The following is a 144179-nucleotide window of genomic DNA, read 5'->3' on the forward strand; positions in this document are numbered from 1 at the left end:
GCATGTATACACAGGACAAACCCAGGAAAAATGAGTAACTCCTCAAAATGACCAAAGCTCTCACCTTAAATACCATGCTCAGCTAAAGACAAAAGAAGATGTTAGGGGTGAGGAGAGGCAGGGACTTCAAAGGGAAGAAGGGCAGTTCACAGGTAGGTGACAAAGAGCAAATGTTTGGAAACAGGTGCTCAGCCACAAGAGACAGAAGAAAACAGAGGGGAGTCCAGCACACAGACTCTTCCAGGTTCCTCCCTGTCTTCCACCTGGTTCGTGTTGTGCTGAAGTGATAGCTGCTTCCTGAGATGGGTTTCTGGATCTGAATTCTTTTAGGCAGTTAAGGAGGAGGTGACAAAAACTTTCTGAGTCTTGTGTTTCTTAAAAACAGCGTAAAATAATCCTCATGTTAGAGAAGCATATTTTGGGGTGGCAAATTTTGTTCCCCTTCAGTACACTCTCTGATGTTTGCACAACAGCGAAATTGCCTAACGCCTTTCTCAGAATGTGTCCCAACCATTAAGCGGCGAATGACTGTCCTTTGAAGGGATAGCCACTTCCCTAAATGGTCACATCAAAGGCATTTCTCCTATCAAAAGTATAGATTTTTGTTCATTTGAAGCCTCTGAATGTAGTTATTTCAGGTGGTTTGAAACAATATTAGGAAAGATAATGTTTTCTGTATTTATGTTGGTATGACAGACTAGTAACAAGCTAATAAACAGAAAAAAGCACTATTGTATAGGACATAGGCAAATCAATTAAAAGCCCTGTAAGATAATATGGAGAAAGGTAATTTTAGAATTCCATTTACCCAGTAAACATAATGCATAATTCAACTAAACAATAAATCCATTGGAATTCAGTACACTAAGGAAATTAAAAATGAATATATTTGCATTCTCTACTGATTTATTATTCATGAAAAAAACACTTTGTTTTCTTGTGTACAAACATACACATACATACGTATACTGAAATCACAGCCTGTATAATATTCCAGGCAAAAATGTGCAGATACAACATATAAAGCTGAAGCAATTTGGCATTTTATAGGGTTATCGATGCACATAATCCATAACCAGTCTATAAATGAAAATTGGGGTGAGTTTGTTATCAGCCAGATCTGAGGACTAGCCTAGGCCAGGGCCTTCCTTCCCCAAGGAATGGAGGGGACAAAGAAGTGGGGTGTACAGAGTTGTTATATACCCTCAAAGAGCACGTATCACTTATGACTGAAATGTCCCTTTTACAGTAGTTACGAGACTGCTCTGTCGGCACAGGGATGGACGGACGAAGCAGGGTGGCAGGTCTGCTGTCTCGAGCTGGGTGGTCACAGGTGAGCACAGCAATCAGTTCCTAGCCTACGGAGAGATGCTTATCCTTAAGGAAATCCCAGTGTGGGGGGAAATGAAACCTTTATCTTGCTTGAGACTGATATACAATGCATGCTCAATGGCCATGTCAGGCCCTTTTGGACAAAACAAAGTCAGGCTGAATTAGGTTTACACCAAATGGCTTCCTCATATACTCCAATATATCCTACTGCTTGCCATTTCTATTTGTCATTTTCCCTTTTTGATCTATGATCTTTCGATAGAAAGCATTGATGATCAAAACATTGTCCCTCGGTGCCAGGGTGGTTTCTGCCCACCCTGGGTCCATCATGTCCCTCGGTGCTGGGCTTTTATCTCATTTATTTGCGTAGTCGTCCACATTGGGGGGAAATAGTGGACAAGCATAGAAGTATATATATTAACAGAGGAAAAATTTCATACGTTATGTAATTGTCAATTAATTTTAGATTGTTGCACAAACATTGTATACGTGCTTTTCTATGACTCTTCACGTTTACATTGCATATGATCATAGAACAAGTACAGTAACAATAATAATATTTCAACATATTTGAAAACATTAGTTTAAAATGAGTTCTAAGGCATAGTCCTTATCAGAAAAGGAAATCCAGGGTTATAAGACAGATCAACCATCTCAAGCCGTCAAGCAATCATTACTCTATTTTGTATGCTATTCTTACAACACTGAGTAAAGAAAACAACAATTAGTTTGAATATTATGACTAGTACAAGAATTCCAGGAAGTAATAGAAATAGGAACTGCAATCCAGTTTGAATAAAGGAAACCGATACTGGAAGGGAGCCAAACAAACAAGTGACACTGGGTATAGGATGGCTTAAGGCATCTTCCTGCTTCTTCATGTGCTTTAGCAGAGATGACACATTGGAAGATTCATCATGCATAAAAGCACAGCATTCAGTCTGAAAGATTGTCTATGTACCAACTTGGGATGCATCTAAGGCCATTCCGTTTTGAAGGACAGCCCTTCTCATTAAAGACATTTCAGTAGTTAATAAGGTTATTCCTGCTTGTTGAGTAAATTTAGTCAGGGCTTCCATGTGGTAATTACATCTTTTAGCCCCAAAGAAGGAGCAAACATAGCCACTTGGTGGCCATACCAGTGGACGCTGAATGAGCCCATCTGTCCTTAAAGAGAGGGAGATTGGCAACAGGTTTTAACTCAGCCTGACTCCTTCCCTGCTTTTAAAGGAAACTCAGGGTGCAGTGTCTTAGCCATCCAGACAGTAGCCAAGGCCAGAGGTTTGTTCCATATAACCACTGAGTTCCATTAGGAGCCACTCGATAAATGCCTGGCCTTCAAGACCAGTCTGTTCAAAATCAATCACTTTCTTTAAGTATGATAGTATTCCAAACAAATTATAACATAGGTATATAGTTTAAGCATAACAAAGGTTTAAATGAGCAGATATATGGTCAGGGATACAGGTCTGGTCCAGAGTCTTGGGACAGCTGTCTACAACAGATGCTGTTTTCTTCTCATCCTGGTGTGGTCCTTTCCAACAAGGCTGCAAAAAGTCTTTTATTTGATGTCTCTTTCAATAAAGAAATTCTCCAGGTTATAGTCCACGATCCTTAAATTCTGGGAGTTCTCTGTGAAAGAATCAGCTACGAATCTTTCATTTCTTTTAACCACCTCAATAAGACCCTGACAACAATGTAATATATCCCTTAAGCAAAGTTGGTTCATATGTTTCTTCATCTAATTGCATAGGCTGTTTTATTATTATTTCAAAAGGAGACAGCTGATGTTTATAAAAAGTGTAGATCTAAGATTAAGGAGCACTAGCGCAAGAGTTTTTGGCCGTGAGAGAGTAAACGCTTCTGAAAGCTTTGTCAATTAAGTTTTGGCTGTGTCATTAGTTCCCTCCGCCAATCCTGAGGAGAGAGGATGGTAAGCGCAGTGGAAATGCTGCGTTATTGCCCAAATATTACAGATAGATTTAATTAGTTGTCTGGCGAAATGAGTTCCCCAGTCACTGTGTAACCTGGTAGGAATTCCTCAAGCAGAAATTATCTTTTTCAATAATAATTACCTAAAGCCATTGCTCTTCTGCAAGTAAAGGCCTCAAAACAATGTGAGAACATACGGATCATTACAAGATATATTTATCCTTGAGATGGTGGCGTTTGGACAAAGTCCAATTGTCATACCTCAAAGGGTCCCTTAGGGAAGGGAAAGTGGCCTTGTGACTCATGAAATAGTTTCTCTAGATTATTTTTGATCATACAGCATAACAAGTATAAGCTATCTCAGTCACTGTGGGAGAAGGTTTCCAAAGGTATTGTTTTCCTCTTTTTTTGCCACCTTTATATATAGATATTTTTATTCTGTAGTGATTTCTTGAGCCTATAGAAGGAAATCTTTTTACTGGGTTAGCAGAGTTAATAGAAAGTAGCGGGCATTCTTGAGGTTGGACAGCATCTCCAGCTTGATAACATCCTTGCTTATCATTTAAGTAAGACCCATCTGTAAACCAAATTAAATAATAGAAAGTAGTCTTGGTCTTCTCCCCTTGTGATGTTGGAAGCAAGGTAGCAGGGTTAAAATAGTGAATAATATTTACCTACACAATACAACCTAAGAAGGTTTATCATCAATTACTTGACAATGCTTCCTGTGCAATTTAGCATTCCAAACAAGCCTAATTAGTATCCCTCTTATATAGGAAGAGAGGATAAATTTCTTTGAGAAGTCCCAGGGGCCCTCTGAAAATTCTCAAAGAATGTCAGATAAAGACTTCATTTAGGATATGAATTATTGGGAGCTTGTCAAAAATATCAAAAGATTTTAAAACACTTATTTAAACGAGATCAAGGTGTTGCTGATCTTGTCATTGTGAAACAAGGGCCACTGAAACAATGCTTCATAATAATATTTAGCTAAAGTGACAACAGAAGCAGCTAAAGCTCTTAATAGAGAGACCTCAGTCTTTTTTGAATATAGGAAATTATCTTAACAAAATATAGATCCTCCATCTTTTAGGTAAACTTACTCAGAAGAAAAACCTTTTATAACCTCTTTATCAAGAGCAAGACTAAGAGTTTAAGAAAATTATCCTTTTAAGACAGAAAGACAAATTCTAACTTTTGTACCAGTTTGCTTTTTCACATTAAACCTTATTTACTTAATTAGACTCATTTCAATCCTAGCCAGCTTGACCATGTACAAAACTCTTTTCAGAAATTCTCTTTCACAAACCTTCTATAACTTCCTTTTACATTCAGAATTTGTCCAATGTCTTTCTTTTTTCCTCCTAGTACTTTAGGACAAATTTATCTTTCTTAACCAAACAAACAAAATATTTCCATTCTTTATACTTTCTTTACTGAAAACTTACATCTTACTTTTCTTGAATACAAATGTTTTCCTTACTAATTTCTAATAGTTCTATCATATATATTAGAATCCTTTAACCCTTAGAAACCTTAATTTTTAGTGAAAATTAAGAAGTAAGCAATTATAAACTTTCTTTAGCATTTCGTGCCTTGGCAAATTTATAATACTTTCATAATTTGTAAAACATCTTACTTTATAGTATAATCTTTTAGTAACAAGCAAGACATGTTAACCAATGGATCTAGACACCTTTTAGTTTTTCTGGTAATAAAAGCCAAAAGTAGACAAACTTACATTTAGTAATTAACATCCAATACTCTATCTTATTTAGAGATGATCTAGATAATGAATCTTTACCATTTAAAATAACCTAGAAAAATGTCAAAGTTTCAAGTTACCAAAGAGATTTTGGAAGTTATTAAATACATGTCATAGAATATATTTATTGCTAAAAGTTTACCCAACACTCATCTTTTTCACATCTATTCACTTGTCCCCAATAATCATTTAGATTGCCTATCAGGCTTCATGAGACATTAGACAAAATTAGCCAGCATTTTAAGTTATTATTTTTGCTAACCAGTTTTGTATTAGAGATAACATCAGCTTACCTGACCAATAAACATAGAATGAAGGCTGTGTGTCTGTATCACACCCAATGATGACAGCTCTGAGGATATGCCTGTTTTAATTAAACTGATAAACTTAAACAAGCTTTCGTTTACCAAAAATTATTTCATCTCAGGTTAACTTGAAAGACATTTGGGTTAGGCCTATTTAGAAAAACTTTTTGTAAGCACTTACTTTAAGTCAATGGAATAGAGCTCTTTAGAAATTGTACCTTTCAGAGGTAAAATACCACACGTTTGTAACACACATAGACACACACAAAAAACAGACAGATACAACAAAGATTTTCCTTAGATTTCTGAGTTAGGGGTTCTCATAACAGACTTCCACAGAAAACTTATTTTCCCATTTTTTTTTCTCTTTCTTATTCTTTCTTTTGGCCTTAGCATTCTGGCTTGGGATCCCCCTTTGTTAAGCAATTTCAGTCACAGCATGAAGCCAACTGGAGTCCAGAGGAGAGGCTACCCATTCGGGAACTGACCAGGCTGTTTTAGAATCTCAATTTCTTGCTTCTCTTTTAATTTTATTTTGTTATAAAGTCTGAACAACTCCTAAGGACCCTGTAATGGGTCAGAAAATGTGCTGCTTGTGAGCGTTACTCCCTGTAGAAATGTCATAAACACTCTCTTATGTGCCTCAGTTTCTCCCTCTGGCAGTCTAACACCACCGTGGGGGCTTGTAGCACCGGGTGACCAGTCCTTATGTGCGCGTCCCCAGACGAGCCTGCAATTAATTACCGTGAATGAGAGTGGAGTTCCCTATGGGACCGCTGCACGTCATGAGGATTGATCCTCTGACACTCCCGCTGAGGTCCTTGGTCACTTAAGGACGCCTTTTGGTAAAGGCCGGGAGAAGCAAGCGTCCCTTTTCTTCGGAGCTGAACAAGTTCAGTCTCTCATTTCTCTATCAAGCTGTTTGTTCAGAATTTATAAACACAATTCTTTCCAATTTAAAGCCAAATTGAAAAGGTCAGCCTTCCCCACTCACTCCCAAGTTCCTCTAGGCTCCTCTGACCTAGGAACTTCCCTCTAGGCTCCTCCTACCTAGGGTATGTACCAGTACCCTTTAAGACCTTCACCAGCTCATATAAACTCTTGAACTGTCACCTTAAAATAAGGAGGTCCGGGTTTCAGGAGAACTCAACAGGGCCACCTGAAGAATGCAGTGATCTGAGGTGCTCAATGGGCCCCTACTGGTACTGAATGCCAGTTCATTGTAGATTCCAGGTAGTCTCTGGTAGGTTTCTCTGAAATCCTGTTGCAACTATGCCAAGAAATGTTGATGCAAATAATCCATAACCAATCTATATATGAAAATTTGGATGAGTTTTTTCTGAGCTAAAACGTGAGGACCATGTAGTCCAGGGCCTTTCTTCCCCAAGGAGGGAAGGGCACCAAAGAAGTGGGGTGTACGGAGAGGTTATATACCCACAAAGAGGATGTTTCACATGTGATTGAAATGTCCCTTTTACAACAGTCGCTAGACTGCTCTGTCAGCACAGCGATTGATGGACACAGCAGGTAGGTCAGCAGGTCTGTTGTCTTGAGCTGGGTGGTCACAGGTGAGCTGGGTGGTCAGAGGTGAGCACAGCAATCAGTTCCTAGCCTAGGGAGAGATTCTCATCCTTAGGGAAAGTCCAGTGTGTGGGGGGGTAAATTGCACCTTTATCTTAAGGCCATTTGTTCTTGCCTTTGAGACACAGCAGATATGTAAAGCAGATACACATAAAGCAGATACACAATGCATGCTCAAAGGCCATGTCAGGCCCTTATGGAAAAACAAGGTCAGGCCAAATTAGGTTTAAACCAAATAGCTTCCTCATATACTCCAATATATCCTATTGCTTGCCATTGCTCTTTCTCAGGGTAAAAAAAAAAGACTATTTTAAATTTTAACCCAGTTAATTTTATTCATATAATATATTTAGTAAAATACCGGGTATTGCTTTAGCGCATATTAACATATTAGGATCTTTATTTATATAATCTTATTTTGGTTACTAAAATCCAAGTTTTTGTGATTTCTAGCCTTTAAAATCTCAAATTATTTTTTAGTTTAATTTATCTTATGCACTTATTTGAATATTTTGAGAAGACATTTTCACGTGCATGCCTATGTGTATATTTTGGAAAATCTCTGTGGAAAATATGATGTAGATCCTTTAATAACAGAATGTCTGGATTTATAGGACAGGAAATGGTAGTTCTAAGATTTCTCACTATATCAGAGGGACTCTATTTAAACATCACTCTTTATTCAAGACATTTATACGTTTCGCCTGTGAGGTGTCAGTAAATGGATAATCAAGTGCTTCCCAGAGCACTAACATCGGAACAGGAAAGAAATGGGCTAAATGGAAACAGACTCAGTTAGATTCTAACAATTACTGTAAAGCCAATTCTAAAGTTTACATGGGGCCTGATCTTCCCGAACCTTTAAAAATATGTCAGTCCCCTCCTTCTGTGCATTCACCTTCCACATCTTGAAAGGGAACACATTCATTAGGACATTAAAATACAACAGACCCACCCCTCCTCTGCCCCCACCCCCATAACTGATGACCCCGTTGTCTATGCCCTCTGTGCCTGCCCTCCTCTCCTCCAGTCTTTAACTCTCAGCTGATGCACACCTTACCCCACTGTTCAGAGAAAAGTTATTACAGGGACATTCCCTCACACTTCCAGCAGGAAATCTATCCATTTTCTCTGCACTCCTCCTTGCACAAAGGAACTAACCCTCCTCCCAAGTTTATTCTTACGTGCACTGGACTCTGTCCCCTCTGCCTTCTCAGGGACTTCCTTTCCTCACTCGTGTCTCCCCTCCCCTATCTCCTCAATCTCTTCATCTGTCCGTCATCAGTCTCTTCCTCTGTACCAGAACGATTCCATCATCATGCAGACAGTCTCTACTATTTCCATTTTAAAATCTCTCACTAACCCCTCATTTCCTCTAGTTACTGTCCTATTTTTCGACTCCTCTTCCCAGCAAACGTTCTTTATTTAGTTGCTTTATTAGTTGCTCCAATCCATCTCTCCAATCCATCCAACAAACTACACATATTTGACTTTCTCCCCATTCCATTGACTCTATTCTTTTCGAGGTCCCAACTACTGCAGAGTTGCCAACGCCAACAGGAATTTCTCTGTGTTTAGTCTCCATGGACTCTTGACAGTATTCAACACATTGGCAATGCTGTTCTTGTGGAATCTTTTCCTCCTGGATTCCTTGCCCTAATGGTTTCAGCCTTTTCCTCCTACCTCACTATCTCCTCAAACTCTGTCTCTGATTATCCCCTAGGTCTGAATTCCGGCTCAGGAATTCTAGACTCATGTCTTCACCTGCCTGTCTGACGTCTTCCCGTAGATACTTAATTGGGTGGAAATGTTCAAAAGGTAGCTGATGATTCTCTCCATCAACCTCTCTCTCCCCGTGTTTTCCCATTTTATGTGATGGCTCTGCTAGTTATTCAAGCCAAAAAAAAAAAAAATCTAAAAATAATACTTGATTCCTCTCTGTTCCACACCATCATCCCTGACATCTAATTGACCCTCAAGGCCTGTTAGCTTAATTCTAAAATATGTCAATATGTCTTGAATTTATCTAAAAGATATCACTTCTAATTCTGAACTGTACCTGCCCTGTTCAAGTTATCATTACGTGTTTCCTAAAATGTTGCAAAAACTTCTTAATTATAACCCCTGCTCCCATGAACCATCCTCCCATTCTCCAACTGTGGCAAGAGTGATCTTTTAAAATAAGTAAGATCATATCACTTCTCTGTTTATTCTCCTTGAATTGTCCCCAGTTGCGTCTTTCCATGATCAAGCTGTTGACCTCCACAAACACTGTTCTTGGTATCGCCTCTTGCTTACACTCCCTGCCTCAGCCGCCTGGCCTCCGCACTGCTCTTCCAGTATCCACATTACCTTTCTCTGCTTGAAACCATCTCCCTCCCACTCCTGCCCTTCACCTGGCTCATTCTCATCCTTCATATTTCAGCTCAAACATCTCCTTTTTGCAGAGTCACCCCCCCCATACCATTTAAAGCGACTCTACCTACCACTGTTTATCTTCTCACTCTGTTTGTTCTGCCTACACCTGTCGCCACCTGAGAACATCGTCTTTGGTTTCTTCGGTTCATCCTATCCACTCTCTATCCATTCGAATGTCCATTTGAACGGCAGCTCCCAGAGAACAGGGACATCCTTTATCTGGATCAGTTTTGTATTTTCTTAGGTCTAGGCCAGTGCCCTGCACCACACTTGATAGGTAATTATTGAGTCAACGTATGACTAAACGAACAGATTATTTATAAAGCATCTCTCTCATAAGTAAGAGATCAAGAATTGTGAAATTGGATGGCATCATGATCTAACCCAAACTAAGTGGTCCGACACTCTCTATTATCTAGAAAATTCAGGAAATATAAATAACCCACCAAGACCTGGAGCAAGAGCACAGCAGAGAGAACAAAAAAACAAAGATATTACGTTTAGAGGGACACTTTTTTTTTAGTTTTTCGAAAAGTTATAAAGAAGTGAATACATAATTCCAGATCTTAGAAAATATATACAAGGAAAAATAAGATTATCTGTTATCCCATCAAGTGGTTAAAACCTCAATTAATATTTTCTACATAATTTCCAGATTTTTCCCATGCAGCTTTACATACGATTTTTGAGCACTTGAAATGTGGCCAGTGCAATTGAGGAACCCAATTTTTAGTTTACTTACTTACTTACTTTTAATAAAATTAAAATTAAACCTGAAGCAGAAGAAAACATCTTTTCCAACAAATATCACTTTATTGTTTGGTATGACTACATTTTGCTTTATTGAAAACATAATGTCTGAAATGAGATATGCTGTAAATGTAAAATATATGGTGGATTTTAAAGACTTAATATAAAAAAAGAATGCAAAAGATCTGAGTAATAACTTTCTTATGGATTAGATGTGAAATTATAATATTTTGGATATAATGGATTAAAGTATATTTTTAAATTTAGTCTATTTTTATTTTTTCTAAAGTGGCTACCAGAAAATTTAACTTACTACCTATGTGGTTTACATTATGTTTGTATTGAATAGCACTTCTATACACACACATATGCATTTATATAAACATACAGTCACATATATAAGTTTTTTATAAAACATATTTTTTTATGAACTACTTCCTTGACTTAGTGATATTGTACAGACATCCTTTGAAGTCAATAAATGCAGATCCATATTTAGTCTTTTTGAATGATTGTTTAGTATTTCACCGTGTGGAATATTAGATATATTCCTTACTACTGAACACTTGGATGGTTTCTAAATTTCCACTTTGATATCTAATGCCAGGGAAACACACTGAGGGATATTTTTATTCATGAGGGCTGATTATAAAGGCCGAGTACCTTCTATGCTAAATTTTAAAGGAATTGGAGAAGGCCGAGGGAAATTTTTAGAAAATCATTGAAGTAATGAGAACAATGGAAAGCAAAAGCAACCATGGATGCCTGTGTGTAAAGGTAAGAGGAACAGGAGGCAGACAGCCACGGCGGGTTCGGGAGGAGCACAGGTGGTGGCAGGAAGTTTCCAGTGGTGGTGGGAGCACCATAAACAGAAGACAGAAGGGCTGAAACAGGGCCATCAGGACCATCTGAAGACACTCGGTCCAAACGGCCTCCCCCAACTCCTACACATATTGCAGTCACGTGGATAAGAAATGGGAGATTCGAGATGCTTCATACCTGCTGCCTGTTAAGACAGCAGCTAAATAACATATATTATGAAGCTGCTATCAACATCAGTTAAATTTAAAAAAAAATTCTATTGAAGACTGTTCTAATTTTGTGGGAAAATATGTTCTATGATGACTTCACCTCTCTGAGAACACCTTTTTATGATTTTAGATAAATGAAATACTGCCACCTTTAACAATAGGATACAAGTTCATGGATCTAAGGGACTGGCAGCTCTGGTCTCTGTCATTTTTGCCCGTCTCTGAGAAGATGCCCTGAATACAGCTCAGAGGACAAAGAGCCTGCATGGACAGGTACCCGGACCCGCCCTCCTGAGAAAGTGTGCGTTATCTCCATTCTGACGTTTGCCCATCTAGGCCGGCCCTGGGGCCGTGCCAAGGGTCATGGAATGTAATACTTCTCAGACCAGTTCAGGGAGCCTTTGCCCTCTGTGCTCCTGCCTGTTAGATCTACTCCAGGTGGCCAGAATCTAGAACAATGTGGTCTCCAGGGAACTTATAACGAGCTCCACATTAGGGGAAACACACAGAGCAGGACTGTCTTGATTTTCCAAGTGTTTTGAGTACCCTAAATGCTCAGGGTTTCAGTGCTGTATGAATTGCATATTCCAGTGTTCCCAGACCACTGTGAGGTTCCTAGATGGCAAAAGATTCACGTTTAACAGAGAGAAAATTGCTGACACAGGAGAGGAAATATTTTATGGAAATAAAATATAAATAGCATATTTAGCATTGCCAGAAAAGTCTTTTAAAATTTGAGCCAGTTATTCTACTTACCCTATAAATAAAATCATAGATCTTTCTTGGTTTAGGGCAATACAGTTGGAACTTTTTCATTTGTTTGTTTCGTCAATGAGAGTTTTGCCTCCCATGTCCTACATTGGAATTTTAGTACAATTTCACTGAATTTAAATAGATAAGAAGTGGGATCTAAGCACTGTTAAATTATTAACAGTTACACCTTCTATATAAACACGTTGGAAATTCAGTCAGAAGTGACTCCTCTCTACATCGTTTGTGTAGTGTCACAGAAGCACCCAGAAGCTCTGTCCTGTCTTTCTGGCTGTGCCAGTTCCTGATTATTAAACCAAGGGTAAGCCCTCTGAAAATTAATCTCTCTGAAAGTCAATTTCCTCATATACAATATGGGGACGATAACTCTTACGCTACCTACTTTACAAGGTTGTCATGAGAATCAAATGAGGTGAAACATATGAATACATTTTGAAAACAAAGGGAGATACTATTCCTAGAAGCTTAGGAAAATTTTAGAGTAATAATAAGTCCTCATTTTGTAAATATTTTCTTTTATTAGGAATCTTATGATTGCAAGCAATAGAAATCAACCCAAAGTAGCTTAACCGGGCCAAAAGATGGAGAAAGGATTGTATCACAAGGACACCAAAGCATCTCCTGGTATCTGAAACCAGGCGCACATCAGGGTCTCAGGAAAGAAATGAAACCTGTTACTTCTCCTTCTCTCTTCTCTTCTATTTGTTCTCTGTCTAAAGCATTTTTTAAAAAAATATCTAAACAGATTTCTTCTGCTTCTCCTTGAATGAAAATGTGGCTACGTACAGATCCAGAGCATGTTTTTACAGATCCAGTCACCTAAAGACACTTCCATCTCTTTCACTTCCGACTACAAATTCACAAGCAATCTGGCAATGCGTGGATTATGTGGCCACACCTAGTCCTAAACTGTGACGGATGACCAAGGACAAGACCAACAAAATGCCTGTTTGGTGAACACTGCTCTTCTCCAATAGATTGGAACGAGACCCTTTTTACCTCCCAAGAAAAGGGATGGTAGAACACAAAATCCCTTAGACATCCACTGCCTTTCTTAATTTCCCAAAGCACTTTCGCATGTGAATAAAATGAAAAAAAAAAAAAAAGTATTACCTTAACAGATAGAAACAGAATTTCTCTGAGGGATGGAACTATTTTTGTTGAGGGGAAAAAATACCTTGGCAAGCTCTTTGAAAGAAAAGTCTGACCATCTGAATCCCAAGAACAAAGGAGTGCTTACGGATGATCTGCTCCAGAAAATGAAAGGCACCGGATTCTGCTCCTAAGAGGACTGGGGAGGAAAAACAGAAGAGGAGACTGGGAGGCAAAGAGACAAGGAACACTCTGCATGAAAGCTGCATGCAATAAAGAACCCGTAAAAATCTCCCTGACGGTAGGCACCCCAGCTCTCCCTTCCCCCAAGAAGCCTTTAAGAAGAAAAATAACCAATATGTGATTTGTGGTTATTTCTGCCTACTTTGGGCTACATGTCTACTCTATGGACATTACATGAGTGAAATAAGAGTTGTGTGTGTGGGTGTGTGTATGTGTCTGTGTGTATAAATTAAGTACATCTGGACCGAAGCAGTATGGAACAGAGGAAACGCGTGCAGAAGCAGGAGCAGAGCACACATCACCCAAGATTTCAAGGGCAGGGCGGCAGCAGCTGACACAGGGTTATAAATGCATTATTTTCTGTGAGCCGCCCAACAACTTGTCAAGTAGTCAGAACAGACACTCTTACCGTTGAACAGATGAGGAAATTGAAGACAAGCACTTACCCGATGTCTTAGAGCAAATTCGTCTTGAAGCACAACCAAAGCCTGTACATCTCCTCACTCCTGGGCTCCTGTCACTGCACAGAATCCACTTTATTTGCTTCCACTGTTATGACTGCGACAGAACAGGGAGAGCAAACCTTAGTGGCAAGAATCAACAAGACATCTTTTCGATGCAATGCTTTTAATGAAATCACTAAGATTCCTTTTATTCATTTATCCATCCATTTAATATATATTTGTTGAATTCCTGCTCTGTGACCAGCCCTTTGCTGATGAGTAAGAGTAGTCTGACGGAAATGAATCTTAAAATTAGGAAAGAAAATGACTAAGTAGTAATGGGAGACCATGCAATTCCCAATGTTCTTGTTTTTTTTTTGGTACTCTTTGAAATTGCAGCTGCACACAAAGTCTGCTGTGGTTTCAGCTGCAGAAACTAACCACATCGACCCGCATACACTGCTCATGGGAATGTGAGCATGCAGCAGCTTTGGGAAAAGCTTAGCAGTTCCTCAAAAAGGTAAACATAGAGTTCTCATATGACCGGCAAGTGCACTCCTAGGTGTGCGTCCAAGAGAAACAAACACAGGCATTCAAACAAGTACTTGCACACAAATGTTCGTATCAGCACCATTCACAGCAGCCCAAAGTGGAAAGGACCCAAATGTCCACCAGCTGATGGATGGAAAACCAAAATGTGGCATATCCGTACAACAGGATAACATTATTCAGGAACAAAAAGGAATGAAGTACCGTTACATGCAACCACATGGATGAATCGTAAAAACATTAGGCTGAGTGAAAGAAGATAGACACAGAAGGCCACATATTGTATGATTCCATTTATATGAAATGCCAAGAACAGGCAAATCCGTAAAGACAGAAGGTAGCTTAAGAGTTGCCAAGGGCTGGGATGAGCACGGAATTAGGAAACTGCTAAAGGGTATGAGGGTTCTTGTTCAGTGATGAAAATGTCCCAGAATTAGTAGTACGGGTTGCACAATCTTGTGCATATATTATAAACCATTGGATTTTACACTTTAAAATGGTGAACTTTGCATGTGGATTATATGCCAATGAAAAAAACTAACCACATCACATCTCTACATGTGAACAAATTCAGGACAATAAAATCAGCATCAAGATGAACACTAGCCACATTGCAATCACAGGAGTGCCATTGTTACCTTTTTTTTCAGTGTTTTCCTTTGCTATCAAAATGTCCTTCAGTCAGCCACTTTCTGTTACAAAGGCGTCTCAATAAACCTACGGACGCTGAACTCTTAAGGAGCCGATGCCCTACTTGGCCTTGCCTTTCTCCATATTCTGCCTCCATCTCAGAGTAAACTTTCTGTTGCTGTTGAAAAAGCAGTTGTCAGTGGCTCAACCCTGTAGAGGTCAGTTGTCCACCTCTGCTTTGCGAATTGCTAGCGGTTAGGGTAAAGCTTTGATGATTATTTTAAATTTCACTTTGAAGGAGTGCTTGGAAAGCGCCCTGCCAGTCGAGACACTCTTCCTCATCCAGGAGCTCCTGGGGAGCTTTTTAGAAAAGGGACAGGAGTGCTCTGTGAATCAAAGCACACCCCACCCCACACCCCCCGTCGGAAGCTGTGCAGCCCCAGATGTCCAAAGCAGAGCAAAGGATGAAGTTGAACTGGTGGTAGAAGCCTGAGGGCTAAGCACCACCTCCCAGTCAGCGCGTATTAAAAATCTGTGGACCAACATGCTCAGGCTTGCTTGTGGAACACTGTGTAGCCCAGGCAGGCCGTGAGCCTGTTTACTCACGCAGGTGCATCCAGGGAAGAGAGAGGCTCTGCAGAGCTATGTACTTTATCTTCCTGGGTGTTAGGGGTAGGGGTAGGGTCACAGCGAGCTGGGAATCAAGGGCGCAGGGACAGGGCAGGCACAGGGAGAGGGGACCAAAGATTCTCTGCCAGTCCTGCCTGTATTTCACCCCAGTTGCTTCTCACAGGAGGTCCAGGATTGCATCTTCAGCGTCTGACTACTTAACTCTCCACTTTGCATGCTGGCGTCGTTGGCATATGGAAAATCTGGATAATTTCACGTCTCAAGGCCCCTCATATGTGATTTCTCCCCCCATTCGATGACCCTGACCTCTTACAAAGAACTCATTTCTTAATAAGTTTATATCAAATAGATTTTGTCCCTTTTATCCCCTAATCAACATACAGCCCATTAAGGTGTTGACCTTCAATAAATGTGGGCCAAACTCCTTACTACCATTGTTTGGAGCAACATTGCCAATAACTGTGGTTAGGACAGAAGAGCACTCGGTGCTTCCCAGAATCCCTCTGGCCTGGCTCCTGCTACCGGTCGTCCGTCAGTCCATCTGTTGTAGTTCCTGCTGAGCCGAACAAGATACACACATGTCGGTGTCACAGCGTGAACAGAGGGCCCCAGCGACGGAAAAATGGCCGAGCCAGCGGGAGGCAGACCCTGAGGGGGAGGTGTCAATAGAGCTTCTTTTTATTCCGGTGCAGTAAATAAACACAGCCTTTAATAAAGCCGGCAGCTCTTCCCTTGGGATGCTGCCCTATGCTTCAAGAGTGGCCCAAGGTTTACTTGATCCTTTATTAGAACAGCATTTTTGAAACTTTGGTAAAGTCAAACAAATATGGGGGGGGGGAAAAAAGACATGTCTTCATTCTTAGGCTTATTTTCAAAAAGAGGAGTAGGAAGCTTGAGAACCATGAAAACACGAGGCAGCTGGGAATTGCAAAAATATATTCAAAATTTTAGCGTTGTCTGTCAAGATACAAATGGACACTGTGCTGCGATGCAGTTGACCATAATCTAATTACTCCTCTTTGGATCTTACCCAAACCCCTCATCTCGGCCCTCCAAGCCCCCAGTTGTCCTCTCCACCTTAATCTCTTCTCTCTCCTGTTTCGCATAAGAGTAAAATACTTAAACTCTTGGATCTGACAGAGCAGAAAGAAAAACTACCATCATGATGAGCACACGATGTGCCAGGAACTACATTACAAATGATGTTATTAATTATCACAACACTTCTACAGATACATCCAGGTTTTTGTTTGTTTGGCTTTTTTTGGTGAGGAAGATTGGCCCTAAGCTAACATCTGTGCCAATTGTCCTCTGTTTCATACGTGGGATGCCACCACAGCATGGCTGATGAGTAATGTAGGTCTGCACCTTGGATCCAAACCTGTGAACCTGGGTGGCCAAAGTGGAGTGTGCCAAACTTAACCACTAGGCCACCGGGCCAGCCTCTGATATCTCCAGTCTTGAAGAATAAACTGAGGCTTACCAATACCAATTTAGAATATAGTCAGAACGAATTCTGAGCACTCTAGAATGGTCTGCACGGCTCCATAGAGCCTGGCCCCTGCCCACCTCGCAGCCCCCACTCTTTCACCTCCTGCCTCTCGTCTTCACTGTCATGCTTCCATCAAACAGCCTCTGGGCCCCTGGATTGGGTGACCTTGGTCTCCCCCAGGGACTGAGCACTTGCTCTGTGCCCACGACAGTGACTGGAACCCTCTTCCATCCATCTGGTTCCTTCTCATCTTCCAGTTGTCAGTTGCAAGGCGTCACCTCCTCAGAATGGCCTCCTTGAGCACTCAGTCGAAAGTTCCTAATTCTTCCCTCAGGGTAACTCCCCGTTTGGCCATGGAGGGGCCCCGCTCCAATAACCGTCTGAGGGGTATAGCTGGCTGACCACCTCCAACTGCCCCGCCTTCGGATCCACGGCAGAGCGCATGCAGACCTGAGGCCTCACTCTTCTGAGGCTGCCCAGGGTCCCTGACCGACAAGGCCGGGCACTAGGTCCAGACCACTCTGCCCAAAGCAGGGCTCCTCCCATGAGCAATGCTGACTAGGGTGCGAGGGAAGGGATCTCCATCCGCCTGGCCGCGATTTTCTGAGTCGTACCATAATCTGAGCCTCTTCTACTCCATCCTTCCTCTTTCCTTCTCTCCTCCCCCAAGTGTCGGAGCTGCAAGCCATTGAGGGCCCTCCCCATCTCCTCCTGGCCCCTCTCTCCTTTATCCTTCACAGGCACTGCCCCCAAGAAATCTCTTGCCCGTCTATTCTGCCTTCTCAGAAGACCTGTGCTAAGCTCTCTTGTGTCATCATTCACTCTTGTTTCATTCTCTTGTAAAACACTCTGCTTCCTTATCTTCATAGCACTTACAACTACTTTTAAGTGTATCCTGTTTAATTGATCCACTTAGCTATTTATTTAACGTCTCTCCTACCGCTGGCCCCAACCCCATTCTATTGCAACAGGTCTGATTCACCACCTTATTCCCAGTGCTAAGAGCTTTGCCAGGCTCACGACAGATCTTCAATTAATATTGTTGAATGAATTAACAGATGGTTTAGAAGACTAGATTTATCGTCTAAACCCAGCTCCTCCTCTTTGTTCATTTACTATGGATATTTACTGTTCTAGCATATGGAGATGAAACAGTAAACAAAAGACACGAAGTCTCTGCTCTTGTGAATTTATGTTCAAGTGAGGGAAGATAGGCAATAAACAAATAATCACAGAAATATGTTATGTGATAAGAGTTGTAAAGAAATGGTAGTGCATGGTGAGGGAATGAAGAGTGACAGAGGGATGGTCAGAGGGCAACATTTAAATAGAGATTTGAATGAAATACGGGAATGGGCTGAGCAGACATCTGCTGGAAGAGTGTCCCAGGCAGGGGGAACATAAGTGCAAAGGCCAATGACAGAGTGTGATTGGCAAATTCAAGGAACAGCCTGGAGGTCAGCGAGGCTGAACCATAGAGAGCAAGAGGAGAGTGTAGGAAATAGCATCGGGGTGAAAGAGGTGAACTTGACAAATCAGGTAAGTCCTTGTATGTCATCATAAGAACCTTAGATGGGATTTTTCTCCAGGTCAGATAGAAAGTGAGTGGATAGTTCTGAGTAGAGGAGTGACAATATCTGATCTACATGTGAAAGGATGACTCTGGTTGCTAGGTGGAAAACAGCAGTGGCTCATGGTGGAGGCAGACGGACTAGAAAGCAGGCTGTGCTAATCTTCCACAGATATCTGGAGCTAGGGTGTATCAGTGGATGGCGATATTTGGCCAAATTCCGGATGTATATGAAGGCAGAGTTAACAGGATTTCCAGACAGATCGGATATATAGGGTTTGAAGAAAAGCGGGGAACCAAAGGTGACTCCAGGTTTTTGGCCTGAGCAAATGGAAGGATGGCTGGAGTTAGTGATTACCATGTTCTCCTTGGTCAAGTTCAGCCATACAGGTGCAGACACAGATAGGCAAAGTGCTGATTTAACCAAATTTGAGGTTTTTCCTGTTGGACACAATGGTGGATGTTTTGGGGGTGTATACAAAGGAATGATTATCCTGGTGGAAGATGGAACATAAGTTGCATAAGGAGAGAAGTTAGCACACAACAGGCGCAAGGGAGGGGGAAAAGGCATGCGGTCAATGGAAGGAAGGTCTCTGTAGGACTGAAGAAACAATGGTGATGAGGTATCAGAGGACACGAGATGGAGAAATCAGAGGTAGAGATCAGAAATTGGGCAGCCATGTTCTTTCGGACCATGACAATTCCCTTTTCCACCCCTGCCTAACGCTTGAGAAGAGTCATGACTGAAACCAAACAAGGTCCCAAACCCACCTCTCCATCTAGCATCCCGTGTGTCTGCCGCTCTTCCTGGCTCACACTCTGGAAAGCTTCCTCCTCAAGCTCTGCGTTTCCAGCCTTCACCTGCTCCTTAAATTTGCACATGGTGTGGCTTCCATTCATGACAGCTTGGTGCTTCGGTATATATGCCAACTACCTCCTGCTGAGATGACAGACTCACAGGAATTCAGAATGATTGGGACCTCGGAGATGATCTAATTCAACACACTCACTTTTATGGATAGGGATTCTGCAATTTATAGAGGGTAAGGGACTTTCAAAGACAGAGAAACAGTTGAACACAGAGCTCTACATTGCTCCATGGTTATCTAACTACCCGTCTAAAGTTTCTTCTACCACACCACTACTGCCATTCTCTTTTTCTTTATGCTTCTCCCTGGGGATATTTTTTGATGCTTTGGAAATCACATATTAGCCTTTTCTTCTTAAATCTCTCCCTCCTTTACTTGTGTATTGTTATATTCCTCAATGCCCCCCGGCCTCATCAACAATGACTTCAAGACTTACCTGCTTCAGCAGGAAGTTAAGCTTCCTAAAAATGTTCCCCAAATATTTCTGAGAGCCCAGTAAGGTGGCATCATATTCACAGGTGCTCACAAACCAATCTTTTGGTGGAAGTCACTGCCTAAGATCCTCCATGTTTTTCCTTTCTTTTCCAGGTCCCTTTTGTCATGACCTCTGTCTGTGAAGCTCTTGAGGAAGACAGTGTTGCCAATGGTGCAATGCCATCAGCAAGTGTCCATACCAAAAGCACTGTGTCAAGACGCTGCCAGTCCCTCAGCGCTCTGTGCCTGAGTGGTGGCATGCTCCACGCAGAGACGACGGCCATTACATTCTCTCTGTCCCGCGGTGTTGTCATCTGTACACCCAGAGTCTGCTTGTCTTACAAAGTCTCTCAGTAATAGTCAAGGGCTTTAGTCTTTCAACCTTTGCCCAGAGTCTCACATCTCTAACAACAACAGTTTGGGTTTGGGACCGTCATATCTCTAACAACGGAAGGGTATAGATGCCATGCTAGCCGCTCTATTCTCCTAATTATTCCTAGCTTCTCCCCAAACCACACTCTCTCCTTCTTGTTTAGAAAGCAACAACCCCACTGTAGACAATGGAGAGGTGTTGACACACCACATAGGTTCCCACTTAGCCAGCCAAAGATACACACTGCCCTTTGATGTGTGTGTGTGTGTGTTCATGTCACGTTGCCCTGACTCTGCCTTTTTCTATGGTTCCTTCTTACCCCCACACTAATCCATCAACACACCAAGCGAACACATCTCAGATAAACTCTCCTTTCCCACTTTGGCTTTGTTTTTCCTGATGGCAGAATGAGTAGGGAAAAGGTTGGAGTCTAGAAAAAGAGTTTCTTAATTTTATTCTCAGTTCTGACATTTAATCCCATTTGACTTCCGAATAATACAGAATCTCAAGGTTGGAAGGGATCCCAAAAGTTCTTCTCTAGCTGGGTCTTTCCCAATATGTGATCATCCAGTCAGTCTAGATTTTTACATCATAGTCAAGAATGTATGAGCTTCTGAGGTTCCCTATCTCCTTTGGGGGGAACTGTACACTATTTTTTCTCACATCAAGATAAAATCTGTTAGCTACAGCTTTCTTCCAATACTTCTAAATCTACCACTTGAATCCACACAGAAAATGTCTACTCCCTCCGATTTATAATTTCTCTTTAGTCATTTGGAAACAGCATCATGTCACTTTGTACCTTCTCACTCATAACCCCAATTTCTTCAATTATAGAAATAATAAGAATATGACACAATTTGGAGTTACTTTAAGACTTAGATGCTCTCAGCTGAACGTGTCCCAATTTGTCTTTTACCATATGTCTCTAATTTTCTTAACACATGATGCTTAGTATTATTCAGCAATAAAAAGAAGTGGAGGACTGACACAGGCTACCATGTGGATGAACCTTGAAAACCTTATGCTAAGTGAAATGAGTCGGTCACAAAAGACCACATACCATATGGTTCCTTGTACATAAAATGTCCAGAATGGGCAAATCTATAGAGACAGTAGGTATATTAGTAGTTGCCTAGGACCCAGGGGGATTAGGGTGGAAAGATTGGGGGATAATGGCTATGGGGAATAGGGTTTCTTTTGGGGATGATGGCAATGTTCTAGAATTGATTGTCTTGATGGCTGCACAACTCCGTGACTGTACTAGGAGTCCTTGAATTGTACACTTTCAATGGATAAATTAGATGGGGTGTGAATTACATCTTAGCATAGCCACTTAAAAAATATGATGTCCAGAAGGTAAACCAGTTCTCTGAAGTACATTTTTCTAGCCTCTGTATTTCAATTTCATTCTCTATAAAATAGATGAGTTAATCATATCCACTCCACCTCCTTGGTAAGGTTGTGGAATCACATTTTGCAACATCATAATTATGTAAATTATTGATTTGAGTGGCTCTTGCCACCTCATATCTGTGTTACTAACACAATCCACTTGCTGGTAACTCATTTGTTTTGTTGGGTAAGATTTTTTTTTTTAAGTACCTATTACCCAATTCAGGAGAACATAAGAAACACTTAGTACCCATTGTATAAAGTCCAACTGTTCCCCTTAATATTTCAAGCTCTCTTCCAACTGCCTATCATGCTTCACAGCCAAACTACGTTTCGATTATAAAACAATTGCTTCTCCAACGTGTACTTTGCACATTAACCCTTCCAGTTGGTTATTCTTCTCAATTAAAATATATCCTATAACGGACTGAATGTTTGTGTCCCCCGCAATCCACATGTTGACTCCCTAACCCCAATATAAGGGTATTTGGAAGTGGGGTTTTTGGGAGGTAATTAAGTTTTGATGAGGTTATGAGGGTGGGATTAGTGTCCTTATAAGAAGAGGAAGTGAGACCAGAGCACGTTGTCTCCACATGTGAGCAAGATGGTGGCCATCTGCAAGCCAGGAGGAGAGTCCTCCCTGGGACACTGAATTGTCTGGTATTTTGAACTTGGACTTCCCAGCCTCCAGGACTGTGAGCAATAAATTCCCATTGTTTAAGCTGCTCAGTCTATGATATTTTGTTACAGCAGCCCGAGCTGACCAATACATACCCCTCAAACTCCCCACCCACGCCCAGGAATGGCTTTCTTCTTGTTTCACAAGTTTCTTCCAAACTTTCTTCTCTTGCAGTTTCCCATCATACAAATCACTCCATTCCTATGCATCCTTTCAGAAGTTTAGCTTCCTGTAAAGCTGATTTCCAGTTCTTGTTCATCCCTGTTTTATATTTTACCTTCTCACCTACTGGACACGCTTCTCAAATGAGAGGGGTAATGTGTACATTCTGTTATACCTTCTTTTCTCCAAAACACAAGTTTTGCAGCCATTTCCACCAGTCCTCAGTCGTGATTGCTTCCTCTTTCCCTGCAATTGTTGGTCCCACACTCTATATCGCCTGAAGCTTATAGGAAAGACAACAACAGACAATCCAACGTGGCGAACACACAAACACTACGTTGAGAGCTCACTCCACCAAGTTTAATTCCAGAGTTTCTGAGGAACATCACCATTTAGAGCGCCAAGAAATACAGGGAGAGTAGAAGGTGACTACAATTTAAGGCTTGCTCCTTTTTGTTGTTATTTTACTAAAAGTCATAGGAAACGTGGAGGCAGTCCTTGAAACGGCATCTCTTGAGCCCAGCAGGTGTGCAGAACAGGAAAGGGCATGCCCAGCAGGGAGGACCCTGACAGTCCCCACTTGCCCTGCCAGGCCTGGCCTAGGGGACCCCTCTACAGCTCTTCTGACTGCATCAGCTCAGCCTCACTCTCTCGGAAAACTCAAGCCCAGTGATTGCAAATGCCTTTTAGGAAACAAGACTTGCAGATGGAAACCAAAGACCAATCTCCCAAATTTTAGTACATCAAAGAAGATGTTTTTCTTTGCTGCCAGCCCCATCTTAGAAGCAACCAGCAACATTCTCTGCCGTGTCTGTCAGGGAGAGGTGTGGTGCAAATGACAGCAAGAGACAGACCTCAAATCTCGGCCCATTCCTCAGATGCTGAGTGGAATGCCTGGCAGGCCCCAGAAGCTGACCTCCTCCCCCAGACCAGGTACAGCCCATGGCGTGCATCCGCTCCTTCTCATTTCCTGGGCGAGGAAGCTGAAGCCTGCAAGAAGGAACGACATGCTCCGTGGCTTATGACTTACTAACGTGGTCATAAATATCGGTTCCAACTTGGCTGGGGAGCTTCCATCCCGCCCCGGGAGAGAGCGGTCGCGGTGTGGAGCAGATCTGTTTGCGTGGGTGTGTTTTACTGCTCTCGTCATTTAAAAATATACTCGTTGCTTCTTTGTCTCACGTTTTCTCAGGTCGTGAGGAAATCCTTCTAAACGTTCTCTGCTTGCGAAAAGAAACGTGAGAATGGATGGAAGGATGCAAGGAAGGGAAGGGAGACGGAAGGGAGCAGGCTGACCCCCTAGCTCCCCAGACTTCTCTGTTCCCGCGTCCCCACTGCCTTCGCCTCGGCTCGCTCCCTCCCAGCTCCATCCCCTCCCGCCGCGCAGAAGGCCGGCCCCGGGGCTGTGCGCTGGACCACCCCGCGAGGCCGCGGGCGCCGGGCGCGCTCGGAGCCGGGACGGGCGCTCCCCGCGCCCAACTCGGGCAGCGCTCCGGCCGACCCCCGAAGCGGCAGGTCCGCATAGACCCCCGTGCAAGCCAACGGCCAGAGATCACCCGCTCCCGCGGAGGAAGAGAGGCGGTGCGCACGCCGGCGGCCAGGCTCTCGGGGGCGCTTCTCCGGGGCGCGCGCCCGCTCGAGGGGCGCTGTCCGAGGGCACGTGCGCGGGAGCGCGCTCCAGGGCGGCCGCGGGGAAGGGCCGGGGGGACTGTAGCGGCAGAGCTGGTGGGCGGGACGGGGCGGTGGCGCGGCCCGGGGCTGGTGAAGGGCGGGGCCGCGGCGGGAGGGCGGAGCGAGGGTGACGGGGGCGCGGTGTGCCCCGGGAGCGGCCGGGGGCGGGTCTGTCCGGGGGCGGGTCTGTCCGGTGGCGAGGGGCGGGAGGGGCGAGGGTAATGGGGGGGCGGTGCGCCGCGGGAGCGACCGGGGGCGTGCCTGGCGGTTTGCCCTGGGAAAGGCCGGGGGGCGGGTCTGGCGGGGGGCGGTGCTCGCGAGGAGCTGCCGGGGGCGGGTCTAGTCCGGGGCAGGGCTGGCGGGGGGCGGGTGGGGCGAGGGTGATGGGGGGCGGTACGCCCTGGGAGCTGCCGGGCGTGGGTCTAGCCGGGGGCGGGGCTGGCCGGTGGCGGGGCTGCCGGGGGGCTGGTGAGGCGAGGGTGATGGAGGCGGTGCGCCCCGGGAGTGGTCGCGGGGCGGGGCGAGGGTGATGATGGGCGGTGCGCCCCGGGAGCGGCCGGGGCGGGGCTGGCGGGGCTGGCGGGGGGCGGGCCGCGGCGGCGCGCGGACGACAGCTCCAGGCTCCGCGAGGCTGCGGCGCGGCCGGCGGCGGGAGGCGGCAGCAGCGGTTCCCGGGAGCTCGGTCGCGGCTGGTGGGCGCCGGGGCGCCGGCATCGTAGCGCGCGTAGCGAGGGGCGCGGCGGGCGGGCTGTGCGGACGGCGCCTGCCCCGGGGTCCGGAGGGCGGCGGCGGCCGGGAGGGGGCCGCCGGCTTGCGGAGAGGAGGCGCTGCCAGCGCCGGGCCCGCTCGGCACGATGGGCTGCACGCTGAGCGCCGAGGACAAGGCGGCGGTGGAGCGCAGCAAGATGATCGACCGCAACCTGCGCGAGGACGGCGAGAAGGCGGCGCGCGAGGTCAAGCTGCTGCTGCTCGGTGAGCGGCCGGGTTCGGGGGGTCGGGGCCGGGGCTGGGGCCAGGGGTCGGGGTCGGGTTCGGGGCCAGGGCGTTGGGGGCCGACCCTCGCGGGGACGTGTCCTGGCGCCCAGGGCGCGTCGGGTAGCGCCCGAGATGTTGTCCAAGGGCGCGTGTCCGGTGCGGGGCAGAGCCGGGCGAGCGCGCACCCGGGTCCTGGTCTCCCCCTTCGCTTCCCGGCTCGCCCGGTGTGGACCCCAGAGCCAGGAGCGAGTGGGAGGGCGCCCTTTATTGGAGTTAGCGCGGCCGCGTGGAGATGGGCACATCCGCACCGTGAGAGCCCAGCCCTGTGCGCAGGGCGCTGTGGCGGTGCGCGTTCCCCGCGGCCGGAGCGCCGCGCGCGGTGAGGTCGAGGCCCCTTCGTGGGGTCCCCGTGGGTCGCCTGCGTCTCCTGTGAACTTGCCCTGGCAACTCCATGCCCGATGCAGGAGCACTGGCTGTGTTTGCGGTGCGGGAGGAAGCGGGCTGCGCTGCGCCCGGTCGTTAGTGGGGACCTGGGAACCACCGGGGCGGGGTGACATTCGCTCCTGGGAGATGCTCCAGCGGAGAAACCGACGGGGGAGATGCGAGAGGGTCACGCCGGCGACAGGACCCTCCCCGCCGCCGCGGGTCCTGATGGATGAGGTTGACCAGACACACGCCAGGGCTCTCATTTGCTCTTGGGGAAACGCTTTCTTTTCCTTGTTTGAAAGGAGAGAACATAAAAAGAGGAGCCAGGGTTTTGACTAGGGGATACGTTGGGAAATAGTCGCAGCCTACGGTTTGTAGATGTATGAACTAGGATTTTCTTTTGTTTGCATGTTACCCCCCTGCACCCTATAGGTATTTAGGTAGATGAAAGACTTCTCAGAATCATCATTTGCACTGCCAGCGATTGCTTGTAATTTTGTATCGGTTATAATAAAACACAAACATTGCACAAACCTGCTTTTAGTAAGCTTCTGTTTCATTGGTTTAATGATTGCAGGAAAAATGGTGGGTTTTTTTCCCCCATTACTAGTAGGCTTAGAAGCAGCAAACTTGGCATGACTAAAAGTAATAATGATCTGAGTCATTTTGCGAGCAAACTGTGAAATAACTTTGCATTTTGAAGACTTGGGTGGCTTTCTTCGCCACCTTCCCCCACGTAAATCTTGCACTTGATGCTTTTAGTTTAAGTTTTTACCTTAATAAGAAATACTGTATTTTGACGAGGTCAGTGTATTCTTAGTGCATTGAGCATGGAAGACACACCTTGCTATGGAAACATATGGACGCTCCTCTTACCCATTAATGTGCTTGAGGCAAAAATGCAAAAAAAAAAAAAAAAAGGTTGAAAAGTTATTTTGCTGCTGTTTCTGCGCTCCTGCCGTGAAGTGTTATTTCGGTTTATTGTAATGTGGCTCTTAGTTTGAGCCAGCCATCCACCATGTTTGAGGCAGGTGGAAAATGAACCCTTGGCTGTTATTTTATGCTTTAATTAGATGTCTGTTAGAGAGAGATGGGCAGGCATAAAGGTCCGGGCACTCGCGTTTTGCTTTGTTCAGAAGAGGTGGGTGTTTTTCCTCAGTCTTAGCGCCGCTGGCATTTTGGGCAGGAAAATTCTTTGTGGTGAGGCTGTCTTGTGCATTGTAGGATGTTAGCACATCTTGGCCTCTACCGGTTAGATCACCATAGCAGCCCCCTCAAACTGTGACTCCAGAAAATATCTCCAGATTTCCCCAAACGTCCCCTGGGGGCAAAAATTAACCTGGGCCGAGAACCACTGTTGTAGATTAGCCGTTAAATATAGTTGCATGTGTAATAAAGACCCCAAAATTGCATCTCTATAGCCCGCTATAGAGAGACTTATAAGAAAGGTGTCGCGGAGTCAAGATTTTCAGAAGAAATCGTGGAATTTTTGTTTCTCCACGCCAGTAAGGTTAGAGAGATTTCACGATGACTTTTTAAAATCTTTTGGTAGCTGAGTCCCTTCAGCCGTCTTCTCTGGCTTTAGTCTTTTCCGTGCATCTCGTTTCTGCAGAAATCCTTTGGCGTGCCTGTCTGTGGTCCACCCCACCCCCCACCCCCACCCCCCCCCCCCCCCCGCCCCCGGATCTGTCTTACTCCCACTTGACTCTACCCTTTTGCCCAGAGTCCCAGCACCCCCGTTCCTATAAACAGAATGCTGGCTTACTTATTTCATACATCATAATTCTTAAAATGTTTGTTTTTTTTCCCCCCAATTTGGCTTTAGCAGGAAGTGTTGACCTTTGGTTCTTTCCTAGAGGTTTAAAGTCACATGTATGAGCAGCTCAATGAAATCATTGTGCGTGAAACACGGCAAGTGAATCAACTGGAAATATAAAATGGTTTCTAGGGGACCTGTAACCAGTGTCATTTCCATTTACATCAGGTGTTCTTCCTCTTCAGTTATTTGTTTTTCTTATCACGTGTTTTTTTTTTTTTATTTAAGGCAAAAAGCCTCCAAAATATATTTAAGATAGTATAGTAAATTGTTCATTATATTGCATTTTTTCCTGAGGCATGTGTTGCCTTTTTAGGCATCTGGGATGAGATATTCAGGTATGAGACAAACATTATTAGGAAGAAGCTTTGGGTACTATCTATAATGACTTAAAAAAAAAAATAGAGGTTTTTCACTATCCTTATGAGGAGCAGTGAATTAGACCATAGGAAAGAGAAGACCTCGTGTAAACATTGACCTCAAGGAAATTCGGTTAGGGTTTGGGTGATTCAAGGCTTCATGTTTTTGTATTAGATTAGGTTTCAGGTATTAATATGTTTTCAGGCTTTAGTGTCAGAATAATAATCCAAAATAGAAAAACTTATTTTAACTAAAGTTTTCTTTCCGTTATATGTATATGTGTGTGTGTGTGTGTGCATATAATGTGTGTATATATATATGTGTATATATATAATGTCTCAGGAGAATCCTTTTGTTACTGTTGTATCTTGGCAGATGTTACAATTTATCATCCTTTTAAGGGCAGTATCTGTTACACCTAGGCTGTTTCAGTGAGACTGTCTTGTACATATGGGTACTTATTAAATATTATTTTATCATAATCTTCATGGAGTTAAATGAAAGTGAAATGTGCAGGAAACAGTTCTTCCTAAATCTTTGCACCCTGAAGCTTTGTATTCTTATTCTCCTTTCCTCTGCTCATCCTTGGAAGTGAAAATGCCCAGTCTGCCTCCTCCTGGAGCTGGGTTTAAATGTCCTACGTTGAGTGAAAATGAGGAGACAGATCAGACCTCTTCTGCTTGGTGCATGTTTTTCTGTTGCTACCACCAACCAGCTGTTTGAGAAGCTGCATCATTAGTCTTTCCTCTTCCCCTTGAACTGGCCCTGTGACTTTTTTAGTTGAGAAATTCTGGCGTTGCCAGACTTTGGATTTTGCGTTGATTTAGGTGTTTCTTGGAACTGGCTCAGGACCTTAGCTGTCCGAAAGCCCATTTCCTTGAATAAGTGGACCGAGTGTTCCATGGGTCGTGTGCTCCTCTCTCGAAGCCTCCTCGTAAGGCCACTTACCTTGACTGGAGCCACAGGTGGTCCTGCAGGATGTTCCAAAGGGCTGATTCTTCTGTCTTCTTTTTCTCCTCCTCGCATTTACTGTCCAGGTTCTGCTCTCCCCGATTCCAGTAGGCTTTCCTGCCTCCAGTCTTTGCCCCTGGCCTCTTCTTCCTGCCTTGGGTGTCATGCTAATTCCCCGCTCAACCTTCCTTGCCTTCTCCGTTGCCTGCAGAATAAAAGCTGCTTCTAGCCCTGGCTTTTCCCTCTGCCTTTCTGCTCTTTTCCTCCGGGCGCCCCCTCCTCCCGACAGGAACCGCTGACATATGGCCAGCCGTATTTGCGCTGTTTCCCGGTTCTTGAGCCTGTGCCCTGCCTGTCCCCTACGAGTGCGGGCTCTTTGCTGGCAGAGTCTTTGTTAGTCATCCTTCATGTCCCTAACATCTCATTTACTGTCTTGTGCACAATTAGTTCTTAATTATGTTATCTTCTATAGGATTAGAACTTACCTAGAATATAAACCTTATACCTTGCCATTTTCAGTATTGATGGGAATAACTATCCAGCCAAACAAAAAAGGAATAGAAATAGTGTGTGATGACCAAAATAAGCGTGTATTATCTAAAAGCAAATTATTTAAAGAACTTTTTCCATATTTGTAAGAACTTTTCACAGTCGTATTATTTGATAAATTAGAGAAAATGACAAGGATAATTCATCGGAGGAGGGTCTGCCGTGATTGTGCCGTTGTTGTGTTGTTCCTTAAAACATTTTTTTGGTAAGGGTAAGTCTCATTTTCTAATCTTTATTTTTGGCTTCTTTTAACCATAAATAAAGAGCACAAGTCTTGTTAAATTTATCAGTGATGAGAAATATAATGCCTATATTGTAGAATTTAGTGGAACATATCAGGAAATACAATGCCTATCTTACAGGATTTAGTGGAAGATTTGTTTAAACCTGAAAAAGATTGCTGTAGTTTCTTAAACAAAAGCTGAATATCCACCCACAGTCTTAATTTTTATTTTGTTATGCGTCTCTCTGCCTGGACAATTCAGGATACCACAGATTCCCATGGGAGGCCCTGATCGTATGTGTCACATTTCTAGGTCACATATTTCTTGGTCACATGTTCTGACACGCAGTCGCCCACTGCGTGACTTCCCAGAGTGTGACATTGGTGAGGCTCGGATCCCAGATGGCGTTTGAGCCGAAAGAGCTGAGGTCAGCTGTACCTCATCTTGGAGTGCTTAGGCTGCTTTTGGTCATAACTTGCTAAATACTAGTTAAAAACCTTATCAGAAACAGGGCAAAAGTAATTTTAAAATGAGTGTTTGTTACCATACACTTAGTGGCTTCAAACAATGCAGAATTGATTAATTTTACATTTCTAGGGGTCAGAAGTCCAGAATGAGTATCTCCGGGCTACAATCAGGATGTCGGCAGCTTGCTGTCTTCTGGAGGTTCTGCAGAAGAATCCCCTCCCCTGCCTTTTCCAGCCTCTGTCTGGTGGCTGCCTGTTTTCACTGGCTCATGGTCCCTTCCTCTGCAAAGCCAGCGGTGGCTGGCGGACTCTTTGTCAGGTCCTGTAGCTTTCCTGGTCCCCTCTGTCACTTACAAGGACCCTTGTGATTACACTGGTGGCCCACCCAGGTAATCCAGGAGAGCAGCCTCATCTCAAGGTCTTTATCTTAACTAAGTCTGCAAAGTTCCTCTCACCGTGTAGGGTAACACGCTCACAGGTTCCAGGCAGGTCATGGGCATCTTTGGGGGCTGCTCTTCTTGCTCCCACAGTCTGCCCTCTGGCAGCCAAAGATTCACATCCATCTCACGTGCAGAATACGTTTGCCCTGTCCCAGCGCCTCCTAAAGTCTCAACCCATTACAGCATCAACTCAGCGTCCAAAATCTCATCCAGATCTCATAATCTAGCTCAGGTATGGGTGGGATTCTGGGCATAATCCATACTGGGATAAAATTCTTCCTGTGAACCTGTGAATCTAGAAAACACAGTATCTGCTCCCAGAATACGATGGTGGGACGGACATAGGGTGTCAGTTAGAGACACTCCCTTTCAAAAAAGGAGGAAGTGGCAAGAAGAAAGCAGCCATCAGTCCCACGCACTGTCCAAGCTACATTAGGTTTCAAGGCCTAGAAGTGATCTCTGTGCCTGTCAGCTCTGCCCTCTGGGACCTGGACCGTCCTGGGAGTCCTCCTTCCTTTTTAATGGAAGGTGGCACCTGTTTGCAGCTGAGTGATTTTATCAGCCTGCTTCTTGCCTGTAGAATTATGGTGATGTGACAGCATCCTTTCTTGTTGTCCTCTTCATTTGTCTTTTTCCTCTCCCACTTTCCTATAACCAGCAAGGAGAAGAACAGGGAGCACCTTCCACAGTTTGCTTGGAAATCTCATCTAAATACCCCAGTTCGTAGCTTACCAACCCTGCCTTCCGCATACCTGCAGGACATGATTCACTTTGGCTCTCCTTCACTACCTCACAAGGATCTCCTGTCCTCTAGTTTCTGATGACACGTTGCTCTTTTCCATCTGAGTCCTCTCCAGCAGCGCATCTGAAGTCCACAGTCTGTTCATGACAGTTCAGTATTTTCTAAGATCAAGTATGTTTCTCTGTCACCTTCCCCACTTCCACCGAGGCCCTCACTAGGACAGACGTTGACATCTGTGTTTCTGACAGCCTGTCAAGGCAATCTAGGCTTTTTCTGTCGCACTCCTCAAAATTATTTCAGCCTCTGCCCGTTGCCTAGTTCCAAATCCGTTTCCACGTTTTTGGTGTTTGTTACAGGAACACCCCACTTCCAGATACCCTCGTTGATATGTCATCTGTAACTTTAGGGCACGCCTAATGATTGTCATTTCATATTCCTCAATCCTTTGTAACTGATGTAACCATCATGGTTACAGCAAATTCACCAGTTTATGGTGCTTCATATTCAACCCATCGTATCTCGCTTGAGACATAGTGTGAAAGAATAGAATTTTCTTTGCCTTCTCGTCAGTGGAGTTTTTCCTGACCGTCTAGTCTAAAGGGAGAGTCTTTGCTCTCCCTTCCTAATTACACCATTTGGAAATCATCTTCTGCATTTCCTTTTTCTCTTTTTTTTTTTAAATTTTTTTTATTTTTAAGGAAGATTAGCCCTGAGCTCACTGCTGCCAATCCTCCTCTTTTTGTTGCTGAGGAAGAGACTGGCCCTGAGCTAACTGCTGCCAGTGCTCCTCTTTTTGTTGCTGAGGAAGACTGGCCCTGAGCTAACATCCGTGCTCATCTTCCTCCACTTTATATGTGGGATGCCTACCACAGCATGGCTTGCCACGTGGTGCCATGTCTGCATCCAGGATCCGAACCAGCGAACCCCGGGCCGCTGAAGCGGAACGTGCGCACTTAACTGCTGTGCCACCAGGTCGGCCCCCGCATTTCCTTTTTTATTGTATGTTGCATCTCCCTATGGGGTTGCCTCCATTAGAGCGTGAATCCTGTTCGACTTGTCACCTAATGGCATGGCACACTGTAGTCCTTTCATAAATGTTGATTAAATGAATCGATAAATTATTGAACCTTAGTTCTGACTAACAGTGCTTTAAAGGGAAATGGTGATACATTTTCTTTGTGCCTTGGGTAATTTTAGTAAATGTTGGCACAGTCTATCCCCATTTATCTCTTTTATATCTTGCTGGTTGGAGTAACTAAAACTTGCTACGTTATTTCTCACACCGTTCTAGAAAATGAAATTAATTTGCAGGACCTAATTCTTTGGGTTTTTTTTTTTTTAGCTTATTCATTTTCCTTATTTATTTATTTAAATTTCAGGTGTACAGCGTTGTATTTCTACTTGTGTAGACCACACATCTTCCCCACCAGAAGTCTAGTTGCCATCCACGTGTGCCCCTTTACCACCCCCACACCCCTGTAACCACCAATCTGTTCCCTGTTCTATGTGTGTTTCTCTTCTACATAGGAGTGAAATCATGCAGTGTTTGTCTTTCTCTGTCTCACTTACTTTGCTTAGCATAATACCCTCAAGGGCCTTTCATGTTGTTGCAAATGGAAGATTTCATCATTTTTTATGTTTGAGTACTATTCCATTGCATATTTATAGATATCACATTTTCTTTATCTGTTCCTCTGTTGATGGGCGCTTATGTTGTTTCCAAGTGTTGGCTACTGTGAATAATGCTGCAATGAGCGTAGGGTGCACATATCTTTTCAGATTAGTTTTTTTGTGTTCTTTGGACAAATACCCAGAAGTGAAATAGCTGAATCATATGGTATTTCTATTTTTAATTTTCTGAGGAATCTCCATACTGTTTTCCATAGTGGCTGCACCAGTTTTCATTCCCACCAGCAGTGGATGAGTGTTCCCTTTTCTCCTCATCCTCTCCAACACTCTTTATTTTTTGTCTTTTTAATAAGAGCCATTCTGAAGGGCGTGGGGTGATATCTTGTTGTGGTTTTGATTTGCATTTCCTTGATAATTAGTGATGTTGAACATCTTTTCATGTGCCTGTTGGTTATCTGCATATCTTCTTTGGAGAAATGTCTGTTCATATCCTCTGCCCATTTTTTAAACAGCTTGCTTGTTTTTTGTTGTTGTTGGGATGTATGAGTTCTTCATATATTTTGGATATTAACCCCTTATTAGATATATGGTTTGCAAATATCTTCTCTCACTTGTTAGATTGACTTTTTGTTTTGTTCATGGTTTCCTTTGCTGTGTAGAAGCTTATTAGTTTAGTGAAGTCCCATTTGTCTGTTTTTTCTTTTGTTTCCCTTGCCTGAGGAGACATATTCAAAAAGATACTGCTAAGATACTGCTAAGACCGATGTCAAAGAGCGTACTGCCTATGTTTTCTTCTAGGAGTTTTGTGCTTTCAGGTCTTACCTTCAAGTCTTTGATCCATTTCGAGTTAATTTTTGTGTATGGTGAAAGATATTGGTCTACTTTCATTCTTTTGCATGTGGCTGTCCAGTTTTCCCAACACCGTTTATTGAAGAGACTCTCCTTTCTCCATCATATGTCCTTGGCTCCCTTGTTGAAGTTTAGCTGTCCGTATATGTGTGGCCTTATTTCTGGGCTCTCGATTCTGTTCCATTGATCTGTGTGTCTGTTTTTGTGCCAGTCCCATGCTGTTTTGGTTACTAGAGCTTTGGAGTATATTTTGAAATCAGGGAGTGTGATATCTCAAACTTCATTTTTTTCCCCTCAGGATTGCTTTGGTTATTTGGGGTCTTTTATTTTTCCATATGAATTTTAGGATTCTTCGTTCTATTTCCATGAAGAATGTCATTGGGATTCTGATTGGGATGGCGTTGAATCTGTAGATTGCTTTAGGTAGTATGGACATTTTAACTTTGAGCACGTGAATGAGCACAGAATATCTTTCCATTTGTTTCTGTCTTCTTTGATTTCTTTTCAACAGTGTCATGGTTTTCAATATACAGGCCTTTCACCTCATTGGTTAAGTTTATTCCTAGGCATTTTATTCTTTTTGTTGCAATTGTAAATGAGATTGTGTTCTTGATTTCTCTTTCTGCTAGTTCGTTGTTGGTGTGTAGAAATGCAAGTGATTTTTGTATGTTGATTTTGTGCTCTGCAACTTTACTGTATTTGTTATTGTTTCTAATAGCTTTTTGATGGATTCTTTAGGGTTTTCTCTGTATAAAATCATGTCATCTATAGATAGCGACAGTTTCACTTCTTCCTTTCCAATTTGGATCCTTTTTATTTCTTTTTCTTGTCTAATTGCTCTGGCTAGGACTTCCAATACCATGTTGAATAAGAGTGGTGATAGTGGGCACCCTTGTCTTGTTCCTATTCTCAGAGGGGTGGCTTTCAGTTTTTCCCCATTAAGTATGATGTTGGCTGTGGGTTTCTCATATATGGCCTCTATTATGTTGAGGTACTTTCCTTCTATACCCATTTTTTGAGAGTTTTTGTCATAAATGGATGCTATATCTTGCCAAATGCTTTTCTGTGTCTGTTGAGATGATCAATGATTTTTATTCTTCATTTTGTTAATGTGGTGTATCACATTGATTTGTGGATGTTGAACCATCCCTGCATCCCTGGAATAAATCCCACTTGATCTTGGTGTGTGATCCTTTTAATGTATTGTTGTATTCAATTGTCTAATATTTTGTTGAGGATTTTTGTCCCTGTGTTTATCAGTGATATTGGCCTGTACTTTTCTTTTTTTGTGTTGTTATTCTCTGCTTTTGGTATCAAGGTCGTCTTGGCCTCATAGAATTCTAATGAGTTGGAAGTTGGGGACCTAATTCTCATTGCATGACCAGAAAATTATTGTTGGACTGTTGGAAATTAAGTGGTATTGTGAAATGTGGTTTTTATATTTGAATATTCTGGACACTGTTTTCTATGTGTTTGTCACGTTGCTGCTTCTCATGTTATTTGACTGCTTTCCTAACGTGCATACAGTGATACAAGAGGCCTTCAGTGTGTTCTCATGGCCGTGTCTGTCACTCAGGATGAGGCGATTGTAAACTCTGGGCTTTCAGGGCCCAGCAGGCTGCTTGGAAGCTCACCGCAGCCTCCTCTTTATGTCGCCCCCATCCTTATGTGGCGAGAATGGTCTCTCAGGGCATTTGTAAAGTGCGTTCCATGTTTTCGCTGTGGCATTATGCCTGAGGTGTACCAGATCCTTAAGATCATTTGCAGTCTACTTAGGGAAATCCCATATGTGAGTAAAAATAATTCCTCGTAATGGCATGTGGGGAAGAAGTGGTGTAAGGGAGACCAGGTGAGGTGCGCTTCAGTATTGAGGTCTGCACTGTAGATCTTGTGGGATGAAGATGGACGGAGCGTGCCTCTCAGAAATTACCGTGCTTCTAAATCTGCTCATTTTCTTCGTGTATTTCCAACCTTGCTTTTTGATCCTGATCAGTTATAAGCTCTGTATTACATAGAAACCTACAATCTAGAAGAGACTTTGCCATCTATAATGTAGTTTTCTTACATTCTCATGCATAAGGAATTTCATCCCTCCAAGGTTTATTTAGCTCCGTAAGGAGACCGTCCAGGTAGGGAAAGCGGTTGACTTGGGACTCTGGCAGTAAAATGTTTTCCTTGAGACCGTGGCAAGCTACCCACCCCATTTTTGCAAGCTCTGGTTTTCTTTTCTATAAATGCCAGATAGTAAACGCACCTGCCTCACAGGGCTGGGGGACAAAGTCAACTAATGCATCTGAAGTACTGAGTATGAGGAACGGAGACTCTCTGGGGTCCCCCCTCCCTCTCTGGCTCCTTGCAGTTGACCCATTTATAGTCATAGACATTAAATCCTTTTGTTGGTTCTTCTTAGCAAAGGGTGTGTACGCCACGGAGACTTCAGGAAGGATGCAGTCCATCTTAATTACTAGTTTCTGATCCCGCCACAGCTTCCCGGCGGGACTCAGGTTTCTGCTCCCAGTTTCCCCACTGGGAATAGACCAGGTGGATGCCTGTGCTATGCGAAGAATTCTGTAGAGTGCATTTTAAGTCTTTGGAAAACTTGACAAATGCTTTCCAAGTGATTTTCTCTCCATTTGATTGCCCGTTTTTAGAACAAATGCAGTAATTAACTGCAAACTTTCCTTTTTTCGTTCTTGAAAATAAAACAAAGTTGTTAGTGTAGGTGATGAAACCTTGCGTTGATTGCAATGAGTGTGCCATTTCTGCGGGGAGGTTACGATTCCGTCCCGCAAATGTTAATCCTCTCGGAAACTCCCCGTGCTGATGACTCCAAGAGATTCCTAATAAAACACTAGGATTGCCATCAGGTTACTTTTAAGAGAGAAGCAGAGTCTCCTGAAGAGTAGCTGTAACCTAGATAGAGGAACAATGAAGCGTCGAATGTGTAGTGTTTATGCCTTTTAATAGTTTTCCAAAGGAGTCCCTTAGGACTTAGCCTAGAATTATCTGAATTCCTTCTACCTTGCGTTTCTGAGGTGCAGTCCAGAATTTTTTTCCTGTAATTTGCTGACCTCATCTATATTACGTTTTTTCTTCTTTGGGCGCGTGCCTTTTATTTGGCAGCCTTTCATGGTATTTAAGATGCGTGGGAGCTGTAAGTAAACCACACGTAAGATCAATATGACCTGATAGGAGTTAGAACAAAACTGTCTTCTTAGACATAGTTCTGAAGTTAATCTAATTCCAAGAGTTACATTTATGTCTATACGATTTAAAATCCATCCACGAATGGTAGCTCGCGGAGTTTTCACAAACTGAGCCCATCGCTGCCATCAGCAGCTAGGTCAAGAAATGTCTGCACGGGACGCATGGGGACCGGAACGAGTCATCGTGCTACCCAGGGAGGGTGTCTCGAGTGACCAGGGGATGCTCCCCTCGTTTGAGGCCAGCGTTGTGCACTGCTCCCACTTTCCCACCTGCTCTTCCTCCTGGGCCTCCCGCCCACCCTACTCTGCCGTCTTCATACTTCTTTCCAGACGCCTGTGTCCCGGTCCACAGACAGCCTCCAGTCGTGCTCCCCGTCACAAGGAATAAAATCCAAGCCGAACTGCTCACACCCACCTTCAGTAGTGTTTAATGTCTCGTTTGTTCATCTAAACCTTTCACAGTATTAGGCTGCATTCCCATTGTTACTTTCTCACTCCCCATTCACTCTTGGAATTGCTTCTTGTTTTAACATGGTGGACTTTCCCAGTGATGTAGAGATAGTGAGAAATGTGACAGACACTCCTGTGACCTGCACCTACATATTATTTTTGGAAGGGAGAACGTCTTGTGGTCATTCCCTCTCTTCCTTCCTGCTGGAGTTTCTTTTCCAATCGGGTTGGGCTTCTCGTTCTAACTTCTCTAGCTCTTAACCTCTCTCCAGTTTTTTATCTCTTTACCTTTTTGTGCTGCTTATATATTTTCTGGTTCACTGTGTCTATTCATTAGTAACCTAAGCTGCCTTTCAGCGTGGTGAATTTTTAATTGTAATGGTGACATTTTTATTTCCAGAAACTATTTCTAATCCTTCTTTTAAAAAATAGTTTATGATTTCTATTGTTCTATTTCCCAACTTTTTAAAAAGTCGCTTTCATTATGCCAGACTTATTTCAGTCTCTTGGTGAAGAATTTATTATTTGAAGTTCTTGGGGTTCAGCTCCTTGTGGCGTCTTGACTGAATCTCACGGGGGATCGTGTCCTCCTGTGGCTTTTGTGAGCATATGTTAACCGGCACACGGTCTGTGTGAATGCTGTGCCCCTGGTGTGGCTCGAGTTTCCTTTCAGGCTGGTGGGTTGAGGGTGGAGGGCTGGCCTATTTTGGATTTACCGGGACACATTCTTCCTAAACTGAAGGCATCTGCTCTCCCCCACGTTTTCAGCCACTTTCTCCCTCCTCCTGCTTTCTCTTCCTTGGTTGCTGGCACCACCGGTCCTTGACTTCTCATTTGCTTTCACACTCACATAGGTGAAGCATGGATTTATTTTCTAAATAATTTGCTTGTTTTTATGCCTTGCTTTATGCTCTTGTGGTCTCTGCACAGTGAGAGGCATGTGTATGTGTGTGCGTGGCCAGGACTGCCTCCCACTTCTACGCTGGGATCCTCTTGGACTTCCATCGGGCCTCCGCCCCCTGCATCTAGCTTGTTTCCTGTCCGCTGGCGTCCGCTGCTGAAGTCTGAGTGTCCGGTTGGTCCCTCACGTTGCATTTTGGTCACGGCCGGGACCATCTCTCTTCCTGGGGGGCCCTCCGTCGTCTCTGTGGATGCTGTGGCCTTTCCCACTTCTGTCCCCCGGGCAGCCCTCTGCTGCACAGCCATACGTGGTGGCCAGGCTCTCGGGATCTCGAGTGCTCTGCTTCTCCGGTCCCCTCAAGCATGTGCGAAATTAGATGTTGCATCCATTCTGTGGTGCTGAGGAGATGTGAGCTCAGGTGTCCTTCTGCTCAAGCGCTCCTCCCCACCAGGCTGCCTGGCGACTTCATCCTCCCAGGATCCCAGACAGATCCCTCTGCCGTTAGCTTTCTCTTCCTCATCTCTGACATGCTGTTCACCTCTGAAACTGGCCCAAAGATGACAGCAGACAGGTGACTCCCGCCTCCCTGGTCCCCTTCTGCCGTTGCTACTAGGCCACTGATCTTGCTTCTCCACCTTATTTTCCTAAAGCAGCTCGTCTTAAACTCAGACTTTCATGTGCATAGGAATAATCTGGAATCTTTTAAAATGCAGATGCTCCTCCAGTAGGTCTGGGGTGGCGCCTGAGATGGTGCATTTCTCCCAGGCTCTCAAGGGATCCACAGTCCAGGTCACACTTCGAGAAGCAGAGTCCTGGAGTGGCGGATGCACCTACATGTTTCCCATTTATCCATTTCATGAGCCTTTTTCAAGACTTCCTCCATCATTGCCACGTTCATGAAACCTCTCGTCACCTTGTTTATAAAGCTTTGAACCAGTGGCTTGCCCAAAAACTCGTTCATTATGTTTTATACACTCACATATATGTACACGCATATATGATGCCTGTCATCCTTACTGTTGTTATGTAGTTAAACTTCTTCTAATGTTAATCTGAAACCTTTTTTTAGTAGTGCATTTTGAGAAAAACTGTTTGATGTAATCTTGCATGGAAACACGCGTTTCCTGGAGAGTGATCAAAAACTATAATTAGTGATAATGAATCTTCTCTGTTTTTAGCAAGAATTTTTAAAGTGGGTTTCTTCTTTTGATGGTACGATTATTCAGGTCAGGTTGAATGTGACCTTATAATAATGTTTTATGGACATTTCCATCTGGCAGTGTGCATGGTGAGATTCCTTCTTCGGAAGTAAATAAAGGATGCTTGCACATCTGAGAAGGTTAATAGTTGTTGTTCTTGGAATAATTGATCGTGCTATTTTTATGTAACCTTAGCTCTGCTAATCTATATGCACATACAGTGTAATTGCTGTTGCCTTTGAAAGGGAATTCTCATCTTAGAAAACTGTCTTTCACAACAATATTTACTGACAAGCACCTACAAAATGTGGAACATTTTCTGATCAAATATAGCATAAATGATCTATACCTTCTGCTTTTGTCATAGTATCATTTGCTAGTTAGGCTTAACTTGCAGTTACTTATGACATCTGGTTCTTATGAAACGTGTAAATTCATTCAACAAATATTTCTGGAATGCCACCTCTGGCATTCATTATCTGAGTATCTGGAAATGGGACAATTTTGGGGAAGCTGATATTGATTAAGGTAGAGAAAACGTTCTTTAATCATTTTACCATTGGATAAAAGCAATACGCTTATTTCGGCTTGTCTAGTTAGAAGTTTAAGTATAAAAAAATAGGTTCTGGGTTTCCTCTCGCTCCCATTTGTCTTGGTATGCCTTTGTGGTAGACCATTTCAACTTCGATTTGGATCATTGCTTTTTATGCATCAGGTTGAATTTTATTCCTTTTTGCCAAAGGCTGTTCAGAACCTTTCAGAGCAAAGGACAAGCAATGAGCTTCACAGCAACTTAACCCTGAGCACCTGGTGCTGCTTAGAATTTCAGAAGTAATTTCCTGAAGAGTTACCAGCCGTCGGTGCAGCCCATTGTCGTATTAGCAGTCACATCTGAAATCACTTACACTCTGGTATAAAGAGCAACCTGTATGAAAAGACGGTTTCTGAAAAATACAGAACTCTGAGGAGGCTCTCAATAGCGGCTGCCTTTGGAGAGTCAGTCAGCAGGACTCAACGCTTTATAATTCGTAGACTTGTGTAGATTCCGAATTAGATTGGGGTCTGTGTGGATGCTTCTGTTCATCAATGAGCAAAAGTTATTTTAAGAAACCAAAAAAGTCAGAAAATTAAAGCATCAGAATGAGTCTCTTGGACAAGGAACTTAATTTTTTCTGAATAAAAGTAGAAAATGCCGTGAGAATTTCTACAATGGATCCATCTAGGTGACGGAGTAAGTTGAGAGCCGAGCTTTAGTATTTTTGGACTTGTGTAGTATTCTAGAAATCATTGGGCATAAGGGTTTGTCTGGATTTCTGAAAGTTAAGATTAGGTAGTTAGATTTTTGATAGCTTTAATCGTTCAATATTATATGGATAAGTTTGCAACCAAGATAGCCAGCTTCTTTGATAGACCATTTTGAGTAAAAACATAGAGGCGTGACTTAGTTGTCGTGTATTTCCCATATCCACAGTGGTCTGTGACTGAGGCAAGTTTGGTTTTTAGTAATGTGTGCGTCATTTACATCTGCTGCACCTTCGAGGTTTAGTTTACGATAATTAAGGTTCTCCAGCCTGAGATGTGTGTGCCTTAAATTGAAGCATTCAGCCAGAGCCCTTCTGTTGTTAATCTTCTGAAGACGTTTGATGGTGTGACATAGATCCGAGATCGTTTCATGTCCTCATGCGGTCTACTCTGATCGCTTCAGTAGGAGGCTTTATAAAAGACACATTCTCCCGCTTTCCTGGGCACAACACATTCACCAAGTGTTTCTTTCCCTTCTAGCCATCTCTGTTCATCTAATTTTGTATTTAATGTTCACTTGTCATTCTCTTCTGAAAATAAAGTGGGATCTGTGCTGGTAGATGCGGTAAATGTTTGGCATGGTAAGTGTGTGGAGAACACGTCTGTGATTAGACAGGGCTCTTGCCGTGCTGGGAAGAGATGCTCCCTGAGTTAGCTCAGGCACAGAGGGCTCCAAGGAAGCCAAGGCCACAGCTCTTCAGGCCAGTGGGTCAGAACGAGCCTGGTGCCTTGGGCTCTGCATCCAGGGGCATTGCTGTGGCACCTGCCATCCAGCTTCTCGTCCCCTCGCTTCGTGAGCTTTCAGCTCAGTTCACACCGCTCACTGCCTCAAACTCTTGATGAATTTTCCAAAATCAGACAAATCTGATGTGCCCACCTTGGCTTTGGCCTCACGCTCTGGGTCCTGGGCCTTTGGCAGGTAGAGGCTGGGCTCCCTTGGCTCGAGTGCTCGCTGCCCTCTGGTCCAGGCAGCTGTGGGGGGAGGGCAGTGTGAGGTCACAGAGCCCGCTCTTCAGGAACGCCGGGGAAGGCCCTCAGACTGTTAAACAAAAAAAGGAATGTGGTGCTGCTTTCAGATCCTTCATGTCTCCATTATCAGAAAATGGTTTATTTATTGCCTTTTAAACAACAAAGATAGAGCTTTGGATTCATCTCCTCCATCAGGGCTGACATACGTGTTCATCGTGTCACATGTTTTGGGCTGTTCGCTCTTGAGTCTGATATGGGATATTACTAACTAATGTCTCAGTGTAACTTGATTTAATTATATACAGCATTATTTTATCAGACGAAGAAAATACAGGCATTGCTCTTGTGTTCTGGTATCTAATTATTTGCGAATGCTGATCCTCTAAAGTTTTATGTGTGTACTTTGGGCATTTGGGAAAAGTAAGCCTGTGAGTGAGTTGCTTTTCTCTGCATTTTGAGTAGCTGACCTGATGCTGTATCTGGATGTCCCTGTGCGCTTTTTGGCTTACGTATTTAGCTGTCCTTAAACATCTTCTGTAAATCTCAAGTGCAGTGGCTACATAATAATTCATTTTCTAGATCTGCCGTCGTTTATTTAATCACACTCACGTTGAAAGTGGAGGCCTTCCAGTCTTATAATCAGATACTGTGCTGTGTCGAGTATATTTTATGCATCTGTCGTTACTTATATTTCTGATTATTTCCTTAAATTACTGAGTGAAAAGGTTTGAACTGTTTGAAGGCTTCTGATGTGTTATGGGATGACTGCTTTCCCCAGATCTTCCCGTTTCCAGCTGGACAGGTGGTCGTGAGGCTCTGTGGCCCTCACCCTCATTAGCGTTGGGTGTTCTTATGATTATCTGTGCTACAATGATGAGTAAAAGTTGTTTCACGTTGCTTTAATCTGCACTCTTGGGTTTGCCAAGGTAGAACGACTTTTTAAAGAAGTGAATCTGCTCCATTTTGAGATTCGTCAGAAGCTGTCCTGTAACACTTTGCATATTTGTTGCATATATTTTTACCCACTTGTGGGCTTATTGATTCTGTTGCTTTTTGACATACATCGCTTGTTTTGCCTTGGGTTAAATAAGAAGATTTAGAGTTGTTTAAATGGTTGGCACGTATAACTGTGCCTGGAGTGATTTTAACAAATGATGTTTTTAAATTAACTTAATTATATGTGCCTTCGGGATATACAACCTGAGAACTTTTTCATCAGAAGTAGAGAAGACTTTCTTAAACAAGAAGAAAAAAATGCAGACTCTAAGAGACAAGATTGATTAATTCATTCATGTGAACATTGATAACAAATGCACCATAAACAGAGTGGGGCAAAAAGCGTGCCATATACGGTACCGCCTGTTAGGATGGAAGTGCAAACTAGAATAAGATACCATTTCACACCTGTCACAGTCAGTACTAAATGTTGACTTGGACAAATTTGATGCAGCGTTGGTGGGAGCATCAGTTGGTAGAACCATTTTGCATAATGTTTTGTCAATATCTAGTAAAGATACACATCCCTTGGACCAAATAATCAGTCTTAGATTTGGCCTCCAGAGAGGGTATTGCACTTGTACCAAGAAAAATGTTTCCTGCAAAATTTCTAGTAATACAAAAGTTAGAAATAAACATAAAATATTCATCAGGAGTGAATAAATGAGCAGGAGTGAATAAATAAATGAGTATATATTAAACATGAAATACTATATAGGACTGTACGAATGAAATACTATACAGAGAAAGTGAACCTGTGACAACTCTCAGTGACAGTGTTGAGTTAAATCTGCAGTTTGCAAAATGACGTGCTCTGTGACACATTCATAGAGAGTGAAAAAAAACTCTTCAGAACTGTTCCATGTTTACAGGTGAGAACATATAGCAGAAGCACAGAGAGACGCACAGGGAGGACAAAGCTCGGATTCAGAGCGCTGGTTCTTTCTGAGATGGGGGAGAGACGTGGATGAGAGCGAGGTCCCCAGGATGCTGTGACATCTTCACTCTTAAGCTGGGAGCTGGAGGCAGAGATGTTAATTCTCTTATTTTCCAGATATTTTTGTATGACTGGAATATGTTGTCACTAAACAGAAGGTTTGTGACTGTGGGCTAATTTGTGTGAATTTTGGCGTCCTCTCTTTCTCTGCTTCCACACCTGGTTATTTCCCAAGCACTGTTTACTCTCCTCTCCACCACCCCGCCCGTCATCCTCCTTTTCCCATTTTCACGGAAGTTAGTCTGTTGTAATACTCTCCGCCCTGGTCTTCCCACCTACACACTTTCCGCCCTTCCTTCTAAATTAATCCTCCTGGGTGACGCTTTGATCTGATCTGGAACTGCTCAGGAGTCCTCAGTAGCTCTGACTGCTTTCAGACTCGCACCCTCTTATTAGCGTGGTATCCAGGAGCCTCTGTCCTGTGGCTTCCACTCTGCCTCCTCGTACCTCCCGTGACTCTCCCTTGGCACCTCTGCGCACGTCCCCTGCTTTTCCATCTTGATCATGCTGTTCCTCTTTCTGGAAATACGCTTCCATCCTTATCTGTTTCCAGTCCTGCCCATGTATGTTCATGAGCAGAGTTTGGGACATTTTCTATCAAAATTGAATAATATCTAGATGGTTAATAAAGAGGAAACAATGCTTGCAGATTTCAGATAATAATTATTCAAATAATGTGTAAAAATTATACATTTCTTACTCCTAAGCAACCACAAAGCCAGAAAAATTACAAACAAAAGTGCCAGCTCTGCAGTTCTCATGAACTGCTTGTCCTGTGCTGGGTGGGACCTAAATTGGGTGTAGACTGCGATTGCGATTGCGGCATGCCTGGACTGGGCCACAGCCCGTCTCCACTCTCTCCTCACCCTTCTCCAGCTGAGTCATTGCAGAGCCCCATTCCCCGGGGGCTTCCCTTCACTGGGATTAATGCCTCACTGAAGTGTGGTCTCTGATGGTGTGAACTGTGAGGCTCAGTAATGTGCCCACCAAGGAGCCTGCTTTTATAACACGAGCGAAATTTCTGGACTCAGTGCGGAGGTCATTCAGAAATCCTCAGTGAGATGCCGTCTGCTCCGGGCTGTGTCAGCTGTGGGCATCCACACGGGCGCCAAACATGGGTCCTGCCCTCAGGGGTTTTAGCTGCAAAATAAAGCAGATGGCAGCCTTATTGGTGGGAGGGATACACGCTGGGGTGGGATTTGAACTCACCCAGGGCGGCGGCAGCTGACTTTCAGGTTCTCAGCTGTGAACTCTGCGGCCCTTGGGCTGTGAAAAGGCGGAAGCCAGGATATTAGGTCGATGTGTTTATTTTGAGCTGATTTCTCTACTGTCACATTCATGTTCCTCATGCTGCTTTCATTGCCTCTTCTCGTTTCTTGCTTGTGGACCCTGTTTCCTTCAATTTTCTAAACTAAGGGAGGGGATATTAATCTCATGTTACAAAGTGGGGAGATGCAGGCTTACAAGGTGTGTGTCTTGCCCAAGGATGCGCAGCTAGCAGGTGCCAGGCTGGGTCTGTGTGTCTCAGTAAATATGGGTTAAATAAATTAATTAACGATTGTGTCTTAGTTGAAAGAATTAATAATTACAACTTAAAATGCCAGTATTAACTGATATACATAATCACGTATTTTAACGGTATTTTTTAAGGGAAGACAAAATCGTACATGTACATTAAAATAGTGTCAGTGTTTTGTTTTTTAAAAAATGAGCGAGAGAGCGGCCGGCCCCGTGGCCGAGTGGTTGAGTTCTGGTGCTCCGCTGCGGCGGCCCAGGGTTTCACCGGTTTGGATCCTGGGTGCGGACATGGCACCGCTCATCGGGCCCTGCTGAGGCGGTGTCCCATGTACCACAACTAGAAGGACCCACAACTAAAAATATGCAGCTATGTAACTGCGGGGATTTGCGGAGAAAAAGGAAAAATAAAATCTTAAAAAAAAATGAGCAAGAAAAACCAACTTCAGGGTATAATCTGGGTGTAATAGTATAGATTCAGTCTCATCTCTTACATCTTCTGTATCTAGGGCTGAAGTATTTCAAATGAAAAGTGAAATTTCTTATTAAAAAAAAACTGATGCAATTGAATTCCCGAATCTTTGAAGAAAGAGTTAATTATGCTTACTGCACTGTAGTTACTTATAAAGAAAACATGTGGGCTGTTGTATTTCAGAAAGACTTTTTCTGCATCAATGACCTTCCCGTTAACCAAGTTGACTAAAATAGCAAATTTTTAAGAATATGCCGTGATGGAAAAACATCCCCGTCATTGACAAGCTGGCCCCTGCATGGTGATGATGGAGCCTGGAAGGGGGGAGATTAAATTAATCCAGTTTATCATGTCTAACGTACTCATTGAGAAGAGTCAAAGCGTTCGTGTAACTTTGCGTTCTTTTTTTCTTTGGTAGCGGCCTAGTACACGGTTTTACATCCCTGGTTTAAGGTTTTGGTTATAAAATGTATATCTTAAAAATTGGTAAGCTGTGCTTAATGCATGCGTTTTTCTAATAACTTTGTAAGTATAGTGAACAGTGATACATCTAATTATCAAATTGGGATTACAACCATTTCCATTTCTGCCAGTTAACCAGGAGTATGTCGGGGGTGGTTTTGCTCTGATATTATATGAAAGAAACAGTGAGACGATTAATAAAGAAGTCAGAGGTGCCAGGGATAAGATGCTTGTTCCATGTAGAACGCTGAGATATTGTAAGTAGACAAAGGGGTGTTTCTCATCAGCTTATTTTGAGGGGTCATATTAGTTAATGGCCTCAACATTCTGAAATGTTATCTCTTCATCGGACATTTTACTCCTGAAGCCGTCAAATAGAGGCACATCCTTTGTGCCCTGGCTGAGAAGGAGAGGAAGAAATTTTTATCGAACTGAAAGTAATACTTTTTTTCTTGCATTTAGAAGATTGTCTAGTTTTCTTAATCTTTTGTGACTTCTGTTTGGTTTCCTTTAGTGTAATTCCTAGAAATAATTTTTGGCAGTCAATTTACATAATTCTCTATGGACATCAGATTTATATACTCAGTAAACTGATGTTTTTAGGAAAGAAATAGAGAGGCACATCTTTATTTTAATTGTTCTTTTCATGGTTATAATGTCTTGTGTTTAATTGAGTTCTGGATTGTAAATGTTTCAAGGGTGTATTTTTAAGCCTCTGTGAATATGCTGAATGTCGTCTTTGGTGCCGTTGTGATAAACTAGGGTTGAACTCGATGCACTGGGACTCTAGAAATAAAGCCTTCATTTTCCCCAAACCCTTGGGTGTGGAAACAGTGGTGGGGATGGGGTGGCAGTGCCCAATTCTGTCAACTCTTGTGTGTACGTTAATTTCTAGACCGAAGTTATCTGGGGCTTTTGTTTTTTATTTGGTTACTTCTTAAATAAACACACTTCTACCATAATTTATATTCTTTACTAGAGTAACTTTATTTAGGTTTATGGTTGACAAATAACACTTCAATTATTACATCTTTTTTTTTTTTGCTGAGGAAGATTTCCCTGAGCTAATATCCCTGCCAGTCTTCCTTTATTTTATATGTGGGACACCACCACAGCATGGCGGCTAAGGAATCGTGTAGGTCCACACCCGGGAATTGAACCTGGGCCACCAAAGTGGAGCCTGCTGAACTTAACCACTAGGCTGCTGGGCAGGCCCCAGTTATTACATCATTTTTTAGGGTTGTTTTCTTTATTTACAGTAAAGCAGATGATGTGTACATTTTACATTTGAAAGAACACTGTAAAATATCTCTTGAAAATTGTATTTCCTCTGAGTTGGAAGAACTTAGAAAGATTTTGATTATTGTAGCTAGAACTTTGCCCTCAGCAATAGCTTTCTGGGCTGTGCTCCAGAATTAGATTTGGGTTCTAATTGTGAAAGACTTGGATTACAGTTTATTAGATTACAGATATAATATTTTTTAAATTAGCTTATTTTTTATAAAAGATAGTTTCACCTTTAGTGAGAAATATTACTGCAGCAAAAATACCTATTACATATTATGGAAAAATAAAATAATATGTTGCTTATTCTTTATTCCTTTAGCCTGCTTTTGAATTCATTTTTAAATGGATTTGTCTATAAATGTTGTATTTCTACCTAGACTGCAGAGCTTTTTCAAAATTATTGACTCAATAAGTGAGATTATGCAACTCTTGAATTATTGAGCTTTTCCTGATAAATGGAACAGTTTATTGCTTTTTAATAAAGTCTGCTTACATGAGTAAGACAAACTATTGAGTTGATATTAAGGAAACACATGAATTAGTTTTTTGCATATTTTAGTCATAATTGAACTGTTTTTTCTTACATAAAAAAGGAAACGAAATTTTCTTTGATAGTATTGTCAATTTCCAATAATTTCTAATTCTATATTTCTATCAGGCAATAGATGTATAAAGAATAAAAATGATTTTTTAATTTTTTTGGTATGTGCCAGGTCTATAATAGATACCGGTTTTAGTGATTTGAGAATTTGGTTGTCGGGGGTGTTGTTTTTATTCGGAAATCACACGGTTTCATTGAGGTTAAACAGAATCTCCCATGTGCTCACCTCCCTTTAGTATATTTTATGTCGTCTCCTTTTCAAGACTTTGCACTCTTAGTCATTAAGGTGTCAAAGTCGGTGAGTAGGCTGGTGTCTTTATTATTAAGGATCGGTGATTATAATTGAAGTTTTGAGATTTTAAGTGGCAGTGGCATTCCAGAAAGAATGATAACGGAGTTGTGCAGCTAGATGTTTAAGGAAAAAAATCCTGCGTGTCACTGAGCAGACTCTTAGGAAGCGGGCACCCGTGAGCAGGCGAGTTGCCTCTCCTCCTGGCAGCAGAAGAGCGCTCTGGGAGCGGCCTTCATCCTGGAGGATGGGTGTTCATTTGCAAAATTCTTCCTAACCCTTTTCCCCTGTCTTAAGTAAATGTGTTGTATTCAGTAAGCGCTTACTGTCTGCTTATCCTGTGCCATGCATCCCGTTGGAAGAACTAAAAGAAATCAAGGAAAGATAAAGTTCTTGGCCCCGGATCTAGGGGCGAGTGAGAGATTTCAGGTTCTCTCTGTGACGTGAAACAGGCCCCAAGTATGTGTTAGAAGTACGCTTATCCTGAAGGAGGGCTTCAAGTAGCGAAAGGAGATCCATTTCTTTCTAACTCCAAAACTCTTGATGATGTGCTTGCCTGTTGAATCAGTATCTATGTTTAACAGTGTTTCTAGATACTTAATCAAATTTTTCTTTTTCAAAGAGTGACCTTTAAATAAAAAGTCGCCGTGCAAATGGCGAGACGCTGTTTTCTCAGTATGCACCAGGCGGCTCTCGCCAGCCCTTTCACATTCCTCCCAGACATCCTGGGATTTGTCAGGAGACTTCCAGCTGTGTCCTTGCCCTCGGCCTCCACGTGGACGCCATCGTTTCCTCCAGTCTTTCTGTGGCTCACGGTGGTGATGTCTGCTAAAGCTGCTGAGGTCGGAGGTGGCCCAGCTTCCGCCACCGCCCGCCCTCGACGTGCTGGGGCTGCGGGCACCCAGGCCTGTGTTTGCTGTGTCTGTCTCCTGGCCTCACCAAGTCTCTCTCGATGTTTCCCATGTCACATTGGGGACGCTGTCCCACCCGGGCCAGAGCTGCTGGCACAAGTTCTGGGGCCCTGTGTTCTCAGAGTCCCACGGAGACTTTGCAGAAACAGTTCTTTTTCGGTTTTGCTTGTTCATTGCACTGCCCTTGTGCCCTGTTCCGCCCAAGTCCAGATGGGCTTGGCTGAGCGACAGGCTGGTCCTTTGTTTTTGAGCCAGACTCCGTGGACTGACTCCTCCTCACCCCTGTATTTGTTTTGAAATAGTGCCTTTTAGTTCTGGAAAAGCCTAAATCCGAGATGCCCACAGCTCGAGTCCAAGCCGTACACCCAGTGGGTCGTCCATAACAGACCCTCGAGATGTTTCTATTTACTGTCTTCTCTTTCAGCAAACTGTTAACATTTTGAAATATAGTTTGTTTCCTGTTTGGATGGCCAAGGACCTGTGGTTGTGGTCGTCTCCAGGTAAACTGTCTCCACTTCGCTCTTCTGTGCTCAAAGATCCTTGTCTTCACGAAGCGGGAGAATTCAGTTTGCATCCCAACTTCAACACTTGAACCCGCAGGATGATCATGGCGCATTTCTGAATTTCTGGGAAACTCAGGCTCCTTCCCTGTAACAATGGTAGAAGACATCTGTCTCATGGGGATTAGATGCAAGTCCAGTGCTGGGCACACTCCGGATGCTCATTACGTGCTGGCTGGTGTTGACCTCCCCGCGTTGCTTGGATCACTCATTAAGTGTCAGTAAATAAACGAGTCCTTGCTGTACTTTGCTGCTTGGATCTGAGCTTCGAGGCAGCTCTCTGGCAAATCAGTTCCCTGCAGCCCCTCTAGAAACAGCTGCTTCTCTTATAAATGCTACCCCTGCCGCCCCACGGGTGACATGGACGTATTATGGGCAGCCTCTCTTCTAGGCTAGCTCCCTGCAGACCATCTTCCTTTAAAATGTGGGGGAAACGTTAGAACGGTTTGCACGCGATGTGAGCATGTGACAGTCAGCAGAGTGTAGATTAACCTCAACTGTGCACAGAGCCTGGGTTCTCTGTGGTTCTCTGAGCCGCGGTGGGTTGTTAAGATGGAAAGAACCAGGTGATCTTTTAAGAGCTTTTCCATGTTTAAAAAGAAAAGGAATCTGTTATTCCATAGCACAGATCTGCTGTGCTCAACTTGGTATTTTAGATTGCTGGTTTGCATATAAGTAGGATGCTTTCTGGTTTCCCATGATGGAATGAGCCAAGTGTCCAGGAGAAACTCAGCACATGTCAGAGTTTGCAAATCGATCACGCAGCTTCCAGCCCCTTTTGGTTGTGGCCTTAAAGATTTTCATTACCTTTTAAAAATGAATATTTGTGGTATCTGTTTGCAAATCAAGTTATCTGCCAATGTATTATCTTGAGTGATTTCGCCAGTTAATGCTTTCAAGAAGAAGGTTACCTTGAGTTGTTATAGCATGTTATGTTCTTGAGAGCAACCTGAAAATCTGTTAGAGAGGGTTTTTTGGTAAAACAATTTGAGTATTTCCTAAGGAGGGCAGGAAGTATGTATGTTTTTTATATTCTTTCCACTTAGTAGTACTATTTTTCATGAGAAAACATTTTGATAGCTAACATAATAGTTGATATTGTATCGTATGCTATTTTCCAAACAGTCTTCTCCGGAACACTGAATTTCCATAAGTCACATAAAATGGCTCCCCAGTTAATTACATCTAGGAAATGCTGAGTTAAAGGTAACAGACTTTTTAATGTAGGAGGCTTTTGAATCTTTAATAGGCTGAAGCGCATTGTGCATCCTCGAAAAGAGAGTATAGCACACACGTTATTATGCTGTGTGGCCTGGTTTCCCAGAAACCTCTTGGCCTTCTTGATAACGTCAGTGTTCCAAGGACACGGTGTGAGAAGCTCCTTCATGTGCAGTGGTCTGCGGTCCATACAGCACGGTCGCATTATTACCTCTCTTGATTCTCACAGCCTGGTTGGGTGCTTGCTGGCCAGGTCCATGGGCACTGGAGAAACCGGCTACACCTGGAGGCTCAGAATTACTCAGTTGGAGACTAGTTTATGTTGAGAAGGAAATTAGATCTTAAATCAGCAACGGCATGTTGTTTTGAGAAATATTTGAGAAGTTAATTGAGTGCAGCTTTGGTGATTAAAGAGAACTCTGTTAGAAGACGTTGATTTAGAGAATGAGAGTTTAAGAATGTCAGCTATTTACGACCGGGCATGCTGGTGAAATTTTCCACTCCTTAATTATGTTTGTGTCAAGGAGAAAGAATTTCTTTAAATGCCGTATGTTTTTAGAAGTGCGTTGTGGCTCTGCCATATAAATTCTCTGGGTTCTTATTAAATGTGAAAGTACAAGTTAATTTATCATGTTATTGTTTGCTAAGGCAGCTTGTTTCTGAAAGGTGAGCTCCAAGATCCAAAATATTCTGAATCGTAGGCTTGATAGGACGTTGAGTTCAAAGAGATTATTTTTTTTCCTGAGGAAGATTGGCCTGAGCTAACATCTGTTGCCAATCTGCCTCTTTTTACTTGAGGAAGATCGGCCCTGAGCTAACATCTGTGCCAGTCTTCCTCTATGTTGTACGTGGGATGTTGCCACAGTGTGGCTTGATGAACGGTGTGTAGGTCCGTGCCGGGGATCCGAACCCACAAACCCTGGGCCGCCAAAGCAGAGTGCGCAACTTAACCACTATGCCACTGGGCCGGCCCCAAAAGTTTTTTGGGGTTCCTACGTCCATCCCCCTTTTCAGAAAGCTGAAATTACCCCTGCAACATTCCTACTGGATTATGGAATTGTCTACCAAGATTCGAAGTCACTGGAAAGGTGCTCAGTTGTTCTGTTTCTTAACAGGTTCTTACGCCGTGCCTGCCGTTTGCCAGGCAGTGTCCTTGGGGATCTGTACCCATCAGGCTATTTCATTAATAGTTATCGAGTGTCTGCTAATGTGCCGGGCGGTTTCCTGGCTCTTTAAGGTGTTGTGTTAAATCCTGCACCGGCTCGTGAGGAAGTCTGTGTTATGTCCATTTGATCGATGAGGAAACAGACACTCTTCTCGTGCGTCTCAGCCTCAGGGCCACACCTGCCTGCCAGGTCGGTTCAGACAGCGGGGAGAGACCTACCCCGTGCCTTCCGCAGCTGGCTCTGCTGATGCACGAGTGAAATCAGTGGACTTCTCTTGTCTTCAGTGTCATGTCTGCAAAGAGATTTTGCTCTTGGAGCCACCGTGTCAGCAGCAATGGGAAATCTCTCTGCCCAGAAAGAAACCCTTCTTGGGTTGAGGGAATACTTTGAATGGCTCCTTGAAGTCAGAGGAGAGATGGTTAAGATACCTGGGAGAAATCATGAATGGTCCCTACTGAGCCACCTGCTGGATTTGGTGTGGCTGAGCTTGGCGGGTGCTTGAGATGCCGCGTGAGAGAGAATGGAGCAGATTTGGGGTCACTTCCCGTGAAGAGAAACGAGAAGGAAGAATGGATGTGTGTAAGTCATACCGGGTTTCTGGTGCACATGGTGTTATGATGTAAATCTTAGTCCTATCTCCCCATAAAATCTTGATTAAACCTTTTTTTTCCCTGAATAATTTGCGAAGCTGGATTTGTTTTAGGGAACAGGGCCACGTCCTGACTACAGCTTCAGGGAGCCTCGGAGCTGACTTGCTGAGACCACCCAGTGGAGGGTGACGGTGGAGGTCGCGTTTCTCCCTGGTCCTCGTGTTCATTTCCCTCTGGCCGTGTATGTGTCTGCTCTCCTTTCCCCTGCATCTGAAAGGCTTTTAGATGTTGGAAGCACAGGGTGGTCCCTACCTTAGAACCCCTCAATCTTTTATTTAACTAAATAATTTTAGTTCTGTAACCATCTCTGTCACATTACCCGCCTGCTGACAGCTTAGCATCCTAGGAGCCCTTCTGAGTGTGGGCCCATATGTTTGCAAAGCCCAGGTGTATTTGAACAGTGGTGAGTACAGAGACCTTGCTCGATGGCTATAATGATACGGCCCGTCTAGGGTGGACTCTCCGTCACTCTGTGTTGAGCAAAGTCTTCACTTAATTGGCATGTTAATTCTGTTCCATTGAAAATCCTTATGTAGCTACTTAGCACAAACCAGTAGGATCACACATTTGAGAAACTGGACGTTTTGAGTCCAAGTTCTGTATTTTACCTCCATTTTAACATATGTGAAGATAATTTGTTCCAGCCCATTAATTACTGAATTTTGAGATATTTAGAGACACTGGTTTTCCTTCTGTCTTTTTCTGCCCACCTCATGATTAAAGTGTGAATGTTGTAGCACATTATTCACATGCAGATAGTAATTCATTAATCGGTGTTCTTTAAATAGATACGAGATACAAGGCCACCTAATGAACTGGAGTCTGGCATCTTCTTGTATTGAGCAGAGGATGTTGTGGGACATACGGTGAACGCTTGGCTGAAACGAAGCTACTCTGGGTCTCACCTGTGGTCCTGTCTTTTCTCGGTCTAATAATCTTGTCGAAACAGGGCTGGCCTTTTTTAGTGAGCGTCTGCTGTTTCCTCGTGCCAGTGATTTCTTTTCTAAATGGCCCCTTTTTACCTTTCAATGAGTTGTCTTCAGAATTGTCAGAAATGGATTCGAGGCTCACCTGATTTTCCCGCTCCTCCTGGCCCATCTCTTCTCCTCGCTGACGTTCTCCATGATTTCTCGGCTGCCGTTGGATGACTTCACAAAGACACCAGCCATTGGAGAAGCGGCAGTGACGCCTTAATAAGAGCTGTTGACATTTCAGAAGCCTAAGAGGACCACTCCTTCCTCACTCGGCCTTCTAAGAGTCATGGAGAGGCATCCGAGAAAACGCTTTATAGTAGATTAGAAAATAAAGCCTGCGAGAAAAGGCTGAAGATGTCGTGTTTGTCCCTCCAAAAGAGAAACCTGAAGACTTTGTGCGTGAGGATGGACTGGAATGGCCATCTGTTTCGCACATTCCACAAAGACCAAACAAAAGGAAATGGATTTAAGCTGAACTGTTCAAGGATTTATATTGAGTATAAATAGGAATTTTATGATTCTAAATATTGTTCATCTCTGGAGTGACGTTTTAAAGGAAGTTGGAATTTTTTCCCTCCCCTCTAAAAGTCTCTAAAAATAACAGATTTTCACCTCCAGCAGTGGTGTAGTCGTGTGGTGCTCCCAGAGGCTACCAGAGATGCCGGGTGACCTTCCATGTCCTTTCTTGCTCAGTGATTCTCACCTCCCATCTAGAGGTGTTCCATTAGAGTTCCTCTTCCTCTTTCCCTGTCTGTCATTGAGTGCCGGAACATTCCATCATGCATCTGCTAATGGGACAGTGGCTGTGCCTTTTAAGGTGCTGTTCTGTATAAAAATAAATACTTCCTAGGTTTACGTAAAATACAGATACTTCATCTAATGCCTCAGTAATTAAAATGGCAGGAGATGCTTGATGAATTATTTTTAATGACAATCGGTATTTTTCCATTTACCTTAAGAGTTCTGGCAGAGCATTTTTTCTGTCACTTGTGAAATTGAAGGTGCCATTCATTTGTTTTTACTTAATATTTTATTGCTAGTTAGTTCTTTTAGCTAAATTCTATAACCAGAGGTATTCTTCACTAAAGTACTTTTTAAAAACTAGATTACTATCAAGCAGGTGGTATTATCTATCCCCAAAAGAATGAATACTATTTGGAAATATCCCTAATTTTTTTCTGATTTGGAAGTAAAATAAATCATGGATATATTAAAAAAAATATGTAAAATATTCCCATAACAGTTACCGCACCCTTTGGACCGTGTCGTCTGGTTTGACCTTTGTTACTTTGTCCTTCTTTGAGAATTAAAGATAGAGAAGGGAAATTAATACAAAACCTTTGACTCCTGGATCTCTGCTTTCAAGTGTGTGACCTTGAGCAATTTGTTTGATCTTTGTCAAGCTCCAGCTTTACCACTTTATAATATAACATGGTAGTGACGCAGTGCTTATTAAGACTGATCAAAAAAAGAATGCAAAATGCTTAGCATAGTGCCTCTCACCTAGTAAGGGTATAGAAGTGGCCATTTTTGTGCATTCACGGAAACAGGCACGGTTGCTTGTGCTGGGCACTGAGCAGCCGACAGTGAGAAGACTGGCTTCTGCTCTGGGGGAGCTCTCGTCCTTACCTGGGAAACGTTAGGTAGAAACAAGAAACTGTGATCCTAGAAATGCAGTCTTTCAGAAGGTGGAATTGCATAGTAACTTGCTCACTGGTAAAAACAGAACTTCCAAATTACTTTTAAAAAGTGGCGGCGCTGTTTAGATCATTTTCCTTTGTGCCAAGTGGATTGACACATTGTTCTTACAAATGTAAATAATCATAAAGTTAATAGAAATGCATTTTGCCTTTTCTTGACTATAAATGACTGTGTGTAGAGCCTGCTGGAGGAAGTGAGCAGTGTCGCAGAAGATTTCGTTGTGGGTATTTGCATATTGATATTAACTGAGTGTTCTAAATTGACTCGATCACTCATATTGAGTTTTCATTCTAATTTTGTTTCTTTAACGCTACTTAGTATAATTTAATTTTAATCCTTTCAGATGACATGGGAGTTTTGATAATGTGTATATTTATGAAGACATTTTCAGCTTCATTTTTTCTCTCACTCCTCCTAAGGTCGTTGGTTGGGGGTGGAAATGGGTCTTCTACACGCGCCCTCTAAGATGTGTACGTGGTTATTAAAAGTGATTTGCTGCCGTTCCCCAAGCAGGTTCTTCGGGTTTGGAAGTTGACAAGGTCTGTGCAGGTTGTCATGACAGGGTTCTTGTCATCGTTGGGGTGTTGATGTTGGGGCCTCGTTGCCTGTGGGAGCCGCAGAGGTGGATGGCGTCATTATAAGCAACGACCAGGGAGAGTGAGTGGGTTCGTGGATTGCTGTTTCCTGGGGCGTGCCCTGACTGAGTCGTCTGAGGACCACTGATGGTTTCACACACTTCTTGGAGTGGGAAAGAATCTTGGCGTTGACCGTTGTCCAGCCTTACAGCCAATGTGAGAATGGCCTTATGATTCTGCATCTCTGACTGGTGGGCACCCTGCCTCTGAGCACTGCACGTGGTTGGATGGAAGGGAGAGAAGAAAGCTCTTCTGGGAACCTTGGCCTTCGTGAAAAACAGGCATTTGCAGTGTCTGTAATGGGCAGCAAGAGTCACGTGGGGTTAGCGTGTCTTCTCTGTCCTTGAGATGGAGTCAGCGTTGCTAAAGTGAAGACGGAGTCAGGTCTCTGGCAATGGAAAGGAGGTCCATATTTTACTTGCCCTGAGCAGTGGCTCCTATAATGGTCAGATCCAATGCCTCCTTTTGTTGCCAGTAATTTTCCTGTGCCCCATGATACCCTGAAACAAAAGTTGTAGATAATAATGACCTATCATTATAGACTTATTAGAAAACAGTCAATAAAACACCCTAACTGTAATGTTTTAGGAGAAACAAAGGAAAGTAATTTATAGTATGTTTTTCGGTATGTGAGTGGTCAGCTACAACTACGAGTCGCTCTGAAAGCTCCATGCCGGGTTCTGTGGGTCAAGTCTTGTAGTCGCGACACGTGCAGACTGCAGAGGTGCGCTGCTGAGAATGAGTCAGAAATGGAGTTCAGCTTCCCTGAAATTTATAAACCATGGGGGTACACTCTTCTTTCCTCCTGGTGGTAGTTGCACTCCTGGAACAATTCAGTATGTATTAATGCCATGCAGAAAGGTCTTTGTGTTTATGTGGGAACTGGGGTTAGGTTCTAGAGTCAGACAGGGAATTTTTTTTTTTTAACTGACAGGGACGTTCAGAAGGTCGTTAGAAAATCGAGCAGAACACAGCACAATGCTTCATTGATAGGATTGCTTTGTATATCGCAGTAATATACCTCACCACTCCGTCCATCAAAAATGCTCTCATAAACTTCCTTTGCCCTGCCCCTGGGGTGGCACCATCTTTTTTGAGAATCAGTGCCCTGCGCTGACTCCACTAGAACTTCACCTTGAAACCCTGCTACCTCAGGTCCAAAAGCGTAATACCAGTCTGCACCTGTGAATGCGTTCCAGCAATCGCTAGTCCTGTATTTAACCCCTTTTGACTAACTTACTAGATTTTCAGATGCTGTGAAATTTTTTAGAAACAATCCCCCATGCATACAAAGGCCACATCCAGAACACCAGATACACTTAAAAAAAATTTTTTTTTTATTATGGTAAAATATACACAACATAAAATTTGCCATTTCAGCTTTTTTTAAGTGTGCAATTCACTGGCATTAAGCATACTATTGTTCACCCATTATCCATCTTTGGGACTTCTGCATCACCCCAAACTGAAACTCTGTACCCACTAAATAATACCTCCCTATACCCAGCCCCTGGTGACCCCCCCTTCTCCTTCCTGTGTCTCTGAATTTGTTTCTTCTGTATGCCTCATATAAGTGGAATCATGTGATATTTTTCTTTAGTGTCTCTGGCTTATCTCACTTAGCATAATATCTTCAGGGTTCATCCATGTTGTAGCATGTGTCAGAATCTCTTTCCTTTTTAGGGGCTGAATAATATTCCGTTGTGTGTATTGACCGTGGTTTCTTTGTCCGGTCATCCACTGGTAGACATTTCAGTTGTTCCGTCTTTTGGCCGTTGTCAATAATGCTGCCGTGAGCATGGGGGTGTAAGTATCTCTTTGAGACTCTGCTCTCAATTCTTTTGGTTTATACCCAAAGTGGAGTCACTGGATCATATGGTAATTCTATATTATATTTTTATTTTGTAGAAAAAAAAAGTCTTTTTTTTATTTTAGACTGCCGTACTGTTTTCCACCATGGCCGCACCATTTTGCGTTCACCTCAACAGTGCACAAAGGTTCTGATTTCTCCATATCCTCCCCAACACTCGTTCTTTACTGTTTTTTTGATAGTAGCCATCCTGATGGGTGTGAGGTGGGTGTCTCATGGCAGTTTTGATTTGCATTTTCCTAATCATAAGTGATGTTGAACATCCTTTCATGTGCTTGTTGGCCATTCGTATGTCTCCTTTGAAGAAATGTCTATTCTGTTCCTTTATCCCTTTTTAAATTGAGTTACTTATCTTTTTGTCGTTGAGTTGTAGGACTTCTATATGTATATAGAATCATGCGCTGCGTAACGATGTTTCAGAAAACGACAGACCACACATACGACGGTGGTCCCACAAGATTCGTACCATACAGCCTAGGTGTGTAGTGGGCTGTCCCATCTGGGTCTGTGCGAGTCACTCTGTGTGTTCCCACAGCGACGGAATCGCTTAAAGACACATTTCTCAGAACACACCCCTGTTGTTAAGCAATGGCTGACTGTATTCTACATATTAATCCCTTCTCAGATACATAATTTGAAAATATTTTCTCCCATTCTGTGGGCTGCCTTTTCATGTTCTTTATAGTGTCTTTTGATGTACAAGTTTTAAATGTTGGTGAAGTCTAATTTAGCTGTTTTTTCTTTTGTTGCTGGTGCTTTTGGTGTCATATCTGAGAAATCACTGCGGAATGCAATGCGCTGAGGCTCTGCCCTGTGTCTCTAAGAGTTTTATATGTTTAGGCCTTTGATCCATTTTGAGTTAATTTTTGTATATGGTGTAAGGTAGGGGTCCAACTTCATTCTTTTGCACATGGCTGTCTAGCTTACTAGATTTTTAACTTTTCCCTTTCAAAATTATTACATTCTTAGCTACTTTACCATTATAATGTCTTCATCTCCTTTCACATGTAACTTTCTTCTAGTTATTTTTTAAAACATTCCATTCATTCTCTAATTTGCGTTATTCATTTTTATTCTTAAATATGTGCACGTTTTATTTATTTTAATTTTTCAGTTATTTTAGCTGTATCCTCTTTTTCAATCTTTCTTTATTTTTAACCATCTCTTTTTGTGCTTGCCCACTTGATATGTTATTTACTTGGTTCGAATGCTGTCTTTCTATTATAAGATTATTTTTATATTATTATATATGTATACTGTCCATACGCTTTCACAGCATCGTGTGTGCGCTGTGTTTTTCTATGTCGACTCATGCAGAGCTATCACATTTTTAATGCTTCTATAAAAATATGTTTATATGGCTATTTCATAATTTGTTTGATGAGCTCCCTAATCCTGGACATTTAGGTTGACTGGACTCTTTTCCTATTGTTAAAATTTGTAGATGTGTTTAAGACGGATCTCTGAAGAGGATCCTGGTATGACAGGGCATTTTTGACGGCTTTTGAAATACATTGTTTGAAGGGTGGTCACAGCTCTGGCCTCAGTAATGGTATGTGAGTGGACTCACAGCCTCACACCGTTGTTTACGATTTACCATAGTGGCTTGGTTAAAAACATTGTGTTTTTTTGATACCTAGTGCAATTGGCTGTCTTTTTCTGTTTACAGGGCTTGTATTTTTCCTCTGTTGACAGTTCTTGTGTTTTATTTTTTGTTTCTTTATGGTTGCTTGTTCTGACCTTATTCTGTGTTGGTTTATTTTTGAAATCTTGACTATTTTAAATATTTTAAATAATAGTTTTCTCCTTGCCCTCTTACTGTAGTTCTTTTCCTGATTCTCTTAATTTTACTTTCACTATTTTATTTGTCCGCATTAAAAAAAAATAGCTTTTCTTTTTAAAATTATTCCTGGATTTAAAATAGGGAGCTAGACTCAATGCCTTGAGAGACGACGGTTTTAGGAAGACCCCATGTCCTACGTCTGGCACTTGGGGTGCCTTTTCCATCCACCTGCCGCCGCCACGGCCCCCAGGTCTCTGTGACGAAGCCCTGAAATGACTGTACTGAATGGCCTGGAAGATTTTCACTTCTGCGAGTCTGCAGTCTATAGACCTACGGGCTAAAATTCCCCCCCAAAGGGAATATTCAGCTGGTGTTGGAATCAGACTAAAGTAGTAGAAATACATCACTCTCTCATAACAGACACCACCTGTCTGCTCGGTATAAAATCTTTGGACTTCTACTTCTGATAAAATCACTAGTCTTTCAGCAAACTGTGCAGTCAGAAATGCCGCTCAGTAGAAGAAGAGGTAGAAGGAAGATTCCGTTTAGAAAAAGTTTGGTCTTATCTCACAAGGAACCAAGGGCTAAGTCAAAGTTTCAGGATGATTTCATGGCAAACAGGTACAATTGGGTTTTAAAAATATTCTTAAATTATCTTTTTAATCATAATTATTAATTATCAAATTTTTGAAAACATCTTTATTGAGATATAATTCACCAACCATAAAATTTGCCAAAGTGTACAGTTCACTGTTTCTTAGTATATTCACATTGTTGTGCAGTCATCACCCTATCAATTTTAGAACATTTTCATGACCCCCCCAAAGGAAGCTGGTATCCTTTAGCAGTTACCTCCCATTTCCCCTAAACCCCACCCTCCACCCCGAGTCTTTAGCAACCACTACTCTACTCTGTGTCTATAGAGTTGACATTTCTGGACATTTCCTGTAAGTAGAATCATACAGCAATATGTGGTCTTTCTGTTTGACCTCTTTCTCTTAGTGTGATGTTTGTAGGGTTCATCCACGTTGTAGGGTCTATCAGTACTTTGTTCCTTTTTATGGCCAAATAATATTCCACTGTATGTCTGTGCCACAGTTTCTTTATTCATCAGTTGATGGATATAATCATCCCTGGGTATCTGTGGGGGATTGGTTCCAGGACCCCACCCCCCGTACCAAAATCTGCAGGTGCTCAAGTCCCTTATATAAAATGGTGTAGTATTTGCATATAACCTGTGCACATCCTCCCATGTACTTTAAATCATCTCTAGATTACTTACAATACCTAATACCGTGTAAGTGCTATGTAAATAGTTGTTCTACTGTATTGTTTAGGGAATCATGACAAGAAGAAAAGTCTACACATTCAGTACAGATGTAGCCACCGTAGGATCTTTCCATCTGAAGCTGGTTGAATCTACCACCTGTATTTGGTTTGTTTCCGTCTTTTTGACTATTATGAACAACGCTGCTGTGAACATTCATGTACCGATTTTGCTTGGGCTTATGGTTCATTTCTCTTGGGTATATACTTCACAGTGGAAATGTTGGACCAGATGGCAACTCTTTCTTTAACTTCTTGAACCGTCAGAGTGTTTTCAAAAGTGGCTGCACCGTTTTACATTCCACCACCAGCGTATGAGGCTTCCGGTTTCTGCACACCTTACCACCACTTGTTATTCTCTGACTTGTGATTCTAGCTATCCTAGTAGGTGCGAAGTCACATCTTACTGTGGTCTTAATTTGCGTTTCCCTGATGACTATTGATGTTGAATGTCTTTTGATGTTTACGAACTCGTAATAACGCTTAAAACTTAAATAAACTAAATCCCTGGTGGAAGGTCTAACTTGGCGTTTGGATGCATTAATGAGGTTGGATCAAGGGGACATATATTTCATTAATTCTAGGCTATCCGTTTTTTACATTTAACATCACTGAAGTCAGCATACCTTATAGTAAATGTAATATGGCTTTAATAAAGACAATTTGAAAAAAGAAAATCCAGTTGGCATTTAACAAGCTTACTCTTTCTTGTTTTCTTAGTCCTGAAGCAGCTGGTTCAACTAGAAACTAAAATGTTCTCAAATTAGGACCAGATAATTCCTTCTCTGTCAGTTCATCGGATTAAATTTTTAAATAACTCATAATGTGAAGCCTCTTTGCTTACTCAACTTTTCTGATTAGCTTGCCAGGACTTGCCAAACTACTCTGTCATGTCCTTGACAGTCGTGAGGGAGTTGATGCTCACTTTTTAATAAAAAGTAACTTCCTATTTCCTTGTAAAAAATTAATTTATTGGATATTTACTCAAGACTTTTTTCCTATTTCCTTCTTTATAAAGTTTAAGACTGTGTGTCAATTTGGGGGAAGAAGTGCAGAGATTTAGTTCAAGCTGCCCCATCGTTTGTCATTTTTAGACTCTCTTGTGTGGTGGGAAAAGCTGATGAGGAACAGCAGTGCAGGCTTGTTTTTTGTTGATTCCATGGAACTTCGACCCTGTGCGGAAACGGGCCGTGGCCAGAATGAATTCAGCATCGCCTTTTATTATTGCTCATGTGAAACCTACATTTTAACAGGAGTGCAGGAATCAGGATAGTACAGATAATTTTAATGATTTCCAGTAGTGTAATCCAGAGTTCTGTATTGCCCCCTTCCCTCCCTCGCCCCCCCACTCTTTGATTGTGATAAGACCACCCAACAATGGATCTACCCTCTTGACAAAATTCTAAGTGTACAATGATAGAGTGTTATGAACTATGGGAAGTGGGGAGTTGCCCCATTTCTTTTTAACATATATCTTAGTGATGTAAAATGGCATCTAGCAAAACGATATATATGCCTCTTACAGTGGGGCACTGGGGCAATAACTGTCTCATTGACGGGTCATGTTATTTTATAGATTCTGACATCAGATTATTAACAGATTATTCCTTTTATTGAGCCAAACTTGCTTCAGTGTAATTTCTGTTACTGATCTTAATTCAGCCTTCTTGGGTGTCACCCGGCGTAACTTCTCTTCCCATGTAGGGGCTCTTCAGCTATTCATCAGACATCCTGATTTTCCCTAGGCTTTTTCTTCCCTAAAACTCCCCCCTCTCCTCAGCCTTTCTTCAAATGAAGTAGTTTATAGTCCTTCATGCTGCCTCTCTGGACATCACCCCGTTTGTCAGTGTCCTTCCGAGAGGAGTGGTTAAAGGGCATCTTTCAGACGTTGTGGGCCTGTGAAAAGTATAATAGGGATCTAGTTCTTGTTCTTTGGAATTATATGTAGTCATACACATTTTGTTCTTAAGTTTTCTGTAAGCTGTTACTGTCGTTTTCTTACTTTTCATTAATTTTGTTCTTCCAGTGAGTTACTGGATGCATTAAGATTTTTTTTTCTTCCCCGCAATCTCAAGTGTTTCCTGCCACCTGTTCCTCCCGCTCCTGAGAGCAGGGACCATGGCTGTATTCCCACTCACTCTGTCCTCAGTGTCCAGCGTTGTGCCTGCCATATCGTGTGGGTGCTCCATACATACTTTTTGAATGGAGGAAAAAATATTATGATTGTTCATTTCCTCCATTGTCTTCTTTTCTTCTGGATACAACTTCTAGAATCAGGACCCTTGTCTTATTCAGCTTTGACTTGGTGGCCTCACATAGTCCTTGACACAAAGATGTTGGGGTTCTTTCTGTGTAGGTTAGAGAGAGTATTTGAAGATTTATATGACTAGAGAATGGTTGGAGGTATGTGAGACTAAAAGGCATTTGGGTCCAAATCCTAGAATCCTTGGAATGTGATGCTCAGAAGTTTGCATTAGAGAGTTGATACAAATTTAAACATTTTGGAAAAATAGTTCTGGCAGGAGTATCAAAATTGAGAGATAGAGGTAATAAGTTTGGAATATGTTGATATGCAGGGGGAAGTAGGAATCTTCTGTACTGGTGGGATTAGAATTCGTCTGTCAAAAACTGTCTTAAGGGGAAGTCAAAAAAAATTTGCAAACATACCTTGAATATTTTGTTCTAATGGAAAACATAGGCGTATTCGGCAATCTTTTGATGTAGGATCGTGGTGTTTTTTGGAGAGTATGATTCACTGGTTATCGCTCAGGGTTGTCTTTTTTGCATGTCCAAAGTGGACGCCTTCTTTCCAGTTTCTGTTTCTTTCAAGTGAGATTCTGAATGAAGAATCCTTCGAGATCTGAAAATTCTTCCCCTCTCTAGCGAACGACACCTCACCTTAGGTAATCCGGTAACCCTCGTTAGTAGCAGAGACTTCTGCTCGTCCCCCACCAGCCCTGGGATCCATTTTCTGGACACGTAGCCACACAGCCAGGGACCGTATTTCATAGCCGGTGAGGCCAAGAGGCTCGGTTCTGATCGTGGGGATGTGGGTGGAAATGCACTTACAGTTTGGGGCTGTCCCCTTAAGCACATTCCCTGCCCTCCTCCTCTTCTGCTCCCTCCCACTGACTGCAGGTTCCTGGACAAGTGGGATCACAGACAGGTGTCTACCCCTGAGTTGGAAGCCATGGCATGAAGGTGGCAGAGCAGTAAGATAAAGGGCTCTTGGGTCCCCAACACCGTCCAGCTGACCATGAGCCTGGACTGCTCCCCCTTGGACCACGGTGGGAAAGAAGGGTGGCACTCGCTCTCTCGTTTCACTCACTTCCATGGCCTGAGCCAGAATCCTTGTGGAAACTTTAAGGTCGTGTGTACATGCCAGGAGCACGGTGTCATGGAACTGGTTTCCTCTGAGTTGGTGGAAGTAGAGGAGGGGATGGTGGTATGTGCCTCGGGTTACTTACTGACGGGAAACGTTTACCGTGGAGAGAGAGAGATGTCAGCTCTCGTCAGGTGTGAACACCTGCTCCTCCAGGTCCCTGATAGTCGCTCGGAGCAGGCTGTGGAGGTCGTCTGTGAGTTTGGGGTGTCTGATAGAGGAAGGGACAGTATCCTTGTCTCTCTCTAAGTATGCTTAGAAATCATTGCTTATCCGTTAATAGTGAGGGCTGCAAGAGTCCAGTCTGGTCATTTAGACAGTCCGATTACATAGTGTCAGATGAAAATGTTTCGTCACTTGCTGCTGGGTGGGGCAGTGGGTGGGTGGGAAGGGGCCAGAGTGGCTCACGTGAGCTCCTCCCTGTAGCAGGGAGAGTCCAGTCCCTTAGAGGTGACCGGCTCCACCTGCCCTGGGCCTGGAGGGGTGGCTCTCTCCTGGCTGCCCCCAGCATCACAGTTGATGTCCCTGGTGCTGTGACTCATGGCTTGCTTGAGCCTGCCTGAGCTGCCTCCGAGTGTAGACCTTGGCATCTCCCACCTGAGTCTCGGCAGGGCTCCGGTCTTGGTGGTCATCCTGTCTGCCATGTGGGCTATTTGGCAGGCCCAGCATCTGGCAACCCTGTTCCCACTCTCCAGTGCCTTGGGAGCAACCCCAGATGCTCCTCTGCCTGAGTATGGTGTGGTCCTCCTTGGGGCCCGTGTTGATAAGGGGCTTCACTCGGGAGAAAGTTGGGGGAGGGTTAGAGGCAGGAATGGTCATGAAACTTTTGGAAGTAAAATGATTCACTGTGATTAGAACGTGAGATTTCTGTGCATGAGTGATGAGCTGAGAATGTGAGTTGAAGCACAAGATTAGAGAAGATGATTTTATTCAACTTCAATCATGCAAGAGTTATGACCAAATTTTTCTAAATAACTTGTGTAGTTTTGATTCAGTCTTATGTACAAAGTAAAAATTTGGAAATTACAGAAATGTTTGGAGAATAAAATTGCGTTACTCAGATATAAACACTTTTCAGTGTATTTCAGTCAATGTACTTTTTTTTGCGTGAATATATGTACATGTGTATATAGTTTAGAAATACTCTATATGTGTGTTTTTCCTCTGTAAGTTGTGTTTGTGGCTTTTGCTATTTGGAATATTGGTATTTTTCTTGTCAGTTAATGTTAATTCATTATGAATTAAAAAAATCTATACTTTGATACTCATTAGTTACTAATATTTTTCCCTACTCTGTAGTTTATCTTTCCACTTTATTTATGGGGATTTTTTTAGACATTTGTATGTTTGGGGACTTTTTAGTTTGATTTGTTTTATATATCTTTATGTTTACATATTTAAACCTAGATAACTTATAAAAAATTTGTCAGCACAAAGGCCAAACTGTGTATCAGAGAAACCTAAGCTGGCCGTGTCCTAAAGAAGCTGGGTGCTGCTGTCTGCCGTGTACCAAATCTGGACTGAAACAGTGTCAGCGTGCTCCGCCTCGCCGGGGCATTCGGGGAGCCTGCCTCTCATTGCCCCACCATCCCCTGGGCGTTGTCTTGATCCCCATGGTTGGACAAGACCCCAGGCACACCCGTTGTCCGGCTCATCTGAAGGAGCAGGACAGAGTCCAAGGCTGCGTCTTCTTTTTGCACACGTCACCTGCTTTGGTGACAAGGGTGATGTGGTTTGCACCTGGCAGCCTAGGAGCCTAAGAGTGGTGGTCTCCAGGCGCCGTGCGGCTAGCCTCTACTCTGATGACAGCGGAAGGAGAGAAGCCGCTCAGTGGGCAGCCACGACCCTCCACCACATGTTTTCTTGATTTCTTCTGGTCTTCTAACAGAATTCTCCCTTTCCACAGTTCATATAGAGATTCAGGGACATTTTCTTATACTGTCTTGATGGTGTCCTCCTTCCTGCCTTTCTCCCTTGCATCCAGCCAGTGAACAAAAGTTGACTGCACTCCTGCTTTGTGCTAAGTATGGGAATAAGCTTTGGGGACATCATGGTGACAAGACCAAGGGCTCTCTTCCCTCATAGCTTATAGTCCAGTGGGTGAGAAAGACATTAAATCAACGATTCAAGGGGTGACCCATGGACCCTGGGATCCCCTGAGACCATTTTCATAATAATATTATGATGATGTTTGCCTTTTTTGTTGTGGTATTTGCTCCAGTGGCACCAAAGTAATAGTGGGTCAAACTACTGAATCAAGTCAATGGCATCGAATTGTGCCAGTAGTCGTCGTTATTCTTCACTGCTACACACGTGTGAGAAAAATAATTATTTTTGTTAAATCTTGACCATTGGGTAGGCACCTCTTTAAGACTCCCTGTGACCAAATGTGAACTATACTCAGCGTCCTTCTTCCCTATGCCAAAGCGTGTTGGTCGTCTGGAGGAAAAGCAGTTGTGGGATCGAGCTGAGAACCGAACTAGTGGCTCTTTTTCCTGGAATGCCCCTTTTTGCTTGAAAGAATGACTGATAGATAAATTAGGGTTAGTCCGACCTTGGGGCTGGGCAGAGTTAGTCCTGTCCCTTCAAGGAAACAGCTGACAGTATTTGTTGCCTGTAATAAAATTTGATCTTTCAAGGCAAAAAAAAAAAAGAAAAAAAAAAAAAAATGTCCCTGCCACTGGGAGCTTGACGTCTTCCCAAGACCCTCAGGTTTTTCTGATGAAATTATGGGTAATTTTAAAAGGTGATTAAATATATATACACACATGTATATATTATTTTTTAGATTGAAAATGTGTCATCATTCATTTCTGCATAACTCAGTGAACTAATTTCCATATCAGACTTGGGTAAAAGATACATTCCAAATGTGAAAAGTTCGTAGAAATGCATTATAACCAAACTTTAGGCTACCTTTTTCACATTTTGATACGGAATCAAAGAAGACTATCCACAGTTATCTGTAAATACTATTAAAATGTTCTTCCCTTTTCTAACTACATAATTATATGAAAATTGATTTTTTTCATGTACTTCATCCAAAGTAATATATCGCACCGAGTTAGATGCAGAAGTAGATGTGAGAATCCAGCTGCCTTTTAATAAGCTATTTGCAGAAATGTAAAACAGCATTACTTGTCTCATTGTTTTTTGAAAGGGAGGAGGGAAATATAATTATTTCAGAAAAATAATATATTGGTTATTAAGCAGAACAGCACATCAAGACTTTTTCAGGGTCTGAGGCTCTATCGTACTTGCCAGCCAGCAAGTTGGCCCACTGCAGTCGCACGGGTGCTGGCCGAAGATGTGAGATTCCTGGTTCAGAGACAAGAACGACTTTTTTACAACAATCGCAGTTGCCAGAGAATTGGCATTTTTGACGGTTTACTAAGCCCAGCTCCCTAAAAGCAGCAGGTGGTGGCTGCTCAAGCAGTAGTTTATGTGGCAGTGGGGGAGCTCTGAGCGTAGGGGTCCCCAGTTTCTTTTTCATAAGGTGCAATAACCCTTTGTCCCGGAGGACATTATCTGTTTTATATTGGACAGTACAGGGACGTGCTCTCTGCTCCAGAGGGAGGCATCACCTCTGTCTTCCAAGACTGTTCCCCATATAAACGTCCTGGACAAGACGGTTGGGGAGAAAGGCAGTTGGTGCCTCGGCCCATACCTGTTCAGAAATGCCGCAGAAACCCGTGGAGAGTTGTAGGTCAACAGAGGACAAGTTGAAAACGTTTGTATATATTAATTATTTACTGATCCCTGATAGTAAACAGCTGATCAAAAACATGAGCCCAGTTAGACTTGTGTTTTAGACAAAGATAAAGAAGAATATTCTTCCCCTGTGTGGTTCTAAGTTATTTTCATAAATGTTTATAACCATCATTGGGAGCAAAATTCCTCATGCTTATGGGTCTTATATGAACTATAAAAACAATTCTGTAAATTAATATATATATTTAAATTTAAAAAGAATATTAACTTAATATGACAAATAATGATACATTAGCCACAAATAAATTGTACTCGCAATAGATTCCTTTGGATTTGGCACCTTTTCTGAAGTGGGCTGTATAATAAGTGATTTTCCCACATCTTTTCTCTGTCTAAACTTCTGTCTTTCTTTTGTAAAGCGTGCAGGGGTTAGCATTCGACCTTCCCTTGGCGCAAATGCATCCTTAACCTCCTTTATTTTTCCCTCATTAGCTAAAGATCATTAAAGTAAAGCTGTTTGGCACAAGGTTAGTCCAGACTCTTTTTGGGTCCGTGTGGCAGCAAGCAGACTCCTAAGGGCTCTCGTAGCTTGCAAATCAGGTGAGGTCGTCTTCAGCTGTGACTCGAGAGATGTGTCTCCTGCTTTTCCAGGTCAGTCCTGGGTTCTGCTTCTGCCCCTCACTCTCACAGCATCCCAGTGTGGCTGGTAAGTTGTGATTGTCTTCCCAGGTGTGACTTCTCCTGAGGTCCAGCGGTGCTGTCAGGTTCCTCCCGCCCTCGCCCTCTCTCCGTGTCTCAGTGCTGCTTCCCTGTTTTGGCCCCGTCCTTGGATGGTGTCTCCATTATGTGATCATGGAAGATGGCTTCTGTGGGCCAGATTTCACGTTATCCTTTCAGGGCTGGGATTCCTCCAATAGCTTTCACTTAAAAAGCCAGAGAAGACCTCTCATTGGCACCCAGATCTCCTTCCTTTCTTGGAGGGAAAAAAAAAAAAATCAGTGCATCCGAAGTGACTATTTTGTAAGTTTTATACATATTATTTACAAATATATCTACATGCATCAATTTATAAAATGTTTTGTTTGATGCTTTGTATAAGAGCTGTCAGGATAAGTAATTTTACTCCCAATCATGCAACTGATTGGCCAGCTAGAAACACATGACCCCTTCTTTGGGTAAAGGGTCGAGTGATTGACAGCCAGACCAGACAGAGTGGGGCACGGAGGGGTTCCCAGGCAAGGTGAATGTTGGGCACTTGCTTAAGCATCTTAGGCGTCTATAAACACAAACTCAAATACAGACCCAGAAGTTGCATAGCTCTGTTCTGTTCCATCATATGGAGTCATTCAAGTGCCTCAGAATTTCTTAAATTATTTCTTATTGTACAAATAAAAACACTGAACTAAAAATTCTTGCAGAAAACTTGCAGAGCCCCAAGAATATGCTTGTGGCCTCCAGTCTCCATCCTGCCTCGCCCTCACCTGTGAGTCTGTAGACTTCCCTTGTAGAAACATTGATCTCTTGGTTAGTTAGCTGACTTCCGCGGTCTCTGACTGGGCTGCCCAAATCCTCCTTCCTTTCGTCCTACTTTTCTAGAGGAGTCTGGTGTGTGCAATCACTCTTGCTCCGTGTAACACTATGTTAGCTATCTCAGGCACGAATGGCTCGGGGAGTACTTCAATGGGGAGTTAACATTGGAGAAAGTGGGTCATGTGGGGGACCTAGATTCTGATGTTTACCGTCATTACCAAATTATTGTCCTATCCCAGAATGTCAGATCTATTCCCTAAATATGTATGTATTTATTTAAATATCAGTTCAGAGCTTCTTATCGCTAAATAGAAAAGATTTTTAGATTATTACCCCTGTTGGGGAATTATAATTAGAAACAAAATCTTCTCCCAACCCAGAAATCTTCTTCACAAAGGTAGTAGAGAAAGAAAACGCTTTTATTATTGAAGAACGTTGAACCGGACTGTGGTGTGCCTCTCGCAGGTTGTCCACCACGAGCGTCTAGAAAGGAATCTCGTCCTCTGATGTAGCGAGGCTGGTACTGCTTCTTACATGTTGTTTCCAAGATGATCAATAATAGTCCTTAAGTAAGAGGCTCACCAACGCCTTCCGGCACACTAGTTCATCCTGGCTGTACCTGGTCACTGGGGACCCCCTCTGTGTTCTTATCCAGAGGAGGAACAGTCTTCTGTCTTTCCGACAGGAGGCTAGTTTTGCAACCTGGAGTAAGGCGCCCACCCAGCTTAGGCTCCTGCCCTCCCAGAGAAACTGGGAGATGGGGCGCTGTCTCCTTGGACATTTGCATTTCAGAGAAACGGTGCCCACATCCTCCAGGAAGACATTCTGGGTCATAATGCTGACAAAAAAGGCCTATTTAGTTTTCAGAAGGATATTATATACATTTCAAAGAGAAGAGAAAGTACTTACAATTTTTCTGAAAATAGAGGCTCTAAGAGAAAGGAGGAGAAGGAACCTGCTCCCTTACTTTCAACTGGGATAATCCAGCCTCCTATTTTGAACTTCTGTTTGCCCTCACACCCTCTTTATTAGTGTTCTATCTTAAATATAGGGACCCTGATCTTGGGCATCTTTAGTAGCACCATGGTAAACAAAAGTGACTTTAAGTGCACTTGTAATTTGGACTAAATTGTAATCTAGTTTTATTCAGTATAAAAATTTTGAATTGTTGAATTCTACATAAAAATTAGGATTTCTTAAAAGTAGCATGGTAGTGTCAGGAATTGAGCATAACTTGACTGAATCACCGTTTTAATAGGTGAACAGTCTGTGATATGGGGCAGCTTACAACCCTGAAACCAGGGAATAAATGTTGTCAATATCATCCCAAGCAGAGGGTTGGACAAAAGAATCTTCTTGGAAGAAAAAAAAGGTATTTATTTCCTGAGGTCAGAGGATTTTTTTTTTTTCTTTTAAACTTTGCCAGCAGTTAAAATTTTAGATTTCCTCTACTGCTCCTCAATAGAATCAGGGGCAGGCACTATTCGGTCGCCATTTTTATAAGGTAAATTACATCATTCTATTCTAGGACTTAGAATCTAGCCAGGGGTTACTTTACGCAGATCTTGGTTTGTCTTGAGTTTTCCCCCGTCCCCTCCTTCTCCTTGCCCTAACCTGGAGCATTTCCCTTTCTGAACCCGGATCCTTTGGGAGGCCACCGTAGGTGGCTTCCCCTGGGCTGCGTTCCCTCGCCGTGGTGCTGTGGATGCTCCTCGGTCCTCCACCGTCTGCACGTGCGTTAGCATCGCATGCTGAGCTCCACTGCATGCACCTGCTGGCTCAGCATTTGCTCTCCAAGATGCTGTTTTCCATCAGCCACTTCCTCCGTGGGGAGAGGCCCGGGGACCCCTCGGTGACCCTGCCCTTGGCTTTACGGGCCTGCCGTGACCACACTGCACACGTTCTCGGCTCTGTGGGAGGTACATTCTCCCTTCCTTCTGCTCTGAAGTCCCGCTCATTTCACAGTGACCAGCTGGTTGACAGTTGCTTTGCAGGCCCCTTAGTCCCCTTGACTAGCTTGGCCTGGTGACCGTGGTGGCCACGTGCCTTGATCTCTGCTGATGGATACACGGTCTGTATGCCTTGATTCTTCTTGAGAGAAGGCTGCTCCCGCCCTTTTCATCCCGCCTCTGGACTTACAGGAAAGCGATAGCTGCCTAGCTGGGTGCTCTTAGGAGAATGTACCTTTTTCTCCCTTCCCTGCCCCTCCACGATCTCCCAGTATTTTTACAATATGGCTTCCTGCCCATCTCTCGAACGTGACCGTGCTGAGATTTGTAAAGTGTCCTTTCCCCCTTTCCTGTACACTCTGGGGAAGAAGGCTGGAGCCGTACCCGTGCGGCATTGCTCATTTTCCTCTTACGAGTCTGTCTGCGTGGAAGTGAGAACTGAAAACCATTAATATAAATTGCAAAGCTTTGAAACACTTCTTTTCAGCCTTTCTGCCTCCAGGATATCTATTCCGCAAAGAGTACCTTGTGACTAGCCAAGAAACTAGGTAGAAATTCGATTAGTAACACTGCCATCCTGATGCTTTAATGTTAGATGGTTTTCAGGATTTTTGCAACCACAAGCCACTGACTAGATGTTCTTTGCAAAGTAAGCTAAGTGTTCCGTGTCACCAATTATTTTGAGAGATGAGGGAATTAGAATTCAGAGATAACGGCTAACATCAGAAAAATTTGCTTTTTCCTCGTTAAGATTTAAAAATTCTCATATGTGTACACATAGTTCAACTATTACATATTCAACTATTCTTTACTGTTCCTGATTTTTCCCCTCACGTGGCTCTCAGACCTCAGTAGCTTGTCTCGTGTGACCTGTTCTCTGGGCTTTGAGTTGACCAGCTGCTGGGCAGCGCTTAGTGCTCCGGAGCCGAGGGCCCGCTCCCAGGTGGCCCAGCTGGACGCTGCGCCCGTGTGTTGCTCGGGCCGACGTCTCTTGAGTCTGAGAAACGCGTGAGCAGTAATGCCTGCCGTGGTGCCTTCCCGAGCCAAGTACACTGTTGACTAAGAACTAATGGGTTGTTTATCTTGGAATTGTTTTATTGGCAGATGCCCCGAAAGAGTCAAAGGCTAGCTGTGCCTGAAGAAGGCCCCCGTTGTGTATTCAGCTCCTGCTTTTCCGCTTAATATGCTGCTTATCTTGGGGAAAATTTCTTGAATATCAAATCACAAGTAAAATTAAAGCCCACCCCCACCCCGATTTTCAAATAGGCCATTTAACTATGACTAAGTCTCAGATGCCCCCAAGGATTTGGGGGTATGTGTGTCTGTGTGTAGCTGGAGGGGGAAGGGGCGAAGGGAATGGAGCCCAGAAAGATGCCGTCGAATGGTACCCGTCACAGAGAGCGTTAGTAAGTCCCATTACGTTTCTGGTTGACTGATGTTGTGTGTAGTGCAGCTTGCTGAGAATTCAAGTAGGAATGTGCAGAGTGAGAGGCAGGGGTCACACAGGGAGGGGGTCTGGACGTGACGAAGCAGGTGAGTGTGGTGTGTGAACGAGGACCACCACATGGTGAGATGCAGCGGGCCAGGTCGCGTTTCGGCAGGGGAACCAGAGTGAAGCTTTGGGCGTGGTCCGTGTAGGTGTTCTTGGAACTTAAGTTGTTCACTGATGCTGGAGCAGAGCACTGTGGGAATATCCCCGGGAAGATGGGGATGTGGGGCCCAGACAATGAAAACCCTGAGCCGGGTCTCTTAGACAGTGATAAACACCTCCACGACACGTGGCCCTGACAAAGACACGAGAAGCCAGAAGACGCTGTGCTGTCTTCCCTGTTTTGTGTTCTGCGCTCAGACGTTCTCCATGTCTAGCCATCGAGAGGAGCCTGACAAGTCATGGGTCTAATTTGACGTAAAGGTGGCAGCTCCTCTAAGTGTGAAGCGTAAGAGGGCGCTGGCTTTGTAACGGCCGTTTCGTCGGTCATACTTCCATGGTACGATGGCAGGATGCTGGGGACTCAGGTTGTGAGCAGACCCTGCATGTGGAGAGTGTTCTGAGAATGGGCTCATGGCGGCTGACAGGGACGATGGAGACATTTCTGTCTGGCTCACCGTCGCCCCTTCGGTGCTGGGGATCATGTTGGCTGCGTGTCAGCTGTTGAGTAGCAGTGGGTGAACACGTATTGCATGAGCCATAGCTATTTTCACATATATTCTTAAAGTATTTTGCACGTGGCTCCTGGGCATCACTGCCATCTACTTCACCAGAGCCAAAGGCTAAAATTACGATAATTGGCCAAACAGTTAAAACATCTTCGAGGGAGCAAGACTCTGAATAAAACTGCTTATGGTGCTTCAATTTAAGTTATAGAAGATTGAATTTTTAATGCTTTAGGGAACACACACAAATACCAATGAAAGATTTTTATTTCAGTTGGGTTTGCTGAATTTAAGTATTAAGAAATAATAGACAGATGGGCCTTATTTTTTTGAGAACTTTCCTATATATTTGGAAACCAATGAAGATCGTTTTGTTATGAAACAAAATTCGACTGTTTGTTAGAGACAGAAAGAGGGAATGTGTGTGTGTGTGTGTGTGTGTGTGTGTGTTGGGAACTGAGCAGACATAAGTGATGAAGTTAGAAATCCCGTATTGTATTTTCCTTTTTTCAGGTGCTGGTGAATCTGGGAAAAGCACCATTGTGAAGCAGATGAAGTGAGTAGAATGGACGTTGGGTTTGTGTTTTGCGCGTGGGTGTGCGCCTGCACCAGAGGAGTGAGTGTTCTCTGTTCCTCGGTCCCGGTAGGATCATCCACGAAGCCGGTTATTCGGAAGAGGAGTGTAAACAGTACAGAGCTGTGGTCTACAGCAACACCATCCAGTCCATCATTGCCATCATCAGGGCCATGGGCCGGCTCAAGATAGACTTCGGCGACTCAGCGCGGGCGGTAAGTTCTCAGATTCATTGGCGCCGGCCTGATGAGTGAAAAGAGTGACAATATTGTACCGTGTCACATGGATTTGTCAGCTGTCTCAGGACATTCTGTAAAAGGGAGTCACAAGGACCAGAGAAGGACACACGAGATCTCATGATCTGCCCTTTCTAGCTGGATGCGTTCCTTCCCCATCAGATGGTGGGCGCTCAGTACCCCTTGCAGTGCTTCCTGTGTAACCTGGTGCTCGGGAGCCGTGTATCCGTCACAGTTTGTAGCAGTTCCCACTGAGTTTAGTGAGCTGCCTCTTCAAGGTTCATTCTTATCGTTCGGAACGCTGAAATGATCTAATTATTTGTTTTCATGCCCGGACGAAAAAGCATTCTCATCTCCTAGAATGAGAGCAGTGTAAGAGTGAGCCTGTCTTTGGAATCGGAAAGTCTTGGCTGTCAGAAAACACACGTCAGAATTTCACGGCTAAAGGGACACGGCCCTTAGGAGACAAGCTGGCTGCACGCCTTTGTTTCGTGGGTGAAGAACCTGGAGCCCAGGAGAGACAGGACAGAAAGGGTGGTAACCCAGCACGCGGCTTGCTTCCTCCTTTCATTTCAAGTTTTATTATCTATACACGTGTGGCTTTTTCTTCACTGTTTCTTTGTCTAATAACATATAAGACTTGACCTTCCCAGAAACCTTTAACTGAATCTGTAGCTTCATTTTTAATTTTTTTTGTACAAAGGTGTATTATTATTGTTATCACTACCATACTGCTCCTTTTCATAATTCCTTTGTATTTTTATGTGTTCCATACGTGTGTGTGCTCTGTCCCTACTAACACTATGAAGATTTTTTTTGTTCGGAGACTATAGCTTTTTCTTCCTTTTTTTAGCAGAGGCTCAATTCACGCTTGATGGAAAAAAATGAATGAAAGCAACATTAGAAAATATACATTGGAGAAATCTGTAAAATACACCTGGTTTATTTTTTCTGAATTACTCTAAAATTTTTTCTTAAGTTACTGGACCATGATAATTTCCTAAGCTTTTCCCTTTAAAGAAAGATTAAAAAAGCTTAGTGTAATGACTTAAAATTTCCAAGTAGATTTCCAGCTCCTTTTTAATAATAATTCATCACATTCTTCTAAGTTGTCTTTTCTGAAAACAAGACTTGCTCATATCCAGGCATTTTTCTGCCTTGTCTGCTTCCTGCCCAGTCAGTCTGTAATTTATGCATTTATCATTTATTCAGTCAACAAATGCTCTTTGAGCTCTTCGTCTTACAGAGAGGAACCACCTTTAGACTGATAGAAATTGTACTGATACCACCTCTAACGATGGTGACTTTGGTCAGATTCCTGTGTGCGGGATTCTGCATTCCGCTCTTACACGTGATTCTTAGAGATTTTGTAGCCTCCGTTTTAGGGGGTGATGAAAGATCGCTGCAGGCAGTGTTTAATCCAGTCTATCTGTTTTCTTGTTTTTCTCTCATACATTCTTGCCACTTTCTGCTTAATTTCATTTTTTAACGTTCCTGGACTTGGTTTCAGGACTGACCGGGAACAACTGCTCACCACAGCCTTTTTGGTGCTGGTTTTCTGATGCTTGGGGGCGGCGTGCAGGCCTGCTGTGCTGCCTCGTCTGCCTTGCTGGTTCGACCGCTCTTTTCCTCCCGCTGCTCTGCCCTCCTAACGCTTTTCTTCCACCGTCAGCCTGTTGCTTCTGCCGTGTTAGCCGTGGTTGCTGACCCCTTCCCGCGGACGTGGTCTTGCTCTTGCGCTGGTTTCGATGGGTCTCCTCTGTGTGTCTCTGGTCATCTGGCCTCTGCGGAAGCTGTGAATACACGAGGCTCCAGGAACTGTGCTGAGGAGTCAAAGGATCAACGTGGCCTGCACGTGAGGAGGGGCCACTGGCGCTCGGTCTTGACTTGAAACGTGTATGAGTTTTCTAGACAAAAACAAGGAAAAACCGTTCTAGGCATAGGAAACAGTATTGTCTTTCTTCTGTGAACTCCGGTTAGTGTTCTTCACTCAGTTCTGTTAAATGACTTGTCTTTTTCACATTAATTCTCTTTAAATATTAGGGATATTAACCCTTCTTTATATTTTGCAAATATTTTTGTTCAATTTATTTCTTTTACTTTTTTTTTTTTTTTTGGTGAGGAAGATTGCCTGTGAGCTAACATCTGTGCCAGTCTTCCTCTGTTTTGTATGTGGGACGCCACCACAGCGTGGCTGACGAGTGGTGTAGGTCCATGCCTGGGATCTGAACCCACAAACCCCAGGCCGCCGAAGCAGAGCGTGTGAACTTAACCACTACGCTACCAGGCTGGCCCCTCTTTTCCTTTTTTGAAATAGCATTTTTCTTGTTATAGAACTCCTAAATAAAATTTCTGCAGTCATTTCTGACTTCTGTGTGTCTTGTTAGAAAGATATTCTTCGATTTATAATTATTTTTAAAACTACTCTTATTTTTCTAGAATGTTTATAGTTTTATTTTTTAGATTTCTCTCTTCACCCACCTGGAAATCTTACTTGTGTCTTGTGGTAGGTGGGATCTAAGTATATTTTTTACTCTGATCATTTCTTGCCTTAGAACCATTTATTAAATACTCCGTTCCTCCATAACTTGAAAATGCTCCCTTCAGCATTAAATTGGGTGTGTTTCTGGACTCCCATTTTTTGGGATATATTCTTTTCTTCCCAGATCACTCACTTATTAAATTAACCTCTGTAAGTTTGTTTCCTCATAATAAGATGGAAATAATAATAACTTCTATGTTGCAGGGCTGTGAGGAATAATGACACAATGAACATCGTGTTTACCTCACGCCCGGGTTGGAATTGATGCTCAGTAGATGTTTGTTGCCACTGTTGCTGTTGTCACCGTCACGTCGTTTTAGTTTCTCTTGCCTCATAGGATAAATTGGTATTTGGCAAAGTCAGAGCACCCATCCCATTCTTCTTTTACCAGAATATCAAGGCTGTTATGCGTTTATCTTCCAGATGGATTTGAGAATCAGCTTAATTCCCTGCACCCCTCTTCAACCAAGCAGAAAAAGCCTGTTGGTACCTTGATTGGAATGACATCTTAATGCCTAGGTTAATTTGGTGAGAACTGACCAAAAAGATGTAAAATTGTAAGAGAGGGTGACTGATTTGCTGTGGTTTCCTTCATATTTGGCAGTTACCAGATTTGCAAAGCAGATTATACATGACTTATTCAAAATGAGACGAAACAAAATTGTTTTTAAGCCTGTCGTAGAACAATCAAATTTTGTGCCTAATCATCCTTTCAAAACTCTCCCAGGATGGCTGTCATCAGGCTGTGGATGGTGATGATATATTGATAGATTAGATTACTGTTTCTAATACTGTGAAATTAGGAAAGCGTTATGTGGGGCCTATTAGCATGTGCTGCTCAAAGGATGATCCGCGGCCCGGGTCAGTGCACAAGCACGTGCACAAGGCAAATACAGAAATTAGGGGTAAGCATTTAGAGAGACTTATTGCCATCGATAGGGTAATTTATATGTTGATTCTGATAGTTTAAGAATGTGGATTTATATTTTTATGTCATTTAAATTTTATTTTTCTAATGGTATTAGTTCCGAAATAGATTGGAAACAAATGAATGTAAGACAATGTAAAACAGGATGGGTCCTCTGTCACAGATGGTTTGAGAAGCGCTCACTTGGAATAACATAGGCTGGAGGAAACAGAAAAGTCTGCCTAGCGTTGACCGAAGAAGCTCCTTTCCCCAGCCTCAGCGTGCGCCTGCGTGGCCGCCACTCTGTGCCTCGAATCTGTCATTTGTTTCGTTAGTGCACACGTGTCCGCCATATTTGCCAGATTGCTTTGGAGAAGGTTGACTCCATTCACCTTCCCGTTAGCGGCTGACCAGGGTGCCTTTTCTTAACGCTCTGGGTAGCCAACATTTAGGAGCCTTACGTTTAAAAAATGTTGGCTCGTTTGTTAGCAAGTCTTATTTCAGTATAATTTGTATGTTCGATTTTTAGTGTAGTTGTACAGTTTTCCGTATCTTTATTGGCTGCATTTTCATTTCTCTACGTTAGTGGCCTGTTTCATCCCTTGTTCCCCTACCTGTTGGAGCCTTGGTGTTTGATAGTCTGTTGGCCTGTTTGCATGTGCACGTGATACCCCTTGTCCACTGACATAAATATTCTCTCACGTTATGCTGATTGCCTTCAGTTTTACGGTTTCGGGTTTTTAAATCTTGCCATATTATTTCTTCCCTTATGTTTAAATTTAGAAAATCTCTCAACCAAAGATTTACCAAATATACATGCAAATTTAACATTTTTTAGACTGAATTTTAACAGTTTTCTGTGTTTATTCTTTAATCCCTCTGAAACTCATTTTGTCGTATCCATGGACTAAGGATCTACTTCATTTTTTTCCTCTTCAATGGCTAAATCTATTACCGTTTTTTGAATAATCATATTCTTTCCTGCTAATTTACCTTTATCCTATAATAGGTTCAGATTTGGGATTTTGTTTCCTGGTGAGCTACATTAATACCAGACAGTCTACAAATTGTCAACTTTTAATATCGGATATTTAGCCTGCCTTCTCTGGTATCCCTTTTTTAAAATGTTCCTAGTTATTTGTGCTTGTTATTTTTCCAGATGAATATTTGAATAGGTTTCGTATTCTGGCTCATGTTTGCAAACTAAGATGATGTTACAGGATTATATTGTTTTCATTCTGAGAGATACCCATTTATATATGTGGCAAAGTGATATTAACCCTATTTGAAATGTAGTATGTGCCTCCAGCTAGTATTTTCTATTTCCTTCTATTCACGTATCAATTATCCCATATTTCTGTATCTCTTTGGACAAGTTCTATCGTCCATATAAAGAAGTCTTAGGTATTTTTTATTAACTTGAAAATAAAAAGTATATATTTATGATTCGTAAATACATGCATAACATTTATATTTGCATAATGCATTTATTGTAATTTTTCATCTTGACATAATGAAGCTCGTGATCAATACAAATCAGTCAAAATGTTTGCTGTCTGCAGTTTAGTTGAAATTAACGTAGAATATTTCACTTTTAGGCTTTTTCCTCCTTTTAACCATTGCTATGGGAAAAAAGGAAAAGGATTTCTTCTTTCCTTGCGTCAGCCATTTTTACTTGGGTTACGTTTGTGTTTTTAGAGGAAAAAAAGTTGCAAGTTTGCGTATTTCTGAATCAAAGCAATTCTTTAATGTCTGGGATGGGCGCCGTGAGCTGGCAGCCGGAACGCCCCCACTTTCCCCGGATTCGCTCAGGGCGCACTGCCTGTGACGGGAGCCGTGTGGCTCTCAGATTTATGGGGTGAGTGTGTGCTTAGACACGCGGATAAAGGAGGAGCTCTTGTGTGTGGTTTTCCGAGTTTGTTGTTAAGCAGTAATTGAGCTAAACCATTGGAACAAGAGAGTTCCATACACGTAACTATTATGACATCAATATATGATCCTTCTGGCCCCAAATTGAGAGGTGTCACTGTTTTTTGACACTCTTTTATCCTACGATTTAGCCTCTGTTGTGGAAGAGCTTTCTGACATTTTCTGTTCCAACTCTTGATCTCATTCATAAATTCTCTCTGCTGTATCACAATAAAGAATCATCCAGCCTTTGCTTAAAAACTTCTCTTTCTCGTCCCCCCTTTATTTTTTTTTTTGGATGGCTTTGGTTGTTTAAAAAAAAGTGTTCTTCTTATTGAATTGAAATCTGATGTCTTTTGCCCTAAGAATTCTTCTTTGTCTGCTCTGTTTCCAAATGCAGAGTCTACTCTTTCTTACCTCTCACGATCCTTAGTATGTGGGAAGACAGCGTCATGGTCCCTCCAAGCCTTGCCCGTCCTGGGCAGACCCTTCTGAGTTCTCACGGCGGGGGACAGCCTCAGATCAGACAGACGGTGACGCTCAGAGAGCACAGGTGCCCCCGACTGACTGTCTGCAGAGAAGGCCCTCCTGCCTGCGTCAGCGATAAGATAGTTGTCATCATTCTACAGTTTTAAAATTTACCCTGTTAGGCAACACTACTTACCAGTCATTGACTGACTAATATGTTGGATTGGGTGACTCATTAGCTGTGAGACTTTACGTGAGTTGCTTAACCTCTCTGTGCCTCACATTTTTTTTATACAAAACAAAAATTAGAATAATTGCTGAAGTACCTTCCTGCTTAAATTTATTACCTTAAAGCTCATCTACTGACGTCTGAATATCCTGCTAGTGACACTGAAGCGAACATTCCGATTAGTTTTTCAGGGAAAAGAGACGATTTTACATTTTTGTGGATAGGACATATTTTTGAATGCCGCAGAGAGAGCACATTTTATAAACCCAGCTTCCAAGGCTTCTCCTGTCCTGTCTTCTGGCTGCTTCCTGGAAGGTTTGAAGAGGATGTGATCTTATGACCCATCCCAGAAGGCGGGAGTCCTTTCTGTCAAGAAATTTTACAAAAATTGAAGAAAGACAGAAGGAAAGCTCATTTAAAATCCCACTTTACTGAAAAGTACTTTTCTGAAGTGGATGGAGATAATTATGTTGATGTCCGTTAATTAACGAAAATGACCAAATTTAGAAATTTCTCCTATTCAGGTAAATGTTTGGAAGACTGAATTGTTGTTTACTGGAATTACTAAATGGTGCTCAGAATGACTCAGAACCTGGTTACCTCCGGGTTTATTAAGGATATTGTGCACGTGTGGCTCGCTTGCATGCGTTTCTCTTGTGATTTACTCAAAAGGGGAACACATGCTTGCATCGTATGTTCCCATGCTGAGAAACTTAATATTTCCCGCAGTGGGTTCCATCTGAAAAGGAAGGGTTTCACAGATTGGCCGCAGAAGGAGTTCACACACCGTCAGCTGGCGCCTCTGCCAGTCTGGGTCACCGGATGCTTCTCGTGTGCACCCCTTACCCTGTGCACCCTCCCTTCATGAACATCCACCACGGTGCTTTGGAAAAACTCCCCTTGCGAACAGTTAGGGGTCGTCCGCCTGGTTAACACAAAGCCATGGTCTCAGGTGGAGAATCAGCTGTGTTGCCTGAGGACAGTGCCCGGCACCATTGCTGCTACACACGCGTGTGTTTGAAACGTGTAGTGTGAATTGAGATGCGCTGTCCCTGTGAAGTGAACGCCAGATCGTGAAGACTAAGTACGTATCAAAGCGAATATGAACCATCTTATTCATAATTTCCTATTACATGTTGGAATAACGCTTCATAGACAGGTTAAATAAAACTGTGAAAATGAGTTTCACTTTTTTTTTACTTTTTAGAATGTGGCTGTTAGAAAATTTAGAATTGCATCGGTGGCTCCCACTGTATTTCTTTTGGACCCCACTGCCGAGCGTGGTCGATCGCCTGCGGATCAGAATAGCTGTACATATTTGTAGCCTCAAAACTTAAGGGAAATTTAATTAACTTTGTATGCAAGATTCCTTCATTTAAAAACTTCCGCGTGCCGTCTTCTCTATGCATCTTGAGTATTTCTGCCCCGGATCTGTGTCTGTTCTGTTTTCTGCACCTGATCAGCGGGTACCTGCCACCCTCCTGCCCGTCGATGTTGACATACATCCACTTTACAGTCTTCTGAGAAGTGTCCGGCTGCCCCGTGAAACGGTTCTTGCTCATTCTACGTTGATCTCTCCCTTCTCTCAACTCACTTTGCGTCTACAGAGTGTATCAGAGGCTGACATTTCATTAGACTCTTATCTTCATGTCTAAGTGTTAATCTGTTTCTTAGATTCGAGACGTTTTGGGGACGGAGGGAGCAAGGGTACATCCTTCTGTTTTCTCCTAAGTGGTCCTTTTCAGTGTCCCACAGACTGTCAGTGGACGGTGGGCTACGTGTCCCCTCACGACCTCCAAATGTGGTGGTGCTTCCGGCTTCCTCGCACCTATAGAGCTCTCACTAACATCACAAAACATAGACTCACGATTTAAGATGATGCCTTTCTGATTCAGCCCATTTTTTTCAGGGGTGCTTTAGAAAAATAAAAGTTCTGACACCAATAAAAAAACGTAAAGGAAATTCCCCGTTGCGCCTTTTGTGACCCGTAACGTCCCCCTTTGTACTTTTTATTGGTAACGTCTCCCTTTTTCCTTTTTTTTGCAAAACGGCCTTCCGATGTTCAGGATGATGCCCGCCAGCTCTTCGTGCTCGCGGGGGCTGCTGAGGAAGGTTTCATGACGGCGGAGCTGGCCGGGGTTATAAAGAGGTTGTGGAAAGACAGCGGTGTGCAGGCGTGTTTCAACAGATCCCGCGAGTACCAGCTCAACGATTCCGCAGCATAGTAAGTACTCCTAACTTCAGAACCAACGATGATGAGTAATTGCCTCGAGTTGCATATACCCCCCAAGTCGCTTCTGTTGCAGAATTGGCTGACACATCCCAGTACAACGCAGGACATCAGGGTGACAGTGTTGGAAAGCTTTCTCCGTCTTTCCTGTGTCTGTCTGTAGACAGCAGTGCCGTTATTTCTCTTGTGTTCAAAAGTGTCTCGAGACTCATGCTTACGTGACTCCAATTGGAACACGCAGAATGGGAATTTCCAGTGTATTTCTAAGAAAGTAGCTGGAACTTTTCACAGTTCACTCTGAATTTGGGGGTCTCTCCAGATGGCCTGGGACAAGCCACAGGGAGGGTCACTGACGGGGGTTCTTGTCATTGTGCTGATGGTGCCTGGAATGGGTTGGCTGTCCGGTCCCAGGCACCTTGATGACATGCACCCTTTTTAAGGAGGTGTCTGCTCATCCCAATATCTTTTCCCACAGTGTAGAATAGCTCTGCACTCGAGAATTGTCAGTTGTATGTGTCTTGTTGCCTTAGACATCTAAGGACAGCTTTTTGGCAGAAAAATCTGCCCTGGTTTTCTAGGTGGTGGCCCAGAAAGTTTGTAAAGCAAGATGTGAGAAAACCTAATCAGGGTGCTTTCTGCTTGGTGATCTACATAGAATTAAAAAAATAGAGTATTTGTTTCCGTAATTTGGCAAACATCTTCAAAAACGCCACATAGGATGTGAGTAGGAATTGTTGGTCTTAAAGCACATGTTCTGCCCTCATTTTCCTTTCCAGGATTGTTCCATCCTCTTGACAGAGCTCTTGACTCTTAGGGACACAGTGAGGATCGCTCAGAAGATGACAAGTATTAGGTCTCAGGAAATACACACACTTTGACACAATGGAAAACAGACAAATGGGGTCTGGCTCCCCTTACGCCACTGTTATCAAACAGCCTGTCATCTGTCGCACATCAGCAAACTCCATGTGTGTTACATCAGTGATTGGGTGCGAGTGAACCAATAATGCATATTATTGTATAACCCATGGTAATTTTTATAATGCTATTTCTTAATCTATATTTTTAATTTTTTCTTTTTTTTTTGCTTTTTCTCCCCAAATCCCCCCAGTACATAGTTGCATATTTTTAGTTGTGGGTCCTTCTGGTTGTGGCATATGGGATGCCGCCTCAGCATGGCCTGATGAGTGGTGCCATGTCCACACCTGCGATCCAAACCAGTGAAACCCTGGGCCACCGAAGCAGAGCATGTGAACTTAACCACTTGGCTACGGGGCCGGCCCCTTTAATGTTTTCTATGTATATAAACCATATATATTATCACAATGCAGTTTAGATATATTTGTGTAACACCTTCCTTTTTTTTTTTTTTTTTGAGGAAGATTAGCCCTGAGCTAACATCATGCCCATCTTCCTCTACTTTATATGTGGGATGCCTACCACAGCATGGCTTTTGCCAAGCCATGCCATGTCCACACCCGGGATCCGAACCAGCAAACCCCGGGCCACCGAAGCGGAACGTGGGAACTTAACTCCTGAGCCACTGGGCTGGCCCCATATGTCACACCTTCTTATTGCACATGTAGCCCATCTCCCCAGCTGGAGGCCTCCCTTCTGCTAGGAAATATTCCTCGTCTCCCTTAGGAGGTCCTTGCCTCTCTGTTTTGTGTACCCTTAATACGTTGTGTTTTCTTTCACAGATTTACATTTCCTTTGAGGCAATTTGATTTACACTTACACTGAGACCTTTTGATTATTTTCTGTCTTGGCCGCCACTCTGTGAATTCAGCGAGGTCTGTCTCTGCCCAGGCTTCTGTCTCTGTTGCCTGACACGCAGCCGTCACTCAGGATGCCCTTGATTAATAATGAATGGATGAGCTACCACCCTTTACGGAGGCTGGAAGAGAAATTAGGGAAAGTTAGAGAGAGCAGGAACACAGCTCTTGGGCCGTGGTGTTGGTTTCGGCCTCACCAGCACCTGCAGGAAGGGCCACACGGGGGTCACCGTTATGGTGAGAAGATGCTCTGAGCCGAGCCCGGCAAGGGGCTGTTTCAGCAGTTATGGGGCGCTTTCCAGGGACACTGTTTGAAGTCTGTGTCCCCTGTGGGGGACGTCCTGGGCCCCTCAGTCTGTTGCCAGAGACGCCCCCTCTCCTCTCATGGTGCTTGGACATGCGCTGAGGAAGACATGTCACTTTGGCTCCCCGTTATTTTATTACTAATCATCCTGACATTACGATGGCAGTAAAGGGACGAGGACGTCACAGAGATCTTGTTCACGGCCGTTACAGGCGTCACGATTTCCGAGGTCTTGACCAGAGATGGGGAGGTGCCACCAACGTTGCCAATAAGACATCTAACCACCAGTTCACACTTTAAATTCACAATCATTTAAAACAATTGGAGTTTTTCACAACGCCTGTTTTTCTGTTTTCGTTTTGTTGAAATATAAACGTGTGTTACTTTTAGAGGCTATTAGAACTCTAGCAGTTTTAAGCAAAGAAATATTCCTGTGAGTGATCAGAGCACATTTTAAATAAGAGTAGCTCACCGTTTCAAAGACACAATTCGTAAAATTGGGCTGTGGCCCGTTTTGTTTATTTAGATTTTCCTCCAATAAGGTGTAACACTATATATGTGGGATTAAAAAGAGATAAAGTATTGGGGGATTATCAGCAATGCAGGAATAAGATTTTTTTTTGCTTGAGGAGGATTGGCCCTGAGCTAACATCTGTGCCAATCTTCCTCTATTTCGTATGTGGGATGCCTCCACAGCGTGGCTTGACGAGCAGTGTGTATGTCCGCACCCAGGATCCAAACCTGCGAACCCCGGGCCACCAAAGCAGAATGTGCAAACTTAACCTCTGCACCGTTGGGCTGGCCCCCGTAATAAGATTCTTTTAAATTCAGTACATACAATACAGATAACTCAAGCTGTCCTCTCTCTGTGTGTTCTGGTGTCAACACCACGTACATACACTTAGCCATCTGAAACATTTTGATTACTAATTTAATGTTCAGATTGTTTTCCGACTCCATCTCCACAAATCAAATATTTATTGAGCCCCTTTGGTTTGCAAGATCCCGTCTGAATGCCAAGGGCAGTTTCGGAGGATAACATCAGTTAAAGGTGCAGGAGTGGGTGCCTGTCAGCAAGACGCCTGGATGCCTCTTCTAAATCCTCCTGGGCCGTTCCCCTCCAGAATTTGGCAATGCCCCCCACGCCCAGCTGACCTTAGGACTCCTTCCAGACTTCCCATTCCAGGTTACGCATAGCCTGCCCCTGGCCTTCCTCTCTGAGAAACAAACTGTGGCTCCTCCTGCCCCCGTGTTCTTTCCCTGCTTCTCCTGACATGATTGACATTCCTGTTTATCCGTCCCGCTGTTCAGATCTGGGTGAACCCCCCTCACTCTCCCCGAATCCTTCTTTACCACATTCATGTTCCTGTCTCCACGCCGAGACTCTGTATAACGTTACTGACTCTACTATATAACGTGACACGTTAATTTACACAGAATCATGGCGTGGTGTGACACCAGGATGGTTTCATATCACAACGAGTTTGGCGTCATCGGCCGAGAGCGTTGAATGAGTGACTGGTCAGTGAGCGGTGCAATGCAAAGATCGGTTAGGGAGCCAGTGAAACGTGAAGGAAGGGAGCCTATGGGTGTTCCCCTTCACAGAGCTTCAGGCTGGTCATAGAGGAACAGGATCCAGTTCAGCTTCGGCCAGAAGTTCCCTCATCACTTTCCCGAAGACTGAGACTTCTTAAATCCACAACAGATGAGTAATGTCTGGACGTGAGCGCAGCCCTGCATCGAAAAAGTGGAATCAAAAGTTTTAAGAAACAAACTCATGCTGCACACTTAGTTTGGGTGGTTTTTGAAGAAGTTATTATTCTGTTTTCTCCCCCAGCAAAGAGAATGACTAATCACTGTCCTTAAGAAACACAGGACACAACCTTTAAAAAAACGTTAAAAGAGCTTTGTGGCTGGAGAAGTAGAGACGTTTTCATTGCAGTGGGATTCCTGTAAGATATAAACTTAAATTGGTTGTATTACATCATTACACAGAAATGTAAAAACTGCCAGTAATTTGGAATATTGCATGCGTTCGAAATGTTTCCTCTTTATTTAGATGCTCTTTACTGGCTGTGTTAACTATGAGCGTATTGTTTTCTTTATTTTTTCAGCTACCTGAATGACTTGGACAGAATAGCACAAACAAATTACATCCCCACTCAACAAGACGTTCTCAGAACTAGAGTGAAAACTACAGGAATCGTTGAAACCCATTTTACTTTCAAAGATCTTCATTTTAAGTGAGTAGCTTCAAAACATATCATTTATAAATTTAGATAGAAAACACTTTGGGAAAAAAGTATAGTAAACGTTTCAATAAATTTAGGGTTGGAAATTACAGAAAACTTTTCTCAGATGATTGGACAAAAAGAATTTTGGGGTGAAAGAGGGAAAGAAACATTCTTAAGAGGAATATTTATATTTTTATTTAAGAATGATAGCTATGCAAATTCCAGTTGCCTATATTGTTCACAGGGATGTAAATAAAAATAGTTTTTGGTTTTCATTTCTAAATAGAAAATACTCTCTAATATTTTATATTTTGGGAAAGTGTTGCTATCTATTTTTAGGTAAAAAGAGAGAGTTTTACTGATAGAATATGTGCTTATTTATGGAAATATTAAAAAGGAAGGGTAGCTTTTAAAAATTTTTCCTGAAAAGTTTTGTTCATGCGAACTGATGTTTGCACTATTTCGAGATGAAAAACATTCATTTAATTTCGAGCGTGCTGAATTTTCACATTCTGACGCCCAAGCAGAGCAGAAATGAGAGGGAATTGGAGTTCATTTTATCCAGTGCACTCATCTCGTCACGAACCCACCTCGGGAAGTTCAATTAAATATCACGTTCACATTTATAGGACTCATTTTCTTTTTCCAATAAATAACAGTTTTCAAAGTATGAGAAAAACTGCTGGACTTCAGTTAATGCTGATGCCCTTAAGCAGTCGTGATGATAAGGCAGAATTTCTGAAAGCCCCTTAAACAAAGGTTCCTGTCCAAGATAAACAGATGTGCCTAAGCTCACTCATGAACAAGCTCACAATTCCAGACCGTGGGGAGCACAGTTAAATATGTGCAATTACACCTCTGATTCCCCGTAAGTATTTTAAATATAATGCATTTGTTACTATCATTTGTCACTAATTTATCCCACGTTCAGTGGTTCATGTAATTGAATTTTCCAGAAAACTAAGATTTCATTTCAATTTTCCATGGCAACTTCCCTCCCAGGAAAACAAACCTTGCCCTGCTCTCTTAAACAGAGACACGGATCCTAATTCGTTTATCTGACCGTGCAACCTGCTGTTTTAACACAGGGTGTGGTTTTGCATCTGCTTTTTATTTTTTTCTGTTTCCACTATTTTTTTTAAGCTGTCAGTGGGTGTTTTTTCGCTGCTGGCATTCTCTCTGACTGAAATCATTCACCTCCTTTTAGTCTGCTCACGACTCCTAGGATGTTAAGTGACCAACTCGGGAATATTCAAATACTGGGATTTCAAATAATCTGGTATGTCTTATCTGAGCCCTATTTTCATATTTATCTTAAAATTAAGAAGTGATTTTGATTATAAGGAAGCCCACTGTTAGAATGAGGCTCTAAGGATGTTCTTGTTTTTAAACCAAGTGCAGCTTAGATTCTGACTTTTTGCTTTTTATTTACCTTGCTTTAAAGACCCTATTTTATAGCAAATTTACATTGCTATGTTTGGATAATGGCTTTATTCTAACCATTCAGTGCGGGGAGAAAATGCATGGGGTCGGGATGAGCACGTCAGGGTCCTAGACCCAGGCCCCTGCTGGGTATGAGGGCAAACTGGGTTAAGATTCTTCCCGAGGGTGTTGCAACCTTGCGTGTTGTCAGAGGTTCAGACATCAAATGAGTTATTGTCTGTGGAGGGAGAGCCTGCGGACGGTGGAAATGCAGTGGTAGATGGCTCAGTCCGTCCTCTGGTACTTAAAACAGTCTAACTGTAAAGTCCGGCTCCAGGCTTGCTGAGATCCCCCTTAAACGTTCGCTTCCAGACCACACTTTTCACCTCCAGCCGAGGTTTCTCAGAGTTGTCACTGCAGCATCTCGCAGGCGCCCTGATTCAGTGAGGTCGTCCCTCGTGTGGTCCTCGCCGTGCGTCCGTTTCTCCTGCCCTGTCCGGTGTCCCTGGTGAGGTAGAATTTCTCAGGATGCATTTAGTCACTGTTTCCACCTGCCGCCTTGAAGATAAACACAGGTCTGTCAGGAACTGCAGACAGACTTTGTCTTATTTTGGATCTGAATTCTCTTAAATTACTGTCATTGCTCACATATGGTTTCAACTTTGATGTGTGTGCTCAATGAGCCTCAGGAGAACGAGGGCAGAAACGTACTTAGGATGATTCCACTGGGAGGTCATCAGCGTGCTTATCATTTTGTGTGTTTTGTGCTGTAATTCATTGTCTGATTTTAACTGCCGATGTAAAATTTCAGTTGCACTTATTTTGTTGTATGGTTGGAATTAACAAATTCAGAATGAGGTGATAAGGTGTTATACTTTAAGAATATATATTATCACCTCCATGACCAAGCATTTGTGGAAGGTGTCTCTGTGGATTATTTTGCTCTGAAGAATCAATGCTTGGGGCCAGCCCATGGGTGTAGGGATTAAGTTCACGTGCTCTGCTTTGATGGCCCAGGGTTTGCAGGTTCCGATCCCGGGCGTGGACCTGGCACGGCTCATCACCCATGCTGTGGCAGGTGTCCCACATAAAATAGAGGAAGATGGGCACAGATGTTAACTCAGGGCCAATCTTCCTCACCACAAAAAAAAAAAAAAGAAACAGTTTTATTTTGCTATTATGTGTTTGCTGATATAGAAGCAAAGTACCTCATCTATTATAAAATTGCCATCGTAATATAAGACAAGTTTCTCTAGTAATATAAACGTGTAGTGGGTTTTGGAGCGCAGTGTTGTGTTTGTGGGGTTGATGTCTGTGTGTGGTCAGCTAGCTTTGCATCAGTCAGTCGTGGTCATGTAGGTGTTAGCTGAGTCTGAGGACAAGTCCACACATTGCAGGATCTCCAACATCCCCTTCCACCTTTCCCCTCTCCCTAAAGAAAGAAACCTAAGAAAACTCAAATTCACTCCCTATTTGATGCTAAAGTCCTATCTTTTCTTTTCTTTTCTCTTTTTTTTTTGAGGAAGATTAGCCCTGAGCTAACATCTTTTGCCAGTCCTCCTCTTTTTGCTGAGGAAGGCTGGCCCTGAGCTAACATCTGTGCCCGTCTTCCTCTGCTTTCTATGTGGGATGCCTGCCACAGCATGGCTTGTCAAGTGGGCTGTAGGTCTGCACCCGGGATCTGAACCGGTGAACACCCACGGGCCGCTAAGTGGAGTGCATGAGCTTAACCACTATGCTACCGGGCCGGCCCCTGTTCTTAGTCGTTCTTGCTCCTTGGTTTATGAGTTAGACCAGTGATTCTCCAGACATAGTCCCTGGATCAGCAGCCCCAGCTTCATCCGCCTGGCATCTGGTGCACACTGAACTTTAAGAAACGCAGGCTTAGATTGAAGGTCCTTGGTTTGTGACCAGTATGTGAATGGCTCTCGTTCATTTCTAAATTAAGTAGATTGAAGAGATGTCGTCCGTGGTCACGTTACTTTGTGATCAAGTAAAAGCTCTTTTATGTTTAACCTTCCCACCGCGTACCTGGAAGATCTAGATTTTTAACGTCATGGAGCAAAGTCTATTGTTGCTCGAAGGTGTTTGAAAATATTCTGTAGGCACAGTTCACTCAGTCATTCAACAAACGTTAGGAAGTGCCCTTGTGTGTGTCCAGTGTGGGGCATATAGAACGCACCAGACAGACAAGTCTTTGCCTTCATATTGCTGGGGGTGGGGGTGGGAGGTTAAATATTTAACAGGCTGGGGGTGGTAATTCCTATAGTGAAGAACAAAGCCAGCAGGGCTGCTCTGACAAAGTCGAGGAAACTAGGTGTCATAAAACAACGGGAGCCGATTGATTCCCTCGTGGTTCTGGGGGCGGAAGATTGAGATCGTGTGTCGGCAGGACTGAGCGTCTTCAGGCTCTAGCCGTGGGGCCTCCCCGCCTCTTCCTGCCTGTAGTGGTGGCTGGCGGCCGTTGGTGCTCCTTGGTCTGTGGCCACATCCCTGCAGCCCTGGGCCCTCGTCACGGGGCCGCCTTTCCCGTGTGTGTCTGCTTCCCTTTTGCCTGATAGTTCATTCCTCGGTTTCTCTCTTTCCCCACTTGGCTGGGTCGCATCCTCAGCTGAAGATCCAGGTTCCCCTCCTTCAAGTCCGACCTTACACCCGGCTCTAGAACGCGGTTAAGCAAGGTTTCTGCCGCCTTACAACGAGGGTGGCCTTTCCTCAGTGTCCAGGAACGTGTTTCTCCTTCCTTCTGAGACCTCATCGGAGACATTTAACATTCGCATCCCCCCCTGACGTCGTGTTCATGGTGATATGTATTCTCTAAGGGGCGAGCTTTTCCACCGTCCTCTTCACTTCCATCAAAGTCTCACCAAAATCACCTCGAAGGTCCATGCTCCTAACCGACCATCTTTTCCAGGAAATCTGGGCTTTTCCTGTCCGGTAACTTGAGATTCTTCCAGCCTCTGCCTGTTCCCCAATTCCAAAGCCACTTTCACGTGTTTAGGAACGTGAGAGCATCACCCGGCTCTGGGAACTAAGATCTGTATCCATCGGGGTTCTGCAGAGAAGCAGACCAGCGGGCTCTGTCTGTTTCCAGGAATTGGCTTCCATGCCTGTGGGGCTGGCGAGTGTGAAATCCATAGGGCCAGCGGGATGGCAGGCGCCCACAGAACCTGGCGTTCGCAGGCCTGCGGCCGAATCTCTTTTTCCCCTGAGAAAGCTCGGTTTTTGCCCGTCAGGCTGGTCAGTTGATTCGGCGAGTCTGCCCACGTGATCTCAGATAATCTCCTCTATGGAGTCAGCTGATTATGGATGTTAACCGCGACTCTGAAATACTGTCCCGGCTGTGCCTGGATTCGTGTTTGGTTAAATCGCCGTGTGATGGCCTAGCCAAAAGTCCATGACAAAACGAGCCGTCGCAGAGGGACGCGCGCGCTGGGTGGGTTTCCTTGTTGTTTATATCGAGTGGTGGGGAATCGTGACCTCTGATCAGAGGACTTCTCTAAAAGTATGTTACCTTTTTGGTCAAGTTATTTTCAAATTGTGTTCCTTGGCAGGTTAACAAACGGGCCATGATTTTATTTTCTTTCATGTTGTTTGTGTCCGATCTTTATCACCAGCCGTCCTTTTTGGATCTTACCCGTTTTATGGTGTGGTCGAATCATTTTGTTACGGAGCATATTTCAACTTAACGAATGATTTACCAGCCAAACCAATAGCAGGAAGGCCGCTGAAATGATGACAGAAGTAGCAGGACTAGCTGGTGGACTCAGATTTGGTTTATAGGCCAGTGCGACTCCGCAGGGAAAATTCCTTTGCTGACAATTAAATCAGGACTGTTTTAATTAGTGCATCATCTCGATAAATGGAACCTTTAAAAATGTACCAGTTTGCATAGTGTTTCCATTATGTAAGTGGTTATTTCTAGGTTGCATAACATAATCTATGTGAGTTGCAACCTTTGCTTAACTTAAACTCTTATCAGAAAGAGAGGAAAAAAAGATTGTCGCCTTTATATTGTTTCATGGTGTACTATTATATATTGTGTAAAAATTGAGTTTTTCAGTCTTAACTTAAAAACTATTCGATAGGGCCACTCATTCATCTCCTATTTCATCCCATTTTTCTTGTACACCATAGTTTTAACTTTTCATTAGCAGCCTCTTTGCCCCGTCTGAGTCGACTGCTTGCTCAGCTTTTTCTTTCCTGGTTTACGTGAAAGTCTTGCTTGTTTCCTCTGAGAGAAAAGGACTTTTTGTAGTGGGCGGGGCCCCTCTCTTTGCCGTGACTTCTGCAACTCGAATTTCCCCCGTTTTCTCTGCCTTCCCTAATTGCTTCATGGGACTCTCAGGGTTTAATGTTCTGCTCTAAGTGTTCTCATCTGTCAATGAATGTCTTGTTTTCTTTGAGGGTATTTTGGGGTTTTCTTGTTTTGTTTTGAGGTACCCCCTCCTCTCCATCAAAATTTTCTTCCCATAGAGTCCTTTTCTCCTTTGTTCCCATCCCACCTTCCGCCTGCAGTTTGGAGCTTTTCTGTTGATGTTATAGAATGCCTCGGAGCTTCTGAACATTTCATTTGACGCTAAACTCATTAGTTTTCCTCTTACAGAATGTTTGATGTGGGAGGACAGAGGTCCGAGCGGAAGAAATGGATCCACTGCTTCGAAGGCGTGACCGCCATCATCTTCTGTGTGGCGCTGAGCGACTACGACCTGGTTCTGGCTGAAGACGAAGAGATGGCACGTAGACCCGCTTTTCAAGATTGGGCATGGGATAGGAAGAGCCGGAGATGCTGACGAGAATTTTTCCGAGAAAAATGCTTCTTGGAAAACTTCTTGAGAAATTCTCGCTAATGTCTGAAGCATTTCAAAGTTCAGGCTCATTTCTCTCATTTCTCTGTCTGGATACTAAGAGGGAAGTAGATCAAGGAGCACAGAGGAAAAGGAAAAGGCTGAGACTTAATCTTGCCTCAACCGTACATGCCTAACTCAGCGTTTCCTGCATCTGGTCTCTACATACTGAGCGGAGATAAACTTATTTCCACGATACCCCAATGCTCGTTGTTCTTGACTTGTTACTACTGCTCAGATCACTCAGTCATCTTTGACCCGAGTTATACTTTGCTGTTGCCACGTGATTTTCACGTGTGTCTCAATGTACCCTTAATCTGGAGGCAATATTTTTAAATAGAAATTTAAAACTCAATCATTTTGAATCAACTTTAGTACAAACTGGGGGAAAAAAGAGAAATGTCCGTGTTAACACTTCTGAAATCAGGTGTGTGCAGCCGTTGGGCAGGAGGCACTGTCCCCCAAGCCTGTGTCCTTGTCTTCTGTCTTCACGAGAAGACGTATAGGTGCCCTTGTGGGAACCACAGATCCTAGAGGGCAGGAAAGAGGGACCTCAGTTTCCTTCCTGATACACCATTGTATTCAGGGTGTTGGGCTAATTGTGTTCAGCTTGTTCCGTTTAATTTATTAATCTTTAAACCCTCTGCTTATCCCTTAATGGAAACTTCGATTGACTGTGACAGTGAGAGCTCTTGTCACGTGCCGGGCGCGATGAATGAAGAGTCAGGTAGATGCTCCCCTCGCCTAAAATCAGAGGCTGTTTGTTCTTAAATGGCGGAAATGTGTTTTTGTGGTTGGTGCCCTGTTCCTCAGCTGACTAAGCTCTATTTTATTATAGCATGTGGTCTATTTTATAAGCAGTATTTCTCAAAATCCTTGCCGTGATGACAGACTGGTTGTATTCTTCTCCGTTACAGAATCGGATGCACGAAAGCATGAAGTTGTTCGACAGCATATGTAACAACAAATGGTTTACAGACACATCTATTATCCTTTTTCTAAACAAGAAGGATCTCTTTGAGGAGAAAATCAAGAAGAGTGCCCTCACCATATGCTATCCGGAATATGCAGGTATTTTACGTTCTGTGGACAATATTTCTAAGTGAAAGTTCCCCTCAGGCAGGGTTTCAGGTGCCCATGGAATCTCTTAGTTTAGTAAATTGCACCTTGAAGACAAGTTGTTTATCAACTCCGTTCCTTGAGGTGTGGATGAGATTAGTGAAAGTAACGCATTCATTTTATGGAAAAGATGTTGGGTAATTTTCTGTGATGACTCCACGTCTTCCTAAATCTGAGACATTGGTTCGTCCATCTGGTTTATGGATCTGTGTCAGGTATCCTGTGATGCGCAGCAAATGGGACACGTCCTTGCTCACTGTCTCATCTCAGAGACTCACGGACTCGTCAACAAACACATAAAAACAGCAGCCAACATGCTGGTAGAAGGAACACGACAGTAATCACGAGGGGGAGAGAAGAAGAGGGAATCCAGGAGTCAGCTGACTGACTCCTCAGGGGGAGTCACGCAAGGTTTCCCGAGAAATCTGAATTGTGGTTATGAGACTGCTTTAATTTTCCTCCCTTGGAACATGGTCCATGGTGGGAAAAGGGGACCTGAGGTCCAGTGCTGGCTTTTCCTCAGTTAGCTCTTTGATCTTGAACAAGGCAGTTAATTTACTGGGGTCTCTACCCCATCTGTAAAATCAGATCCTGGGCTCAGACCTAGCACCGCTCATCAAGCCATACTGTGGTGGCGTCTCACATATAAAATAAAGGAAGATTGGCACAGATAATGGCTCAGGGACAATCTTCCTCAAACCAAAAAAAAGGAAGATGGGCAACAGATGTTAACTCAGGGCCAGTCTTCCTCACCAAAAAATAAAAGTCTCAAGAATTTGTTTCATTATGCACAGTATTTCAGTCCGTCTTGTGTTAGGTTGTGCGATGAGCGTTTACTGCTGTTCACAGGCGGTGTTACAACAGCCCTCTAATGTCAGTTCTCCTGTTCCCACTCTACAGGGGAGAGCGCTGGGGCTTCTTGAGATGACAGGGTCCAGACCCCAGTCTGTGGCGCTCCTGCACCCACACCCTTCACAGCCAGACCATGTGTAGTTGTGTTCTCATTGGAGCCGAGGGAGGGTCCTTGAGTGCAGCCCCACTGTGTGTGATCTCAGCCCTTCTGTGGACGGCAAAGTTACACTCAATTCCAAATCATTCCACATGGTTGCTTATTTTAAAATTTCTGTTTTCTTTTTGAAAGTCATCACATCCTTAAGTCACCTTATTCGGAAACACTTTTAGTGCTTATTAGGAATAAAGTCATTTATAATTCTAATTACAGGATTGAAGTTACCCACAGTCAACATGGCTCAGTTTTGCTCTTACTTTCGTCTGTCTTTCGGTTCATTTTTGTCAGTTTCTATGAAGTAGCCATTTTGTGCTAATATTACCAGACGACCCAAACGAGCCCATAAAGATCACACACCTATGGGGATTTCAGAGCAGCCAAGAATAGAGTCGTTTGCTTTTTCTTTGCCGGGTAGACAGTGTGTTCAAGAATTTTCCTTGAGTTAATGAGCATCTCCGATCTTAGAATCGTTGAACCGAGAGAGTGTCACATTGTTCTTTCACGTTCCCAGTGTTAGATTGGGATTTACTGTCTTCACCCCACATCCCAAGTCTTGATTCTGTTACCTCTTGCTGCAACCTTAGCTGTTAATCCCTGTGGCCCTTGCCTCTGTGGAAGATCCCCACGGTGTGTGGACCCCTCACTTGGCTCATCTCTACCCCTGTCTGCTCACGTCTTCTCCTCTTTTTATCTGTATGCTGGTGTTGCACTGCATTCCATCTCCGTCCTGTGATTTTTAGTGCTTCATCCCTTCATAGTCATATTTGTTCTCACCATGGTCAAGTCTGCTGTCGACTCTGGTTTCTCTCTAAGGCCCAGGCCTGCATTTCCAGCTGCTTGATGGACATGTGCATGCTTTTTAGCACCTGAAACTCAGCCTGAACTCATGTCATTTTCTTTCTCCCATTTCCTGCATCTCCCTTGAATTATATCACCAGCCTCCCAATTCTCCGTTCTTGAACCAGGTTATCATCTGTACTTACCTTTATTCAGGACTGTCCTGTCACATTAGAAAATACTAGAAAATACCTGTCAAATTCCTCCTCCCCATTCTTTGCCGTTCCTAAGACTTAGAATCATATTGAGGAAGGCGCTCAATAGTTCATTCATGTGTCTTGTAGCTCTTGGGAGTCAGTAATCTAACCAGCTGCCCAGAATATATTCAGTAATGAGCTGTGCACTCAGTGCAAGCTGTTTTCCCAAAACATGGTTTTAATTTAGAGGTTGAAAAAGCTTCTGTGAGCCAACAAGACACTGTTTATTGCTTTAGAATTTCAGAGAAAGAGCCTTATTATACTTTAATAAAATAAATTAAAATTTGTTTTGTAAAAGTTAAGAGTTAAAATGTAAACTTATTTTGACAACCTACAACAATGGAAAAATTCATAGAAACATACAACCTACCAAGAATCATGAAGAAATAGAAAATCTGAACAGATAAGTTACTAGGAAGGAGGTTGAATTGGTAATCAAAAACCTTTCAACAGACAAAGGCCCCAGACCAGATGGCTTCACTGGTGAATTCTAGCAAACATTTACCGAAGAATTAACACCAGTCCTTCTCAAATTCTTCCAAAAAACAGAAGAGGGGGGAATGCTTCCAAACTCATTTTACAAGACCAGCATTACCCTGATACCAAAACCAGATGAGTACATCACAAGAAAATTACAGCCAGTATCTCTGATGAACATAAATGCAAAAATCCTCAACAAAATACTAGCAAACAGAATTCAACAACACAATAAAAGGATCGTACACCATGATCAAGTGGGATTTATTCCAGGGCTGCAAGGATGGTTCAACCTCCACAAATCAGTCAACATGATAGAACACATCAACAAAATGAAGAATAAAAATCACACGATCACCTCAGTAGATGCAGAGAAAGCTTTTGACAAAATTCAACATCCGTTTATGATAAAGACTCAACAAAAAGGGTGTAGAGGGAATGTACCTCGACAGAATAAAGGCCATAAATGACACGCCCACAGCTAACATCATACTCAACGGTGAAAAGCCGAAAGCTTTTCCTCTAAGACCGTGGACGACACTAGAGTCCCACTCTCACCACTTTTATTCCACACAGTGTTGGAAGTCCTAGCCAGAGCACTTAGGCAAGAAAAGGAAATAGAAAGCATCTAAATAGGAAGGAAGAAGTCAAACTGTCACTATTTGTGGATGACATTTAATATGTAGAAAACTCTAAAGACTCCACTAAAACGCCATTTAACTGACAAATTCAGTAAAGTTGCAGGATATACAAAACCAATATTCAAAAATCTGTGCATTTCGATACATGAATAATAAACTGTCGGAGGGAGAAAGTAAGAAAATCATCCCATTTACAATTGCATCAAAAAAAACCCCAAAATATCTAGAACAAATTTTACAAGGAGGTGAAAGACCTGTACACTGAAAACTGTAAGATACTGACGAAAGAAACTGAAGATGACACAAATCAATGGAAGATATTCTGTGCTCATGGATTAGCAGAATTAATATTGTCAAAATGTCCACACTACCCAAAGCAGTCTACAGATTCAATTCAATCCCTATCAAAATTTCAATAGCATTTTTCACAGAAATAGAACAAACAATCAAATTTGTAGGGAACCACAGATACATCCCAAACAGCCAAAGTAATGTTGAGAAAGAAGAAAAAAGCTGGAGGCATCACACTTCCTGATTTCAAACTATACTACAAAGTTGTAGTAACCAAAACAGCATGGTACTGGCACAGAAACAGAGACAGAGATCAATGGAACAGAATCGAGAACCCAGATATAAACCCACACCTATATGTTCAGTTTATGGCAAAGGAGCCAAGAATATACGATGGGGAAAGGACAGTCTCTTCAATAAATGCTGGGAAAGTGGAACACTATCTTAGACCATACACAAAAATCAACTCAAAATGGATTAAAGACTTGAATGTAAGACCTAAAAGTGTAAAACTCCTATAAGAAAACACAACTGGTAAGCTTCTTGACGTCAGTCTTGGTGATGATTCTTTGGATTTGACATCTTAAAAGCAAAGGCAACGAGCAGAAATAAACAAGTGGGACTATATAAAATTACAATCTGCACAGCAAAGGAAACCATCAACAAAGGGAAAAGGCAACCTATGGAATGGGAGAAAATATTTGAAAACCATATATCTGATGGGGGTTAATATCTAAAATACATAAAGAACTCACACAACTCTAGCAAAGTCCACACAGTCCAATAAAAATGGGCAGAGGATCTGAATAGACATTTTTCCAAAGAAGACAAGCAGGTGACCTACAGGCACATGAAAAGATGCTCAACATCACTAAACATCAGGGAAATGCAAATCAAAACCACAATGAGCTATCACCTCACACCTGATATAATGACTATTGTCTAAAAGACAAGAAATAACGAGTGTTGGCAAGGATGTGGAGAAAGGGGAACCCTTGTGCTCTGTTGGCGGGAATGTAAATTGGTGCAGCCACTATGTGAGAAAAGTGTGGAGTCTCCTCAAAAAATTAAAAATAGAACTGCCATGTGATCCAGCAATTCCACTTATGAGTATTTATCTGAGGAAAACAAAAACGCTAACTTGAAAATATATGTACGTCCCATGATCATTGCAGCATTTTTCACGGTGGCCAAGACATGGAAACAGCTGGTGAGTGCAGCGGGGGGAAGCACTCCAGTGACAGGTGGCAGCTTGTACATCGGGTCCCCTGACACGGAGCCAGCCTCAGATGTGGAATAGAGGATCACAGACGGGCCTTAGCGAGCAGGCTGGGCAACAGGGGACCTTGAAAGCCAGGCACGTAATTCTGTGTTACTACTGCAAAGCGAGATTGAACATTCTTTCAAATGAACATTTTATTGAAGTATTATATATATACATATATAAAATATGTACATACAGCACAAATGTGAAGCTCATTAAATTTTAAGAAGTGAACATACTGATACATCCCCCACTCAGGTCAAGACATCAAGTGTTTCCAGGTCCCCAGAAGGCCCAACATGCCGCTCCCAGTCTTAACTCATCACCTCCCTACACACACACACACAAAGAGTAACCATTATTACGACTTTTGTCCTCATTGACTAATTTTGATTGCTTTCTAAACATCAGTCATGTAGTATACACTGTGTCTGGCCTTTTGTGTTGGACAGTATATGTAGGAAACCCATCCATGCTGGTGTGTGTAGCAGCAGAACCTTCGTTCTCGTTTCTCGTTACTCTGTGGCAGCTCATTGTATGAACGTGCCAGAATTCATTAGCCAGTCTACACTTAATGACCTTCTGGGTTGTTTCCTAAAGTAGAAGTTCGTTCGCTATTAGCTGTCTTTGAATGTCTTCTGGTGAACATATGTACGGGCCCACCTCGTTTTATTGCACTTAGTTGTGCTTTGCAGATGTTGCATTTTTTACGAGACGCCCCCCCCACCAGCAAAAAGATGACCCGCTGAAGGCTGAGATGATGGTTAGCGTTTTGTACCAATAAAGTATTTTTTAATTAAAGTGTGTACATTGTTTTTTTTAGACACAGTGCTATTGCACAGTTAATAGACCACAAAGTGTAAACATAACTTTTATGTGCACTGGGAAACCAGAAAATTCCCGTGACCCGCTGTATCGCGATGTTCGCTTTACTGCAGTGGTCTGGAACTGAGCCCGCGCTGTCTCCGAGAGGTGCCTGTGTGTGGTCTGTCAAGGGCACACCTGGAACCTGAACAGCCAGTCAGCAGAGTAGGCGTGGTGATTTTTAGATACTGCCAGACAAGTTCCAGACTGTTTGTGCTCAGAAGTCTAGTAGTCGCTTGAGAGCAGGGGCGTGTCCCTCATTTTATAACTTCATGGCCATAAGCCACGTGTAGACCCTTGTACGACTTTTGAATAGAGAAAAATGAGTGAGAAAGGCGAATTAACGTGTACATACGAGAGGAAGTGAGAAATACCCATCGGCCTTCACTCGGCATTTCTTGATCAGCCCCTAGACGAGAGCTGAAACAGCGTGCCACCATGAGGGGCTGAGTGGTTCGTGCTGGGATGTAGGAAAAAGGGGGATCTGGCATTTGGAATGGAGGCAGGAACAAAGATCATGGGGAACATGGAATACCATGATTTGGGTTTGGGTTTTTTTTTTAAGAGTAACTTAACAGTCATCAAAAGGTAATTAACATGGGTATATTTCATTTAGGGGAAGTAATTTCTCTCATTCTCGAAGGGGAAATACAATTACGGAGTCCACATATTTTATACGAATGGAACTGTATTTCAAGGCCCGTTTTGCACAGCTTTGTGCTCGTTGCAGCTTTTCACCCTGTGTTTCTTTCCTTTTCCCATCTCAGGCTCGAACACGTATGAAGAGGCAGCCGCATACATCCAGTGTCAGTTTGAAGAGCTCAATAAGAGAAAGGACACGAAGGAGATATACACCCACTTCACGTGTGCCACCGACACGAAGAACGTGCAGTTCGTTTTCGACGCCGTAACGGATGTCATCATAAAAAATAACCTGAAGGATTGTGGTCTCTTCTGAGTTTTGCAGCTCGTGGGTAAATGCATTTTGAAACCAAACGCGTACGTTGAACCTCTCTAGTCTCGCAGCCACACAGGATGTAAAGTATGGCAAACACGTCTAGGGCCTGACCAGAGCTCTTCTGGTTTGTTTGTTAACTGAAGGTCACAGAAGGACCTTTCCTAAGTGTGGAAGGTGGTCCCTCGGTGTGCGCTGAGGCCCGTCAGAGCTGGGCTGCGGTGTCCTCCCCATTTCTGCGTCCGTGTAAATATGCACGCGTGTGTCTACAGCTTTAGTTGCCTGCGTTCCTTCTAGGTTTTCAGAGCGGCAGCCTATGATTGTAGCATGATGGCGTTGGAAATAGCGGAAACACTGAGTACTTCGCCCTGAATGACAGGCTCTTACTGTGTTTGCCAGTTTTACCAGCTTTATTTGTGTTCGTGTCCTGTAAATTCTTAAGTACAGTGATTAACATTAGGAGAAGGGGCGGCCCTTATCTTGGTTCTCTGTACACTTGTAATCATAAAAATGTTATTTGTACAAACACGGCACAGTCTATTTTAATAACATGATTTGTTCTTTAAATTTAATGTGTTTTATTGAAATGTTCTTAAAGCGGATGAATATACTTGCCTTTGGATCAGTTATTTAAACATTATATGCATTTTGATTTTTTTTTAATAGTGCATGCTGATCTGATTCTATGTTAGATTTTGGTTTGAAGAGCTAAAATTTTAGATTTTTGAGGATACACTATCTTAGACCTATGATAGACACTTAATTTTTATTCAGTTGGTTTTGTTTTCACTTTGAATTTTAATATTTGGATGGTATTCATGCGTTGCCGTCAAGGTGATGCCAGATTAATTTTTATACACTTTGAATAACTACGTTTTTATTTATAATTTAAGTTTACGTGGATTTGCGAGCATTCTTGTGGGTAAAACATGTCAGCATAGTGAATGTTGAGACATCCGTTTGTGTATTTCCTTTGGGAAATCCCCGTACACACGGAGCACACACAGTAGCTCCGAGTTTGGAAAATAACAGGAAAGATCTCTGAATCTAGTCAGCTTCTGATGTGATACGAGTTTTAAATTCATCTATGTAACTAGTTTCAAATTTACTTATCACCCTTTATTAAAATTACTTTTTTCCCTTAGATCAAATTTCCTCCACCTGCTTGAATTTATATTCTTTCTTTTTAAATTGCGCTATTATTTCTGAGAGTGACACGTGCAATTGCCCTTAGAAAGTGAGTAACAGGATTTAATACAGCCAGTGATTGTATGCGCACTGAAATGAGGGTCACATCTGGGCTGGATCGTGAACTTGGGCAGTCATTTTCTTTCGATTATTCACTGTGTGTCCTGTGACCTCGTCTCAGCAAAATGAACAGCATTCCCCACCTTACTTCTGTTTGTTTTACGCATCTTGACAAAGTCTTTGAGTAAACTTCGGGGGCACGTCGTTTCTGAGTTTCGTCCTGTGCTGTCATTCTGAAGTATATTTGTTGAAGTGTGAGCGTGCGTGTGCGTGTCTGTGGGTAACCACAAGCTACGTCTATCTTTGTTTCATTTGAGGGGCTTGTTTTTCTTCTTTGTAATGTAAAGAAATTCAAAGTTATCAAAATTCCTTCAGTGTGTTAGTTTAGATTCTTTATGTGCCTTTCATGAAAGACATGTTTTCATTAATTTTACCGATGGAAGACCTGTAATATCCATATTGTGAAGTCATGTATGAAATTCAACTATACTGGGAATAAATTTGAATCATGAGAAATACAGTTTAAAAAGCCACAAAGACGTACATATTGGTGACCATCATGGATGATTCCTGAACTTTATTCTGTGTAATTGTGTTACTAATAAATCCTAATAAATTTAAATTTTTAAAATTTTACAAACCTGTTGGCTGAACACGTTTTGCGTTAGGATTTAAGTGTCATTCTATAGGATGTGCATTTCTTCTTTATCTCTCCTCTCTTTTTGCAATTTCGTCTACTCGAGAAGCTAGTTTTTCCTGCTCCACGTTTTCTCATGAGACATGGCACACAGTTGGAATTGCCTGGTGGACATCCCCTTCTGAGAATTTATTGCCTGCCTCCACTCAGTAGGACCAAAATCCTGTTCATCCTCATTCTCTCTTTAAATCGGGTCTCGCCCCCGACTTTGTTTGCCATGGTAGCTACCCAGTACCAGCATTCATTTCATTCTCAGTGGAGAACTTCTTAGCCCTCATCTCCATCTCTAATGAGCCACCATTTGACACTATTCTACTTTTCCAACGCCTCACATGGTTTTTTGTTTATTCTTTCTTTCCATCCCCACTACCACCTACTGAATTCAGATCTTTGCTTACCTTCCACTTGAGATGGCTTATCAATTAAATTCCCCACCTCCCATGTGTCCCTTCTCTAACCCAAGTTATCCTAACACAGAACTGTGGCTGTGTCGTCTTCTGTGCGTTGACCTGCACTGGCTCTGACATGTCAATCAAGTCAAATCTGACAGCCTCCCATCCGTGCTCCTCATCATCTGAGCCACTTCACTACGTCCCCGCTCCTCTCCCCCACTACGTCCTAATAGTGCTTTGTGCATAGGCTGGGTTTTCCTCCAAACCTTATACCACATACCACCCGAGACATACTTAAAACAGTGCTCGGAACATGGTGCGTGTTCATTCGTGTCTGCTAAGGTCATTATTTTTATTCATTAGCACTTTTGTTTGTGGTAGCTTTTTTAGATTCAGCTGGCATCTGTTCTTCAGTCTGCCCTTTGGGAACTGTAGTTCCAGTAGAGCTGTCAATCACAGTTCTCACCCCCCTGGCCATGGGTTCAGGCCCGACCACTCCTAGTCCCCCGTCACTGGCAAAGTGACCCAAAGTGAACCAATCATAGTCCCAGTTGCCATTTCTAAGGTTCCTAAAGCTGTTCTGGTTTCTAAAATTTCCTTTGTTCATTTCAGTACCCTTCTAAGAAACTCCTTTTATGCTGGATCTAATTCCTTCAGGTTCAGTCTCTTTCTGAAAAAATCCTGGTTGAAATGTGTATGTTCTTACTGAATGGGAACAGTAAGTGTGAGATGGATCAAAAGAGGCTCAGAGAAGTTAGGTACCTTGAGCAAAATCAGATCAAGGATTCAGACATTTGGCTTCTTTCTTAGGTCTGTCACTGAACTCCAAAAACTGCTGTCTTCTTTCCAGAAACTGTGTAAGTAGTGTTTTAACTGTCCCCACTCTCACCTTCTCAGTTTATCTGAACCATAATACTTTTCTAGATTAAAATGCATAAGATAGAACAAAGCTGGAAGCATCACATTCCCTGATTTCAAACTATATTACAAAGCTATGTAATCAAAATGGTATGGTTTTGGCATAAAAACAGACACATAGATGAATGGGGCAGAATACAGAGTCCAGAAATAAGCCCACACATATATGATCAATTAATTTACAAAAAAAGGAGCCAAAAATAAACAATAAGCAAAGGACAGTCTCTTCAATAAATGGTGTTGGGAAAACTGGACAGACACATGCAGAAGAATGAAACTGGGCCATGATCTTACACCATTCACAAAAATTAAATGGATTAAAGAACATAATACCTGAAACCATAAAAGTCCTGGAAGAAAAACACAGGCAGTAAGCAACTTGACGACAGTCTTGGTGATAATGTTTTAGATTTGACACCAAAAGCAAAGGCCACAAAATAAAAAACAAGTGGGACTACATCAAACTAAAAAGCTTCTGCACAAGAAAGGAAACCATCAAAATGAAAAGGCGACCTATGGAATGGGAGAAAATATTTGCAAACCATATATCTGATCAGGAGTTAATATCCAAAGTATATAAACTCATATAACTCAATAGCAAAAATCACACAATCCAATTAAAAACTAGTCAGAGGATCTGAGTAGACATTTTTCCAACAAAGATATACACATGGCCAACAAGTCTATGAAAAGGTGCTCAACGTCACTAATCATCAGAGAAATGCAAATCAAAACCACAGTGAGCTGTCCCCCTTACACCTGTCGGAAGGACTTATCAAAAAGGAAATAACAACTGTCGGTGAGGATGTGGAGAAAAGGGAAGCTTTGTGCCTTGTTGGTGGGAATGTAAACTTGTGCAACCACCATGGAAAACAGTATGGAGATTCCACAAATTAGTTAAAAATAGAACTACCGTATGATCCAGCAATTCCACTTCTGGGTATTTATTTGAAGAAAGCAAAAACACTAATTCAAAAAGATATTTGCACCCCCATGGTCTTTGTAGCATTATTTACAATAGCCAAGATATGGAAACAACCTAAGTGTCCTTCGATGGATGAATGGATAAAGAAGATGTGGTGTATATATACAAGACAGAAGAAAAAGAAGAAAATCCTGACGTTTGTGGCAACATGGATGGACACTGAGGGCCTTAAGTGAAATAAGTCAGATAGAAAGACAAATACTGTATGATCTCATTTATATGTGGAATCTAAAAAAAAAAAACTGATAGATACAGAGAAAAGGTTTGTGGTTGCCAGAGATTAGGGAAAGAGGGCGAAATGGTTGACAGGGGTCAAAAGGTACAAACTTCAAGCTATAAAATAAGTCATGGGGACGTAACATACAGCATGGTCACTATAGTAAGTAATATTGTATTGCGTGTTTAAAGTTGCTAAGAGTAAATCTTAAAAGTTCTCATCACAAGAAAAAAAATTTTGTAACTATGTTTGGTGAGGATGTTAACTAGACATTGTGGTGATCATTTTCCAACATATACAAATATTGAATCATTATGATGTACACCTGAGAGTAATATGTTATATGTCAAATATATCTCAATTAAAAAAAACTTTAAAAATGCATGTGATACCTATGATGTCATATCAAAGCTATTTATATGATCTCAACACCCATTAGATTTGAAGCTACTTAAGGGGATGAACAGTTATGGACATTTTCACCTTATTTATTGTCTGCACAACTACCCACAGTGCCTTCCTTGTGTAAGTGAAGTTAATATAATCAATATTACAGACATTCACATTGTCGTTGCTCAGTGTGTTATTTCAGAGAGAAGTAGAAACCGGTGGTGGTGGCCTAAACTCTGGTGTGCAGTCTGGCTTCAGATCCTGGTGCTCTCTCTTATTAACTGGGTAATCTTTGCCGAGTTATTTAATCTTGCTCCCCCTCCTTTTTTATCATCTGAAAAAATGCAAATTAAATAATCAGACCCTTAATGTTAATGGTTATTGTATTTAATAAGTTCACAATGCATGTTAAGCACTTAGAAGTGAGCCTGGCGTGTGGTAAATACTCAAGTTTTACTGTTACTTGACTATAAAGACTAATTTTGGGGTGCTTTATGGTAATAATCAGTGCATAACCAATACTTGTTGATATGAGCTTTGGATGAAATGCCTCCAAAACAAAATTTCTATCATAATTTATCTTTATAGTTAAAATTTGTGAGTGTCTCAAATTTGATATTGATATTAGAAAATGGGAATGAGGGAAAAAAATGCATCTTTTTAAATTAACTTCAGGACACTTCTCTGTTGTTTTATTGTAACCAAAAATGTGGGAGATTGATGTTGTTTTAAAGTTAATGTGGGAAATCTTCTCTCGCAGTTGCTTTTCACAACTCTATCTTAAAATGCCTTTATATCAAGAGTTTTGTGTTTCACAACTCCACTGGCCCGTTTCCCAGACATTTTTCCCTTACCCAATAACGGCTTGCTTTGGTGTCTGTTGTGATTTCCATTATTTACTTGTACTTTTTAGTTACTTTAAAAGTGATGAAACACATTTCATCAATTCCAGAAACACGCAAATAGGCCCATGCAGGAATCTGCTGCAGTCACAGGCCAGCACTGAGGAGGCCTGAACCCAGACACTCCCGCCATGTAGTGAATCTTGTCGAGCACCACATACAAGGTCAGATATTTCCAGCTGCTCCGATTTACTGGCCATCTTCCTGGGTCTCTGTACCAACAGAGTGAATGGAAACACCGCCCATGCCAAGACAGAGTTCTTTAAATTAAGAATGCATTGCAATCAATTAAAAGTAAGACGAGAGCGTTGGGCAAAGCATGCATGGAAGATCCACAGTGCAATTCTAACTACGATTTTAGCAGGTGACAGAGGCCACTTTTAGTAAAAGAAGGTGCCTTTTCCTCCTGAACTGCACAGTGCATCACCTGAAAGAAGGTATGTGGAGTAGGACTCAAGAATCAAGGCCAAACAAATTCCTTATCCAACTGCAGGGTCTATTAAGAGACTCTTAAAAATAACTGTATTCCTGCACACACACTCTGTGTGTATTCTCTCTCTTACCAGGATTTTCTCTTTTTATTAATTTAGATCAAGAATTTTGCAGTGACTTTTTACTAAATTGACAGGTGTTTGTGCAATTTCGGTGAAAAGCTACTCTTAAAAATAAGCCACTGTGAAGACTGGATATTACCTGGAATTTTCTGTTACGCCTTCTTGAATTTTAATTATTTCCTGTGAAAACTTCCCAGGAATTTCAGCTTTGATCCTTTTCTTACTTTTGAACATCAACAAGGGGAGAAGTTAAAGCTGCTGCCAGATAGCTCTGTCTGTAATCTTTATTAAACTAAGTAGTATTGAGTTCCAATTCAAGAGGATGACCTAGGAGGATCCTGGACTCACCTCCTCCCACGGATGCGGAATTTACAGCTGCATGTGGGCCAATTTCCTCTGAGAAAACCCCAAAAACTAGCTGAGGGACTCCTGCACATCAGGATGAATGAGAAGAATCACTTGGAAGCAGGCAGGAGAGCAAGTCTCCATCTCACCAGGGACCACGCCTGGCACAGCCACCCACTGGCAGAGAACTCAAAACCCTGCCCAGTGAAGGGTTCGAACCCCACCTCCGGCACCCCAGCTTTTAAAACCTGCACCCAAGAGAGGAGCCCTCAAAACATCTAGCTTTGAAAGCCAAGGGGGCTTGCATCCCATGGGACCCCAAGGCTACAGCGAACTGAGAAAGAGCTCTGAACAGGTTCAGGCGCACGGACCCACAGCCTCCCAGAGCAGAGGGCACTGAGTGGAAAGCACGGACTTGCTGGGAAAGGGACTGTTTGCTTCTGCGAAAGCCGTGGCCTGAGTGGCAGGGTCTAATTTAACACACATCCAGGGACCTCCAGTATGCCCCAGGACGGAGGCCGAGGGTCACCATCTTGCCCCCTGCCTCCCTCCAGGCCACCAGGGCCTCCTGGAGAGGGGCTTGGACACGCATATGGCACCCTGGTTTGGGTGGCTGCTGCCCGGGGACAACTCCACATTGCTGGGTCTGGCGGCCAGTGAGGCTTAGGTTTGTGGTCCCACAGGACTGTGTATATTTTCATGATTTAAATCTGCTGCCTGTTAGAACTAATGAGCAAATTCAGTAAAGTGGCCTGGTACAAAATCAATATGCAAAAATCCGGTGCATTTCTATATGCTAATAACAAACTGTCAGAAAAAGAGATTAAGAAAACAATCTTACTTACAATTGGATCAAAAAGAATGAAATACCTAAGAATAAATTTACCAAGGAGATGAAAGACCTGGACTCTGAAAACTGCAGGACATTGGAAGAAATGGGAGAAGACATGAACAGTTATTCCGTGCTCATGGATTGGACAAATTAATATTGTTAAAACAGTACCCAAAGCACTCTACAGATTCACTGCAGTCCCTATCAAAATTTCAATGGCATTTTTCAAAGAAATAGAACAAACAATCCTAAAATTTGTATGGAACCACAAAGACCCTGAAGAGCCAAAGCAATCTTGAGAAAGAACAACAAAGCTGGAGGCAGCATGCTCCCTGATTTCAAACTACATTACAAAGCTATAGGAATCAAAACAGTATGGTACTGGCATAAAAACATACACATAGGTCATTGGAACAGAATAGAAAGCCAAGAAATTAACCCATGCATATATGTCAATTAATTTATAAAAAAGCAGCAAAGAATATGCAATGAAGAAATGGCAGTCTGGGGGCCGGCCCGGTGGCGAAGCAGTTAAGTTTGCACGTTCCGCTTCTCGGCGGTCCAGGGTTCGCCGGTTCGAATCCAGGTGGCAGACATGGCACCGTTTGGCACACCATGCTGTGGTAGGCATCCCACACATAAAGTAGTGGAAGATGGGCACGGATGTTAGCTCAGGGCCAGGCTTCCTCAGCAAAAAGAGGAGGATTGGCAGCAGATGTTAGCTCAGGGCTAATCTTCCTCAAAACAAAACAAAAAAAAGAAATGGCAGTCTCTCCAATAAATGGTGTTGGAAAACTGGACAGTCAAAAGAATGAAATTGGACCCCTATCTTACACCCTACACAAAAATCAACTCAAAATGGATTAAAGACTTGAATGTAAGACCTGAAACCATAAAACTCCTAGAGGAAAACATACATGATAAGCAACTTGACTTCAGTCTTGGAGATGATTTTTTGGATTTGACACCAAAAGCAGAGTCAACAAAAGCAAAAATAGATGAGCAAAACAACTAACTAAAAATCTCCTGCACGGAAATGGAAACCACCGACAAAAGGAAAAGGCAAGGTACAAAATGAGAGGAAGTATTTGCAAACCAGATATCTGATAAGAGGTTAATATCCAAAATATATATCAAAAATATATAAAGAACTCAGGCAACTCAATAGCAAAAATCACAAAATCCAATTAAAAAATAGGCAGAGGATCTGAATAGACATTTTGCCAAAGAAGATATGGATGGCCAACAGGCCTAGGAAAAGTCGCTCAGCATCACTAATCATTAGGGAAATGCAAATCAAAACTACAGTGAGCTTTTGTCTCATACCTGTTAAAATAGATCTTATCAAGAAGAGAAGAAATAATGAGCATTGGCGAGGATGTGGAGAAAAGGGAACTCGTGTGCACCACTGGTGGGAATGTAAACTGGTGCAGCCACTATCGAATCAGTTAAAAATTGATCTATATGATCTAGTAATTTCGCTTCTGGGAATATGTCTGAAGGAAACAATAACGCTATGTGAAAGAAATACCTGCACCCCCATGTTGATAGCAGCAGCATTTACAGTAGCCAAGACGTGGAAGCAACCCACTGGTGGGAAGCACCCATTGCTGGATGAATGGATAAAGAAAATGTGATATATATATCACATTACATATGTGTACATACATATGTAATGTGTGTATATATATATATATATATGTAAGGTATATATATTACATACTCCCACACAATGGAATATTATTAAGCCATATAAAAGAAGAAAATCCTGCCATTCACAAAAACATAGATGGACTTTGAGGGCATTATGTTAAGTGAAATAAATCAGAGAAAGAGAAATGCCATATGATCTCACATATATATGAAATCTAAAAAACACAACAACAGGGCCAGCCCGGTTGCATGACGGTTAAGTTCATGCACTCCACTTCAGTGGCCTGGGGTTCACAGCTTTGGATCCTGGGTGCAGAACCAGCACCACTCATCAAGCCATGCTGTGGCAGCATCCCACAGAAACTCGAGGAAGATTGGCACAGATGTTAACTCAGTGACAGTCTTCTTCAAGGGAAAAGAGAAAGATTGGCAACAGATGTTAGCTCAGGCCAACTTCCTTACACACACACACGCAAAACAAACAAGCAAAAATCAAAGAAAAAATCCCACGTTCATGGATAACAGAGAACAGATTGGTGGTTGCCAGAGGTGGAGGTTGGGGGTGGGCAAAATGGGTGAAGGAAGTCACAAGGTACAAACTTCCAGTTAGAAAATAAATACGTCATGGGATGTAATGCACAGCATGGTGACTGCAGTTAAGAATACTGCATTGTCTATTTGAAAGTTGCTAAGAGAGTAGATCTTAAGTGTTCTCATTACAAGAAAAAAAGAGTTCTGTAACTTTGTCTGGTCATGGATGTCAACTAGTCCTATTGTGATCATTTCACAACGTATACAAATATCAATCATTCCCTTGTACACCTGAAACTAATATATGTCAATTATATCTCAATAAAAAAATAAATTGAAGAAGGAATAGATGTCTGAGGTCCTTCCAGCTTCAAAATTATAATTGTCTATGAATAAAAATGCACTCATTCAAGCAAAAAAAATAAACAGTACTGCATCATCAGTCCTGCAGCTTGTGGCACGTGGCCCATCCCCACAGCAGCAAATTCGTCTATCTAATTCGCACAGGACTCGTTTTCCATCACTCGTCTGGAGTATAACCTGTGTTTCCCTTTTTGACAGACATAAGTACCTGTCTATATAAGTGACCACTTCTCCTAGCAACCCACTTCACAAGGCAATTAACCTCCAATAAACAGAACTTTTTGCAGGCCTGGGCATATTTTTCACTCCATTCTTAAATTCCCTATTACAGCAGATTACCAATTCATTTTAACTGTGTATCCTTTTCTTCAAAAGGAAGCTCACGTGAAGTCTAATAATTAAAGAGTTTTCTGGCTGAGGTGGAGGGGAAAGCTTGGCGCCAGAATGAACTGGCCTTTCTTCTCTCTGAGCCCCACGTCTGGTCTGCACCCCAGGCTCCTGGGTACCAGGCTCTTCCCATGATGCTCTGCTTGTGCTCCCATTCAGCCGTCAGAGCACCCCTGCACATCATCGGTAAAGGTTCCATTTTTCAGATAAGGGGACAAATTTAAGAAGGTTAAGTGTCCGGTGTGATACTGACTCCCTGGTAAGTGGCAGAGGTGGGAGTAAAATCCGGGGCTCTAAGTCATTTATCACCTGTGTCTTCAAAACCCAGTGGCGTAAAGAAGTTTTTCCTAAGAGTGTCACGTGGGGTAGTGCCAAATGGTGTTGCCTAAGCGTGCACGGTGCACGCCAGCGTGTCAATGGCTGTGGAAAGTTGTGCGGTGAAGAAGCGTGTGTGTGTTAACCGCTGGTCTACAGACACTGGAGCTGGGCTCACGCAGCAGCCGCTGCCCACGTGGGACTGACGAGCGCTGGAAATGCAGCCGGTCCAAGTGGAGATGCGCTGTGAGTATAAAACGCACACGGGAACTCAAAGACTTACATGAAAACCCGTGTATGTATTAAACTAGTACTTTGGGTATATTGAGTTCAATTAATACATCTTTAAAATTCCACCTATTTCTTCTTACATTGCTAACGTGGCTGCTGGAGTATATAAAATGCTCAAGCATCTTGCATTAGATTTCCATTTGCAAAGGGAAACACTTGTTTTTTTTCTTTCTTCCACAACAACTCTATTTGCATTCCATGGGAAAGTTCCCAAATTTTAGAGAAGCAGATACCATGGATAAAAAGCTAAGATTCCAAGCCTATTTCAGTTCTAAAATGCTTGGCTTTGGTGTGATGTAACAGGCCTCTACTGTGGGGGGAGGGGCTATCTCATTCTCATTTCGAATCTGTCAGCGGTGATAAAGGAGAGCAATACGCATTTTGAAATCCACACTCTGAAAATGAGTTCTTGAATTAGCTGCATCTTTATTTTCAGTTCTAATACGTGGAGTAGGAATGGGCCCATCTGGGTACCGGTTTACAAATCCATCTCTTTAGTGTTCTTTAGCCAAATCATAAGCTTAGGGTTTTTCTTTTTTTTGATGTTGTTATTGTGTTGTCTTTTGCTTTTTAATACATTTCGATTCCCCCAGCCACATTCCTTTCTGCCTCCACACCTCCCACAGGCCCGGGCTGAGCAGAGTCGTGCATTAACAAAGCTTCCGAGCTCTTTTCCGAAAGAGGAGCTCCCTGGAGCTGTGGAGGAGGACAGGAATTTCATATTCTGTGGGACTTAAATCAGGACGGGAGAGCAAATGTTCCAAGGCCTTAGATGCAGATTTTGTTTTTGATAAAGACAGAAGACAGCCATAAAATCACCTCTATTCTTTCAGATTCATAAAGTCACATCTGTTTATTTGTGTAATTGAAGCTTTCCAGATTCTCCAACTTCCCTCAGGGTTTGAGTTCCTCAGTTCAACAGTGTCAGTCTGAGAAAGGTTATTATACACATGTGCATATGTCAGCTATCCTCATTAGAGGGTACATATATAAATCACTCCATGAGAAGTATGAGTTCCTACTTGGCACAATGTGCACCAAGCAAAAGTTAACTATATTGGAATAGGTGAATAATTTCATTTGTAATTAGTTGCAATTATCAAGGCACATTTTAGAAATATATCTAGATTTTTTTTTTTTTTAGGCTTGGAAGAGCCTAAATGATTAAAGCTTCTTTAAGTGACTCTAACAATTATGAAGAGGAAAAAGACTAGGTTTGATATCAACTTAATTATCATTTGATTAAATGGTTATGTATCCAATAAAGGCATTAAGATTCAAGTAAATTTATATCCCTATTTTTATATCAAATAATCTCATTTGAAAGAATCCATTTTTTTAATCAAATCATCATGCTCATGGTATTACGAGTCCTGTCTTCATTCTGATAATTCCACCTGTTTCCACTCCTCGTATCACTAAATAAATAGGATGCACTTACTTTTACTTCCGCACATCCTGGTTCACATGGGAAGCAGTAGTTTTCCACAGAAAAGCAGCAGCATTAATCCTCCTACCTAATTTCCTAGAGTCCAACTTTGTCTTTTAGGCTTGTGACTTTTCTTGGCACAAGTGTGTAGAAAATCAAAATCAATGGTTATTCTGTTTACAAAGCAGCAGAAGCCTTCACACACTTGCCTGGCAGTCCCAGCCCAGGGCTGTCTCTCAACACGACTTCTTTCAGATTTGGCACAAGAGTTCATCTAATGAGCCATATAAACCTTCCATATTTTCTAACTAAATGTTATCCCTCTTTTCCTTGAACCTTGGGCAGAAAATGCCCTTTCTGTTTAGTTATTGCCAAGGACAGTTGGGAAGCATTTGACCTATTAAGGAAAATACACCTGACAGCTCCACTTGTAGACACTATGGTTAATCTCTAACCACAAAGCAAGTTAACAATGCAGGGGAGACATCACCAAGATGGCAACATAGGTCACTCCTGACTTTGCTCCATGTCACAAGAACAACTAGCAACCTTTCATGGACAAAACGTCACTGAGAAAATCCTAGAAGACGGGGGTGAGGCTGAAGTACCTCCCTGCACCACAGGGACCAAGACAGACTGCCTTAGTGTGGGAAGTGGAATGGCTGTGTGCTCATGGAACTGCTCTTCCCCACACCAGTGCAGCACCACATGGAGGGGTCACCCTGAGCCCACGTCTCCTCCAGTGGGAAAAAGAGCCCAGGGCAGACATCCAGCTCTGCCAGCATTGTGGGTCGCTTCTTGGGAGCTCCACCTCTGGTCTTGCCCCACAGGAACTGCAGGGGAATCTTTGGGGCTTGACCACTGGGAATCTGATTGTGATGGAGAAGGGGAAAGGGGCTTGCAACAGCCAGCACTTGGATCTTGACAGACTGAGTTCCTACTTGCAGCACACAAGTAGTCCCGCCCAGCATCTTTGCTCCTCTGCACAGCCAAGACGGTGGTGCAGTCTGAGCAGGGAACTTGGCAGGGTGCAGGTCTGCCTGATTGAGGTCCTCAAATGAAGACCTTGCTGGCCTTGAAGCCTGGTCTTCCCATCACCCCCAGGCAAGGAAGTTGAGTCATAGCTGGGTGCACTGCTAAGTGTAGCTCCCAGCTCTGCCTGACCAGAAAGCCTGGCTGAAACACCAGCAGAGCCACATAGCCCAGCATTGCTTGAGTAGAAAGTCCAGCAGGCAGAGCTGATCGTCCACAGAGTAAAGCCAGTGGTCCTGTCTGACTAGGGAACTTAGTGCAGAGTCTTGCCTAATTCAGGCCCTCAAACAATGAGCTGTGCAGGCCCTGGGGCACATTCTGCTGCCCTGCCAGGGCGGCAGCTAATCTGTAGCCTTGTCTACTACTGAGTATAGCATCCAGTCCTGACCATCTGACAAGCCTGACTAGAGAATGCAGACAACCACGGAGCCTATCCTACAGCCTTGCATGGCCAGGGCAATGTGCCAGCAGTCCTACCCAACTTTTCTCAGCCACTGGCACCCCACCCCCCAACCTCAGAGCCTGGGCAGTGGCCTTGCCCAAAAATAGGTTCTGAGAGCATGTGCAACCTGCCCAAGGACATTACCAGCAGACACGTCCAGAAATCAAACTGAGCTGACTGGTGAGGAATTGCCTCTGCCAAAGTGAACCTGGAAAGTCTGAAAGAAAAGATCACTTACTCAAGTGTGCAGACACACCAAGATGAGGAAGCACGGATCATGAAAAATCAGGTAAACATGACACCACCAAAGGAAACCACTAAAGTTCCAATAACTGACCCTAAGGAAATGGAGACCTATGATCCGTCAGACAACGAATTCACAGTAATCCTCTCAAACAACACACAGATAGACAACTAAACAGAATTAGGAACACCACGCATGACCAACATGAGAAGTTCAACAAAGAAATAGAAACCATCAAAAAAATCAAACAGAAGTCCTAGAGCTGAAAAATATAATGACTGAACTGAAAAACTGACGAGAGAGCTCCAAAAGCAGACTTGGCCATGAAGAAGAAAGAATCCATGAACTTGAAGACAGGACATTTGAAATTCTCTAATCAGAAGAGAAAAAAGAAAAAAAAATGAAAAAGAGCAAAGAAAGCATATGGGACTTATAGGACACAATCAAAAGAAACAATATCTGCATTATGGGAATTCCTGAAGGAAAAGAGAAAGAGACAGAAAGTATATTTAAAGCAATCATGGCTGAAAACTTTCCAAACCTGGGGAGAAAAGTAGACAACCAGATTCACGAAGCCCGAAGGACCCCAAATTGGTTGAACCTGGATAGGGTTACACGCAGACACAGAATAATTAAATTAACAAAAGTCAAAGACAAAGAATTTTAAAAGCATCAAGAGAAAAGAGAAATTACATATACGAGAACTCCCATATGACTATTGGCAGATTTACCAGCAGAAACTTTTTAGCCCAGAAGAGAATGGGATAATACATTCAAAATATTGAAAGTAAACAACTGTCAATCAAGGACTGTACACCCAGCCAAGCTCTCCTTCATAAACGAAGGAGAGAGAAAGATTTTCCCAAACAAACAAAAGCTGAGAGAGTGCATCACCACTGGACGTGCCTTACAAGAAATGCTAAAGGGAGTTCTTTGAGTGGAAGTAAATGGACGCTAATTAACATCATAAAACATAAGAAGGATAGTGGAAACTCCATAGTAATAGAAAATATACAGTTGAAGTTATATCCTGTGATATGGCCATGGTGGTGCATAATTCACTTACAACTCTAGTTTAGACGTTAAAAAGCAATTATAAATATTTATGCACCCAAGATCAAAGCACTTTACGGAAAGCAAAGACCAACAGAGCTAAAAGGAGAAACAAACGGCAGTACAGTAACAGTTGGGGACTCTGATACCATACTCTAAAACAATGGATCGATCATCCAGACAGGAAATCAATAAGGAAAAAGAGGATTTGAACAGCGCTACAGACCAAATGCACCTAACAGAACATTCCATCTGACAACAGCAGAAAACACATTCCTCTCAAGTGCACATGGAACATTTTCTAGGACAGACCATATGTTAGACCACAAAAGAATTCTTAGCAAATTCAAGAAGATTGAAATCATACCAAATGTCTTCTCTGATTACCATAGTATGAAAATAGAAATCAATAACAGGAGGAATGCTAGTAAACTCACAAATACAAGGAAATTAAACAAGATTCTCCTAAACAACCAATGGATCAAAGAAGAAATGAAAAGAGAAATTAAAAAAAAGTATCTTGAGACAAATGAAAATGGAATCATATCATACTAATACTTATGTGGTGCTGGGAAAGCAGTTGTAAGAGGGAAGTTCATAGCAATAAGTACCTACATTTAGAAGTAAGAAAGATCTCAAATAAACAACCTAAATCCATGCCTCAAGGAACTAGAAAAAGAAGAACAAACTGAGCCCAAAGGTAGCAGAAAAAGGAAATAATAAAGATTAGAGAACAGGAAAACAATAACAAATATTAACAAAATGAAGAGTTGGCTCTTTGAAAAGGTAAACAAAACTGACAAATCTTTAGCTAGATCAACCAAAGAAAGGAAGAGAGAGGACCCAAATCAACAAAATTACAAATGAAAAAGGGAACATTATAAAGATACCACAGAAACACAAAGAATCCTAAGGGACTTCTGTGAACAACTATATGCCAAAAAACTGGACGACCTAAGAAATAGAAAAATTCCTAGAAACACACCATCTACTAACACTGAATCAGGAAGAAATAGAAAATCTGAACAGACCAATTACTAGTAAGGAGATTAAATCATTAATCTAAAGCCTCCCAACCAGAAAAAGCCAAGGACCATATGGCTTCACCAGGGAATTTTAGCAAACATTTAAAGGAGAATTATCGCCAATCCTTCTCAAACTTTTCCAAAAAGTTGAACAGCAGCTTATACTCCCAAACTCATTTTACAAGGCCAACATTACCCTGTTACTAAAGCCACAAACTGACTGTATAAGAAAAGAAAACTACAAGCCAATATTGCCAATGAATATAGATGGAAAATTCACGGTTTGTGGTCCTCATGTCCAATGACATGCTCCACACTGTCTGGTCCTCATGTCTAATGATGTGCTCCCAACCGTCTGAGGTCCCCGTGTCCAGTGATGTGCTCCCGACCCTCTGAGGTTCCCATGTCCAGTGACACACTCCCCACTGTCTGTGCTGGTTTACAGAGAACAGCTGGGCAGGAGCTGGTGTTCTGGTCTTTCCTCTCTCAGAAAGCTGAGGTTCTTATGCAAATGGTTCTTCACCTCATTGGGGTTTTGCCAACCAGGAGTCAAGAGAGCCATGAAGACTTCCTGACTGGGCTTGCTCTTACACAGCTACAGAGCCTGCTTACAGGATCCTTTAGAAAAATTTAATTATGACATTGTGTTTGTATGTAGATGGGTGTGCACAAAACATAATGTATTTGTGTGGTTTAAAGAAGAATAAAGCCAACACTGGTGTTCTCTATGATACATAAAGTTAGCAACATCTTTGGAGCCCCCATACACCTGTCTCTGCCCACAGATCTCTCCATCCTCTCCAGAGTTAACCATCTATTCAGCTGACATTGCTGTACTTTTTCTCTGAATTCTTATGCATTTATACTCTTTACAATTCACAGCACTATACACCACAGTGAACTGCCTGCTCAAAGAGTGTGTAGTTACAGAAGGATCAAGATCCTATACTTGTCAATTCATACTGTATGCATTTAATGCATGCTTTTAAATAGCCTAGAAAATATACAAATATATAAAAATATAGATGTTCTTTTTCTGAGCTCACAAAGTTCACATCGTTCAGAAATAATGCTGATCAATTAGTTTCCCAAGAGATGGAGGAAATCTCTCTGCAAAACCTCCTCTCTTTTTCCCTCGACTTTCTTGGACTGAAAAATTTATTGATAGTTTTAAACTAACGTTTCTCAAACTGTTTCAATAAATTGACAATAAATTCTGCAAGATGTCTCCCCCTAAAACTCCACAGAAGTGCTTACTATTTTTCTCTTTGGGATATTTACAAAGCAGATTAGTATGGAAAGGATTCTGGATGTGTCTGCACGGAAGAAAGCTGTTTACCTGAATTTACCCTAGTACCTCCCAAAATGATTTGACCAGAAAATGTTTTTATGTGAAATGTCCAACAAAATCTTGTGAATCTAGTGCTTGAGGAGCCCAGCATGGACATGCCAACAAATTCAGAGATATGGGCTTCCCTTGAATAAGACAACAGCACCTGAAATATTTTCCCAGAAGACAGTTACTTCAGACAAGGTGGAAAGAAAAGGATGGAAGTGTCAGGACGGCGTAAGAGAAAGGATGCTTACCTGGGAGATCAGTCACCTGGGCCCTGCGTCTATCACAGCACATTCAATGCACACCTTGCACTCCTGACTCTACATTACCTTTTCAGTTTTCTCTTTGGTTTGTCTATTCTTTACTTTTAATTTGCTATTTGGTTGTGTTACCTGACGCGAGTTTGCTTTAAATTCATCCTTTCGTTTACTCGATAAAGGTTTGCTGAAAACACATTATGTATAGGCTCTGTGCTAGACGTCAGAGTGATAATTTAATGATAAACATATGAACAATAGCGCCTTTAATTTTATAGTCCATTGGGAATTTCAGATAAGCAAGTAAGTTCTAACAAAGTCCATAAGGGAGATTCTACGGTACCTCAGAGAATGTCATCTCAAGCTTGGAAAAGCAATGTCGTTTTCTTGGAAGAAGTCATGTCAAAGACGTGGGTGAATGAGTGATGGGGACGTGACCACGTGTCAGGGGGCAACGTTCCAAGTAGAATGAAGTGTGTCCTGCTGACAGGAGGAGGGAGAAAACACGCTGGGTTCAAACCAACATAGTAAACTAGACATTTAGCGTGGTCACAACAGAGAAGGAATTTGGGGAGGGGAATCTTGGGTAGATGAAGGAGAATCTTGCAAGCCGTTTTGTTTTCTTTTTAAAGATTGGGACCTGAGCTAACAACTGTTGCCAATCTTCTTCTTTTTCTGCTTTTTTTCCCCCCTTAATCCCCCCAGTATATAGTTGTATATTTTAGTTGTGGGTCCTTCCAGTTGTGGCATGTGGGATGCCGCCTCAGCGTGGCCTGATGAGCGGTGCCATGTCTGCACCCAGGATCCGAACCGACGAAACCCTGGGCCGCAGCAGCGGAGCGCACAAACTTAACCACTCGGCCACAGGGCCGGCCCCTCAAGCCATTTTTAAGAGCTTGGACATGATCACATTTGCATTTTAGAAAGATAACACTGATTACAATGTGGAGAATGGACTGAAAAGGGGTAAGATTAAGAGCAAGGAGAACAGTAGCAGAGTCTGTCAAATAATCCAAGGGACAGTGGGCTCATTTTTAAATTGAATATAAAATCTCCCCAAATGGGAGTCAATCACATATATAAGCTACTCTGCAGCTGATCCACACTCTCGGTGGCTCTCTGCAGCTTCAGCTAATGGGGTCACAAGGGAAAGCAGGGAAGCAGGGTCAACAGAAAAGGGCAACAGGAATAACCACGTGCTAGTCCATGGTGAAGATGCAGCAGGTGGTTGACCTATGACCTATAGAACAAGTATGTGGAACACATAACCGTGTTTCCAGATCCTGCTACTCGTTCCAACTGCTAGAGAGCTTTCCAAAATGCCGACGCTAAGGCAGAGATTCTGATTTAATTGATCTGGGTTGGGGGGGGTCTTGAAAACATCCCCAAGTGGGATCAGCAGGCAGGACTGAGGGCCAACGAGAGACAACAGGTCTACCCAGGAATTCAGACCCAGCTGTTTTAGCTTTGTTGATTTCCACCCCACAGTCCAAGGCCGGTGTTCTCGAACTTTAGTAGGCATGAGAATTCATGAGAAGCTTGTCAAGACTCAGATCGATGGGCTCCAGTCTGAGTTTCTGATTCAATACGTCTGAGTGGCACCTGAGAATTCACATTTATAACAAGTACTAAGGTGATGCTGCTGCGGGTCCTGAGATCAGCCTTTCGGAACCGCTAGTCTAACGCGATCAATTTGGAAATGAGAATTTTAAAAACCGATTTATTTTTTAGCTGGAGGAACTAACTTTTCTTATTTTCTTCTTTTATTAATTTAGACATGTGGAGTGTTTTCAGTTTCACAACTTGAGCACTGCGAAAACACCAAAATGGAAACAAAGATTGAGAAACCACAGTGTGCTTTTATTTGATTATAGATGTGAGAAGTAAACAGAGAGCTTGGAAGAACTTCCTCAAAGTACTTTCTACACTGATTCTTCTGCTTTTTAAAAATTTAATACCGATCCAAACAGTGGGGGAAATGCACGTTTTTAGAAAGAGGCAAATACAATGAAAGCATATCTAATAATCTGATGGTCCGCTACTCTGTGTGATTTAGAAAAAACTTGTCCACCATAATCATTAAAGTGCCATGTCTGACCTATGTTTCTGTCTGCAATGAGTCTGTAACTTAGGACAGCACCCAGTTCCAGGGGTTGGCTGGCTCATAATTGTGAGTCAGAATCAAGCACATCTCACTCTGCTTACGCTAATTCATTTTTTTTTAGGTGCTATCATTGTTCTTTCAATTCTCCAGGAATCCTGGTTAGTTTACAAAACACTTTTTTTCTTCCAGCAAAATATTACCAGGGAAAATGTGATTTTGTAGTCAAGCCTGATGTGTTTCTCAAATGCACATAAATCACTTCAAGGTTCTGGGGGTAAAACTAAAATCTGCTTTTTCATTAACTGTGCATGGTTGAGTCAGATCAAATATAAATTAGGTTGGGAATGTACTGTTTTTGTTTTTGTTTTTAAAATTGGCACCTGAGTTAACAACTGCTGCCAATCTTCTTCTTTTTCTTCTTCTTCTTCTTCTCCCAAAGCCCCCCAGTACATAGCTGTATATTCTAGTTGTGGGTCCTTCTAGTTGTGGCATGTGGGATGCCGCCTCAGCATGGCCTGAGGAGCGGTGCCATGTCCGTGCCCAGGATCTGAACTGGTGAACCCTGGGCCACCAAAGTGGAGCAGGCGAACTTAACCATTTGGCCACAGGTAGGCCCCCACTGTTTTTTTTTTTTTTAATATAAAATAACTTTAATTATTTAAAAAAATTAAAAATGAGGGGCTGGCCCCGTGGCCGAGTGGTTAAGTTTGCGTGCTCTGCTGCAGGAGGCCCAGTGTTTCATTGGTTCGAATCCTGGGCACGGACATGGCACTGCTCATCAAACCACGCTGAGGCAGCGTCTCACATGCCACAACTATAAGGACCCACAACGAAGAATATACAACTATGTACCAGGGGGCTTTGGGGAGAGAAAGGAAAAAATAAAATCTTTAAAAAAAAAAAATTAAATAATTATAAATAAATAAATAAATAATGAGTCCCATAATGTCAAAGGTCTTAATATGACTCTTTCTGCTTAGCACATTAACATTTCTTATGCCAACTGGTGAATGAAGTCTTATGGGTAGCAAGGAATTTTCATACTGAATAATTTACAAAAAATTACATATTTTAAAATGTTTGACGTGTTTTGTACAAACTATACTGTTTATGGCACCAGTATTATTTTTAGCAGTAACAACACGAAATCTACTCAAAGACCAAAAACATAATAATCACTATAGACTTATTTCTAAAAATGTACCAATATCAAACATCACTGGAACTGTGGATATAAAAGTAAAACCATCAAAATAAAATGAAATGACGCAATTTTGAAATTATGGAACGGGCTGGCTTCTCCTGATTCAGGAAGAAAATCTGGCTAAACAGACGGATCGTGGACCGAGCCCTGAAGGTGAGCAGACTTGTGTTTGTTGGACCATGACCATTTGCGTGGCTTTGCCCTTCCCTTGTCGTTAACTCATAATACTTCACCAGACTGGAAGAGGCCAGAAATAAGGTGACTGTGAAATTAGCTTTTGGGAGCATCTTAAAAACTGACAGGAAAAGCCAACAAAGCATTCCAGGTTAAGTCAAGAAACAACACGACAACTTTTAGTCAATTTTGGATGGCTGCCAGGTTTTACCTTGACCCGATTTTTTCCTGATACGCTCTTTCTCAGCAAGATGGTCCCCACATGCACCAAAATCCCATCACAAGAGGAATAATGTGGTTTCTGTAATTTCACAGTTGTCACTTCCATGTCCTTAAGAACGTTCAATTTAGCCAGAGCAATTTCAGGGTGATGCGGAATTACTTTAAGACACGCTAAAATTATAGACAAGAAAAACTGAAGCCTCTGTAAGCCCATTAAAAGATGTACTGTTCATTATTCAAATCACATGAACGGTGCTTTTAAAAATGATTACTTATGTCAGAAATAATTTGTGGAGTACTTAATCACCATTCAAGAAACATTTGCTGAATACCAAAGCAAGACAGGGTGCCAGATGTGCCTCAACATTGGTTCAGTTTCACTTGACGTGTCTAGATGGTTTATCATGACTTATTCATAGGCTGACACATTTTAACTGAAAACAATAATAAAAAGCCTCAGTGGTTCAAATGTAGTCATGTTAGCCATTAATAGAAAATATACTGTATTTTCACAATAAAGAATATTTATGACTAAAATTACATGTGGTGGTACAATGGGATGTTTTGGATACTTTTGACATTTTTGATGTTTTCTTTAAGTATTTTATTAATATACTTAAGTATTAATATTTTCATTTGGAAGTAAAATCTCATTCAATCATCTTGTAAAATTGTCCAAGAAAATGATTATCATTTTGAATATTTTAAGTAGAAGAGAAAGAAATTTGTAAGAAACTGATCAAAGTATGAACAAAATATTTAGAGCACTTTTCTCTGACTCTTTCCCCTTGTTTTGCACCAACAAGGACAATAAAATTGAAATATTTGCCTCTGGTCAATGCGATAAATGACGTGGTCAAGCAGGAGGCCCAAGGAAAACCATATAACGTTATTTATGGTTCCTGGAAGTGGCCGTGTGGCCAGGTTGACAAACGCACAATCTAATCATAGCACTTTAGAGCAGGAAGAGAAATTAGAGATAATCTATTTCCACATCCTCATTTACCCAGGAAGAACCTGAGGCCCAAGGCTGGTTCCAGTCCTCTTTGTAGGTGTCCCTTGATCCTATTTGCCCTTGTCATATAGCTGGACGATCTGGTGATACACTGTCGCATGGTGTAGTATAGAATAGGGAAAAACTCCTTGGTGGTGCTCAAGTTTTGGCGTGCTGATGTATTTGATAAACACATCCCACGCCCAGAGATCCAGTTCAATAAGTCTGAACGGAGCCCAGGACCTGCAACTTCAACAGTGATTGTGATGAACGTGTTCCTTGGTGGGTATTGAGAAATACAGAACAATAGAACGTAAAAGTTTTAAAAAGGGATTTTATGCTGAGTGAGCACACTTTTCCAAACAAGTACAGCTTTTCACTAAACTATAATTGTTTTTCTCTTGCTTTGCAACTATTAGGAAAAGGGAATGCTGTTTCGGCAAGAAACTGGGGAGACCACAGAGCAAAAATCCTTGACCAACTTCCCATACTGGACTAACCATCAGAATTACATGGGGATACCTGTAACAATACAGAGTCATAGGTCCTTTTCCTGGAGACTCTTATTTATGGGGAGGTGGGTGGTGGGACCCAGGAATCTGTAGTTTTCAGAATCACTCCTGATAATTCTGATAACCAACCCAGTTTGAAAACTCGGCCCTGTTCTGTTGCATTAAAGCAGCGTCAGCGGTTCTCAGCTTTGGTGCAGAGAGTCAACTAGGCCGCTCAGTAAAACACTCACCTCCAGCGTTTCTGGATGTGGAGGTCTGGAGTGGGTCCAAGAATGTTCATTGTCGCAAGTTCCCAGGTGATGCTGGCGATGCTTTGAAAACCACTGGGCTGGATGGTGCTGTGCAACCTGAGGCAGAGGACTCACAGGAAGACGCCAGAGGCTGCTGGCCATGTCTGCCGAAACCCACGCTATCCGCCGACTGATGCCTGGAGAACGAGAAAATGGCCTCTGCTGCTTTTCTTTTCTCGGGACCTTGCGCAGGTGCTTCTCATTAGAGGAACTCCTGGTAGGGATTCTGGCTAATGGAGTTCCCAGGCTTCTAGCCCTTACAATGGGTGGGTTGGGGTTGGGGGGCGGAGCATGGAGGGATGATGGGGGTGAGAAGCTAAAAGAAGGGAAGTTGTGTTCAATTGGCAAAAAAAAAAAAAAAAAAAAAAATAAGGTAGCACAAAGCTGCAGGTAAGTTTTAGCAATAGTTTCTCCCAAACTATGGAAGTCAGCTAATCCCTGATTATCTTCAAAATATGAAGGGGTTAGTAGGATCTGAGGGTCTAGGAAAAGAAAAAAATAAGACACCTACAAGAGAGAATAAATGGAAAGCTGAGGTGATCAGGATGAGACCAGAGTGATCCATGGGGCTGACACTACGGATGCAATCAAGAGGCTTAGCAAGGCCAAAAGGAAATGTGATTAATGAAGGACCTCGTTGCTCCTTCCGCGATGCACCCAAATGTAGACTCCGGCGTGGACATCTGAAAACCGTCCTTATCTGTGCAAGTAATCAACGGAGAGAGTAAGCTTTGGAAGCAAAAATGAAGAGATCACAAGAAGAGCCGCCAATCTGTTTTGGGAAAATAGAGGCTTGCACAGAATAAGGCATGCTTCAAACGAAAATACAGGAGAGGAAAGAGGGCTGAAATCTGTTCTAAATACACAGGGGTATGTCACACGTTCACAAGGCACATGAACGCACTAATGTGCAATGATAAAAATGAAAATAAGAGAAACTTTAGCGACAGGGAGGTAAATGAATGTGCAAGGTATGACTGCGGGGGAAGCAGCAGGAAGGCAAGAGGCATTGTGTTAAAAATTAGAGCTCGGTGAATGGAAAGAGGCAAGCTATTAAGATTGTAGCTATGACTTCTGCCAGGTCTGCGTTTGTACAGACACCATTTTAAAACCAGGCGTTGAAACAGAGAATATCCTGGAATAAAAGATTCAGTTTCACAGAATGACACCAAACAGGGAAGTGGAAGCTGTCACTGATTTGGGTAGTTCCAGACAGTAGATAATCACGTGAGCACAGGACCAGATTTCCAAACACTATGTTCTTTTCAATATTTTCTTGAATCCTTATTTCAGTTATGTTTTGGGGAGATAAAAGAGTAATATTCTTTGCTCTCAGTAAAGCAAATGCCCCACATTCCCGCAATGTCTAAACACATTGTAGGCTCCATTTAAACACTTAGAAATGCTCAGAAGAAACCGCAAAGATAATAAACAGATTAAATTAAACATAATTTAATTTAAAATCTAAAACCTCTTTAGGTAAAAGAAATGTATGTTGGAAGGAAAGAGTGCCTATGGTAGATTATTGGATGAACCAAGAAAAGCACAGCGTGATACATATGCTTATAATCAAATCTTGTAAAATTGAAAAATGAATACGGAGAGACAGACTTTAAACTGGTAAAGCGGGCATGAGTCAGGAAAGGGAGAAAGAGGGTCGTATTTTTTACTTTATACACTCTGGTTCCAGTCAAATATTATAATGAGCCTTTTGTTTTATAAGCATAAAAGATTCATTATTTAAATACGAAAATATTGGACTTAGGAAAGTTGATTACTTGAACATTTTCACGAGTCTCTGGCCTTGGATGTCTTCTTGGCAGCATTTTATTCCAGAAATCAAGGGAGTGATATCCGCTGAGTTGTAAGGGAAAAATTTGTATCACAAAAAGATGTTTTTAATTTAAGTGAGGGCATCAGAAAGACATTCTCCAAAGAGCAAGTACCCACGAGATACATAATCCATGTGCTCCTAAGTACATCCACAATACACACAAAAATGCATTAGTCAGAAGTCACCCTGTGAAAGACCAGTCGTGAATATGTAATCCACTGAAACATAGAATTAATGCCAAAATAATGTGGAATATGATACAGAAAAGAACACAAAAGTTTCAATTCTTGAAATAAAAGCTGTGTAAGAAAAATAATAACTTCTCTATAAAAGACCAAAACAAAAATTCTGCAATGTACCCCAAAAATAGGAAAGTAGAGATGAGAGGATATGTAAATGGAAAAATGTCCTCATCTTTCACATGAAAAGTGTAGCGAACGCTGTAACTTGCTACCCGGATCCCCCTTCACGGCTGGTGCACCTGCTTCCTCAGCTGCCCAAAGGTCGCGGGGAGCGCAGCCTGCTCAACAGCCCTCAGCCCTCTTCAGCAATTGCATCAGTGGATGTAAGTCACCCGGCCTGAGGCCATGCCCCCTTCAGGGACACCAGCATCCAGGGACTGGACGTCTCGGGGCCCCCTGCCAAAACTCTGAAGGGTCATCTAAGCTTCAGAGTCCACCTGGTTGCTCAGGACTTTATTCTGATTGCATCATGTCCTGCCTTCTCTTTCCACCCATCTCGACCCTCTTCTGCCCTCCACAGTGTTCATTCCAAGAACACTCCCCCGCAAATCGTCATGCCCTCAGATCTCCGTCTCAAAGGTTAGTGTAGTAGCGTCTAGCTAATAAGGTTAACCAGAAATAAATTAGGTAAGGAAGTGAAGACAGCAGGGTCAAGCAGAACGAGGTGACCTACAAGGTAGTCCCTGCTGAGGCCGCATCATCCTGTGGGGGAGCACTAGAGTTCCTCCAGCTGACACGTGGGCTGGGCCTTCGAATCCCCACATCAGAAGGTTGTAGGCCTGGGCCACCTCATGCATCGCAGAGCCCTCGTGGGACTGAGGACAACCGCCTACGGCAGATGGAGATTCCTGGCTGAGGAAGCGAGTGACTGGCCCTACAGAGGGGATCCGAGTGGAGCACCACAATATCTGCTCCACCTACACTTTGAGGGGCTCATGACCACTTGCTCCTTCAGTGACTTCTCCCCATCAGGGAAAGGCTTTGCCAGGATCCTGGTTGGTTGGGCTTCCTGGGGGAAATCATGAGAGAAGGGTGGGTGGAATGAACCACAGTCCGTGCTGCTCCTGATCTCGAAGCTGCCGCTGATCCCCCCATCCCTCCTCCGCCACCCGTTCCAGATGCCCTTCCCTCAGCTCGCACCTCTGCTGCTCTAGGCCCTTTGCCTGGTTGGACGACCTGCACTGTCATTCCTGAAGGGTTGGAGCCCCCGGTTGCTGTGCCATCCCCAGGCTGCAGCTGCTGTACTTGTCTGTACTCCATTAAAACGGGGCCTTGCGGTGCCCCCAGAGCCTGTGAATCACCCGGGGGCCAGACGCCTTCCTCCCTCCCTGCTGGGTAGCAGCTGGCCTGCCTCCTCCTGAGGCCAATCGACCTCCATCAGGCTGACTGGATCTGAGTTGTGTGTGATGTGACAGGACCGCTGGGTCCCTTATCTTGTACAGGGCCGGGGCCCACTGAAGAAGGGGAGGCGCTTTGGGTGAACATGAAAGGAGCATCAGTCTCAGGGTGGTGACACTTATCTCAGGCCACTTCTCTCTCCACACGAAGTGGCTGACCAGGTCCACCAACGGGAGCTCTGCCCATGGGGAGGATTTCTCCTCACCAGCGTCTTTCCGGGCCAGTCCTGAGTCACCCGTAGCGCAGAAACACCCAGTGTTAGCTTGCACCTGCCGTCCAGCTGACCCATCCATTCATCCTGCTCCTCCTTTTTCCTCCTCTGTAGATGCCCTAAAGGGCTTTCTGTGGGACAGTGAGATGAGCTGAGGGAGAAGTGCCAGACAACACTGTGGATGACGGGGGATCTGGGTCACATACTCATGTGGTTTACTGGTGCTTCCTGGCTGTGCGCATGCTCAATTCCAGATGTACCACTTCCGTCTTACAAGGGATTGCTGCTGGGCCTTCCCACTGCTCATGACATGGGGATGACCGCTCAGGAGGGAAACTGGCCACGTAGTCACTAGATGGTCCAGGATCAAACGCTGTCTCCTGCTGGGCTTGTAAAATCCACCTGTCCATTCTCACTACGAATAATGCTGGTACAAGGGAATCCCAGATTGTGTGGCCCAAGTGACCAGGTTGTTTGCACCATAGCCTGGACTAGCTCTTTCCTGCAGAGCTCTTTCCTGTTCTTCTCTCCACTCAAAGATGGCAATTTTCCACATCACTGGGTAACTGGATTCAAGTAGTATTTCCAATTGCAAAGCTCTAAAAGATCTACCAACTGTTGTGATTTTTTTTTTTAAGTTGTAGGAAATGCAACATGCAACAAGTTGTCCTTTATTTTGGAGAGGATGTCCTGACACACCCAAGATTGCCGTATCCCTAACAACTGTGCTGATATGGTGTTTGGCTAAAACGTTGTAGGGTTCATCTCCCACCCTGTAGCGTGCATGCATTTACTAAACTTCTGACACATTGTTTACTGCTTGCTGATTTCATCAGATTAAAATAATGTCTCTTGAAACGTCCAGACAGTTCATATTCCTTCAGAGTATACTACGACAGACAGCAGGAACGTTAACATGGCCCTGGGGCAAGACTGTAAACATGTACATACAGTATTACAATCCCATGTTTTTTTCTTGCATTCTTCCCCAGATGATAAGTTCCTTGGGAGCCTGATTTTCTCTGTTTTAATCACAGAATCTAGTGATAATTACACAAAGTTTGGACAGAATGCAATGGCAGTGATGTGAGGATGTCTACATCATTCTGAGAGGTTAGGGAGTGTCCAGGGAATGAAGGAGTGAAAACCTGAGCCCCATTCTGAAGAACAAATGGAAAGATCCAAGCAAGGAAGGGAGGAAAGGGTGGCCCCCGCCTACAAGACAAGATCACGAAGGCTCAGACTCAGTAAGCGGTATCATAGCAGATACTCAATAAAACCGCTACAAACGGTGAGCAGCGCGGTGTTGGGGGACGAGGCGGTGATGGGTAGTGAACAGATGATCACACAAGTGGAGCCCTTGTTTCCAGGCGCCCCATAAACTTCCCCGATTCGCTGTGAACCTGGGAAGTAGAGGGCCGTTGGAAAGCGAAGTTTGCGTTCCCCAGCATCTTGGCAGGACGGAGACTTAGAACCGTATTTAATTTGATTGAAGGAAAATAAGAAATGTTACTGTTTTCCATGTGTGTGTCTCCAGGTGTGAAGTCGCACCTGCTGCACTGTTTCGGTGAAGTGTCATTAGCTACCTTGTCTTGGGTTTTAGATTAAATTTAAGCTCAAGTAGTAATGATGATAGTGACTACAACCTCTTCAAGAAGGTGTATGGAAGAGAGGGAGGAGGTTAACCAAGGAGTAACGCGGGATCGAGGGCCAGCTTCTTGTCGAAGATGGGCAGGACTCGCCACTGTTGGAACGCTGTTCAAAGAGGAGACCAGAGATCAATGATGAACCACAGTTTCTGATGAGCACAAACCAATGAGATCTAAAGAACACGAGGGAGAATTAGCCTTGAACTGGTGGGGAGGGAAACTTCCTCTGTTAAGACAAGAGGAAAGCAAAGAAGGAAGAGTGCAGATTAAATTAACCTTATTTTTACGTGGGGTGGAGAAAGTTTAAGTTCCCAGGAGAATGAAGTGGACAGTAGTGGAGTGAAGGTTCTCATGAAGAAGACAAAAACTTGGAAAATACCCTGAAGGAAGAAGAGAAACCAGTGGACTGGGGGCATTTGGAATTAAATCTAGGTAGAATTGAGGGTAGACATAATATATTGGCACAGCATGCATCTTAAAGAAAGAGATTTTGTTGGAGGGTGGAAGAATGATGGTCTGAAATAGGAATGCAAGGCAAGAAAGTCATGGCGTCATCTGCTATTGCCTTCAACCGTGTTACATTGACATTATCTACTTATCTACTGTTCTACTTAATGGCCAGGCTGCAAAATCTACAAGACAACGCCCATGTCCTTTGACACTTTTGTAGCAGCCCTGGAACAGTGTCTTCTACTTAGTAAGTGCTGGAAGGAACTGACCTTTTGGGAAATCTGCCTGCAAAGGGAACATTCTGTTCTTTTTTTTTAAAAAAAAGGTTGAGGGTACATTTCCAGTGGACTAGGAGGTTTAGGAGACAAAACGGAAAAGATGCTGTAAGAAAAGTAAGCTGTGGGGCCCGGGGAGGGCAGGAAGAAGGACAGAGCAACGTTGCCGCAAGAATACACTGCAGGAGAGAGGCACAGAGGCGTTCGCATTCAGGACAGTTGATAAGTAGGACAAGGCTGAGAAGCAACCCAGGATGAAGTGACCTCAAACCGAAGTTCTGGCCTCAAGTTGTTTCCATCTCAAAGCACTTAAAGACTTTCTTGAGCTGTTTAACGCCAGATTGTATGTTTTATTTGGGGCCTAGTCAGCAATGTGCAGGCTCTGCTTGGGAATACAGACAGAACAGTGGGTGAAGTTTTTAACTAATCTCTCAGCATATAAAGCGTTACCCTAGATTACAGTGGGTATATTTACTTCTGAGTACTTCGGAGTCGTTTCTGTCTGTTTCTCCCCTTTTCTCAGCATTTTCTTCTCCCTTTTCTCTCTCCTTCTCTCTCTCTCTTTTCTGTTGTACCTCTGCCTCTTGTATCTCCTTGTTTTCTCATCTACTCTTTATTATTCTCTCCCTAACCATTTCTCATTTGTGAGCAAGGGGGAATTCTGTGAGACTGGAGTGAAAACAGAAAAATCAAGATGAAGGAAGGAGAGAGGCTGTGAAGTATAATGAGCATGTCTTTCTCTTCCCTGTTAAATAGGAAAATGTCCCCACAGCTGTGTTTGATTAGAAAGAAATTGCATCCTGTGACCAAGGTGAACGGTGGGCAGGAATGGAGGAACTTCAGGGTCAGGGGAAGCCCTGAGCCTGAACTCAGACACGCTCGGCGTTTCATTCTAGCGTCGCCATTTACCATCTGTGTGACGTATGCAAGTGCTTTATCCTTTCTAAGTATCAACTTCTGTATTTCTAAAGTGGGAATGTCATTATCCAACTGCGGTAGGCAGAGATTTGGCCCCCACGATTTTACTCCCTGGTATGACACCCTTTTACAAGGCAAAAGGGACTTTGTAGGTGTAATTAAGGTTACTAACGTATTAAGTTTAAGTTTGGGAGGTTATCCTGAATTACCTAGGTTGGTTCAAGGTCTTCTCATGAAGACGTCAAAGCAGAAGAGAAAGGCAGAAGAGCGAGTCAGAGAGACTCGAAGCAAGAGAGCGGTTCGGTGCGCTATTGCTGGCTTGAAGATGGAGGGGCCACATGGAAAGCAAGAGAAGGAATGGATTCTGGTGATGGTCAGTTATCTCTGCAGAGGACCTGGAGTCCCAGTTGAGAACTGTGGCTCCAGCCAATGCTTCGATTTCAGCCCCCAGAGACACTGAGCAGAAAACCCAGCCACACCGTGCTGTGCTTCTGACCTACGGAAACTCCGAGACAATAAATCGATGTTGTCTAAAGGTGCCGCATTTACGGTAATTTGTTATGGCAGCAATGAAAACTAATCCTAATACTAACAATATTGCAAGAGTTAAAGGAATTGACACATGGGTGGGGCTTTTAGGGCGTCAATAAATCACATCCCTTTCATCTCTCAAATTTAGGACCAACTGAGAAATGAGACATAAAGGACAAGGGGAAAATTGAAGACTAGTGTTATTGCTGATACAGGCTGAATTGGATGATGTGACCTCGATGTGTGGCCACCATGGGCTTTCTAATTCTTCACTCGGGAAATAAATTCACACTTTCAGTCATGAACAGAGTCAAATGGCCTTGGCCCCCTTGTAGGAGCAGACCACTTACCACACGGTTGAGAAGAGATCAGACAGCAGCGTTCTCCCAAAGTAGGCAGACCTGAAAGACGCAGACCCATGTTTCTTGGGCTGACCATGATTGTTTCCTCCTCGCAAACTCATTAATCACACAAGTCGTAATTGTCCAGTGAGTGGAAGGAGATTAGGAGGGTTATTCCATCTAAACTACTTCCACATTGAAAGACAGCTCCGGAGAATGAGATCCTTAGCAAAGAATCTGGCACAAATCATTGCCTTGTATATAATTACCACCCAGCGGGAATTATTTGGGTTTCCTAACACATCCCCTTCCAGTGTGGATCTTCCTCCACAGTCTGGCCCTTCTCCCTCCCTGCGCTGAGTCAAGGCCCAGAGGTCTTCATTTTGGTGCCCGGGTGAGGCTAACATCTCTTGCTCGTAGACCCTTGGGTAACTGTGCAGCTCTCTTCATCTCGTGCTCTGTTACCCTTTTGTACCGGATGGTTGGATCTCATGATCTTGGGGCCAGATTCTCCATGCTTCTGCAAGGGTCCCCTTACTTATATGTACAGGAATCCCTGTAGATGGGCCTTCCGTAAAGAGAGACATAAAAGGACTCTCTTCTCTCCCCGTTCCAGATATCCTACCTCTGCCCTTGGAAGTCGAAAGATACCCCCCCGACCTTGAGGAATCTTGGAATGAATCCAATAGTGGCAGCATTTTTCTAATCTTAAGGAAAAAATGAAACCGATAAATCAAATTTTATACTTCTACCTCTTTTTTAGGAAACTTTACTATGTCATAATCTAGTGAGCAAGGGTATCTAGTTCGGCACAAAATCATTGGTGTTGTAACTACATGGTTAATAGTAACAATTCATAGGGCTACACAATGAGTATAATGACCTCTATGTCTTTTACCAGGACAAATTCGATAAAAACTGATACAACGTAGAAGTGCTATCAGTGGTGGGAAGTTTAGATTAGGTAAGAAAAGATGTAGGACTGTGGTTCTCTGGTGAAGGATTCTGAGGAGGAGGAGACGTTGCAGAGGAACCTCATAAATTGCAACTGAAATAGTCGCTGACTTTAAATCTGGACTTGCTCTGGCTGTAACACTATTTTATGCTCCTCTTTCCCAGCCAATTAAAATTCCAGCAATTACATGGCATTCCAGCTGGCTATTTTTGCTCTCTGCGTAAAGGCAGGCAGTCATCTTAGAGTATTAGGATTTGGAAGGCAAGCGACACTACTACAAAATCCTTTTAGCTGAATAAAATGCATTTATTTTGTTGAGCTTCATAAGGAGGAAAATGTATATTTACGTCACACTATCAAGATGCCAGGGGCAATTCCAAAATATTTGTGGATATTGGTATGTTCCTTTAAAAAATCATCGTTCTTGCTGCGTTTCTGCAAAATAGCTGTCAAAATCTATGGGATCTCTGACAGTTATTTAACTTTTCTGTGCCTCGGCTTTCTCATCTGAAAATGGGGATAATAATATCAATTTCATAGAGTGCTTTTGAGTATTACATGAATCTCTCTCTCTCTTTACACACACACACACACACACACACGCATGCGCTGCTTAGAATAGCACCAGACGGATAAAACTATATAAACTATTGTTGTTGTTATTTCTTAACACCATTTAAATTGAATGACATACCCTGTGGCAATATTCATGTACTATTTACAAATGTTTTCTGTTTGTGGCATGGTTTTAGAGTCCACAAAGCTTAATTCTGTCTAGCATTCATATAATCAGGCCAGGTAGAATTATATCCATTTAATAGATGAAAAAAATTGAAACTGTAAGTTATAAGATTAAAAAAAAGTTAGACTTTGGATTAAGATTTGTATATTCAACCTCCAACTGGGATTATATTTTATTATATTTTATAGCCATAATGAAAACTATATGAATCTTAGAAGAAATGTTTTCAGTTTTTCATCTTGTATGCAGAAATTTTATTCAGAATACTAAACGTCTGATTTTTTTCAAAAGGCAAAAATTTTAATTTAGTTTCAATTTGTTGTGAAAATGTGTCCTTCTCAGTAGTCTGTATTTTTGATAAGTAAAAGGAAACGCACATTTATGTGTTCTCTAGATGCTGAAGCAGTAACGTTTATTTTTCAGCTTAGAACAGGACCCCTCGGCAAGTGGCCGCTGATGACAAATGCTCGCCGTTCCTCGTGCTTGAAGGAAAGTTCCCAAGAGGAGCAGAATTTAAGTCATCTCAGTACAGCAGCGACTAGACTGACCTTTGCAAAACGCTCTGAAGTTAATTGCAAGAAGCTGGACACTTCAGCAAAATAAATAAATACGCTTTAAACTGCAACAAGAAATTCACAATAAGGCACAGACAAATCAGAGCAGGCTGTGCCTTGAAGGCCAAGGAAATCACATATGGCTCAAGAAATAAGCTAGGGAGGTAAACATTAATGAAATACAAAATATACGGACCATTCAAGTGGGGCTCTTTTCGTTCAAAGCCAAATGGACACAGATATATTCACCAAATAGAATTGTATGTTCCTTGATTCAGTTTACATTGTAAAAGATGCAAATTCCCGGGCTTCTCCCAGGCTTTGCTTTTGAGCAAGTGTGGTCTCTGAAGCCACACTTTCACACACACCATATTAGTCTCCAAGGAAGCTAAGTTTAAGAATAGCAGTTCCAGCTTTAGCTTCCATCTTCTAATGATTTTTGTGTCCTAAGGGTAGGTTCTGAGTTGGAGGAAAAAGAAGCATAAGGCATCTCGGTGCTCAGGGCTGAGGCTGGGGAGCAGCATGCTCTGGGAGCACGGAAGAGGCTTCGCTGAAGGGAAAACAGGGTTGGACAGGGTTGGCTTGGAGAGAGTTTGGGTGCTATGGAAAAGAGATTAAATATCCCCTGGGTCAGAATTAGTCACGTTTCTTGCTTTCAACCATTAGAACCAAACTCTGGCAATCCTGGGCAAAAAAGGGATTGTATTGGAAGGACATCAGAGGATCCCAGAGTTCACAACAGTGGGGGAAGATCAAGGGGCCTCTAGAAGGCTGCTTCATGGCAGGGTGACGAGGTTCAGGCAGCAGTGAGAGGCTGGTCCAGACGGCCACTTGAGAGAATGTGAACTCTAACTAGTGAGGAGACCATCCAAACTCGGTCTCAGGAGCCCCAAAATCAAACTGGCCAATCCCAAATCATGTGCTATCTCCTGGCTATGCTGGTACAGAGTGAGAAACATCATCCCCATTGGTGACCCTGGGACTGGCACTACCTTCCAGCAAGACAACACAAAAATGGGGGCTTTGACAGCGGGGAGATAAGGTGGTAATAGAATAGAAACTTGGATGCTAGGTGACAACAACAAAAGAAAACACTGTCAGATTTCTACTATGAGCTCCACTGGGTTGGCATCGGGTCTACCTGTATACCCCATTCAGCTGTGTTTAATGACCACTGATGGCAGAGCATACTTTTCCCAGCTCCTCTTAATTTGCCCCTGCTCTGCTCACATTAGGGCTTATAAATCTCCAATATATTTTTCCAATCAGAACTTTCTCCTTCCTGTGCTCAATATCTTGCCAAATACAGCCATTCAGAATTTCCTACTTATTACCTACTAGGATTATGTGATTTTTCTGAACACGTTTGAACAAATTGAAAGCGACCTTGCTCACTTCTTTTATTGAATGCTATCTGCTTTTGGAAGCAGTACGTTATAAGGGCAGATGTTGTCCAAAAATAAATTGTCAAAATTCTCAGTTTTACATCCTGGGTTATTGCAATGGCTATAGCTTTCAGCTGTGGAGCTTCAACCCATATATAACCAACATAAAACTGAAATAGTCTCATATTTTGTTAAATGTGAGTCAAATTGGTTTGAGAAGATATGTCCAACCATCTCATATCAAATGGGTCAATCAGATATTTACCAAATTCCACCTTAATTGCCTATCAATCTCCTAGTCCTTATTCTAAAAGAAATCCCAATTTTGTTGTGAGATAAAAATAAAATATCACACACATTTTGAGAACGATACAATATTACGTCTATGTAGTGTTTGCAAACACAAGATAAACCTTCACATGGGAAGTGGAACCTGACTTTGACCTTGAAGAACAAGAGAGATGAATATAGTTGAAAGGGAAGAAGTTAGAATTGGAGAAACTATGCTGTGTTCTCCACTTAAACACAAAATTGCCCTGGCTAGCGCCTTTGTAGTTCGGTGTTATTTCAGCCCTGTTACTTCCTTACTGATAAGCTGGTCCACCCAGCAGTAACTAAAACTTCCTCTGATCTTGGAAGATTTTCCCTTCACTCTATCTGCTTGGATATAGAACTTTTGAATGTTTGTTAGGCATTTGATCTATTGCATGTGGGACACTCTGCAGGCAATACCTTCCCTGCTAAGATGTCAAGAGAACAAAGGTCCACCCAGAAACTTTTTAGTGATCATTAGCAGATGCTAAAACCCACTTTATTCCAAAACTTAGAATGTTTTTCCAGAACCTATCTCTGAAGTAGGAGCAAAAGTGGAATTGGTATCCTGTCTTCCCCTTTCCCCACGGAGGAAACAGAGCAGTTGTGAGAGATAATTGTATGTCACCCCCTGAAAAAGTCGCCAGTGGGCTCTCATTTTGCTTGTGATAAAATCCAGATTCCATAGCTTGGTTCACAAGGTCCTGGATGGTTTCTCCCTCCTTTCCTACACCAATTTGTGCCATTTTCTCCCTTCCTCACTATGCTGCAATCACACCAAACCATCTCTTATTAGCCAGATACACCAATGTCCTTTCAACTTCAGGATTTCTGTTCTTATAAACCCCACTACCTGGAATAGTCTTTCCTAGGCTCTTGAAATGCTGCCTTTTTTTCAGACCTTAGTTCACGTGGCACAAAATCAGAAAACCTGCCCTCTTGACTTGATCTATGGTTGTCTCTCCTTTGTGCAATTTATTGTCATATCATCCTATTTATTGGATAGCACTGACCACCTTAAAAATTATCTTAAAGAATAAATATGTATTAATTCTCTCTCTCTCTACTAAAAGGTAAGCTCTAAAAGCACAGGATGGGGTATGTCTTGATCACCAACGAATTCCCAGTGCCTTGCAGATCACTTGGCGTGCAGAAACTGTCTATGGATAACTGTTTTGAATGGCTGATGCTCTCTCCTTGTCACGGATGAGACAATACAGAGGCAACTAGAGAGGGCGTGGCTGTGATGGCAATGGGAAAAATTAGCCTTATAAGAGTGTACTGAGCTGCAGTTGGGTCACAGCACCACCTGCATTGTACCATCTTGTCATCTTGATGGTGACAGTCATGAGATCAACTACTGAAATTCTGGATGCCAGATCTATGTCTGCCTTCTGTTTATTTATCCCACAATTCCAAGGGCCTGCAGTCGCTAAGAAGGGAAATTCTCATAACGATAACAGATTTAAGTGGTGGGAAGGGAAAAAGCACTCCAGGGATAAAGCAGCCTTATCTTGAGCCTGTAGACATGAGCAGAACAGGGGCAAAGTTAAGACTCTCTGACAAAAGTGGGTATTGTTTAGGGTAGCGATGAGAAATTAAATTCTTTGGGAGTAAGTTTAGATTATTGTTAAGGTATGATTAGACTAAAAAGTAGATCATAAATCCAGGAGTAAAAGTATGGATTTGATGCTGAAAACACTTGGGGAGAAATTTAAGTCCATGTACAGAGAGTGGCCCAAAGATAGCAATATTCCAGAAGGGGAATCTGTCAGTCGTATATTGGGCAAATTCCAAATGGGAGGAGAGCGAGGTTAGAAGGAGACAGAAGATGCATAATTAATGTTTCCTTACCTGTCAAGAAGCTAATTGCCTTTACTTCGATAAACCTAAATTTTAATATTTGTTTTAGTTCCTTTGGAAGAACATACCTTTTCTCTTAACTGCATAAATTATCAGGATTTTGTCACCTAAGGAAAAAGCAAAAGTAATAGGTTTTCACAACTGTATAGAGAACAGCTGATGTCTTGGCCTGAATTAGTGTCTTTATTTTTTCCTTCTCTTCCTTCCTTCTTTCTCTTTCACACATTCCAACTTCCATCCTCACCGTCTCTTTTCCTTTTTAATAGACATTTATCTTACAGAGTTTTTAATGTTTGTTCATCAAGATGCTACAGTAGGATCAGGAATTTGGAGGAGAGAGTGATGTGCGTGGGGCACAGATGTTGAGAAGGAGCCACAAGAGTGTGACTGACCACAGTGAGCTTTGGCTCACGTGCAGGCCCTTTCTCTCTGTCCCGTCCCCATTCTGAACAGAGTGGCCCCAAGTCATCATTTCCTGGGCTGCAGAAAAGAGAGAAACTCATGAAATCACTTCAACTTTTTTTCCTTTTGCACTCAAACCTATTTTCCACACACAAGCCAGAGATGTGTTTTCATTTTCCAGATGTTTAATTTGTAATTACATTATGTGGTCCATAACACACGTGTGTGTTTTTTAAAAATAAAAACAAGACCTTTACAGATAAAGTCTCATCTGATCATTAGCTTCAGTGCTCCTTCTTTATACCGTTTTGAGTTTGGTCTCTCAACGTTTGGTATCTGGAAGGAATCTTATAATACCAGGCTATGTGGATATTCACACTCATAAAGCATATCTTATTGGTCTGTCTCGTATCTGTGGTTTTACATAAATGGAATCTGACACCACACGTTATTTTTCAACTTTCCTTTTTTTCAATGTTTTGTTTTTGAACCTCTCAGTATCGAGATATTTAAGTATGCTTCATTCATTCTAGCTGCTTCTTGATATTCTTTTTCATGAATATGCCACATTTTATCTATCCATTCTATTTATGGATATTGTTTGTAAATCTTGCTATTATGAAGAATGTTTTAGTAAGCATTTATTCATTCAAAACATATTGTATTGGGTACCACCCATGTGCCAGGCATTGTTCTCAGTGCTCAGAATATATTAGTGAATAAAACAGACAAAAATCCTCGCTGTAATCTAGTTTGCATTAGAGCCTGGTAGACAGACAGCAAGTAATAAACAACAGCGGAAAATGTAGAAGAGAATAAGAGTAATGAAACAAAGAGCAGAGTAACATAAGCGGGTCAAAAGTACTCGAGTAAGGTGGGAGGTCAGGTTTTAGTATTAAATAGAGAATATGAGATTTGAGCAAAGGATTGTAGGTAAAAAGGGAAGTAGCCAAGCAGATATTTTGGAGGAGGTGTTTCTGTGTAGAGAACACAAATGCCTTAAAGCAGTAGGATGCTTGTGTGTTCCAAGAACTGCAAGAAGGCCAAGGTGGTTGGAATGGAGCCGGTGAAGGAGAGAGTTAAGATGTTTACTCTGAATGAAACAGAGAGACACTGAAAGATCTTGAGTGGCATGGACATATATGAGAGTATTATTCTGGCCGCTGTTTGGGAAATAGACTGTGGGATGGAAAAGGCAAGAGAACTTAGGAGGCTGAAATAATCCAGGCAATAGATAATGGTCCCTCGGACCAGGTGAAGGAAGTGCAGGTGGTAAATAGTGTGGGATTCTGGATATGTTTTTAAAGTTCTGCAAAAGGATTTGCTAATTGATGAAATGAGACAGTAACAAAAAGGGAAGAGTTAAAGATGACTCTAAGGATTTGGGGCTAAGCAACTGAAAGCTGTCATTAACTGAGATGGGAGAGGCTGAAAGAGGAGCAGGTTGGGAAATCAGAATCTGAGACAAGGACTGAACTGCTGACTTTTATTTGGGAAGTGCAAGACCAGGGTCATGAAAAAGAAAGAGGAAGCGGGGCAAAGAAAGATGGAAAGCAAAGTGAGTCATATCTTACTAAAGGGGCCCCCACGCAATTCAGAGCCACAAAGAGACACAGCAGTTGCAAAACAGGCATGTTTATGGAGAATTCTGGACCTCTGAGGAAGGTTTTCAAGGAGAAACTACACCTCGAAAATAGTCCAGAGGAGAGAAGAGACCGCAAATAAATATCTGCTCAATTTCCTCCCATCTCCTGTTTTCCATCCGTCAACTGGACACAACTGCCCTGCTTCTCTGGATGTTATCAGTCAGCTACGTGGTGCTCAATTAGGAAGACAGATCCCACACCGCAGTTTTTTCATCGAGGTTCAAAAGTAGATGGGGCTCGATTTCTGGAGTATGAGGGGTGTGAAGGCCTAGGGCTTCCGCTTGACCTCCTGCCAGCTCAGGGAGCTCAACAAGGGCACTGGCAGAGGCAGCAGTGGCTGTGCGATCCACAGGCAAGAAGCATCTCCGTGAAGAAAGAAGTGATCAAGGGCCTTCGAGGAGGCGCGCAGGATTTTTGTCTGATAATACAGTGGTTGGTGCGTAGGCGTCTACTTGTCCATGTGGAGAGCCAGAACCAACATCAATAAGTTGTCATCCCAACCACTGATTTGTCATCCAGCCTCCATAATACATCAAATTCCCACTCATGCATGATCTCCTTTCAGAACTTTCTCTTCTGTTTGTGTTTACTGCCTTCAAACTCTCTGGTGCCATCGGTGTTGGGGTCCCCAAGACCACCTTCAGGTTTGACGGTTTGCTAGGAGGACTCACAAAACTCAGAAAAGCTATCACACTCATGGTTTATCACACAGAAAGGACACAGATTGAACTCGGCAAAGGCAAGAGGCACAGGGGCAGAGTCCAGGAAAGATTAGGGACAAGTTTCCAGCTGTTGTGTCCCGTGGAATCATTGAACAGCATTTCATTTCCCAGCAACACATGTGACAAGACATATGAATATTGCCAAACGGGGACTCTCGCCTGAGCCTTGGTGTTGAGGTCTCTTCATTGGGGGTCAGTCAAGCAGGCGTGGCTGACTGTCCCATGTGACCGACCCTGATGACTCAGTTTCCAGCAACGCCACCTGATCCAGTATGGCCCCGGTTCCCCACCATAAATCACACCGTTAGCATGATCTGTCTGGCTGCCCAAAGGCCTCACACAGACAGACACTTAACCGACAGGATATTCTCGGAACTTAGAGAGTCTCTCTCAGGAGCCAGTCGAGGGCTAGTCCTTGTATTGGAATGTGAAAGATCTGAACATACAAGCCCGCTGGTTAGTTCACCCTTTACGGCACATTTTTTTCAAACAGATGTGTGTTTTTTTCCCATTTTTAATTGTACCCATATTTTTCAGTTTTACTTGGTGGGAAGGCTGGTCTGAAACAACTTAGTGAGAAACTACAGATGCAGAGCTCTCCGTCAGTGATTTGAGTATTGTTCTATTGATGCAGCGCATCTAAGGAAACAGAAAAAACAGCTGATGACTCTGACTTTTACACTGCGTGTTGTTTTGCTCTCTCATGGCTTTAGAAGTTTCTCTTTATCCCTAACGTGTGGAAGCTACTCTGTAATGTGCTCCAGCGTGAAGTTTTAGCTGTTCCTCGCTTACTTGTTTGTTTTGATTTTGCTCTGCATCAAGTGGACTTTTACAATATGTGGAATCGTATTTCTACAGTTCTCAGAAATGATTTCCCATTATTTATTCAAACATTGGCTTTTCTTTATTTTCTTTATTATGTTATTCTGGAATTCCATTTAAATAAAAATTTAAACTTCTGGATTTATTCTCCCTGCTTCTGACCTTCTCTTTGGCACTTTCTAGAGTGAACACATTATTCTTGGCAGTTACAAAGTCTCCTAATTAGCAAATACTGAGCAATTGCTCCTAGGGAAATATATATGTTTTACATAGAAAAACTACTTTGTTCAGTTTGTTATTTAACCTAACTATAATGAGTTTCTTTTTTCATTAATTTCAAATAAATTGCAATTTTTTTGTGATCTCTAAGTTCTTTTTCCACAACTGTAAACTTTTGGTTTACAACTGCTAATTTTTGTGTCATGGGTGTATTTCTCTCATTTATCTCTTTGTAAATAATGAGTATACTTATTCCAACTCCTCTACATATTTCTATATAACCTCCATGTTAGTGAGTGTAAATTCTTTGACTCATGAATTGGTCGCCTCCTTTTCTGGCCTTTCCCAGATGACTGATGGTTCTCGGTCACGTGTTGGCCGTGTGTTCTCAGTGATGACCACCTGCGGACGCCATGGCTTCCGGTGCTGTCACCTTGGTCACGCCACTAGTTCAGGCCTAGCAGGAGCGGCAGACTTTGTTCATTGCTTTATGGGTATAAGGATTTTTTACCCCATCTCCCCTTTTAATACGGCTATGTATTAATTAATTTTTATTTATATTTTATAAACTTTCTTTAAGGTCTGTTTTAAACTGATAAATTAAAGTGTCAATTTTTAATAGGAGCCGGAAATTTTGGTTTGTATGTTCAGTCCACCACCTTGAAACTGGAAGTCCCACAGTATTGTCAGAACTTGATGGGAGATGTGGCCACGGGAATAAAGCTCCCTGACAGAAGGTAGACTGAAAACAAAGCACAGGCATAACCAGGGTCCCAGAATGGAAGGGACTGAGAGAATAAATAAATGCTCTGGCTCTATCTCCTTCCTTCCTCTCATCTCTTGCCAGGGCCCTTTTTTTGGACCAGATGCAGTCATAATCAGAGAGTAGGTGAGCCATGTAGGAGAGGCAATCCACTGACATTTTTAGAGCAGAGCCTAGAGGAAGCATTAAATGGAGAAAAACCAGCACATCGAACTACTTTTAAGGACTGGTTCGCCGACATCCTGCCTTGATGCATACAATACAGTGTTCAACGGATTATGAACTTACAATTGAGGGCCAGCTTCTCACGTGAGCCAAAATTAATGTGCCTGTTAGTATAATCTACACCCCCAATTATGCTTTTCTTCTTAGTTAAAAATTAGTCACTAATTTATCAACATCCATAATCCAGGACATATATTTATATGTAAAGATATCAATTATACGTATAAATAATAGCTATTTTATTAATATACACAAACACACAACTGTTTTATCTGTGTTTTAGTGCCTTCTCCACAAAGTTGTATGTACATTATGGTCCACCAGTGATGTGAGAATCAAGAGATTGGGGCTGGAGATGCGCCTGCTCCGAACAGAGTAATTTAATTTTCTTTTCTTAATAGGCTTTCCTGGCACATCATTTCTCTTATTTTTTTAATGACACGAAAACAAAGGAGTTGAGGCAGACGTTTGCCATGCTCAGTAAACAATGTTCTGAGGTGCTAATTGATGCTAATAAGGACAGCCAATGTCAGCAAAGTGAATACATCATCAGGCAGAAAATTGAAGTCTCGTCAGGAATACAACCTGCTAATTTGCTGATCACGGTGAACATCAGCCAGTAGCTGATGGCACCACAAGCAGATGTTGACTGAGCTATATTTAGTAGGTACTATGCAATTCTTTTTCAGCTCTATATTTGGTGCTAACATATCATCTTTGGGTACTCTCATTGCTACGGCTTACCTCAAATATTATTATGATAAAGATTACACGTATGTATATATACAGTTTTATCCTGATTAAATTTGCCTTCCAAGTCTTTTCATTTTTGCAACCATAAAGCAATATAAGTTATTAATTTCTTCAAATTAATTTAATTAATTCCAATTTAATGAACGTTTACAGATGCACTTACCATGTACCAGGTTCAGGGGTAATGACAAAAAATCATGGCCACTACCCTCAAAGCAGCATCATATGATAGAGGAAAAAGTCGTGTAAATAAATATTACATGCAGGATGACAGATGAAGCAAGGTCTGTAGATGAAACAGATGGCGTAGAAAGAAGTCAGCAAGAATGAGATTACTGTGTCTGAGAGGTTTCTAGGTCTCTTAGAGCAGCTGTGATATCTGAATTGTGTCTTATAGTCAATTCAATAGCCTCCAGTCAGATGTGCATTGATGTGATGCTGGTGGATGGGGTGCACAGGGGTGAGAGCCGGGTGACTTGGTTCAGCATTTCTCTTAACTGAGGATCCTCACGTGCAAGGGGCCAGCTCTGCGTGCTGGTGGAGGACATGGA

The 144179-nt window shown here is 42.7% G+C and overlaps 1 protein-coding gene across 1 annotated transcript; it reads left to right on the plus strand.

The window, feature by feature from the left end:
• Positions 1-24779: 24779 nt before the first annotated feature.
• On the plus strand, positions 24780-102966 carry GNAI1 (G protein subunit alpha i1). The gene is made up of 8 exons (XM_044769309.2): positions 24780-25129; positions 74265-74307; positions 74399-74540; positions 82682-82839; positions 87039-87167; positions 93184-93313; positions 94342-94495; positions 100891-102966. Exons 1-8 carry the CDS (start codon positions 25012-25014, stop codon positions 101079-101081), a joined length of 1065 nt encoding a protein of 354 aa, XP_044625244.1. The 5' UTR covers positions 24780-25011; the 3' UTR covers positions 101082-102966.
• The last annotated feature ends 41213 nt before the right edge of the window (positions 102967-144179 follow it).

This window comes from Equus asinus, chromosome 1 (assembly GCF_041296235.1).
Source record: "Equus asinus isolate D_3611 breed Donkey chromosome 1, EquAss-T2T_v2, whole genome shotgun sequence".
Lineage (NCBI taxonomy): Eukaryota > Metazoa > Chordata > Mammalia > Perissodactyla > Equidae > Equus > Equus asinus.

Coding starts and splice junctions, on each gene's coding strand:
- GNAI1 (XM_044769309.2), top strand. CDS start 25,012: ATGGGCTGCACGCTGAGCGCCGAGGACAAGGCGGCGGTGGAGCGCAGC. Junction 82,840..87,038: donor CTCAACGATTCCGCAGCATA/GTAAGTACTCCT, acceptor TTATTTTTTCAG/CTACCTGAATGACTTGGACA. Junction 93,314..94,341: donor TGGCTGAAGACGAAGAGATG/GCACGTAGACCC, acceptor TCTCCGTTACAG/AATCGGATGCACGAAAGCAT.